The sequence below is a fragment of the Pseudophryne corroboree genome, unplaced genomic scaffold (genome assembly GCF_028390025.1).
Source record: "Pseudophryne corroboree isolate aPseCor3 unplaced genomic scaffold, aPseCor3.hap2 scaffold_623, whole genome shotgun sequence".
Classification (NCBI taxonomy): Eukaryota; Metazoa; Chordata; class Amphibia; order Anura; family Myobatrachidae; genus Pseudophryne; species Pseudophryne corroboree.
Window position 1 is genome coordinate 2532 of NW_026970219.1, and position 144179 is coordinate 146710.

General features: G+C 39.0%; 34 non-coding genes and 2 pseudogenes across 34 annotated transcripts; all 36 read right to left on the reverse strand.

The window, feature by feature from the left end:
* Positions 1-19103: 19103 nt before the first annotated feature.
* On the reverse strand, positions 19104-19266 carry LOC135035987 (U1 spliceosomal RNA). The gene has a single exon (XR_010230854.1). It is a non-coding gene; the product is annotated as a U1 spliceosomal RNA (small nuclear RNA).
* A 152-nt stretch (positions 19267-19418) lies between these two features.
* LOC135035962 (U1 spliceosomal RNA) lies at positions 19419-19582 on the reverse strand. Its single transcript, XR_010230829.1, has one exon. It is a non-coding gene; the product is annotated as a U1 spliceosomal RNA (small nuclear RNA).
* A 671-nt stretch (positions 19583-20253) lies between these two features.
* Positions 20254-20416, reverse strand: LOC135035986 (U1 spliceosomal RNA). Its single transcript, XR_010230853.1, has one exon. It is a non-coding gene; the product is annotated as a U1 spliceosomal RNA (small nuclear RNA).
* Positions 20417-20568: 152 nt separating this feature from the next.
* On the reverse strand, positions 20569-20732 carry LOC135035968 (U1 spliceosomal RNA). The gene has a single exon (XR_010230835.1). It is a non-coding gene; the product is annotated as a U1 spliceosomal RNA (small nuclear RNA).
* A 671-nt stretch (positions 20733-21403) lies between these two features.
* Positions 21404-21566, reverse strand: LOC135035980 (U1 spliceosomal RNA). Its single transcript, XR_010230848.1, has one exon. It is a non-coding gene; the product is annotated as a U1 spliceosomal RNA (small nuclear RNA).
* Positions 21567-21718: 152 nt separating this feature from the next.
* On the reverse strand, positions 21719-21882 carry LOC135035963 (U1 spliceosomal RNA). The gene has a single exon (XR_010230830.1). It is a non-coding gene; the product is annotated as a U1 spliceosomal RNA (small nuclear RNA).
* Positions 21883-22553: 671 nt separating this feature from the next.
* Positions 22554-22716, reverse strand: LOC135035984 (U1 spliceosomal RNA). The gene has a single exon (XR_010230852.1). It is a non-coding gene; the product is annotated as a U1 spliceosomal RNA (small nuclear RNA).
* A 152-nt stretch (positions 22717-22868) lies between these two features.
* On the reverse strand, positions 22869-23032 carry LOC135035974 (U1 spliceosomal RNA). Its single transcript, XR_010230842.1, has one exon. It is a non-coding gene; the product is annotated as a U1 spliceosomal RNA (small nuclear RNA).
* A 671-nt stretch (positions 23033-23703) lies between these two features.
* Positions 23704-23866, reverse strand: LOC135035977 (U1 spliceosomal RNA). The gene has a single exon (XR_010230845.1). It is a non-coding gene; the product is annotated as a U1 spliceosomal RNA (small nuclear RNA).
* A 152-nt stretch (positions 23867-24018) lies between these two features.
* LOC135035969 (U1 spliceosomal RNA) lies at positions 24019-24182 on the reverse strand. The gene has a single exon (XR_010230836.1). It is a non-coding gene; the product is annotated as a U1 spliceosomal RNA (small nuclear RNA).
* A 671-nt stretch (positions 24183-24853) lies between these two features.
* Positions 24854-25016, reverse strand: LOC135035983 (U1 spliceosomal RNA). Its single transcript, XR_010230851.1, has one exon. It is a non-coding gene; the product is annotated as a U1 spliceosomal RNA (small nuclear RNA).
* Positions 25017-25168: 152 nt separating this feature from the next.
* Positions 25169-25332, reverse strand: LOC135035970 (U1 spliceosomal RNA). The gene has a single exon (XR_010230838.1). It is a non-coding gene; the product is annotated as a U1 spliceosomal RNA (small nuclear RNA).
* A 671-nt stretch (positions 25333-26003) lies between these two features.
* LOC135035976 (U1 spliceosomal RNA) lies at positions 26004-26166 on the reverse strand. The gene has a single exon (XR_010230844.1). It is a non-coding gene; the product is annotated as a U1 spliceosomal RNA (small nuclear RNA).
* Positions 26167-26318: 152 nt separating this feature from the next.
* Positions 26319-26482, reverse strand: LOC135035971 (U1 spliceosomal RNA). The gene has a single exon (XR_010230839.1). It is a non-coding gene; the product is annotated as a U1 spliceosomal RNA (small nuclear RNA).
* Positions 26483-27174: 692 nt separating this feature from the next.
* LOC135035989 (U1 spliceosomal RNA) lies at positions 27175-27316 on the reverse strand (annotated as a pseudogene).
* Positions 27317-27468: 152 nt separating this feature from the next.
* LOC135035973 (U1 spliceosomal RNA) lies at positions 27469-27632 on the reverse strand. The gene has a single exon (XR_010230841.1). It is a non-coding gene; the product is annotated as a U1 spliceosomal RNA (small nuclear RNA).
* Positions 27633-28304: 672 nt separating this feature from the next.
* On the reverse strand, positions 28305-28467 carry LOC135035982 (U1 spliceosomal RNA). The gene has a single exon (XR_010230850.1). It is a non-coding gene; the product is annotated as a U1 spliceosomal RNA (small nuclear RNA).
* Positions 28468-28619: 152 nt separating this feature from the next.
* Positions 28620-28783, reverse strand: LOC135035964 (U1 spliceosomal RNA). The gene has a single exon (XR_010230831.1). It is a non-coding gene; the product is annotated as a U1 spliceosomal RNA (small nuclear RNA).
* A 671-nt stretch (positions 28784-29454) lies between these two features.
* LOC135035978 (U1 spliceosomal RNA) lies at positions 29455-29617 on the reverse strand. The gene has a single exon (XR_010230846.1). It is a non-coding gene; the product is annotated as a U1 spliceosomal RNA (small nuclear RNA).
* Positions 29618-29769: 152 nt separating this feature from the next.
* Positions 29770-29933, reverse strand: LOC135035965 (U1 spliceosomal RNA). Its single transcript, XR_010230832.1, has one exon. It is a non-coding gene; the product is annotated as a U1 spliceosomal RNA (small nuclear RNA).
* A 665-nt stretch (positions 29934-30598) lies between these two features.
* LOC135035981 (U1 spliceosomal RNA) lies at positions 30599-30761 on the reverse strand. The gene has a single exon (XR_010230849.1). It is a non-coding gene; the product is annotated as a U1 spliceosomal RNA (small nuclear RNA).
* Positions 30762-30913: 152 nt separating this feature from the next.
* LOC135035966 (U1 spliceosomal RNA) lies at positions 30914-31077 on the reverse strand. Its single transcript, XR_010230833.1, has one exon. It is a non-coding gene; the product is annotated as a U1 spliceosomal RNA (small nuclear RNA).
* Positions 31078-31769: 692 nt separating this feature from the next.
* On the reverse strand, positions 31770-31911 carry LOC135035985 (U1 spliceosomal RNA; annotated as a pseudogene).
* A 152-nt stretch (positions 31912-32063) lies between these two features.
* On the reverse strand, positions 32064-32227 carry LOC135035975 (U1 spliceosomal RNA). The gene has a single exon (XR_010230843.1). It is a non-coding gene; the product is annotated as a U1 spliceosomal RNA (small nuclear RNA).
* Positions 32228-36874: 4647 nt separating this feature from the next.
* On the reverse strand, positions 36875-36948 carry TRNAN-AUU (transfer RNA asparagine (anticodon AUU)). The gene has a single exon. It is a non-coding gene; the product is annotated as a tRNA-Asn (tRNA).
* A 9274-nt stretch (positions 36949-46222) lies between these two features.
* On the reverse strand, positions 46223-46296 carry TRNAN-AUU (transfer RNA asparagine (anticodon AUU)). The gene has a single exon. It is a non-coding gene; the product is annotated as a tRNA-Asn (tRNA).
* Positions 46297-47391: 1095 nt separating this feature from the next.
* Positions 47392-47465, reverse strand: TRNAN-AUU (transfer RNA asparagine (anticodon AUU)). Its single transcript has one exon. It is a non-coding gene; the product is annotated as a tRNA-Asn (tRNA).
* Positions 47466-49729: 2264 nt separating this feature from the next.
* On the reverse strand, positions 49730-49803 carry TRNAY-AUA (transfer RNA tyrosine (anticodon AUA)). Its single transcript has one exon. It is a non-coding gene; the product is annotated as a tRNA-Tyr (tRNA).
* A 2261-nt stretch (positions 49804-52064) lies between these two features.
* On the reverse strand, positions 52065-52138 carry TRNAN-GUU (transfer RNA asparagine (anticodon GUU)). Its single transcript has one exon. It is a non-coding gene; the product is annotated as a tRNA-Asn (tRNA).
* Positions 52139-62566: 10428 nt separating this feature from the next.
* Positions 62567-62640, reverse strand: TRNAN-GUU (transfer RNA asparagine (anticodon GUU)). Its single transcript has one exon. It is a non-coding gene; the product is annotated as a tRNA-Asn (tRNA).
* A 14418-nt stretch (positions 62641-77058) lies between these two features.
* On the reverse strand, positions 77059-77132 carry TRNAN-AUU (transfer RNA asparagine (anticodon AUU)). Its single transcript has one exon. It is a non-coding gene; the product is annotated as a tRNA-Asn (tRNA).
* A 4599-nt stretch (positions 77133-81731) lies between these two features.
* TRNAN-GUU (transfer RNA asparagine (anticodon GUU)) lies at positions 81732-81805 on the reverse strand. Its single transcript has one exon. It is a non-coding gene; the product is annotated as a tRNA-Asn (tRNA).
* Positions 81806-87573: 5768 nt separating this feature from the next.
* TRNAN-AUU (transfer RNA asparagine (anticodon AUU)) lies at positions 87574-87647 on the reverse strand. The gene has a single exon. It is a non-coding gene; the product is annotated as a tRNA-Asn (tRNA).
* Positions 87648-98102: 10455 nt separating this feature from the next.
* Positions 98103-98176, reverse strand: TRNAN-AUU (transfer RNA asparagine (anticodon AUU)). The gene has a single exon. It is a non-coding gene; the product is annotated as a tRNA-Asn (tRNA).
* Positions 98177-100440: 2264 nt separating this feature from the next.
* TRNAY-AUA (transfer RNA tyrosine (anticodon AUA)) lies at positions 100441-100514 on the reverse strand. Its single transcript has one exon. It is a non-coding gene; the product is annotated as a tRNA-Tyr (tRNA).
* A 2261-nt stretch (positions 100515-102775) lies between these two features.
* TRNAN-GUU (transfer RNA asparagine (anticodon GUU)) lies at positions 102776-102849 on the reverse strand. The gene has a single exon. It is a non-coding gene; the product is annotated as a tRNA-Asn (tRNA).
* Between the last annotated feature and the right edge of the window lie 41330 nt (positions 102850-144179).

Sequence of the window (144179 nt, forward strand, 5' to 3'; positions counted from 1 at the left end):
CACCAACCTTATGGTAAATAGCCGTACATACTAACTGATTGCGCCACAGAGACACTTTGCAAAAGTCCTTACTGACAAAGGCTAATAAGCATTCATCTAAAACGTTTCCTAGAAAAACTTTAAAAAGTCAATAATCTGGAGAGTTTTTGTAAGATGTTTCTTCCATCAACCAATGAAGAAACACATTGGTACTTTCCCATGATGAGTGAGTGCTTCAGGATCTCTTGCACTTACATGTGCAGCAGAGTACTGCAATGGAAGCATGCTGGGCCCATAACCCAGAGGTAGGCAGATTGAAACTATCCTCTGCTATATGCATTTTTTTTGTTAATTAAAGTAATCCAAAACTGGGACTGATATTTTGTCTTTTATTTTTACTTAAAGTACAATAACTTTTACCATTTTAATTTGTTTTAATAGTATATTGACAGTATTGTTTTCTTTCAAAAATCCACTTCATTTTCTTTACCCTATTATTAAAATGGTAATTGACAAAAACAAACTACATTGTCACCAGAAGAGCAATACAAAATGTACAAGTGATATTTTAAAATCATCTTTCCAGCTTGAATTTCAATGATGCATTGGGGCAACGATTTTGTGAGAAAACATCTTCACCCTTAAATAAAGATTTTCTTAATTCCTTACCTGTGTGCTAATTAGATATCACCTTGTTTTCACATTAAACAGACTTCCACATGAGAAAGCAGCAAGGATGCAGTGGCGTTAATGTTTCCTGGTGTCAACCTGTTTTATTTCAGTAGACATTGAAATGAGGATACATCTTGCTGCCTTTCCAATGAAGCAAGTTTAATTTAGTAATAGGTGAAAAACCATCCCTACAAAGGTGTTAATCAGAGACTTGGCTTTGTGGACACTTTTCAGAGAACAAATTTGTTAGCATAAAAATAAAGCCAGAAAATGAAGAGCTGTTGAATCACGCAATTTGATTTTTTTGCCAGCATATTTCTTTTTCTCTGCAACCCACTGCTAAATTGTGCTTCCTAGCTGTTTTTATAAAATCACTGAATCAAATCTAACTCTGATTACATCAGAGAAGGCCAGGTACCCTACACCATAACAGGGGGTATGAAATTTGACTTGTCTACTTAAAGATCACCAAAATCTGATAACAAGGTCAATTACGTCCCTGGGTGGGATTGAACCACCAACCTTTTGGTTAATAGCCGTACACACTAACTGATTGCGCCACAGAGACACTTTTCAAAAGTACATACTGACAAATGCTAATAAGCATTCATCTAAAACGTTTCCTAGAAAAACTTAAAAAAGTCAATAATCTGGAGCGTTTTTGTAAGATGTTTCTTCTATCAACCAACGAAGAAACACATTGGTACTTTCCCATGATGAATGAGTGATTCAGGATCTCTTGCACTTACATGTGCAGCAGAGTACAGCAATGGAAGCATGCTGGGCCCATAACCCAGAGGTAGGCAGATTGAAACTATCCTCTGCTATATGCATTTTTTTTTTGTTAATTAAAGTAATCCAAAACTGGGATTGATATTTTGGCTCTTTTATTTTTACTTAAAGTACAATAACTTTTACCATTTTAATTTGTTTTAATAGTATATTGACAGTATTGTTTTCTTTCAAAAATCCACTTCATTTTCTTTACCCTATTATTAAAATGGTAATTGACAAAAACAAACTACATTGTCACCAGAAGAGCAATACAAAATGTACAAGTGATATATTAAAATCATCTTTCCAGCTTGAATTTCAATGATGCATTGGGTCAACAAATTTGTGAGAAACATCTTCACCCTTAAATAAAGATTTTCTTAATTCCTTACCTGTGTGCTAATTAGATATCACCTTGTTTTCACATTAAACAGACTTCCACATGAGAAAGCAGCAAGGAAGCAGTGGCGTTAATGTTTCCTGGTATCAACTTGTATTATTTCAGTAGACATTGAAATGAGGATGCATCTTGCTGCCTTTCCAATGAAGCAAGTTTAATTTAGTAATAGGTGAAAAACCATCCTTACAAAGGTGTTAATCAGAGACTTGGCTTTGTGGACACTTTTCAGAGAACAAATTTGTTAGCATAAAAATAAAGCCAGAAAATGAAGAGCTGTTTAATCACTGGATTGGATTTTTCTGCCAGCATATTTTTTTTCTCTGCAACCCACTGCTAAATTGTGCTTCCTAGCTGTTTTTTTATAAAATCACTGAATAAAATCTAACTCTGATTACATCAGAGAAGGCCATGTACCCTACACCATAAGAGGGGGTTTGAAATTTTGACTTGTCTACTTAAATATCACCAAAATCTGATCACAAGTTTAATTACGTCCCTAGGTGGGATTGAACCACCAACCTTTCGGTTAATAGCCAAACACACTAACCGATTGCGCCACAGAGACACTTTGCAAAAAGTGCATACTGACAAAGGCTAATAAGCATACATCTAGAACGTTTCCTAGAAAAACATTAAAAAATCAATAATCTGGAGAGTTTTTGTAAGATGTTTCTTCTATCAACCAACGAAGAAACACATTGGTACTTTCCCATGATGAGTGAGTGCTTCAGGATCTCTTGCACTTACATGTGCAGCAGAGTACAGCAATGGAAGCATGCTGGGCCCATAACCCAGAGGTAGGCAGATTGAAACTATCCTCTGCTATATGCATTTTTTTTGTTAATTAAAGTAATCCAAAACTGGGATTGATATTTTGGCTCTTTTATTTTTACTTAAAGTACAATAACTTTTACCATTTTAATTTGTTTTAATAGTATATTGACAGTATTGTTTTCTTTCAAAAATCCACTTAATTTTCTTTACCCTATTATTAAAATGGTAATTGACAAAAACAAACTACATTGTCACCAGAAGAGCAATACAAAATGTACAAGTGATATATTAAAATCATCTTTCCAGCTTGAATTTCAATGATGCATTGGGGAAACGATTTTGTGAGAAACATCTTCACCCTTAAATAAAGATTTCTTAATTCCTTACCTGTGTGATAATTAGATATCACCTTGTTTTCGCATTAAACAGACTTCCACATGAGAAAGCAGCAAGGATGCAGTGGCGTTAATGTTTCCTGGTGTCAACTTGTATTATTTCAGTAGACATTGAAATGAGGATGCATCTTGCTGCCTTTCCAATGAAGCAAGTTTAATTTAGTAATAGGTGAAAAACCATCCTTACAAAGGTGTTAATCAGAGACTTGGCTTTGTGGACACTTTTCAGAGAACAAATTTGTTAGCATAAAAATAAAGCCAGAAAATGAAGAGCTGTTTAATCACTCAATTGAATTTTTCTGCCAGCATATTTTTTTTCTCTGCAAACCACTGCTAAATTGTGCTTCCTAGCTGTTTTTATAAAATCAATGAATCAAATCTAACTCTGATTACATCAGAGAAGGCCAGGTACCCTACACCATAAGAGGGGGTTTGAAATTTTGACTTGTCAATTTAAAGATCACCAAAATCTGATAACAAGATCAATTACATCCCTGGGTGGGATTTAACCACCAACCTTTTAGTTAATAGCCGTACACACTAACTGATTGTGCCACAGAGACACTTTGCGAAAGTGCATACTGACAAAGGCTAATAAGCATTCATCTAAAACGTTTCCTAGAAAAACTTTAAAAAGTCAATAATCTGGAGAGTTTTTGTAAGATGTTTCTTCCATCAACCAACGAAGAAACACATTGGTACTTTCCCATGATGAGTGAGTGCTTCAGGATCTCTTGCACTTACATGTGCAGCAGAGTACAGCAATGGAAGCATGCTGGGCTCATAACCCAGAGGTAGGCAGATTGAAACTATCCTCTGCTGTATGCTTTTTTTTTTAATTAAAGTAATCCAAAACTGGGATTGATATTTTGGCTCTTTTATTTTTACTTAAAGTACAATAACTTTTACCATTTTAATTTGTTTTAATAGTATATTGACAGTATTGTTTTCTTTCAAAAATACACTTAATTTTCTTTACCCTATTATTAAAATGGTAATTGACAAAAACAAACTACATTGTCACCAGAAGAGCAATACAAAATGTACAAGTGATATATTAAAATCATCTTTCCAGCTTGAATTTCAATGATGCATTGGGGCAACGATTTTGTGAGAAACATCTTCACCCTTAAATAAAGATTTTCTTAATTCCTTACCTGTGTGCTAATTAGATATCACCTTGTTTTCGCATTAAACAGACTTCCACATGAGAAAGCAGCAAGGATGCAGTGGCGTTAATGTTTCCTGGTGTCAACTTGTATTATTTCAGTAGACATTGAAATGAGGATGCATCTTGCTGCCTTTCCAATGAAGCAAGTTTAATTTAGTAATAGGTGAAAAACCATCCCTACAAAGGTGTTAATCAGAGACTTGGCTTTGTGGACACTTTTCAGAGAACAAATTTGTTAGCATAAAAATAAAGCCAGAAAATGAAGAGCTGTTTAATCACTCAATTGGATTTGTTTTGCCAGCATATTTTTTTTCTCTGCAACCCACTGCTAAATTGTGCTTCCTAGCTGTTTTTTATAAAATCACTGAATCAAATCTAACTCTGATTACATCAAAGAAGGCCAGGTACCCTACACAATAAGAGGGGGTTTGAAATTTTGACTTGTCTACTTAAATATCACCAAAATCTGATCACAAGGTCAATTACGTTCCTGGGTGGGATTGAACCACCAACCTTTTGGTTATTAGCCTTACACACTAACCAATTGCACCACAGAGACACATTGCAAGAAGTACATACTGACAAAGGCTAATAAGCATTCATCAAGAACGTTTCCTAGAAAAACTTTAAAAAGTCAATAATCTGGAGAGTTTTTGTAAGATGTTTCTTCCATCAACCAACAAAGAAACACATTGGTACTTTCCCATGATAAGTGAGTGCTTCAGGATCTCTTGCACTTACATGTGCAGCAGAGTACTGCAATGGAAGCATGCTGGGCCCATAACCCAGAGATAGGCAGATTGAAACTATCCTCTGCTATATGCATTTTTTTTTGTTAATTAAAGTAATCCAAAACTGGGATTGATATTTTGTCTCTTTTATTTTTACTTAAAGTACAATAACTTTTACCATTTTAATTTGTTTTAATAGTATATTGACAGTATTGTTTTCTTTCAAAAATCCACTTCATTTTCTTTACCCTATTATTAAAATGGTAATTGACAAAAACAAACTACATTGTCACCAGAAGAGCAATACAAAATGTACAAGTGATATATTAAATTCATCTTTCCAGCATGAATTTCAATGATGCATTGGGTCAACAATTTTGTGAGAAACATCTTCACCCTTAAATAAAGATTTTCTTAATTCCTTACCTGTGTGCTAATTAGATATCACCTTGTTTTCACATTAAACAGACTTCCACATGAGAAAGCAGCAAGGATGCAGTGGCGTTAATGTTTCCTGGTGTCAACTTGTATTATTTCAGTAGACATTGAAATGAGGATGCATCTTGCTGCCTTTCCAATGAAGCAAGTTTAATTTAGTAATAGGTGAAAAACCATCCTTACAAAGGTGTTAATCAGAGACTTGGCTTTGTGGACACTTTTCAGAGAACAAATTTGTTAGCATAAAAATAAAGCCAGAAAATGAAGAGCTGTTTAATCACTCAATTGGATTTTTCTGCCAGCATATTTTTTTTCTCTGCAACCCACTGCTAAATTGTGCTTCCTAGCTGTTTTTATAAAATCACTGAATCAAATCAAACTCTGATTACATCAGAGAAGGCCAGGTACCCTACACAATAAGAGGGGGTTTGAAATTTTGACTTGTCTACTTAAATATCACCAAAATCTGACCACAAGGTCAATTACGTCCCTGGGTGGGATTGAACCACCAACCTTTTGGTTAATAGCCGAACACACTAACCGATTGCGCCACAGAGACACTTTGTGAAAAGTTCATACTGACAAAGGCTAATAAGCATACATCTAGAACGTTTCCTAGAAAAACATTAAAAAATCAATAATCTGGAGAGTTTTTGTAAGATGTTTCTTCCATCAACCAACAAATAAACACATTGGTACTTTCCCATGATGAGTGAGTGCTTCAGGATCTCTTGCACTTACATGTGCAGCAGAGTACTGCAATGGAAGCATGCTGGACCCATAACCCAGAGGTAGGCAGATTGAAACTATTCTTTGCTATATGCATTTTTTTTTGTTAATTTAAGTAATCAAAACTGGGATTGATATTTTTGCTCTTTTATTTTTACTTAAAGTACAATAACTTTTACCATTTTAATTTGTTTTAATAGTATATTGACAGTATAGTTTTCTTTCAAAAATCCACTTAATTTTCTTTACCCTATTATTAAAATGGTAATTGACAAAAAAAACTACATTGTCACCAGAAGAGCAATACAAAATGTACAAGTGATATATTAAAATCATCTTTCCAGCTTGAATTTCAATGATGCATTGGGGCAACAATTTTGTGAGAAACATCTTCACCCTTAAATAAAGATTTTCGTAATTCCTTACCTGTGTGCTAATTAGATATCACCTTGTTTTCACATTAAACAGACTTCCACATGAGAAAGCAGCAAGGATGCAGTGGCGTTAATGTTTCCTGGTTTCAACCTGTATTATTTCAGTAGACATTGAAATGAGGATGCATCTTGCTGCCTTTCCAATGAAGCAAGTTTAATTTAGTAATAGGTGAAAAACCATCCCTACAAAGGTGTTAATCAGAGACTTGGCTTTGTGGACATTTTTCAGAGAACAAATTTGTTAGCATAAAAATAAAGCCAGAAAATGAAGAGCTGTTTAATCACGCAATTTGATTTTTTTGCCAGCATATTTCTTTTTCTCTGCAACCCACTGCTAAATTGTGCTTCCTAGATGTTTTTATAAAATCACTGAATTAAATCTAACTCTGATTACATCTGAGAAGGCCAGGTACCCTACACAATAACAGGGGGTATGAAATTTGACTTGTCTACTTAAAGATCACCAAAATCTGATAACAAGGTCAATTACGTCCCTGGGTGGGATTGAACCACCAACCTTTTGGTTAATAGCCGTACACACTAACTGATTGCGCCACAGATACACTTTGCAAAAGTACATACTGACAAATGCTAATAAGCATTCATCTAAAACGTTTCCTAGAAAAACTTAAAAAAGTCAATAATCTGGAGAGTTTTTGTAAGATGTTTCTTCTATCAACCAACGAAGAAACACATTGGTACTTTCCCATGATGAGTGAGTGCTTCAGGATCTCTTGCACTTACATGTGCAGCAGAGTACAGCAATGGAAGCATGCTGGGCCCATAACCCAGAGGTAGGCAGATTGAAACTATCCTCTGCTATATGCATTTTTTTTTGTTAATTAAAGTAATCCAAAACTGGGATTGATATTTTGGCTCTTTTATTTTTACTTAAAGTACAATAACTTTTACCATTTTAATTTGTTTTAATAGTATATTGACAGTATTGTTTTCTTTCAAAAATCCACTTCATTTTCTTTACCCTATTATTAAAATGGTAATTGACAAAAACAAACTACATTGTCACCAGAAGAGCAATACAAAATGTACAAGTGATATATTAAATTCATCTTTCCAGCATGAATTTCAATGATGCATTGGGTCAACAATTTTGTGAGAAACATCTTCACCCTTAAATAAAGATTTTCTTAATTCCTTACCCGTGTGCTAATTAGATATCACCTTGTTTTCACATTAAACAGACTTCCACATGAGAAAGCAGCAAGGATGCAGTGGCGTTAATGTTTCCTGGTGTCAACTTGTATTATTTCAGTAGACATTGAAATGAGGATGCATCTTGCTGCCTTTCCAATGAAGCAAGTTTAATTTAGTAATAGGTGAAAAACCATCCTTACAAAGGTGTTAATCAGAGACTTGGCTTTGTGCACACTTTTCAGAGAACAAATTTGTTAGCATAAAAATAAAGCCAGAAAATGAAGAGCTGTTTAATCACTCAATTGGATTTTTCTGCCAGCATATTTTTTTTCTCTGCAACCCACTGCTAAATTGTGCTTCCTAGCTGTTTTTTATAAAATCACTGAATCAAATCTAACTCTGATTACATCAGAGAAGGCCAGGTACCCTACACAATAAGAGGGGGTTTGAAATTTGACTTGTCTACTTAAATATCACCAAAATCTGACCACAAGGTCAATTACGTCCCTGGGTGGGATTGAACCACCAACCTTTTGGTTAATAGCCGAACACACTAACCGATTGCGCCACAGAGACACTTTGCGAAAAGTACATACTGACAAAGGCTAATAAGCATACATCTAGAACGTTTCCTAGAAAAACATTAAAAAATCAATAATCTGGAGAGTTTTTGTAAGATGTTTCTTCCATCAACCAACAAATAAACACATTGGTACTTTCCCATGATGAGTGAGTGCTTCAGGATCTCTTGCACTTACATGTGCAGCAGAGTACTGCAATGGAAGCATGCTGGACCCATAACCAAGAGGTAGGCAGATTGAAACTATTCTTTGCTATATGCATTTTTTTTTGTTAATTTAAGTAATCAAAACTGGGATTGATATTTTTGCTCTTTTATTTTTACTTAAAGTACAATAACTTTTACCATTTTAATTTGTTTTAATAGTATATTGACAGTATTGTTTTCTTTCAAAAATCCACTTCATTTTCTTTACCCTATTATTAAAATGGTAATTGACAAAAAAAACTACATTGTCACCAGAAGAGCAATACAAAATGTACAAGTGATATATTAAAATCATCTTTCCAGCTTGAATTTCAATGATGCATTGGGGCAACAATTTTGTGAGAAACATCTTCACCCTTAAATAAAGATTTTCGTAATTCCTTACCTGTGTGCTAATTAGATATCACCTTGTTTTCACATTAAACAGACTTCCACATGAGAAAGCAGCAAGGATGCAGTGGCGTTAATGTTTCCTGGTTTCAACCTGTATTATTTCAGTAGACATTGAAATGAGGATGCATCTTGCTGCCTTTCCAATGAAGCAAGTTTAATTTAGTAATAGGTGAAAAACCATCCATACAAAGGTGTTAATCAGAGACTTGGCTTTGTGGACACTTTTCAGAGAACAAATTTGTTAGCATAAAAATAAAGCCAGAAAATGAAGAGCTGTTTAATCACGCAATTTGATTTTTTTGCCAGCATATTTCTTTTTCTCTGCAACCCACTGCTAAATTGTGCTTCCTAGCTGTTTTTATAAAATCAATGAATCAAATCTAACTCTGATTACATCAGAGAAGGCCAGGTACCCTACACCATAAGAGGGGGTTTGAAATTTTGACTTGTCTACTGAAAGATCACCAAAATCTGATAACAAGATCAATTACATCTCTGGGTGGGATTGAACCACCAACCTTTTAGTTAATAGCCGTACACACTAACTGATTGCGCCACAGAGACACTTTGCGAAAGTGCATACTGACAAAGGCTAATAAACATTCATCTAAAACGTTTCCTAGAAAAACTTTAAAAAGTCAATAATCTGGAGAGTTTTTGTAAGATGTTTCTTCCATCAACCAACGAAGAAACACATTGGTACTTTCCCATGATGAGTGAGTGCTTCAGGATCTCTTGCACTTACATGTGCAGCAGAGTACAGCAATGGAAGCATGCTGGGCTCATAACCCAGAGGTAGGCAGATTGAAACTATCCTCTGCTGTATGCTTTTTTTTTTTAATTTAAGTAATCCAAAACTGGGATTGATATTTTGGCTCTTTTATTTTTACTTAAAGTACAATAACTTTTACCATTTTAATTTGTTTTAATAGTATATTGACAGTATTGTTTTCTTTCAAAAATCCACTTAATTTTCTTTACCCTATTATTAAAATGGTAATTGACAAAAACAAACTACATTGTCACCAGAAGAGCAATACAAAATGTACAAGTGATATATTAAAATCATCTTTCCAGCTTGAATTTCAATGATGCATTGGGGCAACGATTTTGTGAGAAACATCTTCACCCTTAAATAAAGATTTTCTTAATTCCTTACCTGTGTGCTAATTAGATATCACCTTGTTTTCGCATTAAACAGACTTCCACATGAGAAAGCAGTAAGGATGCAGTGGCGTTAATGTTTCCTGGTGTCAACCTGTATTATTTCAGTAGACATTGAAATGAGGATGCATCTTGCTGCCTTTCCAATGAAGCAAGTTTAATTTAGTAATAGGTGAAAAACCATCCCTACAAAGGTGTTAATCAGAGACTTGGCTTTGTGGACACTTTTCAGAGAACAAATTTGTTAGCATAAAAATAAACCAGAAAATGAAGAGCTGTTTAATCACTCAATTGGATTTTTTTGCCAGCATATTTTTTTCTCTGCAACCCACTGCTAAATTGTGCTTCCTAGCTGTTTTTTATAAAATCACTGAATCAAATCTAACTCTGATAACATCAGAGAAGGCCAGGTACCCTACACAATAAGAGGGGGTTTGAAATTTTGACTTGTCTACTTAAAGATCACCAAAATCTGAACACAAGGTCAATTACGTCCCTGGGTGGGATTGAACCACCAACCTTTTGGTTAATAGCCTTACACACTAACCAATTGCGCCACAGAGACACTTTGCAAAAGTACATACTGACAAAATCTAATAAGCATTCATCTAGAACGTTTCCTAGAAAAACTTTAAAAAGTCAATAATCTGGAGAGTTTTTGTAAGATGTTTCTTCCATCAACCAATGAAGAAACACATTGGTACTTTCCCATGATGAGTGAGTGCTTCAGGATCTTTTGCACTTACATGTGCAGCAGAGTACTGCAATGGAAGCATGCTGGGCCCATAACCCAGAGGTAGGCAGATTGAAACTATCCTTTGCTTAATGCATTTTTTTTGTTAATTAAAGTAATCCAAAACTGGGATTGATATTTTGGCTCTTTTATTTTTACTTAAAGTACAATAACTTTTACCATTTTAATTTGTTTTGATAGTATATTGACAGTATTGTTTTCTTTCAAAAATCCACTTAATTTTCTTTACCCTATTATTAAAATGGTAATTGACAAAAACAAACTACATTGTCACCAGAAGAGCAATACAAAATGTACAAGTGATATATTAAAATCATCTTTCCAGCTTGAATTTGAATGATGCATTAGGGCAACGATTTTGTGAGAAACATCTTCACCCTTAAATAAAGATTTTCTTAATTCCTTACCTGTGTGATAATTAGATATCACCTTGTTTTCGCATTAAACAGACTTCCACATGAGAAAGCAGCAAGGATGCAGTGGCGTTAATGTTTCCTGGTGTCAACTTGTATTATTTCAGTAGACATTGAAATGAGGATGCATCTTGCTGCCTTTCCAATGAAGCAAGTTTAATTTAGTAATAGGTGAAAAACCATCCTTACAAAGGTGTTAATCAGAGACTTGGCTTTGTGGACACTTTTCAGAGAACAAATTTGTTAGCATAAAAATAAAGCCAGAAAATGAAGAGCTGTTTAATCACTCAATTGGATTTTTCTGCCAGCATATTTTTTTTCTCTGCAAACCACTGCTAAATTGTGCTTCCTAGCTGTTTTTATAAAATCAATGAATCAAATCTAACTCTGATTACATCAGAGAAGGCCAGGTACCCTACACAATAAGATGGGGTTTGAAATTTTGACTTGTCTACTTAAATATCACCAAAATCTGATCACAAGGTCAATTACGTCCCTGGGTGGGATTGAACCACCAACCTTTTGGTTAATAGCCTTACACACTAACCAATTGCGCCACAGAGACACTTTGCAAAAGTACATACTGACAAAGGCTAATAAGCAATCATCTAGAACGTTTCCTAGAAAAACTTTAAAAAGTCAATAATCTGGAGAGTTTTTGTAAGATGTTTCTTCCATCAATCAATGAAGAAACACATTGGTACTTTCCCATGATGAGTGAGTGCTTCAGGATCTCTTGCACTTACATGTGCAGCAGAGTACTGCAATGGAAGCATGCTGGGCTCATAACCCAGAGGTAGGCAGATTGAAATTATCCTTTGCTATATGCATTTTTTTTGTTAATTAAAGTAATCCAAAACTGGGATTGATATTTTTGCTCTTTTATTTTTACTTAAAGTACAATAACTTTTACCATTTTAATTTGTTTTAATAGTATATTGACAGTATTGTTTTCTTTCAAAAATCCACTTAATTTTCTTTACCCTATTATTAAAATGGTAATTGACAAAAACAAACTACATTGTCACCAGAAGAGCAATACAAAATGTACAAGTGATATATTAAAATCATCTTTCCAGCTTGAATTTCAATGATGCATTGGGGCAACGATTTTGTGAGAAACATCTTCACCCTTAAATAAAGATTTTCTTAATTCCTTACCTGTGTGCTAATTAGATATCACCTTGTTTTCACATTAAACAGACTTCCACATGAGAAAGCAGCAAGGATGCAGTGGCGTTAATGTTTCCTGGTGTCAACCTGTATTATTTCAGTAGACATTGAAATGAGGATGCATCTTGCTGCCTTTCCAATGAAGCAAGTTTAATTTAGTAATAGGTGAAAAACCATCCTTACAAAGGTGTTAATCAGAGACTTGGCTTTGTGGACACTTTTCAGAGAACAAATTTGTTAGCATAAAAATAAAGCCAGAAAATGAAGATCTGTTTAATCACTCAATTGGATTTTTCTGCCAGCATATTTTTTTTCTCTGCAAACCACTGCTAAATTGTGCTTCCTAGCTGTTTTTATAAAATCAATGAATCAAATCTAACTCTGATTACATCAGAGAAGGCCAGGTACCCTACACAATAAGATGGGGTTTGAAATTTTGACTTGTCTACTTAAATATCACCAAAATCTGATCACAAGGTCAATTACGTCCCTGGGTGGGATTGAACCACCAACCTTTTGGTTAATAGCCTTACACACTAACCAATTGCGCCACAGAGACACTTTGCAAAAGTACATACTGACAAAGGCTAATAAGCATTCATCTAGAACGTTTCCTAGAAAAACTTTAAAAAGTCAATAATCTGGAGAGTTTTTGTAAGATGTTTCTTCCATCAACCAATGAAGAAACACATTGGTACTTTCCCATGATGAGTGAGTGCTTCAGGATCTCTTGCACTTACATGTGCAGCAGAGTACTGCAATAGAAGCATGCTGGGCCCATAACCCAGAGGTAGGCAGATTGAAACTATCCTTTGCTATATGCATTTTTTTTGTTAATTAAAGTAATCCAAAACTGGGATTGATATTTTGGCTCTTTTATTTTTACTTAAAGTACAATAACTTTTACCATTTTAATTTGTTTTGATAGTATATTGACAGTATTGTTTTCTTTCAAAAATCCACTTAATTTTCTTTACCCTATTATTAAAATGGTAATTGACAAAAACAAACTACATTGTCACCAGAAGAGCAATACAAAATGTACAAGTGATATATTAAAATCATCTTTCCAGCTTGAATTTCAATGATGCATTGGGGCAACGATTTTGTGAGAAACATCTTCACCCTTAAATAAAGATTTTCTTAATTCCTTACCTGTGTGCTAATTAGATATCACCTTGTTTTCACATTAAACAGACTTCCACATGAGAAAGCAGCAAGGATGCAGTGGCGTTAATGTTTCCTGGTGTCAACCTGTATTATATCAGTAGACATTGAAATGAGGATGCATCTTGCTGCCTTTCCAATGAAGCAAGTTTAATTTAGTAATAGGTGAAAAACCATCCCTACAAAGGTGTTAATCAGAGACTTGGCTTTGTGGACACTTTTCAGAGAACAAATTTGTTAGCATAAAAATAAAGCCAGAAAATGAAGAGCTGTTTAATCACTCAATTGTATTTTTATGCCAGCATATTTTTTTTATCTGCAACCCACTGCTAAATTGTGCTTCCTAGCTGTTTTTTATAAAATCACTGAATCAAATCTAACTCTGATTACATCAGAGAAGGCCAGGTACCCTACACAATAAGAGGGGGTTTGAAATTTTGACTTGTCTACTTAAATATCACCAAAATCTGATCACAAGGTCAATTACATTCCTGGGTGGGATTGAACCACCAACCTTTTGTTAATAGCCTTACACACTAACCAATTGCGCCACAGAGACACTTTGCAAAAGTACATACTGACAAAGGCTAATAAGCATTCATCTAGAACGTTTCCTAGAAAAACTTTAAAAAGTCAATAATCTGGAGAGTTTTTTAAGATGTTTCTTCCATCAACCAACGAAGAAACACATTGGTACTTTCCCATGATGAGTGAGTGCTTCAGGATCTCTTGCACTTACATGTGCAGCAGAGTACTGCAATGGAAGCATGCTGGGCTCATAACCCAGAGGTAGGCAGATTGAAATTATCCTTTGCTATATGCATTTTTTTTTGTTAATTAAAGTAATCCAAAACTGGGATTGATATTTTTGCTCTTTTATTTTTACTTAAAGTACAATAACTTTTACCATTTTAATTTGTTTTAATAGTATATTGACAGTATTGTTTTCTTTCAAAAATCCACTTAATTTTCTTTACCCTATTATTAAAATGGTAATTGACAAAAACAAACTACATTGTCACCAGAAGAGCAATACAAAATGTACAAGTGATATATTAAAATCATCTTTCCAGCTTGAATTTCAATGATGCATTGGGGCAACGATTTTGTGAGAAACATCTTCACCCTTAAATAAAGATTTTCTTAATTCCTTACCTGTGTGCTAATTAGATATCACCTTGTTTTCACATTAAACAGACTTCCACATGAGAAAGCAGCAAGGATGCAGTGGCGTTAATGTTTCCTGGTGTCAACCTGTATTATTTCAGTAGACATTGAAATGAGGATGCATCTTGCTGCCTTTCCAATGAAGCAAGTTTAATTTAGTAATAGGTGAAAAACCATCCCTACAAAGGTGTTAATCAGAGACTTGGCTTTGTGGACACTTTTCAGAGAACAAATTTGTTAGCATAAAAATAAACCAGAAAATGAAGAGCTGTTTAATCACTCAATTGGATTTTTTTGCCAGCATATTTTTTTTCTCTGCAACCCACTGCTAAATTGTGCTTCCTAGCTGTTTTTTATAAAACCACTGAATCAAATCTAACTCTGATAACATCAGAGAAGGCCAGGTACCCTACACAATAAGATGGGGTTTGAAATTTTGACTTGTCTACTTAAATATCACCAAAATCTGATCACAAGGTCAATTACGTCCCTGGGTGGGATTGAACCACCAACCTTTTGGTTAATAGCCTTACACACTAACCAATTGCGCCACAGAGACACTTTGCAAAAGTCCATACTGACAAAGGCTAATAAGCATTCATCTAGAACGTTTCCTAGAAAAACTTTAAAAAGTCAATAATCTGGAGAGTTTTTGTAAGATGTTTCTTCCATCAACCAATGAAGAAACACATTGGTACTTTCCCATGATGAGTGAGTGCTTCAGGATCTCTTGCACTTACATGTGCAGCAGAGTACTGCAATGGAAGCATGCTGGGCCCATAACCCAGAGGTAGGCAGATTGAAACTATCCTTTGCTATATGCATTTTTTTTTGTTAATTAAAGTAATCCAAAACTGGGATTGATATTTTTGCTCTTTTATTTTTACTTAAAGTACAATAACTTTTACCATTTTAATTTGTTTTAATAGTATATTGACAGTATTGTTTTCTTTCAAAAATCCACTTAATTTTCTTTACCCTATTATTAAAATGGTAATTGACAAAAACAAACCACATTGTCACCAGAAGAGCAATACAAAATGTACAAGTGATATATTAAAATCATCTTTCCAGCTTGAATTTCAATGATGCATTGGGGCAACGATTTTGTGAGAAACATCTTCACCCTTAAATAAAGATTTTCTTAATTCCTTACCTGTGTGCTAATTAGATATCACATTGTTTTCACATTAAACAAACTTCCACATGAGAAAGCAGCAAGGATGCAGTGGCGTTAATGTTTCCTGGTGTCAACCTGTATTATTTCAGTAGACATTGAAATGAGGATGCATCTTGCTGCCTTTCCAATGAAGCAAGTTTAATTTAGTAATAGGTGAAAAACCATCCCTACAAAGGTGTTAATCAGAGACATGGCTTTGTGGACACTTTTCAGAGAACAAATTTGTTAGCATAAAAATAAAGCCAGAAAATGAAGAGCTGTTTAATCACTCAATTGGATTTTTCTGCCAGCATATTTTTTTTATCTGCAACCCACTGCTAAATTGTGCTTCCTAGCTGTTTTTTATAAAATCACTGAATCAAATCTAACTCTGATTACATCAGAGAAGGCCAGGTACCCTACACAATAAGAGGGGGTTTGAAATTTTGACTTGTCTACTTAAATATCACCAAAATCTGATCACAAGGTCAATTACATTCCTGGGTGAGATTGAACCACCAACCTTTTGATTAATAGCCTTACACACTAACTAATTGCGCCACAGAGACACTTTGCAAAAGTACATACTGACAAAGGCTAATAAGCATTCATCTAGAACGTTTCCTAGAAAAACTTTAAAAAGTCAATATTCTGGAGAGTTTTTGTAAGATGTTTCTTCCATCAACCAACGAAGAAACACATTGGTACTTTCCCATGATGAGTGAGTACTTCAGGATCTCTTGCACTTACATGTGCAGCAGAGTATTGCAATGGAAGCATGCTGGGCCCATAACCCAGAGGTAGGCAGATTGAAACTATCCTTTGCTATATGCATTTTTTTTTGTTAATTAAAGTAATCCAAAACTGGGATTGATATTTTTGCTCTTTTATTTTTACTTAAAGTACAATAACTTTTACCATTTTAATTTGTTTTAATAGTATATTGACAGTATTGTTTTCTTTCAAAAATCCACTTAATTTTCTTTACCCTATTATTAAAATGGTAATTGACAAAAACAAACTACATTGTCACCAGAAGAGCAATACAAAATGTACAAGTGATATATTAAAATCATCTTTCCAGCTTGAATTTCAATGATGCATTGGGGCAACGATTTTGTGAGAAACATCTTCACCCTTAAATAAAGATTTTCTTAATTCCTTACCTGTGTGCTAATTAGATATCACCTTGTTTTCACATTAAACAGACTTCCACATGAGAAAGCAGCAAGGATGCAGTGGCGTTAATGTTTCCTGGTGTCAACTTGTATTATTTCAGTAGACATTGAAATGAGGATGCATCTTGCTGCCTTTCCAATGAAGCAAGTTTAATTTAGTAATACGTGAAAAACCATCCCTACAAAGGTGTTAATCAGAGACTTGGCTTTGTGGACACTTTTCAGAGAACAAATTTGTTAGCATAAAAATAAAGCCAGAAATGAAGAGCTGTTTAATCACTCAATTGGATTTTTTTGCCAGCATATTTCTTTTTCTCTGCAACCCACTGCTAAATTGTGCTTCCTAGCTGTTTTTATAAAATCACTGAATCAAATCTAACTCTGATTACATCAGAGAAGGCTAGGTACCCTACACAATAAGAGGGGGTTTGAAATTTTGACTTGTCTACTTAAATATTACCAAAATCTGATCACAAGGTCAATTACGTCCCTGGGTAGGATTTAACCACCAACCTTTTGGTTAATAGCCGTACACACTAACCAATTGCGCCACAGAGACACTTTGCAAAAAGTACATACTGACAAAGGCTAATAAGCATTCATCTAGAACGTTTCCTAGAAAAACTTTAAAAAGTCAATAATCTGGAGAGTTTTTGTAAGATGTTTCTTCCATCAACCAACAAAGAAACACATTGGTACTTTCCCATGATGAGTGAGTGCTTCAGGATCTCTTGCACTTACATGTGCAGCAGAGTACTGCAATGGAAGCATGCTGGGCCCATAACCCAGAGGTAGGCAGATTGAAACTATCCTTTGCTATATGCATTTTTTTGGTAATTAAAGTAATCCAAAACTGGGATGGATATTTTTGCTCTTTTATTTTTACTTAAAGTACAATAACTTTTACCATTTTAATTTGTTTTAATAGTATATTGACAGTATTGTTTTCTTTCAAAAATCCACTTAATTTTCTTTACCCTATTATTAAAATGGTAATTGACAAAAACAAACTACATTGTCACCAGAAGAGCAATACAAAATGTACAAGTGATATATTAAAATCATCTTTCCAGGTTGAATTTCAATGATGCATTGGGGCAACGATTTTGTGAGAAACATCTTCACCCTTAAATAAAGATTTTCTTAATTGCTTACCTGTGTGCTAATTAGATATCACCTTGTTTTCACATTAAACAGACTTCCACATGAGAAAGCAGCAAGGATGCAGTGCCGTTAATGTTTCCTGGTGTCAACCTGTATTATTTCAGTAGACATTGAAATGAGGATGCATCTTGCTGCCTTTCCAATGAAGCAAGTTTAATTTAGTAATAGGTGAAAAACCATCCTTACAAAGGTGTTAATCAGAGACTTGGCTTTGTGGACACTTTTCAGAGAACAAATTTGTTAGCATAAAAATAAAGCCAGAAAATGAAGAGCTGTTTATTCACTCAATTGGATTTTTCTGCCAGCATATTTTTTTTTTCTCTGCAACCTACTGCTAAATTGTGCTTCCTAGCTGTTTTTATAAAATCACTGAATCAAATCTAACTCTGATTACATCAGGGAAGGCCAGGTACCCACACCATAACAGGGGGTTTGAAATTTTGACTTGTCTACTTTAAGATCACCAAAATCTGATCACAAGGTAAATTACGTCCCTGGGTGGGATTGAACCACCAACCTTTTAGATAATAACCGAACACGCTAACTGATTGCGCCACAGAGACACTTTGCAAACTTACATTCTGACAAACGCTAATAAGCATTCATCTAGAACGTTTCCTAGAAAAACTTTAAAAAGTCAATAATCTGGAGAGTTTTTGTAAGATGTTTCTTCCATCAATCAACGAAGAACATTCATGCTGATTTCTTGCAGCAGCTGGGCACTGTAACAGCTCCAGAGCTGCTCTGTAAGGCAACTAAAAGGGTGTGGGCCCTGCAGCACTACCTGTAGTTCGCATTGTGCGCTGGAAGGCACAAAGTAAGCAGACGGGAGAAGTCAGGATAGTGCGCAAGGGCATAGAAGGGAGCGGCTCAAGAAAAGAGAAGTGGAAACTGACAGCAAACTAGGCTGGAGAGAGACCTGAGACAAAGAGATCTGAATTATACGAGAGCCGACCAGGGGAAACACAAATTATGCAGTCGAGTTTCCCACATTTGGGGAAATAGCTGGAGCAGCACACACAGAGTGCAATGGGTGAGCCTTGCCCTGGGAGAAGCACCTTCATGATCATAGTATCTCACCTGGCAGGTAAGTAGGAGTTGGGCAAGAGCTGAGGAGGGTCGCTGCTCGGGCACCCCCCTGTCAAGTGAAGGAGATCCAACTGAGGCAGCACAAGAGAACTCTCGAAAGAAGAACAAGGCTAGAGGAAGATCTGAGACACAGAAATCTGGCTTTTACCAGAGCTGACCAGAGGAAAGCACAAACACAGTCCCCCACTACCACAAATAATGCAGTCGAGTTTCCCACATTTGGGGAAATCACAGGGGTCAGCATACCCAGAATGCAATGAATGAACCTCACCCTGGGAGAACAATCTTCATGACCATGGTATCTCCTATGCAAAATAAGTATGATTTGGGATAGGGCTGGGGAGGGCCGCTGCTCAGGCACATCTCTGTCAAGTAAAGGAGATTCAACTGAGGCAGCACAAGGGAACTCTCATCTGGGGACAACAACTGCAGGGAGAACACATATTTTCAGATGAACATGGGAGGGCAGAAGGCTGCCTAATACTGAAGCACCCCCAAACAACAAACCAAATGCAACAACTAGTGCAAGCATTCCTGGGGGAAGGCCTGCAGCAGATGGATTTGCATATGGTGATGTCATCCAAGCAGTGGGTCAAAGTTGGCTTCAACCCTCGTCTGCATATGAAAAGAAAAAAGGGATGTGCAGGGCATGGCGGCCTTTTGCGGCGCTTGCATGACCCCTAATTCGCATTAAACACCTCCACCCTCCTTAGGTGTGGGGCTCATGTTGGCTATGCCCCAGCACCTGAAGCATTCAAGCTGATTTCTTGCAGCAGCTGGGCACTGTAACAGCTCCAGAGCTGCTCTGTAAGGCAACTAAAAGGGTGTGGGCCCTGCAGCACTACCTGTAGTTCGCATTGTGCGTTGGAAGGCACAAAGTAAGCAGACAGGAGAAGTCAGGATAGTGCGCAAGGGCATAGAAGGGAGCGGCTCAAGAAAAGAGAAGTGGAAACAGACAGCAAACTAGGCTGGAGAGAGACCTGAGACAAAGAGATCTGAATTATACGAGAGCCGACCAGAGGAAACACAAATTATGCAGTCAAGTGTCCCACATTTGGGGAAATCGCAGGAGCAGCACACCCAGAGTGCAATGGGTGAGCCTTGCCCTGGGAGAAGCACCTTCCTGATCATAGTATCTCACTTGGCAGATAAGTAGGAGTTGGGCTAGAGCTGGGGAGGGTCGCTGCTCGGGCACCCCCCTGTCAAGTGAAGGAGATCCAACTGAGGCAGCACAAGGGAACTCTCGAAAGAAGAACAAGGCTAGAGGAAGATCTGAGACAAAGAAATCTGACTTTTACCAGAGTTGACCAGAAGAAAGCACAAACACAGTCCCCCACTACCACAAATAATGCAGTCGAGTTTCCCACATTTGGGGAAATCACAGGGGTCAGCATACCCAGAATGCAATGAATGAACCTCACCCTGGGAGAACAATCTTCATGACCATGGTATCTCCTATGCAAAATAAGTATGATTTGGGATAGGGCTGGGGAGGGCCGCTGCTCAGGCACATCTCTGTCAAGTAAAGGAGATTCAACTGAGGCAGCACAAGGGAACTCTCATCTGGGGACAACAACTGCAGGGAGAACACATATTTTCAGATGAACATGGGAGGGCAGAAGGCTGCCTAATACTGAAGCACCCCCAAACAACAAACCAAATGCAACAACTAGTGTAAGCATTCCTGGGGGAAGGCCTGCAGCAGATGGATTTGCATATGGTGATGTCATCCAAGCAATGGGTCAAAGTTGGCTTCAACCCTCGTCTGCATATGAAAAGAAAAAAGGGATGTGCAGGGCATGGCGTCCTTTTGTGGCGCTTGGATGACCCTTAATTCGCATTAAACATCTCCACCCTCCTTCGGTGTGGGGCTCATGTTGGCTATGCCCCAGCCCCTGAAGCATTCAAGATGATTTCTTGCAGCAGCTGGGCACTGTAACAGCTCCAGAGCTGTTCTTTAAAGCATGTAAAAGGGTGTGGGCCCTGCAGCACTACCTGTAGTATGCATTGTGCGTTGGAAGGCACAAAGTAAGCAGACGGGAGAGGTCAGGATAGTGCGCAAGGGCATAGAAGGGAGCGGCTCAAGAAAAGAGAAGTGGAAACAGACAGCAAACTAGGCTGGAGAAAGACCTGAGACAAAGAGATCTGAATTATACGAGAGCCGACCAGAGGAAACACAAATTATGCAGTCAAGTTTCCCACATTTGGGGAAATCGCAGTAGCAGCACACCCAGAGTGCAATGGGTGAGCCTTGCCCTGGGAGAAGCACCTTCCTGATCATAGTATCTCACCTGGCAGGTAAGTAGGAGTTGGGCTAGAGCTGGGGAGGGTCGCTGCTCGGGCACCCCCCTGTCAAGTGAAGGAGATCCAACTGAGGCAGCACAAGGGAACTCTCGAAAGAAGAACAAGGCTAGAGGAAGATCTGAGACAAAGAAATCTGACTTTTACCAGAGCTGAGCAGAGGAAAGCACAAACACAGTCCCCCACTACCACAAATAATGCAGTCGAGTTTCCCACATTTGGGGAAATCACAGGGGTCAGCATACCCAGAATGCAATGAATGAACCTCACCCTGGGAGAACAATCTTCATGACCATGGTATCTCCTATGCAAAATAAGTATGATTTGGGATAGGGCTGGGGAGGGCCGCTGCTCAGGCACATCTCTGTCAAGTAAAGGAGATTCAACTGAGGCAGCACAAGGGAACTCTCATCTGGGGACAACAACTGCAGGGAGAACACATATTTTCAGATGAACATGGGAGGGCAGAAGGCTGCCTAATACCGAAGCACCCCCAAACAACAAACCAAATGCAACAACTAGTGCAAGCATTCCTGGGGGAAGGCCTGCAGCAGATTGATTTGCATATGGTAATGCCATCCAAGCAGTGGGTCAAAGTTGGCTTCAACCCTCGTCTGCATATGAAAAGAGAAAAGGGGCGTGCAGGGCATGGCGGCCTTTTGCGGCGCTTGGGTGACCCTTAGTTCGCATTAAACACCTCCACCCTCCTTCGGTGTGGGGCTCATGTTGGCAATGCCCCAGCCCCTGAAGCATTCAAGCTGATTTCTTGCAGCAGCTGGGTACTGTAACAGCTCCAGAGTTGCTCTGAGAGGCAAGTAAAAGGGTGTGGGCCCTGCAGCACTACCTGTAGTTTGCATTGTGTGTTGGAAGGCACAAAGTAAGCAGACGGGAGAAGTCAGGATAGTGCGCAAGGGCATAGAAGGGAGCGGCTCAAGAAAAGAGAAGTGGAAACAGACAGCAAACTAGGCTGGAGAGAGACCTGAGACAAAGAGATCTGAATTATACGAGAGACGACCAGGGGAAACACAAATTATGCAGTCAAGTTTCCCACATTTGGGGAAATCACAGGGGCAGCACACCCAGAGTGCAATGGGTGAGCCTTGCCCTGGGAGAAGCACCTACATGATCATAGTATCTCACCTGGCAGGTAAGTAGGAGTTGGGCTAGAGCTGGGGAGGGTCGCTGCTCGGGTACCCCCCTGTCAAGTGAAGGAGATCCAACTGAGGCAGCACAAGGGAACTCTCGAAAGAGGAACAAGGCTAGAGGAAGATCTGAGACAAAGAAATCTGATTTTTACCAGAGTTGACCAGAAGAAAGCACAAACACAGTCCCCCACTACCACAAATAATGCAGTCGAGTTTCCCACATTTGGGGAAATCACAGGGGTCATCATACCCAGAATGCAATGAATGAACCTCACCCTGGGAGAACAATCTTCATGACCATGGTATCTCCTATGCAAAATAAGTATGATTTGGGATAGGGCTGGGGAGGGCCGCTGCTCAGGCACATCTCTGTCAAGTAAAGGAGATTCAACTGAGGCAGCACAAGGGAACTCTCATCTGGGGACAACAACTGCAGGGAGAACACATATTTTCAGATGAACATGGGAGGGCAGAAGGCTGCCTAATACTGAAGCACCCCCAAACAACAAACCAAATGCAACAACTAGTGCAAGCATTCCTGGGGGAAGGCCTGCAGCAGATGGATTTGCATATGGTGATGTCATCCAAGCAGTGGGTCAAAGTTGGCTTCAACCCTCGTCTGCATATGAAAAGAAAAAAGGGATGTGCAGGGCATGGCGGCCTTTTTCGGCGCTTGCATGACCCCTAATTCGCATTAAACACCTCCACCCTCCTTAGGTGTGGGGCTCATGTTGGCTATGCCCCAGCACCTGAAGCATTCAAGCTGATTTCTTGCAGCAGCTGGGCACTGTAACAGCTCCAGAGCTGCTCTGTAAGGCAACTAAAAGGGTGTGGGCCCTGCAGCACTACCTGTAGTTCGCATTGTGCGTTGGAAGGCACAAAGTAAGCAGACGGGAGAAGTCAGGATAGTGCGCAAGGGCATAGAAGGGAGCGGCTCAAGAAAAGAGAAGTGGAAACAGACAGCAAACTAGGCTGGAGAGAGACCTGAGACAAAGAGATCTGAATTATACGAGAGCCGACCAGAGGAAACACAAATTATGCAGTCAAGTGTCCCACATTTGGGGAAATCGCAGGAGCAGCACACCCAGAGTGCAATGGGTGAGCCTTGCCCTGGGAGAAGCACCTTCCTGATCATAGTATCTCACCTGGCAGGTAAGTAGGAGTTGGGCTAGAGCTGGGGAGGGTCGCTGCTCGGGCACCCCCCTGTCAAGTGAAGGAGATCCAACTGAGGCAGCACAAGGGAACTCTCGAAAGAAGAACAAGGCTAGAGGAAGATCTGAGACAAAGAAATCTGACTTTTACCAGAGTTGACCAGAAGAAAGCACAAACACAGTCCCCCACTACCACAAATAATGCAGTCGAGTTTCCCACATTTGGGGAAATCACAGGGGTCAGCATACCCAGAATGCAATGAATGAACCTCACCCTGGGAGAACAATCTTCATGACCATGGTATCTCCTATGCAAAATAAGTATGATTTGGGATAGGGCTGGGGAGGGCCGCTGCTCAGGCACAGCTCTGTCAAGTAAAGGAGATTCAACTGAGGAAGCACAAGGGAACTCTCATCTGGGGACAACAACTGCAGGGAGAACACATATTTTCAGATGAACATGGGAGGGCAGAAGGCTGCCTAATACTGAAGCACCCCCAAACAACAAACCAAATGCAACAACTAGTGTAAGCATTCCTGGGGGAAGGCCTGCAGCAGATGGATTTGCATATGGTGATGTCATCCAAGCAGTGGGTCAAAGTTGGCTTCAACCCTCGTCTGCATATGAAAACAAAAAAGGGATGTGCAGGGCATGGCGTCCTTTTGTGGCGCTTGGATGACCCTTAATTCGCATTAAACATCTCCACCCTCCTTCGGTGTGGGGCTCATGTTGGCTTTGCCCCAGCCCCTGAAGCATTCAAGATGATTTCTTGCAGCAGCTGGGCACTGTAACAGCTCCAGAGCTGTTCTGTAAAGCATGTAAAAGGGTGTGGGCCCTGCAGCACTACCTGTAGTATGCATTGTGCGTTGGAAGGCACAAAGTAAGCAGACGGGAGAGGTCAGGATAGTGCGCAAGGGCATAGAAGGGAGCGGCTCAAGAAAAGAGAAGTGGAAACAGACAGCAAACTAGGCTGGAGAAAGACCTGAGACAAAGAGATCTGAATTATACGAGAGCCGACCAGAGGAAACACAAATTATGCAGTCAAGTTTCTCACATTTGGGGAAATCACAGGAGCAGCACACCCAGAGTGCAATGGGTGAGCCTTGCCCTGGGAGAAGCACCTTCCTGATCATAGTATCTCACCTGGCAGGTAAGTAGGAGTTGGGCTAGAGCTGGGGTGGGTCGCTGCTCGGGCACCCCCCTGTCAAGTGAAGGAGATCCAACTGAGGCAGCACAAGGGAACTCTCGAAAGAAGAACAAGGCTAGAGGAAGATCTGAGACAAAGAAATCTGACTTTTACCAGAGCTGAGCAGAGGAAAGCCCAAACACAGTCCCCCACTACCACAAATAATGCAGTCGAGTTTCCCACATTTGGGGAAATCACAGGGGTCAGCATACCCAGAATGCAATGAATGAACCTCACCCTGGGAGAACAATCTTCATGACCATGGTATCTCCTATGCAAAATAAGTATGATTTGGGATAGGGCTGGGGAGGGCCGCTGCTCAGGCACATCTCTGTCAAGTAAAGGAGATTCAACTGAGGCAGCACAAGGGAACTCTCATCTGGGGACAACAACTGCAGGGAGAACACATATTTTCAGATGAACATGGGAGGGCAGAAGGCTGCCTAATACTGAAGCACCCCCAAACAACAAACCAAATGCAACAACTAGTGTAAGCATTCCTGGGGGAAGGCCTGCAGCAGATGGATTTGCATATGGTGATGTCATCCAAGCAGTGGGTCAAAGTTGGCTTCAACCCTCGTCTGCATATGAAAAGAAAAAAGGGATGTGCAGGGCATGGCGTCCTTTTGTGGCGCTTGGATGACCCTTAATTCGCATTAAACATCTCCACCCTCCTTCGGTGTGGGGCTCATGTTGGCTATGCCCCAGCCCCTGAAGCATTCAAGATGATTTCTTGCAGCAGCTGGGCACTGTAACAGCTCCAGAGCTGTTCTGTAAAGCATGTAAAAGGGTGTGGGCCCTGCAGCACTACCTGTAGTATGCATTGTGCGTTGGAAGGCACAAAGTAAGCAGATGGGAGAAGTCAGGATAGTGCGCAAGGGCATAGAAGGGAGCGGCTCAAGAAAAGAGAAGTGGAAACAGACAGCAAACTAGGCTGGAGAGAGACCTGAGACACAGAGATCTGAATTATACGAGAGCCGACCAGAGGAATCACAAATTATGCAGTCAAGTGTCCCACATTTGGGGAAATTGCAGGAGCAGCACACCCAGAGTGCAATGGGTGAGCCTTGCCCTGGGAGAAGCACCTTCATGATCATAGTATCTCACCTGGCAGGTAAGTAGGAGTTGGGCTAGAGCTGGGGAGGGTCGCTGCTCGGGAACCCCCCTGTCAAGTGAAGGAGATCCAACTGAGGCAGCACAAGGGAACTCTCGAAAGAGGAACAAGGCTAGAGGAAGATCTGAGACAAAGAAATCTGACTTTTAACAGAGCTGACCAGAGGAAAGCACAAACATAGTCCCCCTCTACCACAAATAATGCAGTCGAGTTTCCCACATTTGGGGAAATCACAGGGGTCAGCATACTCAGAATGCAATGAATGAACCTCACCCTGGGAGAACAATCTTCATGACCATGGTATCTCCTATGCAAAATAAGTATGATTTGGGATAGGGCTGGGGAGGGCCGCTGCTCAGGCACATCTCTGTCAAGTAAAGGAGATTCAACTGAGGCAGCACAAGGGAACTCTCATCTGGGGACAACAACTGCAGGGAGAACACATATTTTCAGATGAACATGGGAGGGCAGAAGGCTGCCTAATACTGAAGCACCCCCAAACAACAAACCAAATGCAACTACTAGTACAAGCATTCCTGGGGGAAGGCCTGCAGCAGATGGATTTGCATATGGTGATGTCATCCAAGCAGTGGGTCAAAGTTGGCTTCAACCCTCATCTGCATATGAAAAGAGAAAAGGGGCGTGCAGGGCATGGCGGCCTTTTGCGGCGCTTGTATGACCCCTAGTTCGCATTAAACACCTCCACCCTCCTTCGGTGTGGGGCTCATGTTGGCTATGCCCCAGCCCCTGAAGCATTCAAGCTGATTTCTTGCAGCAGCTGGGCACTGTAACAGCTCCAGAGCTGCTCTGTAAGGCAAGTAAAAGGGTGTGGGCCCTGCAGCACTACCTGTAGTTCGCATTGTGCGTTGGAAGGCACAAAGTAAGCAGATGGGAGAAGTCAGGATAGTGCGCAAGGGCATAGAAGGGAGCGGCTCAAGAAAAGAGAAGTGGAAACAGACAGCAAACTAGGCTGAAGAGAGACCTGAGACAAAGAGATCTGAATTATATGAGAGCCGACCAGGGGAAACACAAATTATGCAGTCAAGTTTCCCACATTTGGGGAAATCAAAGGGGCAGCACACCCAGAGTGCAATGGGTGAGCCTTGCCCTGGGAGAAGCACCGACATCATCATAGTATCTCACCTGGCAGGTAAGTAGGAGTTGGGCTAGAGCTGGGGAGGGTCGCTGCTCGGGCACCCCCCTGTCAAGTGAAGGAGATCCAACTGAGGCAGCACAAGGGAACTCTCGAAAGAAGAACAAGGCTAGAGGAAGATCTGAGACAAAGAAATCTGACTTTTACCAGAGCTGACCAGAGGAAAGCACAAACACAGTCCCCCACTACCACAAATAATGCAGTCGAGTTTCCCACATTTGGGGAAATCACAGGGGTCATCATACCCAGAATGCAATGAATGAACCTCACCCTGGGAGAACAATCTTCATGACCATGATATCTCCTATGCAAAATAAGTATGATTTGGTATAGGGCTGGGGAGGGCCGCTGCTCAGGCACATCTCTGTCAAGTAAAGGCGATTCAACTGAGGCAGCACAAGGGAACTCTCATCTGGGGACAACAACTGCAGGGAGAACACATATTTTCAGATGAACATGGGAGGGCAGAAGGCTGCCTAATACTGAAGCACCCAAAAAACAACAAACCAAATGCAACAACTAGTGCAAGCATTCCTGGGGGAAGGCCTGCAGCAGATGGATTTGCATATGGTGATGTCATCCAAGCAGTGGGTCAAAGTTGGCTTCAACCCTCGTCTGCATATGAAAAGAAAAAAGGGATGTGCAGGGCATGGCGGCCTTTTGCGGCGCTTGCATGACCCCTAATTCGCATTAAACACCTCCACCCTCCTTCGGTGTGGGGCTCATGTTGGCTATGCCCCAGCACCTGAAGCATTCAAGCTGATTTCTTGCAGCAGCTGGGCACTGTAACAGCTCCAGAGCTGCTCTGTAAGGCAAGTAAAAGGGTGTGGGCCCTGCAGCACTACCTGTAGTTCGCATTGTGCGTTGGAAGGCACAAAGTAAGCAGACGGGAGAAGTCAGGATAGTGCGCAAGGGCATAGAAGGGAGCGGCTCAAGAAAAGAGAAGTGGAAACAGACAGCAAACTAGGCTGGAGAGAGACCTGAGACAAAGAGATCTGAATTATACGAGAGCCGACCAGAGGAAACACAAATTATGCAGTCAAGTGCCCCACATTTGGGGAAATCGCAGGAGCAGCACACCCAGAGTGCAATGGGTGAGCCTTGCCCTGGGAGAAGCACCTTCCTGATCATAATATCTCACCAGGCAGGTAAGTAGGAGTTGGGCTAGAGCTGGGGAGGGTCGCTGCTAGGGCACCCCCCTGTCAAGTGAAGGAGATCCAACTGAGGCAGCACAAGGGAACTCTCGAAAGAAGAACAAGGCTAGAGGAAGATCTGAGACAAAGAAATCTGACTTTTACCAGAGCTGAGCAGAGGAAAGCACAAACACAGTCCCCCACTACCACAAATAATGCAGTCGAGTTTCCCACATTTGGGGAAATCACAGGGGTCAGCATACCCAGAATGCAATGAATGAACCTCACCCTGGGAGAACAATCTTCATGACCATGGTATCTCCTATGCAAAATAAGTATGATTTGGGATAGGGCTGGGGAGGGCCGCTGCTCAGGCATATATCTGTCAAGTAAAGGAGATTCATCTGAGGCAGCACAAGGGAACTCTCATCTGGGGACAACAACTGCAGGGAGAACACATATTTTCAAATGAACATGGGAGGGCAGAAGGCTGCCTAATACTGAAGCACCCCCAAACAACAAACCAAATGCAACAACTAGTACAAGCATTCCTGGGGGAAGGTCTGCAGAAGACGGATTTGCATACAGTGATGTCATCCAAGCAGTGGGCCAAAGTTGGCTGGAACCCTCATCTGCATATGAAAAGAGAAAAGGGGTATGCAGGGCATGGCGGCCTTTTGCGGCGCTTGGATGACCCTCAGTTCGCATTAAACACCCCCACCCTCCTTCGGTGTGGGGCTCATGTTGGCAATGCCCCAGCCCCTGAAGCATTCCAGCTGATTTCTTGCAGCAGCTGGGCACTGTAACAGCTCCAGAGCTGCTCTGTAAGGCAACTAAAAGGGTGTGGGCCCTGCAGCACTACCTGTAGTTCGCATTGTGCGTTGGAAGGCACAAAGTAAGCAGACGGGAGAAGTCAGGATAGTGCGCAAGGGCATAGAAGGGAGCGGCTCAAGAAAAGAGAAGTGGAAACAGACAGCAAACTAGGCTGGAGAGAGACCTGAGACAAAGAGATCTGAATTATACGAGAGCCGACCAGAGGAAACACAAATTATGCAGTCAAGTGTCCCACATTTGGGGAAATCGCAGGAGCAGCACACCCAGAGTGCAATGGGTGAGCCTTGCCCTGGGAGAAGCACCTTCCTGATCATAGTATCTCACCTGGCAGGTAAGTAGGAGTTGGGCTAGAGCTGGGGAGGGTCGCTGCTCGGGCACCCCCCTGTCAAGTGAAGGAGATCCAACTGAGGCAGCACAAGGGAACTCTCGAAAGAAGAACAAGGCTAGAGGAAGATCTGAGACAAAGAAATCTGACTTTTACCAGAGCTGACCAGAGGAAAGCACAAACACAGTCCCCCACTACCACAAATAATGCAGTCGAGTTTCCCACATTTGGGGAAATCACAGGGGTCAGCATACCCAGAATGCAATGAATGAACCTCACCCTGGGAGAACAATCTTCATGACCATGGTATCTCCTATGCAAAATAAGTATGATTTGGGATAGGGCTGGGGAGGGCCGCTGCTCAGGCATATCTCTGTCAAGTAAAGGAGATTCAACTGAGGCAGCACAAGGGAACTCTCATCTGGGGACAACAACTGCAGGGAGAACACATATTTTCAAATGAACATGGGAGGGCAGAAGGCTGCCTAATACTGAAGCACCCCCAAACAACAAACCAAATGCAACAACTAGTACAAGCATTCCTGGGGGAAGGTCTGCAGAAGACGGATTTGCATACAGTGATGTCATCCAAGCAGTGGGCCAAAGTTGGCTGGAACCCTCATCTGCATATGAAAAGAGAAAAGGGGTATGCAGGGCATGGCGGCCTTTTGCGGCGCTTGGATGACCCTTAGTTCGCATTAAACACCCCCACCATCCTTCGGTGTGGGGCTCATATTGGCAATGCCCCAGCATTCAAGCTGATTTCTTGCAGCAGCTTGGCACTGTAACAGCTCCAGAGCTGCTCTGTAAGGCAAGTAAAAGGTTGTGGGCCCTGCAGCACTACCTGTAGTTTGCATTGTGCATTGGAAGGCACAAAGTAAGCAGACAGGAGTAGAAGTCAGGATAGTGCACAAGGGTATAGAAGGGAGGGGCTCAAAAAAAAAGAAGTGGAAACAGACAGCAAACTAGGCTGGAGAGAGACCTGAGACAAAGAGATCTGAATTATATGAAAGCCGACCAGTGGAAACACAAATTATGCAGTCAAGTTTCCCACATTTGGGGAAATCACAGGAGCAGCACACCCAGAGTGCAATGGATGAGCCTTGCCCTGGGAGAAGCACCTTCATGATCATAGTATCTCACCTGGCAGGTAAGTAGGAGTTGGGCTAGAGCTGGGGAGGGTCGCTGCTCGGGCACCCCCCTGTCAAGTGAAGGAGATCCAACTGAGGCAGCACAAGGGAACTCTCGAAAGAAGAACAAGGCTAGAGGAAGATCTGAGACAAAGAAATCTGACTTTTACCAGAGCTGACCAGAGGAAAGCACAAACACAGTCCCCCACTACCACAAATAATGCAGTCGAGTTTCCCACATTTGGGGAAATCACAGGGGTCAGCATACCCAGAATGCAATGAATGAACCTCACCCTGGGAGAACAATCTTCATGACCATGGTATCTCCTATGCAAAATAAGTATGATTTGGGATAGGGCTGGGGAGGGCCGCTGCTCAGGCACATCTCTGTCAAGTAAAGGAGATTCAACTGAGGCAGCACAAGGGAACTCTCATCTGGGGACAACAACTGCAGGGAGAACACATATTTTCAGATGAACATGGGAGGGCAGAAGGCTGCCTAATACTGAAGCACCCCCAAACAACAAACCAAATGCAACAACTAGTGCAAGCATTCCTGGGGGAAGGCCTGCAGCAGATGGATTTGCATATGGTGATGTCATCCAAGCAGTGGGTCAAAGTTGGCTTCAACCCTCGTCTGCATATGAAAAGAGAAAAGGGGCATGCAGGGCATGGCGGCCTTTTGCGGCGCTTGGATGACCCCTAGTTCGCATTAAACACCTCCACCCTCCTTCGGTGTGGGGCTCATGTTGGCTATGCCCCAGCCCCTGAAGCATTCAAGCTGATTTCTTGCAGCAGCTGGGCACTGTAACAGCTCCAGAGCTGCTCTGTAAGGCAAGTAAAAGGGTGTGGGCCCTGCAGCACTACCTGTAGTTCGCATTGTGCGTTGGAAGGCACAAAGTAAGCAGATGGGAGAAGTCAGGCTAGTGTGCAAGGGCATAGAAGGGAGCGGCTCAAGAAAAGAGAAGTGGAAACAGACAGCAAACTAGGCTGAAGAGAGACCTGAGACAAAGAGATCTGAATTATATGAGAGCCGACCAGGGGAAACACAAATTATGCAGTCAAGTGTCCCACATTTGGGGAAATCAAAGGGGCAGCACACCCAGAGTGCAATGGGTGAGCCTTGCCCTGGGAGAAGCACCTTCCTGATCATAGTATCTCACCTGGCAGGTAAGTAGGAGTTGGGCTAGAGCTGGGGAGGGTCGCTGCTCGGGCACCCCCCTGTCAAGTGAAGGAGATCCAACTGAGGCAGCACAAGGGAACTCTCGAAAGAAGAACAAGGCTAGAGGAAGATCTGAGACAAAGAAATCTGACTTTTACCAGAGCTGACCAGAGGAAAGCACAAACACAGTCCCCCACTACCACAAATAATGCAGTCGAGTTTCCCATATTTGGGGAAATCACAGGGGTCATCATACCCAGAATGCAATGAATGAACCTCACCCTGGGAGAACAATCTTCATGACCATGATATCTCCTATGCAAAATAAGTATGATTTGGGATAGGGCTGGGGAGGGCCGCTGCTCAGGCACATCTCTGTCAAGTAAAGGCGATTCAACTGAGGCAGCACAAGGGAACTCTCATCTGGGGACAACAACTGCAGGGAGAACACATATTTTCAAATGAACATGGGAGGGCAGAAGGCTGCCTAATACTGAAGCACCCCCAAACAACAAACCAAATGCAACAACTAGTACAAGCATTCCTGGGGGAAGGTCTGCAGAAGACGGATTTGCATACAGTGATGCTGGGCCCATAACCCAGAGGTAGGCAGATTGAAACTATCCTCTGCTATATGCATTTTTTTTGTGTTAATTAAAGTAATCCAAAACTGGGATTGATATTTTGTCTCTTTTATTTTTACTTAAAGTACAATAACTTTTACCATTTTAATTTGTTTTAATAGTATATTGACAGTATTGTTTTCTTTCAAAAATCCACTTCATTTTCTTTACCCTATTATTAAAATGGTAATTGACAAAAACAAACTACATTGTCACCAGAAGAGCAATACAAAATGTACAAGTGATATATTAAAATCATCTTTCCAGCTTGAATTTCAATGATGCATTGGGGCAACGATTTTGTGAGAAACATCTTCACCCTTAAATAAAGATTTTCTTAATTCCTTACCTGTGTGCTAATTAGATATCACCTTGTTTTCACATTAAACAGACTTCCACATGAGAAAGCAGCAAGGATGCAGTGGCGTTAATGTTTCCTGGTGTCAACCTGTATTATTTCAGTAGACATTGAAATGAGGATGCATCTTGCTGCCTTTCCAATGAAGCAAGTTTAATTTAGTAATAGGTGAAAAACCATCCTTACAAAGGTGTTAATCAGAGACTTGGCTTTGTGGACACTTTTCAGAGAACAAATTTGTTAGCATAAAAATAAAGCCAGAAAATAAAGAGCTGTTTAATCACTCAATTGGATTTTTCTGCCAGCATATTTTTTTTCTCTGCAACCCACTGCTAAATTGTGCTTCCTAGCTGTTTTTATAAAATCACTGAATCAAATCTAACTCTGATTACATCAGAGAAGGCCAGGTACCCTACACCATAAAAGGGGGTATGAAATTTTGACTGTCTACTTAAAGATCACCAAAATCTGATAACAAGGTCAATTAGGTCCCTGGGTGGGATTGAACCACCAACCTTTTGGTTAATAGCCGTACATACTAACTGATTGCGCCACAGAGACACTTTGCAAAAGTCCATACTGACAAAGGCTAATAAGCATTCATCTAAAACGTTTCCTAGAAAAACTTTAAAAAGTCAATAATCTGGAAAGTTTTTGTAAGATGTTTCTTCCATCAACCAACGAAGAAACACATTGGTACTTTCCCATGATGAGTGAGTGCTTCAGGATCTCTTGAACTTACATGTGCAGCAGAGTACTGCAATGGAAGCATGCTGGGCCCATAACCCAGAGGTAGGCAGATTGAAACTATCCTCTGCTATATGCATTTTTTTGTTTGTTAATTAAAGTAATCCAAAACTGGGATTGATATTTTGTCTGTTTTATTTTTACTTAAAGTACAATAACTTTTACCATTTTAATTTGTTTTAATAGTATATTGACAGTATTGTTTTCTTTCAAAAATCCACTTCATTTTCTTTACCCTATTATTAAAATGGTAATTGACAAAAACAAACTACATTGTCACCAGAAGAGCAATACAAAATGTACAAGTGATATATTAAAATCATCTTTCCAGCTTGAATTTCAATGATGCATTGGGTCAACAATTTTGTGAGAAACATCTTCACCCTTAAATAAAGATTTTCTTAATTCCTTACCTGTGTGCTAATTAGATATCACCTTGTTTTCACATTAAACAGACTTCCACATGAGAAAGCAGCAAGGATGCAGTGGCGTTAATGTTTCCTGGTGTCAACCTGTATTATTTCAGTAGACATTGAAATGAGGATACATCTTGCTGCCTTTCCAATGAAGCAAGTTTAATTTAGTAATAGGTGAAAAACCATCCCTACAAAGGTGTTAATCAGAGACTTGGCTTTGTGGACACTTTTCAGAGAACAAATTTGTTAGCATAAAAATAAAGCCAGAAAATGAAGAGCTGTTTAATCACGCAATTTGATTTTTTTGCCAGCATATTTCTTTTTCTCTGCAACCCACTGCTAAATTGTGCTTCCTAGATGTTTTTATAAAATCACTGAATCAAATCTAACTCTGATTACATCAGAGAAGGCCAGGTACCCTACACCATAACAGGGGGTATGAAATTTGACTTGTCTACTTAAAGATCACCAAAATCTGATAACAAGGTCAATTACGTCCCTGGGTGGGATTGAACCACCAACCTTTTGGTTAATAGCCGTACACACTAACTGATTGCGCCACAGAGACACTTTGCAAAAGTACATACTGACAAATGCTAATAAGCATTCATCTAAAACGTTTCCTAGAAAAACTTAAAAAAGTCAATAATCTGGAGAGTTTTTGTAAGATGTTTCTTCTATCAACCAACGAAGAAACACATTGGTACTTTCCCATGATGAGTGAGTGCTTCAGGATCTCTTGCACTTACATGTGCAGCAGAGTACAGCAATGGAAGCATGCTGGGCCCATAACCCAGAGGTAGGCAGATTGAAACTATCCTCTGCTATATGCATTTTTTTGTTTGTTAATTAAAGTAATCCAAAACTGGGATTGATATTTTGGCTCTTTTATTTTTACTTAAAGTACAATAACTTTTACCATTTTAATTTGTTTTAATAGTATATTGACAGTATTGTTTTCTTTCAAAAATCCACTTAATTTTCTTTACCCTATTATTAAAATGGTAATTGACAAAAACAAACTACATTGTCACCAGAAGAGCAATACAAAATGTACAAGTGATATATTAAAATCATCTTTCCAGCTTGAATTTCAATGATGCATTGGGGCAACGATTTTGTGAGAAACATCTTCACCCTTAAATAAAGATTTTCTTAATTCCTTACCTGTGTGCTAATTAGATATCACCTTGTTTTCACATTAAACAGACTTACACAAGAGAAAGCAGCAAGGATGCAGTGGCGTTAATGTTTCCTGGTGTCAACCTGTATTAATTCAGTAGACATTGAAATGAGGATGCATCTTGCTGCCTTTCCAATGAAGCAAGTTTAATTTAGTAATAGGTGAAAAACCATCCTTACAAAGGTGTTAATCAGAGACTTGGCTTTGTGGACACTTTTCAGAGAACAAATTTGTTAGCATAAAAATAAAGCCAGAAAATAAAGAGCTGTTTAATCACTCAATTGGATTTTTCTGCCAGCATATTTTTTTTCTCTGCAACCCACTGCTAAATTGTGCTTCCTAGCTGTTTTTATAAAATCACTGAATCAAATCTAACTCTGATTACATCAGAGAAGGCCAGGTACCCTACACCATAACAGGGGGTTTGAAATTTTGACTTGTCTACTTAAAGATCACAAAAATCTGATAACAAGGTCAATTAGGTCCCTGGGTGGGATTGAACCACCAACCTTATGGTTAATAGCCGTACATACTAACTGATTGCGCCACAGAGACACTTTGCAAAAGTCCATACTGACAAAGGCTAATAAGCATTCATCTAAAACGTTTCCTAGAAAAATTTTCAAAAGTCAATAATCTGGAGAGTTTTTGTAAGATGTTTCTTCCATCAACCAACGAAGAAACACATTGGTACTTTCCCATGATGAGTGAGTGCTTCAGGATCTCTTGAACTTACATGTGCAGCAGAGTACTGCAATGGAAGCATGCTGGGCCCATAACCCAGAGGTAGGCAGATTGAAACTATCCTCTGCTATATGCATTTTTTTTTTTGTTAATTAAAGTAATCCAAAACTGGGATTGATATTTTGTCTCTTTTATTTTTACTTAAAGTACAATAACTTTTACCATTTTAATTTGTTTTAATAGTATATTGACAGTATTGCTTTCTTTCAAAAATCCACTTCATTTTCTTTACCCTATTATTAAAATGGTAATTGACAAAAACAAACTACATTGTCACCAGAAGAGCAATACAAAATGTACAAGTGATATATTAAAATCATCTTTCCAGCTTGAATTTCAATGTTGCATTGGGTCAACAATTTTGTGAGAAACATCTTCACCCTTAAATAAAGATTTTCTTAATTCCTTACCTGTGTGCTAATTAGATATCACCTTGTTTTCACATTAAACAGACTTCCACATGAGAAAGCAGCAAGGATGCAGTGGCATTAATGTTTCCTGGTGTCAACTTGTATTATTTCAGTAGACATTGAAATGAGGATGCATCTTGCTGCCTTTCCAATGAAGCAAGTTTAATTTAGTAATAGGTGAAAAACCATCCTTACAAAGGTGTTAATCAGAGACTTGGCTTTGTGGACACTTTTCAGAGAACAAATTTGTTAGCATAAAAATAAAGCCAGAAAATGAAGAGCTGTTTAATCACTCGATTGGATTTTTCTGCCAGCATATTTTTTTTCTCTGCAACCCACTGCTAAATTGTGCTTCCTAGCTGTTTTTTATAAAATCACTGAATCAAATCTAACTCTGATTACATCAGAGAAGGCCATGTACCCTACACCATAAGAGGAGGTTTGAAATTTTGACTTGTCTACTTAAATATCACCAAAATCTGATCACAAGGTTAATTACGTCCCTGGGTGGGATTGAACCACCAACCTTTTGGTTAATAGCCAAACACACTAACCGATTGCGCCACAGAGACACTTTGCAAAAGTCCATACTGACAAAGGCTAATAAGCATTCATCTAAAACGTTTCCTAGAAAAACTTTAAAAAGTCAATAATCTGGAGAGTTTTTGTAAGATGTTTCTTCCATCAACCAACGAAGAAACACATTGGTACTTTCCCATGATAAGTGAGTGCTTCAGGATCTCTTGCACTTACATGTGCAGCAGAGTACTGCAATGGAAGCATGCTGGGCCCATAACCCAGAGGTAGGCAGATTGAAACTATCCTCTGCTATATGCATTTTTTTGTTTGTTAATTAAAGTAATCCAAAACTGGGATTGATATTTTGGCTCTTTTATTTTTACTTAAAGTACAATAACTTTTACCATTTTAATTTGTTTTAATAGTATATTGACAGTATTGTTTTCTTTCAAAAATCCACTTAATTTTCTTTACCCTATAATAAAATGGTAATTGACAAAAACAAACTACATTGTCACCAGAAGAGCAATACAAAATGTACAAGTGATATATTAAAATCATCTTTCCAGCTTGAATTTCAATGATGCATGGGGGCAACGATTTTGTGAGAAACATCTTCACCCTTAAATAAAGATTTTCTTAATTCCTTACCTGTGTGCTAATTAGATATCACCTTGTTTTCACATTAAACAGACTTCCACATGAGAAAGCAGCAAGGATGCAGTGGCGTTAATGTTTCCTGGTGTCAACCTGTATTATTTCAGTAGACATTGAAATGAGGATGCATCTTGCTGCCTTTCCAATGAAGCAAGTTTTATTTAGTAATAGGTGAAAAACCATCCTTACAAAGGTGTTAATCAGAGACTTGGCTTTGTGGACACTTTTCAGAGAACAAATTTGTTAGCATAAAAATAAAGCCAGAAAATAAAGAGCTGTTTAATCACTCAATTGGATTTTTCTGCCAGCATATTTTTTTTCTCTGCAACCCACTGCTAAATTGTGCTTCCTAGCTGTTTTTATAAAATCACTGAATCAAATCTAACTCTGATTACATCAGAGAAGGCCAGGTACCCTACACCATAACAGGGGGTTTGAAATTTTGACTTGTCTACTTAAAGATCACCAAAATCTGATAACAAGGTCAATTAGGTCCCTGGGTGGGATTGAACCACCAACCTTTTGGTTAATAGCCGTACATACTAACTGATTGCGCCACAGAGACACTTTGCAAAAGTCCATACTGACAAAGGCTAATAAGCATTCATCTAAAACGTTTCCTAGAAAAACTTTAAAAAGTCAATAATCTGGAGAGTTTTTGTAAGATGTTTCTTCCATCAACCAACGAAGAAACACATTGGTACTTTCCCATGATGAGTGAGTGCTTCAGGATCTCTTGAACTTACATGTGCAGCAGAGTACTGCAATGGAAGCATGCTGGGCCCATAACCCAGAGGTAGGCAGATTGAAACTATCCTCTGCTATATGCATTTTTTTTTTGTTAATTAAAGTAATCCAAAACTGGGATTGATATTTTGTCTCTTTTATTTTTACTTAAAGTACAATAACTTTTACCATTTTAATTTGTTTTAATAGTATATTGACAGTATTGTTTTCTTTCAAAAATCCACTTCATTTTCTTTACCCTATTATTAAAATGGTAATTGACAAAAACAAACTACATTGTCACCAGAAGAGCAATACAAAATGTACAAGTGATATATTAAAATCACATTTCCAGCTTGAATTTCAATGATGCATTGGGGCAACGATTTTGTGAGAAACATCTTCACCCTTAAATAAAGATTTTCTTAATTCCTTACCTGTGTGCTAATTAGATATCACCTTGTTTTCATATTAAACAGACTTCCACATGAGAAAGCAGCAAGGATGCAGTGGCGTTAATGTTTCCTGGTGTCAACTTGTATTATTTTAGTAGACATTGAAATGAGGATGCATCTTGCTGCCTTTCCAATGAAGCAAGTTTAATTTAGTAATAGGTGAAAAACCATCCTTACAAAGGTGTTAATCAGAGACTTGGCTTTGTGGACACTTTTCAGAGAACAAATTTGTTAGCATAAAAATAAAGCCAGAAAATGAAGAGCTGTTTAATCACTCAATTGGATTTTTCTGCCAGCATATTTTTTTTCTCTGCAACCCACTGCTAAATTGTGCTTCCTAGCTGTTTTTATAAAATCACTGAATCAAATCTAACTCTGATTACATCAGAGAAGGCCAGGTACCCTACACCATAACAGGGGGTATGAAATTTGACTTGTCTACTTAAAGATCACCAAAATCTGATAACAAGGTCAATTAGGTCCCTGGGTGGGATTGAACCACCAACCTTTTGGTTAATAGCCGTACACACTAACTGATTGCGCCACAGAGACACTTTTTCAAAAGCACATACTGACAAAGGCTAATAAGCATTCATCTAAAACGTTTCCTAGAAAAACTTTCAAAAGTTAATAATCTGGAGAGTTTTTGTAAGATGTTTCTTCCATCAACCAACGAAGAAACACATTGGTACTTTCCCATGATGAGTGAGTGCTTCAGGATCTCTTGCACTTACATGTGCAGCAGAGTACAGCAATGGAAGCATGCTGGGCCCATAACCCAGAGGTAGGCAGATTGAAACTATCCTCTGCTATATGCATTTTTTTGTTTGTTAATTAAAGTAATCCAAAACTGGGATTGATATTTTGGCTCTTTTATTTTTACTTAAAGTACAATAACTTTTACCATTTTAATTTGTTTTAATAGTATATTGACAGTATTGTTTTCTTTCAAAAATCCACTTAATTTTCTTTACCCTATTATTAAAATGGTAATTGACAAAAACAAACTACATTGTCACCAGAAGAGCAATACAAAATGTACAAGTGATATATTAAAATCATCTTTCCAGCTTGAATTTCAATGATGCATTGGGGCAACGATTTTGTGAGAAACATCTTCACCCTTAAATAAAGATTTTCTTAATTCCTTACCTGTGTGCTAATTAGATATCACCTTGTTTTCACATTAAACAGACTTCCACAAGAGAAAGCAGCAAGGATGCAGTGGCGTTAATGTTTCCTGGTGTCAACCTGTATTAATTCAGTAGACATTGAAATGAGGATGCATCTTGCTGCCTTTCCAATGAAGCAAGTTTAATTTAGTAATAGGTGAAAAACCATCCTTACAAAGGTGTTAATCAGAGACTTGGCTTTGTGGACACTTTTCAGAGAACAAATTTGTTAGCATAAAAATAAAGCCAGAAAATAAAGAGCTGTTTAATCACTCAATTGGATTTTTCTGCCAGCATATTTTTTTTCTCTGCAACCCACTGCTAAATTGTGCTTCCTAGCTGTTTTTATAAAATCACTGAATCAAATCTAACTCTGATTACATCAGAGAAGGCCAGGTACCCTACACCATAACAGGGGGTTTGAAATTTTGACTTGTCTACTTAAAGATCACAAAAATCTGATAACAAGGTCAATTAGGTCCCTGGGTGGGATTGAACCACCAACCTTATGGTTAATAGCCGTACATACTAACTGATTGCGCCACAGAGACACTTTGCAAAAGTCCATACTGACAAAGGCTAATAAGCATTCATCTAAAACGTTTCCTAGAAAAACTTTCAAAAGTCAATAATCTGGAGAGTTTTTGTAAGATGTTTCTTCCATCAACCAACGAAGAAACACATTGGTACTTTCCCATGATGAGTGAGTGCTTCAGGATCTCTTGAACTTACATGTGCAGCAGAGTACTGCAATGGAAGCATGCTGGGCCCATAACCCAGAGGTAGGCAGATTGAAACTATCCTCTGCTATATGCATTTTTTTTTTGTTAATTAAAGTAATCCAAAACTGGGATTGATATTTTGTCTCTTTTATTTTTACTTAAAGTACAATAACTTTTACCATTTTAATTTGTTTTAATAGTATATTGACAGTATTGCTTTCTTTCAAAAATCCACTTCATTTTCTTTACCCTATTATTAAAATGGTAATTGACAAAAACAAACTACATTGTCACCAGAAGAGCAATACAAAATGTACAAGTGATATATTAAAATCATCTTTCCAGCTTGAATTTCAATGTTGCATTGGGTCAACAATTTTGTGAGAAACATCTTCACCCTTAAATAAAGATTTTCTTAATTCCTTACCTGTGTGCTAATTAGATATCACCTTGTTTTCACATTAAACAGACTTCCACATGAGAAAGCAGCAAGGATGCAGTGGCGTTAATGTTTCCTGGTGTCAACTTGTATTATTTCAGTAGACATTGAAATGAGGATGCATCTTGCTGCCTTTCCAATGAAGCAAGTTTAATTTAGTAATAGGTGAAAAACCATCCTTACAAAGGTGTTAATCAGAGACTTGGCTTTGTGGACACTTTTCAGAGAACAAATTTGTTAGCATAAAAATAAAGCCAGAAAATGAAGAGCTGTTTAATCACTCGATTGGATTTTTCTGCCAGCATATTTTTTTTCTCTGCAACCCACTGCTAAATTGTGCTTCCTAGCTGTTTTTTATAAAATCACTGAATCAAATCTAACTCTGATTACATCAGAGAAGGCCATGTACCCTACACCATAAGAGGAGGTTTGAAATTTTGACTTGTCTACTTAAATATCACCAAAATCTGATCACAAGGTTAACTACGTCCCTGGGTGGGATTGAACCACCAACCTTTTGGTTAATAGCCAAACACACTAACTGATTGCGCCACAGAGACACTTTGCAAAAGTCCATACTGACAAAGGCTAATAAGCATTCATCTAAAACGTTTCCTAGAAAAACTTTAAAAAGTCAATAATCTGGAGAGTTTTTGTAAGATGTTTCTTCCATCAACCAACGAAGAAACACATTGGTACTTTCCCATGATAAGTGAGTGCTTCAGGATCTCTTGCACTTACATGTGCAGCAGAGTACTGCAATGGAAGCATGCTGGGCCCATAACCCAGAGGTAGACAGATTGAAACTATCCTCTGCTATATGCATTTTTTTGTTTGTTAATTAAAGTAATCCAAAACTGGGATTGATATTTTGGCTCTTTTATTTTTACTTAAAGTACAATAACTTTTACCATTTTAATTTGTTTTAATAGTATATTGACAGTATAGTTTTCTTTCAAAAATCCACTTAATTTTCTTTACCCTGTTATTAAAATGGTAATTGACAAAAAAACTACATTGTCACCAGAAGAGCAATACAAAATGTACAAGTGATATATTAAAATCATCTTTCCAGCTTGAATTTCAATGATGCATTGGGGCAACAATTTTGTGAGAAACATCTTCACCCTTAAATAAAGATTTTCGTAATTCCTTACCTGTGTGCTAATTAGATATCACCTTGTTTTCACATTAAACAGACTTCCACATGAGAAAGCAGCAAGGATGCAGTGGCTTTAATGTTTCCTGGTGTCAACCTGTATTATTTCAGTAGACATTGAAATGAGGATGCATCTTGCTGCCTTTCCAATGAAGCAAGTTTAATTTAGTAATAGGTGAAAAACCATCCTTACAAAGGTGTTAATCAGAGACTTGGCTTTGTGGACACTTTTCAGAGAACAAATTTGTTAGCATAAAAATAAATTCCAGAAAATGAAGAGCTGTTTAATCACTCAATTGGATTTTTCTGCCAGCATATTTTTTTTCTCTGCAACCCACTGCTAAATTGTGCTTCCTAGCTGTTTTTTTATAAAATCACTGAATCAAATCTAACTCTGATTACATCAGAGAAGGCCAGGTACCCTACACAATAAGAGGGGGTTTGAAATTTTGACTTGTCTACTTAAATATCACCAAAATCTGATCACAAGGTCAATTACGTCCCTGGGTGGGATTGAACCACCAACCTTTTGGTTAATAGCCAAACACACTAACCGATTGCGCCACCGAGACACTTTGCAAAAAGTACATACTGACAAAGGCTAATAAGCATACATCTAGAACGTTTCCTAGAAAAATATTAAAAAATCAATAATCTGGAGAGTTTTTGTAAGATGTTTCTTCCATCAACCAATGAATAAACACATTGGTACTTTCCCATGATGAGTGAGTGCTTCAGGATCTCTTGCACTTACATGTGCAGCAGAGTACTGCAATGGAAGCATGCTGGACCCATAACCCAGAGGTAGGCAGATTGAAACTATCCTTTGCTATATGCATTTTTTTTTTGTTAATTTAAGTAATCAAAACTGGGATTGATATTTTTGCTCTTTTATTTTTACTTAAAGTACAATAACTTTTACCATTTTAATTTGTTTTAATAGTATATTGACAGTATAGTTTTCATTCAAAAATCCACTTAATTTTCTTTACCCTATTATTAAAATGGTAATTGACAAAAAAAACTACATTGTCACCAGAAGAGCAATACAAAATGTACAAGTCATCTTTCCAGCTTGAATTTCAATGATGCATTGGGGCAACAATTTTGTGAGAAACATCTTCACCCTTAAATAAAGATTTTCGTAATTTCTTACCTGTGTGCTAATTAGATATCACCTTGTTTTCACATTAAACAGACTTCCACATGAGAAAGCAGCAAGGATGCAGTGGCTTTAATGTTTCCTGGTGTCAACCTGTATTATTTCAGTAGACATTGAAATGAGGATGCATCTTGCTGCCTTTCCAATGAAGCAAGTTTAATTTAGTAATAGGTGAAAAACCATCCTTACAAAGGTGTTAATCAGAGACTTGGCTTTGTGGACACTTTTCAGAGAACAAATTTGTTAGCATAAAAATAAATTCCAGAAAATGAAGAGCTGTTTAATCACTCAATTGGATTTTTCTGCCAGCATATTTTTTTTCTCTGCAACCCACTGCTAAATTGTGCTTCCTAGCTGTTTTTTTATAAAATCACTGAATCAAATCTAACTCTGATTACATCAGAGAAGGCCAGGTACCCTACACAATAAGAGGGGGTTTGAAATTTTGACTTGTCTACTTAAATATCACCAAAATCTGATCACAAGGTCAATTACGTCCCTGGGTGGGATTGAACCACCAACCTTTTGGTTAATAGCCAAACACACTAACCGATTGCGCCACCGAGACACTTTGCAAACAGTACATACTGACAAAGGCTAATAAGCATACATCTAGAACGTTTCCTAGAAAAATATTAAAAAATCAATAATCTGGAGAGTTTTTGTAAGATGTTTCTTCCATCAACCAATGAATAAACACATTGGTACTTTCCCATGATGAGTGAGTGCTTCAGGATCTCTTGCACTTACATGTGCAGCAGAGTACTGCAATGGAAGCATGCTGGACCCATAACCCAGAGGTAGGCAGATTGAAACTATCCTTTGCTATATGCATTTTTTTTTGTTAATTTAAGTAATCAAAACTGGGATTGATATTTTTGCTCTTTTATTTTTACTTAAAGTACAATAACTTTTACCATTTTAATTTGTTTTAATAGTATATTGACAGTATAGTTTTCTTTCAAAAATCCACTTAATTTTCTTTACCCTATTATTAAAATGGTAATTGACAAAAAAAACTACATTGTCACCAGAAGAGCAATACAAAATGTACAAGTGATATATTAAAATCATCTTTCCAGCTTGAATTTCAATGATGCATTGGGGCAACAATTTTGTGAGAAACATCTTCACCCTTAAATAAAGATTTTCGTAATTTCTTACCTGTGTGCTAATTAGATATCACCTTGTTTTCACATTAAACAGACTTCCACATGAGAAAGCAGCAAGGATGCAGTGGCGTTAATGTTTCCTGGTGTCAACCTGTATTATTTCAGTAGACATTGAAATGAGGATGCATCTTGCTGCCTTTCCAATGAAGCAAGTTTAATTTAGTAATAGGTGAAAAACCATCCCTACAAAGGTGTTAATCAGAGACTTGGCTTTGTGGACACTTTTCAGAGAACAAATTTGTTAGCATAAAAATAAAGCCAGAAAATGAAGAGCTGTTTAATCACGCAATTTGATTTTTTTGCCAGCATATTTCTTTTTCTCTGCAACCCACTGCTAAATTGTGCTTCCTAGATGTTTTTATAAAATCACTGAATCAAATCTAACTCTGATTACATCAGAGAAGGCCAGGTACCCTACACCATAACAGGGGGATATGAAATTTGACTTGTCTACTTAAAGATCACCAAAATCTGATAACAAGGTCAATTAGGTCCCTGGGTGGGATTGAACCACCAACCTTTTGGTTAATAGCTGTACATACTAACTGATTGCGCCACAGAGACACTTTGCAAAAGTCCATACTGACAAAGGCTAATAAGCATTCATCTAAAACGTTTCCTAGAAAAACTTTAAAAAGTCAATAATCTGGAGAGTTTTTGTAAGATGTTTCTTCCATCAACCAACGAAGAAACACATTGGTACTTTCCCATGATGAGTGAGTGCTTCAGGATCTCTTGAACTTACATGTGCAGCAGAGTACTGCAATGGAAGCATGCTGGGCCCATAACCCAGAGGTAGGCAGATTGAAACTATCCTCTGCTATATGCATTTTTTTTTTTTGTTAATTAAAGTAATCCAAAACTGGGATTGATATTTTGTCTCTTTTATTTTTACTTAAAGTACAATAACTTTTACCATTTTAATTTGTTTTAATAGTATATTGACAGTATTGTTTTCTTTCAAAAATCCACTTCATTTTCTTTACCCTATTATTAAAATGGTAATTGACAAAAACAAACTACATTGTCACCAGAAGAGCAATACAAAATGTACAAGTGATATATTAAAATCATCTTTCCAGCTTGAATTTCAATGTTGCATTGGGTCAACAATTTTGTGAGAAACATCTTCACCCTTAAATAAAGATTTTCTTAATTCCTTACCTGTGTGCTAATTAGATATCACCTTGTTTTCACATTAAACAGACTTCCACATGAGAAAGCAGCAAGGATGCAGTGGCGTTAATGTTTCCTGGTGTCAACTTGTATTATTTCAGTAGACATTGAAATGAGGATGCATCTTGCTGCCTTTCCAATGAAGCAAGTTTAATTTAGTAATAGGTGAAAAACCATCCTTACAAAGGTGTTAATCAGAGACTTGGCTTTGTGGACACTTTTCAGAGAACAAATTTGTTAGCATAAAAATAAAGCCAGAAAATGAAGAGCTGTTTAATCACTCGATTGGATTTTTCTGCCAGCATATTTTTTTTCTCTGCAACCCACTGCTAAATTGTGCTTCCTAGCTGTTTTTTTATAAAATCACTGAATCAAATCTAACTCTGATTACATCAGAGAAGGCCATGTACCCTACACCATAAGATGAGGTTTGAAATTTTGACTTGTCTACTTAAATATCACCAAAATCTGATCACAAGGTTAATTATGTCCCTGGGTGGGATTGAACCACCAACCTTTTGGTTAATAGCCAAACACACTAACCGATTGCACCACAGAGACACTTTGCAAAAGTCCATACTGACAAAGGCTAATAAGCATTCATCTAAAACGTTTCCTAGAAAAACTTTAAAAAGTCAATAATCTGGAGAGTTTTTGTAAGATGTTTCTTCCATCAACCAACGAAGAAACACATTGGTACTTTCCCATGATGAGTGAGTGCTTCAGGATCTCTTGCACTTACATGTGCAGCAGAGTACTGCAATGGAAGTATGCTGGGCCCATAACCCAGAGGTAGGCAGATTGAAACTATCCTCTGCTATATGCATTTTTTTGTTTGTTAATTAAAGTAATCCAAAACTGGGATTGATATTTTGGCTCTTTTATTTTTACTTAAAGTACAATAACTTTTACCATTTTAATTTGTTTTAATAGTATATTGACAGTATAGTTTTCTATCAAAAATCCACTTAATTTTCTTTACCCTGTTATTAAAATGGTAATTGACAAAAAAACTACATTGTCACCAGAAGAGCAATACAAAATGTACAAGTGATATATTAAAATCATCTTTCCAGCTTGAATTTCAATGATGCATTGGGGCAACAATTTTGTGAGAAACATCTTCACCCTTAAATAAAGATTTTCTTAATTCCTTACCTGTGTGCTAATTAGATATCACCTTGTTTTCACATTAAACAGACTTCCACATGAGAAAGCAGCAAGGATGCAGTGGCGTTAATGTTTCCTGGTGTCAACTTGTATTATTTCAGTAGACATTGAAATGAGGATGCATCTTGCTGCCTTTCCAATGAAGCAAGTTTAATTTAGTAATAGGTGAAAAACCATCCATACAAAGGTGTTAATCAGAGACTTGGCTTTGTGGACACTTTTCAGAGAACAAATTTGTTAGCATAAAAATAAAGCCAGAAAATGAAGAGCTGTTTAATCACTCGATTGGATTTTTCTGCCAGCATATTTTTTTTCTCTGCAACCCACTGCTAAATTGTGCTTCCTAGCTGTTTTTTATAAAATCACTGAATCAAATCTAACTCTGATTACATCAGAGAAGGCCATGTACCCTACACCATAAGATGAGGTTTGAAATTTTGACTTGTCTACTTAAATATCACCAAAATCTGATCACAAGGTTAATTATGTCCCTGGGTGGGATTGAACCACCAACCTTTTGGTTAATAGCCAAACACACTAACCGATTGCACCACAGAGACACTTTGCAAAAGTCCATACTGACAAAGGCTAATAAGCATTCATCTAAAACGTTTCCTAGAAAAACTTTAAAAAGTCAATAATCTGGAGAGTTTTTGTAAGATGTTTCTTCCATCAACCAACGAAGAAACACATTGGTACTTTCCCATGATGAGTGAGTGCTTCAGGATCTCTTGCACTTACATGTGCAGCAGAGTACTGCAATGGAAGTATGCTGGGCCCATAACCCAGAGGTAGGCAGATTGAAACTATCCTCTGCTATATGCATTTTTTTGTTTGTTAATTAAAGTAATCCAAAACTGGGATTGATATTTTGGCTCTTTTATTTTTACTTAAAGTACAATAACTTTTACCATTTTAATTTGTTTTAATAGTATATTGACAGTATAGTTTTCTATCAAAAATCCACTTAATTTTCTTTACCCTGTTATTAAAATGGTAATTGACAAAAAAACTACATTGTCACCAGAAGAGCAATACAAAATGTACAAGTGATATATTAAAATCATCTTTCCAGCTTGAATTTCAATGATGCATTGGGGCAACAATTTTGTGAGAAACATCTTCACCCTTAAATAAAGATTTTCGTAATTCCTTACCTGTGTGCTAATTAGATACCACCTTGTTTTCACATTAAACAGACTTCCACATGAGAAAGCAGCAAGGATGCAGTGGCGTTAATGTTTCCTGGTGTCAACCTGTATTATTTCAGTAGACATTGAAATGAGGATACATCTTGCTGCCTTTCCAATGAAGCAAGTTTAATTTAGTAATAGGTGAAAAACCATCCCTACAAAGGTGTTAATCAGAGACTTGGCTTTGTGGACACTTTTCAGAGAACAAATTTGTTAGCATAAAAATAAAGCCAGAAAATAAAGAGCTGTTTAATCACTCAATTGGATTTTTCTGCCAGCATATTTTTTTTCTCTGCAACCCACTGCTAAATTGTGCTTCCTAGCTGTTTTTATAAAATCACTGAATCAAATCTAACTCTGATTACATCAGAGAAGGCCAGGTACCCTACACCATAACAGGGGGTTTGAAATTTTGACTTGTCTACTTAAAGATCACCAAAATCTGATAACAAGGTCAATTAGGTCCCTGGGTGGGATTGAACCACCAACCTTTTGGTTAATAGCCGTACATACTAACTGATTGCGCCACAGAGACACTTTGCGAAAGTCCATACTGACAAAGGCTAATAAGCATTCATCTAAAACGTTTCCTAGAAAAACTTTAAAAAGTCAATAATCTGGAGAGTTTTTGTAAGATGTTTCTTCCATCAACCAACGAAGAAACACATTGGTACTTTCCCATGATGAGTGAGTGCTTCAGGATCTCTTGAACTTACATGTGCAGCAGAGTACTGCAATGGAAGCATGCTGGGCCCATAACCCAGAGGTAGGCAGATTGAAACTATCCTCTGCTATATGCATTTTTTTTTTGTTAATTAAAGTAATCCAAAACTGGGATTGATATTTTGTCTCTTTTATTTTTACTTAAAGTACAATAACTTTTACCATTTTAATTTGTTTTAATAGTATATTGACAGTATTGTTTTCTTTCAAAAATCCACTTCATTTTCTTTACCCTATTATTAAAATGGTAATTGACAAAAACAAACTACATTGTCACCAGAAGAGCAATACAAAATGTACAAGTGATATATTAAAATCATCTTTCCAGCTTGAATTTCAATGTTGCATTGGGTCAACAATTTTGTGAGAAACATCTTCACCCTTAAATAAAGATTTTCTTAATTCCTTACCTGTGTGCTAATTAGATATCACCTTGTTTTCACATTAAACAGACTTCCACATGAGAAAGCAGCAAGGATGCAGTGGCGTTAATGTTTCCTGGTGTCAACTTGTATTATTTCAGTAGACATTGAAATGAGGATGCATCTTGCTGCCTTTCCAATGAAGCAAGTTTAATTTAGTAATAGGTGAAAAACCATCCTTACAAAGGTGTTAATCAGAGACTTGGCTTTGTGGACACTTTTCAGAGAACAAATTTGTTAGCATAAAAATAAAGCCAGAAAATGAAGAGCTGTTTAATCACTCGATTGGATTTTTCTGCCAGCATATTTTTTTTCTCTGCAACCCACTGCTAAATTGTGCTTCCTAGCTGTTTTTTATAAAATCACTGAATCAAATCTAACTCTGATTACATCAGAGAAGGCCAGGTACCCTACACAATAAGAGGGGGTTTGAAATTTTGACTTGTCTACTTAAATATCACCAAAATCTGATCACAAGGTCAATTACGTCCCTGGGTGGGATTGAACCACCAACCTTTTGGTTTATAGCCGAACACACTAACCGATTGCGCCACCGAGACACTTTGTAAACAGTACATACTGACAAAGGCTAATAAGCATACATCTAGAACGTTTCCTAGAAAAATATTAAAAAATCAATAATCTGGAGAGTTTTTGTAAGATGTTTCTTCCATCAACCAATGAATAAACACATTGGTACTTTCCCATGATGAGTGAGTGCTTCAGGATCTCTTGCACTTACATGTGCAGCAGAGTACTGCAATGGAAGCATGCTGGACCCATAACCCAGAGGTAGGCAGATTGAAACTATCCTTTGCTATATGCATTTTTTTTGTTAATTTAAGTAATCAAAACTGGGATTGATATTTTTGCTCTTTTATTTTTACTTAAAGTACAATAACTTTTACCATTTTAATTTGTTTTAATAGTATATTGACAGTATAGTTTTCTTTCAAAAATCCACTTAATTTTCTTTACCCTATTATTAAAATGGTAATTGACAAAAAAAACTACATTGTCACCAGAAGAGCAATACAAAATGTACAAGTGATATATTAAAATCATCTTTCCAGCTTGAATTTCAATGATGCATTGGGGCAACGATTTTGTGAGAAACATCTTCACCCTTAAATAAAGATTTTCTTAATTCCTTACCTGTGTGCTAATTAGATATCACCTTGTTTTCATATTAAACAGACTTTTACATGAGAAAGCAGCAAGGATGCAGTGGCGTTAATGTTTCCTGGTGTCAACCTGTATTATTTCAGTAGACATTGAAATGAGGATGCATCTTGCTGCCTTTCCAATGAAGCAAGTTTAATTTAGTAATAGGTGAAAAACCATCCTTACAAAGGTGTTAATCAGAGACTTGGCTTTGTGGACACTTTTCAGAGAACAAATTTGTTAGCATAAAAATAAAGCAAGAAAATAAAGAGCTGTTTAATCACTCAATTGGATTTTTCTGCCAGCATATTTTTTTTCTCTGCAACCCACTGCTAAATTGTGCTTCCTAGCTGTTTTTATAAAATCACTGAATCAAATCTAACTCTGATTACATCAGAGAAGGCCAAGTACCCTACACCATAACAGGGGGTTTGAAATTTTGACTTGTCTACTTAAAGATCACCAAAATCTGATAACAAGGTCAATTAGGTCCCTGGGTGGGATTAAACCACCAACCTTTTGGTTAAAAGCCATACATACTAACTGATTGCGCCACAGAGACACTTTGCAAATTTCCATACTGACAAAGGCTAATAAGCATTCATCTAAAACGTTTCCTAGAAAAACTTTAAAATGTCAATAATCTGGAGAGTTTTTGTAAGATGTTTCTTCCATCAACCAACGAAGAAACACATTGGTACTTTCCCATGATGAGTGAGTGCTTCAGGATCTCTTGCACTTACATGTGCAGCAGAGTACTGCAATGGAAGCATGCTGGGCCCATAACCCAGAGGTAGGCAGATTGAAACTATCCTCTGCTATATGCATTTTTTTTTGTTAATTAAAGTAATCCAAAACTGGGATTGATATTTTGTCTCTTTTATTTTTACTTAAAGTACAATAACTTTTACCATTTTAATTTGTTTTAATAGTATATTGACAGTATTGTTTTCTTTCAAAAATCCACTTCATTTTCTTTACCCTATTATTAAAATGGTAATTGACAAAAACAAACTACATTGTCACCAGAAGAGCAATACAAAATGTACAAGTGATATATTAAAATCATCTTTCCAGCTTGAATTTCAATGATGCATTGGGTCAACAATTTTGTGAGAAACATCTTCACCCTTAAATAAAGATTTTCTTAATTCCTTACCTGTGTGCTAATTAGATATCACCTTGTTTTCACATTAAACAGACTTCCACATGAGAAAGCAGCAAGGATGCAGTGGCGTTAATGTTTCCTGGTGTCAACTTGTATTATTTCAGTAGACATTGAAATGAGGATGCATCTTGCTGCCTTTCCAATGAAGCAAGTTTAATTTAGTAATAGGTGAAAAACCATCCTTACAAAGGTGTTAATCAGAGACTTGGCTTTGTGGACACTTTTCAGAGAACAAATTTGTTAGCATAAAAATAAAGCCAGAAAATGAAGAGCTGTTTAATCACTCGATTGGATTTTTCTGCCAGCATATTTTTTTTCTCTGCAACCCACTGCTAAATTGTGCTTCCTAGCTGTTTTTTATAAAATCACTGAATCAAATCTAACTCTGATTACATCAGAGAAGGCCATGTACCCTACACCATAAGAGGAGGTTTGAAATTTTGACTTGTCTACTTAAATATCACCAAAATCTGATCACAAGGTTAATTACGTCCCTGGGTGGGATTGAACCACCAACCTTTTGGTTAACAGCCAAACACACTAACCGATTGCGCCACAGAGACACTTTGCAAAAAGTACATACTGACAAAGGCTAATAAGCATACATCTAGAACGTTTCCTAGAAAAACATTAAAAAATCAATAATCTGGAGAGTTTTTGTAAGATGTTTCTTCCATCAACCAACGAATAAACACATTGGTACTTTCCCATGATGAGTGAGTGCTTCAGGATCTCTTGCACTTACATGGGCAGCAGAGTACTGCAATGGAAGCATGCTGGACCCATAACCCAGAGGTAGGCAGATTGAAACTATCCTTTGCTATATGCATTTTTTTTGTTAATTTAAGTAATCAAAACTGGGATTGATATTTTTGCTCTTTTATTTTTACTTAAAGTACAATAACTTTTACCATTTTAATTTGTTTTAATAGTATATTGACAGTATAGTTTTCTTTCAAAAATCCACTTAATTTTCTTTACCCTGTTATTAAAATGGTAATTGACAAAAAAACTACATTGTCACCAGAAGAGCAATACAAAATGTACAAGTGATATATTAAAATCATCTTTCCAGCTTGAATTTCAATGATGCATTGGGGCAACAATTTTGTGAGAAACATCTTCACCCTTAAATAAAGATTTTCGTAATTCCTTACCTGTGTGCTAATTAGATATCACCTTGTTTTCACATTAAACAGACTTCCATGTGAGAAAGCAGCAAAGATGCAGTGGCGTTAATGTTTCCTGGTGTCAACCTGTATTATTTCAGTAGACATTGAAATGAGGATGCATCTTGCTGCCTTTCCAATGAAGCAAGTTTAATTTAGTAATAGGTGAAAAACCATCCTTACAAAGGTGTTAATCAGAGACTTGGCTTTGTGGACACTTTTCAGAGAACAAATTTGTTAGCATAAAAATAAATTCCAGAAAATGAAGAGCTGTTTAATCACTCAATTGGATTTTTCTGCCAGCATATTTTTTTTCTCTGCAACCCACTGCTAAATTGTGCTTCCTAGCTGTTTTTTATAAAATCACTGAATCAAATCTAACTCTGATTACATCAGAGAAGGCCAGGTACCCTACACAATAAGAGGGGGTTTGAAATTTTGACTTGTCTACTTAAATATCACCAAAATCTGATCACAAGGTCAATTACGTCCCTGGGTGGGATTGAACCACCGACCTTTTGGTTAATAGCCGAACACACTAACCGATTGCGCCACCAAGACACTTTGCAAACAGTACATACTAACAAAGGCTAATAAGCATACATCTAGAACGTTTCCTAGAAAAATATTAAAAAATCAATAATCTGGAGAGTTTTTGTAAGATGTTTCTTCCATCAACCAATGAATAAACACATTGGTACTTTCCCATGATGAGGGAGTGCTTCAGGATCTCTTGCACTTACATGTGCAGCAGAGTACTGCAATGGAAGCATGCTGGACCCATAACCCAGAGGTAGGCAGATTGAAACTATCCTTTGCTATATGCATTTTTTTTTGTTAATTTAAGTAATCAAAACTGGGATTGATATTTTTGCTCTTTTATTTTTACTTAAAGTACAATAACTTTTACCATTTTAATTTGTTTTAATAGTATATTGACAGTATAGTTTTCTTTCAAAAATCCACTTAATTTTCTTTACCCTATTATTAAAATGGTAATTGACAAAAAAAACTACATTGTCACCAGAAGAGCAATACAAAATGTACAAGTGATATATTAAAATCATCTTTCCAGCTTGAATTTCAATGATGCATTGGGGCAACAATTTTGTGAGAAACATATTCACCCTTAAATAAAGATTTTCGTAATTTCTTACCTGTGTGCTAATTAGATATCACCTTGTTTTCACATTAAACAGACTTCCACATGAGAAAGCAGCAAGGATGCAGTGGCGTTAATGTTTCCTGGTGTCAACCTGTATTATTTCAGTAGACATTGAAATGAGGATGCATCTTGCTGCCTTTCCAATGAAGCAAGTTTAATTTAGTAATAGGTGAAAAACCATCCCTACAAAGGTGTTAATCAGAGACTTGGCTTTGTGGACACTTTTCAGAGAACAAATTTGTTAGCATAAAAATAAAGCCAGAAAATGAAGAGCTGTTTAATCACGCAATTAGATTTTTTTGCCAGCATATTTCTTTTTCTCTGCAACCCACTGCTAAATTGTGCTTCCTAGATGTTTTTATAAAATCACTGAATCAAATCTAACTCTGATTACATCAGAGAAGGCCAGGTACCCTACACCATAACAGGGGGTATGAAATTTGACTTGTCTACTTAAAGATCACCAAAATCTGATAACAAGGTCAATTAGGTCCCTGGGTGGGATTGAACCACCAACCTTTTGGTTAATAGCCGTACATACTAACTGATTGCGCCACAGAGACACTTTGCAAAAGTTCATACTGACAAAGGCTAATAAGCATTCATCTAAAACGTTTCCTAGAAAAACTTTAAAAAGTCAATAATCTGGAGAGTTTTTGTAAGATGTTTCTTCCATCAACCAACGAAGAAACACATTGGTACTTTCCCATGATGAGTGAGTGCTTCAGGATCTCTTGCACTTACATGTGCAGCAGAGTACTGCAATGGAAGCATGCTGGGCCCATAACCCAGAGGTAGGCAGATTGAAACTATCCTCTGCTATATGCATTTTTTTTTGTTAATTAAAGTAATCCAAAACTGGGATTGATATTTTGGCTCTTTTATTTTTACTTAAAGTACAATAACTTTTACCATTTTAATTTGTTTTAATAGTATATTGACAGTATTGTTTTCTTTCAAAAATCCACTTCATTTTCTTTACCCTATTATTAAAATGGTAATTGACAAAAACAAACTACATTGTCACCAGAAGAGCAATACAAAATGTACAAGTGATATATTAAAATCATCTTTCCAGCTTGAATTTCAATGATGCATTGGGGCAACGATTTTGTGAGAAACATCTTCACCCTTAAATAAAGATTTTCTTAATTCCTTACCTGTGTGCTAATTAGATATCACCTTGTTTTCATATTAAACAGACTTTTACATGAGAAAGCAGCAAGGATGCAGTGGCGTTAATGTTTCCTGGTGTCAACCTGTATTATTTCAGTAGACATTGAAATGAGGATGCATCTTGCTGCCTTTCCAATGAAGCAAGTTTAATTTAGTAATAGGTGAAAAACCATCCTTACAAAGGTGTTAATCAGAGACTTGGCTTTGTGGACACTTTTCAGAGAACAAATTTGTTAGCATAAAAATAAAGCCAGAAAATAAAGAGCTGTTTAATCACTCAATTGGATTTTTCTGCCAGCATATTTTTTTTCTCTGCAACCCACTGCTAAATTGTGCTTCCTAGCTGTTTTTATAAAATCACTGAATCAAATCTAACTCTGATTACATCAGAGAAGGCCAAGTACCCTACACCTTAACAGGGGGTTTGAAATTTTGACTTGTCTACTTAAAGATCACCAAAATCTGATAACAAGGTCAATTAGGTCCCTAGGTGGGATTAAACCACCAACCTTTTGGTTAAAAGCCGTACATACTAACTGATTGCGCCACAGAGACACTTTGCAAATTTCCATACTGACAAAGGCTAATAAGCATTCATCTAAAACGTTTCCTAGCAAAACTTTAAAAAGTCAATAATCTGGAGAGTTTTTGTAAGATGTTTCTTCCATCAACCAACGAAGAAACACATTGGTACTTTCCCATGATGAGTGAGTGCTTCAGGATCTCTTGAACTTACATGTGCAGCAGAGTACTGCAATGGAAGCATGCTGGGCCCATAACCCAGAGGTAGGCAGATTGAAACTATCCTCTGCTATATGCATTTTTTTTTTGTTAATTAAAGTAATCCAAAACTGGGATTGATATTTTGTCTCTTTTATTTTTACTTAAAGTACAATAACTTTTACCATTTTAATTTGTTTTAATAGTATATTGACAGTATTGTTTTCTTTCAAAAATCCACTTCATTTTCTTTACCCTATTATTAAAATGGTAATTGACAAAAACAAACTACATTGTCACCAGAAGAGCAATACAAAATGTACAAGTGATATATTAAAATCATCTTTCCAGCTTGAATTTCAATGATGCATTGGGTCAACAATTTTGTGAGAAACATCTTCACCCTTAAATAAAGATTTTCTTAATTCCTTACCTGTGTGCTAATTAGATATCACCTTGTTTTCACATTAAACAGACTTCCACATGAGAAAGCAGCAAGGATGCAGTGGCGTTAATGTTTCCTGGTGTCAACTTGTATTATTTCAGTAGACATTGAAATGAGGATGCATCTTGCTGCCTTTCCAATGAAGCAAGTTTAATTTAGTAATAGGTGAAAAACCATCCTTACAAAGGTGTTAATCAGAGACTTGGCTTTGTGGACACTTTTCAGAGAACAAATTTGTTAGCATAAAAATAAAGCCAGAAAATGAAGAGCTGTTTAATCACTCGATTGGATTTTTCTGCCAGCATATTTTTTTTCTCTGCAACCCACTGCTAAATTGTGCTTCCTAGCTGTTTTTTATAAAATCACTGAATCAAATCTAACTCTGATTACATCAGAGAAGGCCATGTACCCTACACCATAAGAGGAGGTTTGAAATTTTGACTTGTCTACTTAAATATCACCAAAATCTGATCACAAGGTTAATTACGTCCCTGGGTGGGATTGAACCACCAACCTTTTGGTTAATAGCCGAACACACTAACCGATTGCGCCACAGAGACACTTTGCAAACAGTACATACTGACAAAGGCTAATAAGCATACATCTAGAACGTTTCCTAGAAAAACATTAAAAAATCAATAATCTGGAGAGTTTTTGTAAGATGTTTCTTCCATCAACCAATGAATAAACACATTGGTACTTTCCCATGATGAGGGAGTGCTTCGGGATCTCTTGCACTTACATGTGCAGCAGAGTACTGCAATGGAAGCATGCTGGACCCATAACCCAGAGGTAGGCAGATTGAAACTATCCTTTGTTATATGCATTTTTTTTTGTTAATTTAAGTAATCAAAACTGGGATTGATATTTTTGCTCTTTTATTTTTACTTAAAGTACAATAACTTTTACCATTTTAATTTGTTTTAATAGTATATTGACAGTATAGTTTTCTTTCAAAAATCCGCTTAATTTTCTTTACCCTATTATTAAAATGGTAATTGACAAAAAAAACTACATTGTCACCAGAAGAGCAATACAAAATGTACAAGTGATATATTAAAATCATCTTTCCAGCTTGAATTTCAAAGATGCATTGGGGCAACAATTTTGTGAGAAACATCTTCACCCTTAAATAAAGATTTTCGGAATTTCTTACCTGTGTGCTAATTAGATATCACCTTGTTTTCACATTAAACAGACTTCCACATGAGAAAGCAGCAAGGATGCAGTGGCGTTAATGTTTCCTGGTGTCAACTTGTATTATTTCAGTAGACATTGAAATGAGGATGCATCTTGCTGCCTTTCCAATGAAGCAAGTTTAATTTAGTAATAGGTGAAAAACCATCCCTACAAAGGTGTTAATCAGAGACTTGGCTTTGTGGACACTTTTCAGAGAACAAATTTGTTAGCATAAAAATAAAGCCAGAAAATGAAGAGCTGTTTAATCACGCAATTTGATTTTTTTGCCAGCATATTTCTTTTTCTCTGCAACCCACTGCTAAATTGTGCTTCCTAGATGTTTTTATAAAATCACTGAATCAAATCTAACTCTGATTACATCAGAGAAGGCCAGGTACCCTACACCATAACAGGGGGTATGAAATTTGACTTGTCTACTTAAATATCACCAAAATCTGATAACAAGGTCAATTGGTGGGATTGAACCACCAACCTTTTGGTTAATAGCCGTACATACTAACTGATTGCGCCACAGAGACACTTTGCAAAAGTTCATACTGACAAAGGCTAATAAGCATTCATCTAAAACGTTTCCTAGAAAAACTTTAAAATGTCAATTATCTGGAGAGTTTTTGTAAGATGTTTCTTCCATCAACCAACGAAGAAACACATTGGTACTTTCCCATGATGAGTGAGTGCTTCAGGATCTCTTGCACTTACATGTGCAGCAGAGTACTGCAATGGAAGCATGCTGGGCCCATAACCCAGAGGTAGGCAGATTGAAACTATCCTCTGCTATATGCATTTTTTTTTGTTAATTAAAGTAATCCAAAACTCGGATTGATATTTTGTCTCTTTTATTTTTACTTAAAGTACAATAACTTTTACCATTTTAATTTGTTTTAATAGTATATTGACAGTATTGTTTTCTTTCAAAAATCCACTTCATTTTCTTTACCCTATTATTAAAATGGTAATTGACAAAAACAAACTACATTGTCACCAGAAGAGCAATACAAAATGTACAAGTGATATATTAAAATCATCTTTCCAGCTTGAATTTCAATGATGCATTGGGTCAACAATTTTGTGAGAAACATCTTCACCCTTAAATAAAGATTTTCTTAATTCCTTACCTGTGTGCTAATTAGATATCACCTTGTTTTCACATTAAACAGACTTCCACATGAGAAAGCAGCAAGGATGCAGTGGCGTTAATGTTTCCTGGTGTCAACTTGTATTATTTCAGTAGACATTGAAATGAGGATGCATCTTGCTGCCTTTCCAATGAAGCAAGTTTAATTTAGTAATAGGTGAAAAACCATCCTTACAAAGGTGTTAATCAGAGACTTGGCTTTGTGGACACTTTTCAGAGAACAAATTTGTTAGCATAAAAATAAAGCCAGAAAATGAAGAGCTGTTTAATCACTCGATTGGATTTTTCTGCCAGCAAATTTTTTTTCTCTGCAACCCACTGCTAAATTGTGCTTCCTAGCTGTTTTTTATAAAATCACTGAATCAAATCTAACTCTGATTACATCAGAGAAGGCCATGTACCCTACACCATAAGAGGAGGTTTGAAATTTTGACTTGTCTACTTAAATATCACCAAAATCTGATCACAAGGTTAATTACATCCCTGGGTGGGATTGAACCACCAACCTTTTGGTTAACAGCCAAACACACTAACCGATTGCGCCACAGAGACACTTTGCAAAAAGTACATACTGACAAAGGCTAATAAGCATACATCTAGAACGTTTCCTAGAAAAACATTAAAAAATCAATAATCTGGAGAGTTTTTGTAAGATGTTTCTTCCATCAACCAATGAATAAACACATTGGTACTTTCCCATGATGAGTGAGTGCTTCAGGATCTCTTGCACTTACATGGGCAGCAGAGTACTGCAATGGAAGCATGCTGGACCCATAACCCAGAGGTAGGCAGATTGAAACTATCCTTTGCTATATGCATTTTTTTTGTTAATTTAAGTAATCAAAACTGGGATTGATATTTTTGCTCTTTTATTTTTACTTAAAGTACAATAACTTTTACCATTTTAATTTGTTTTAATAGTATATTGACAGTATAGTTTTCTTTCAAAAATCCACTTAATTTTCTTTACCCTGTTATTAAAATGGTAATTGACAAAAAAACTACATTGTCACCAGAAGAGCAATACAAAATGTACAAGTGATATATTAAAATCATCTTTCCAGCTTGAATTTCAATGATGCATTGGGGCAACAATTTTGTGAGAAACATCTTCACCCTTAAATAAAGATTTTCGTAATTCCTTACCTGTGTGCTAATTAGATATCACCTTGTTTTCACATTAAACAGACTTCCATGTGAGAAAGCAGCAAAGATGCAGTGGCGTTAATGTTTCCTGGTGTCAACCTGTATTATTTCAGTAGACATTGAAATGAGGATGCATCTTGCTGCCTTTCCAATGAAGCAAGTTTAATTTAGTAATAGGTGAAAAACCATCCTTACAAAGGTGTTAATCAGAGACTTGGCTTTGTGGACACTTTTCAGAGAACAAATTTGTTAGCATAAAAATAAATTCCAGAAAATGAAGAGCTGTTTAATCACTCAATTGGATTTTTCTGCCAGCATATTTTTTTTCTCTGCAACCCACTGCTAAATTGTGCTTCCTAGCTGTTTTTTATAAAATCACTGAATCAAATCTAACTCTGATTACATCAGAGAAGGCCAGGTACCCTACACAATAAGAGGGGGTTTGAAATTTTGACTTGTCTACTTAAATATCACCAAAATCTGATCACAAGGTCAATTACGTCCCTGGGTGGGATTGAACCACCAACCTTTTGGTTAATAGCCGAACACACTAACCGATTGCGCCACCGAGACACTTTGCAAACAGTCCATACTGACAAAGGCTAATAAGCATACATCTAGAACGTTTCCTAGAAAAATATTAAAAAATCAATAATCTGGAGAGTTTTTGTAAGATGTTTCTTCCATCAACCAATGAATAAACACATTGGTACTTTCCCATGATGAGGGAGTGCTTCAGGATCTCTTGCACTTACATGTGCAGCAGAGTACTGCAATGGAAGCATGCTGGACCCATAACCCAGAGGTAGGCAGATTGAAACTATCCTTTGCTATATGCATTTTTTTGGGTTAATTTAAGTAATCAAAACTGGGATTGATATTTTTGCTCTTTTATTTTTACTTAAAGTACAATAACTTTTACCATTTTAATTTGTTTTAATAGTATATTGACAGTATAGTTTTCTTTCAAAAATCCACTTAATTTTCTTTACCCTATTATTAAAATGGTAATTGACAAAAAAAACTACATTGTCACCAGAAGAGCAATACAAAATGTACAAGTGATATATTAAAATCATCTTTCCAGCTTGAATTTCAATGATGCATTGGGGCAACAATTTTGTGAGAAACATCTTCACCCTTAAATAAAGATTTTCGTAATTTCTTACCTGTGTGCTAATTAGATATCACCTTGTTTTCACATTAAACAGACTTCCACATGAGAAAGCAGCAAGGATGCAGTGGCGTTAATGTTTCCTGGTGTCAACCTGTATTATTTCAGTAGACATTGAAATGAGGATGCATCTTGCTGCCTTTCCAATGAAGCAAGTTTAATTTAGTAATAGGTGAAAAACCATCCCTACAAAGGTGTTAATCAGAGACTTGGCTTTGTGGACACTTTTCAGAGAACAAATTTGTTAGCATAAAAATAAAGCCAGAAAATGAAGAGCTGTTTAATCACGCAATTTGATTTTTTTGCCAGCATATTTCTTTTTCTCTGCAACCCACTGCTAAATTGTGCTTCCTAGATGTTTTTATAAAATCACTGAATCAAATCTAACTCTGATTACATCAGAGAAGGCCAGGTACCCTACACCATAACAGGGGGTATGAAATTTGACTTGTCTACTTAAAGATCACCAAAATCTGATAACAAGGTCAATTAGGTCCCTGGGTGGGATTGAACCAACAACCTTTTGGTTAATAGCCGTACATACTAACTGATTGCGCCACAGAGACACTTTGCAAAAGTTCATACTGACAAAGGCTAATAAGCATTCATCTAAAACGTTTCCTAGAAAAACTTTAAAAAGTCAATAATCTGGAGAGTTTTTGTAAGATGTTTCTTCCATCAACCAACGAAGAAACACATTGGTACTTTCCCATGATGAGTGAGTGCTTCAGGATCTCTTGCACTTACATGTGCAGCAGAGTACTGCAATGGAAGCATGCTGGGCCCATAACCCAGAGGTAGGCAGATTGAAACTATCCTCTGCTATATGCATTTTTTTTTGTTAATTAAAGTAATCCAAAACTGGGATTGATATTTTGTCTCTTTTATTTTTACTTAAAGTACAATAACTTTTACCATTTTAATTTGTTTTAATAGTATATTGACAGTATTGTTTTCTTTCAAAAATCCACTTCATTTTCTTTACCCTATTATTAAAATGGTAATTGACAAAAACAAACTACATTGTCACCAGAAGAGCAATACAAAATGTACAAGTGATATATTAAAATCATCTTTCCAGCTTGAATTTCAATGATGCATTGGGTCAACAATTTTGTGAGAAACATCTTCACCCTTAAATAAAGATTTTCTTAATTCCTTACCTGTGTGCTAATTAGATATCACCTTGTTTTCACATTAAACAGACTTCCACATGAGAAAGCAGCAAGGATGCAGTGGCGTTAATGTTTCCTGGTGTCAACTTGTATTATTTCAGTAGACATTGAAATGAGGATGCATCTTGCTGCCTTTCCAATGAAGCAAGTTTAATTTAGTAATAGGTGAAAAACCATCCTTACAAAGGTGTTAATCAGAGACTTGGCTTTGTGGACACTTTTCAGAGAACAAATTTGTTAGCATAAAAATAAAGCCAGAAAATGAAGAGCTGTTTAATCACTCGATTGGATTTTTCTGCCAGCATATTTTTTTTCTCTGCAACCCACTGCTAAATTGTGCTTCCTAGCTGTTTTTTATAAAATCACTGAATCAAATCTAACTCTGATTACATCAGAGAAGGCCATGTACCCTACACCATAAGAGGAGGTTTGAAATTTTGACTTGTCTACTTAAATATCACCAAAATCTGATCACAAGGTTAATTACGTCCCTGGGTGGGATTGAACCACCAACCTTTTGGTTAACAGCCAAACACACTAACCGATTGCGCCACAGAGACACTTTGCAAAAAGTACATACTGACAAAGGCTAATAAGCATACATCTAGAACGTTTCCTAGAAAAACATTAAAAAATCAATAATCTGGAGAGTTTTTGTAAGATGTTTCTTCCATCAACCAACGAATAAACACATTGGTACTTTCCCATGATGAGTGAGTGCTTCAGGATCTCTTGCACTTACATGGGCAGCAGAGTACTGCAATGGAAGCATGCTGGACCCATAACCCAGAGGTAGGCAGATTGAAACTATCCTTTGCTATATGCATTTTTTTTGTTAATTTAAGTAATCAAAACTGGGATTGATATTTTTGCTCTTTTATTTTTACTTAAAGTACAATAACTTTTACCATTTTAATTTGTTTTAATAGTATATTGACAGTATAGTTTTCTTTCAAAAATCCACTTAATTTTCTTTACCCTGTTATTAAAATGGTAATTGACAAAAAAACTACATTGTCACCAGAAGAGCAATACAAAATGTACAAGTGATATATTAAAATCATCTTTCCAGCTTGAATTTCAATGATGCATTGGGGCAACAATTTTGTGAGAAACATCTTCACCCTTAAATAAAGATTTTCGTAATTCCTTACCTGTGTGCTAATTAGATATCACCTTGTTTTCACATTAAACAGACTTCCATGTGAGAAAGCAGCAAAGATGCAGTGGCGTTAATGTTTCCTGGTGTCAACCTGTATTATTTCAGTAGACATTGAAATGAGGATGCATCTTGCTGCCTTTCCAATGAAGCAAGTTTAATTTAGTAATAGGTGAAAAACCATCCTTACAAAGGTGTTAATCAGAGACTTGGCTTTGTGGACACTTTTCAGAGAACAAATTTGTTAGCATAAAAATAAATTCCAGAAAATGAAGAGCTGTTTAATCACTCAATTGGATTTTTCTGCCAGCATATTTTTTTTCTCTGCAACCCACTGCTAAATTGTGCTTCCTAGCTGTTTTTTATAAAATCACTGAATCAAATCTAACTCTGATTACATCAGAGAAGGCCAGGTACCCTACACAATAAGAGGGGGTTTGAAATTTTGACTTGTCTACTTAAATATCACCAAAATCTGATCACAAGGTCAATTACGTCCCTGGGTGGGATTGAACCACCAACCTTTTGGTTAATAGCCGAACACACTAACCGATTGCGCCACCGAGACACTTTGCAAACAGTACATACTGACAAAGGCTAATAAGCATACATCTAGAACGTTTCCTAGAAAAATATTAAAAAATCAATAATCTGGAGAGTTTTTGTAAGATGTTTCTTCCATCAACCAATGAATAAACACATTGGTACTTTCCCATGATGAGGGAGTGCTTCAGGATCTCTTGCACTTACATGTGCAGCAGAGTACTGCAATGGAAGCATGCTGGACCCATAACCCAGAGGTAGGCAGATTGAAACTATCCTTTGCTATATGCATTTTTTTTGGTTAATTTAAGTAATCAAAACTGGGATTGATATTTTTGCTCTTTTATTTTTACTTAAAGTACAATAACTTTTACCATTTTAATTTGTTTTAATAGTATATTGACAGTATAGTTTTCTTTCAAAAATCCACTTAATTTTCTTTACCCTATTATTAAAATGGTAATTGACAAAAAAAACTACATTGTCACCAGAAGAGCAATACAAAATGTACAAGTGATATATTAAAATCATCTTTCCAGCTTGAATTTCAATGATGCATTGGGGCAACAATTTTGTGAGAAACATCTTCACCCTTAAATAAAGATTTTCGTAATTTCTTACCTGTGTGCTAATTAGATATCACCTTGTTTTCACATTAAACAGACTTCCACATGAGAAAGCAGCAAGGATGCAGTGGCGTTAATGTTTCCTGGTGTCAACCTGTATTATTTCAGTAGACATTGAAATGAGGATGCATCTTGCTGCCTTTCCAATGAAGCAAGTTTAATTTAGTAATAGGTGAAAAACCATCCCTACAAAGGTGTTAATCAGAGACTTGGCTTTGTGGACACTTTTCAGAGAACAAATTTGTTAGCATAAAAATAAAGCCAGAAAATGAAGAGCTGTTTAATCACGCAATTTGATTTTTTTGCCAGCATATTTCTTTTTCTCTGCAACCCACTGCTAAATTGTGCTTCCTAGATGTTTTTATAAAATCACTGAATCAAATCTAACTCTGATTACATCAGAGAAGGCCAGGTACCCTACACCATAACAGGGGGTATGAAATTTGACTTGTCTACTTAAAGATCACCAAAATCTGATAACAAGGTCAATTAGGTCCCTGGGTGGGATTGAACCAACAACCTTTTGGTTAATAGCCGTACATACTAACTGATTGCGCCACAGAGACACTTTGCAAAAGTTCATACTGACAAAGGCTAATAAGCATTCATCTAAAACGTTTCCTAGAAAAACTTTAAAAAGTCAATAATCTGGAGAGTTTTTGTAAGATGTTTCTTCCATCAACCAACGAAGAAACACATTGGTACTTTCCCATGATGAGTGAGTGCTTCAGGATCTCTTGCACTTACATGTGCAGCAGAGTACTGCAATGGAAGCATGCTGGGCCCATAACCCAGAGGTAGGCAGATTGAAACTATCCTCTGCTATATGCATTTTTTTGTTTGTTAATTAAAGTAATCCAAAACTGGGATTGATATTTTGTCTCTTTTATTTTTACTTAAAGTACAATAACTTTTACCATTTTAATTTGTTTTAATAGTATATTGACAGTATTGTTTTCTTTCAAAAATCCACTTCATTTTCTTTACCCTATTATTAAAATGGTAATTGACAAAAACAAACTACATTGTCACCAGAAGAGCAATACAAAATGTACAAGTGATATATTAAAATCATCTTTCCAGCTATAATTTCAATGATGCATTGGGGCAACGATTTTGTGAGAAACATCTTCACCCTTAAATAAAGATTTTCTTAATTCCTTACCTGTGTGCTAATTAGATATCACCTTGTTTTCACATTAAACAGACTTCCACATGAGAAAGCAGCAAGGATGCAGTGGCGTTAATGTTTCCTGGTGTCAACCTGTATTATTTCAGTAGACATTGAAATGAGGATGCATCTTGCTGCCTTTCCAATGAAGCAAGTTTAATTTAGTAATAGGTGAAAAACCATCCTTACAAAGGTGTTAATCAGAGACTTGGCTTTGTGGACACTTTTCAGAGAACAAATTTGTTAGCATAAAAATAAAGCCAGAAAATAAAAAACTGTTTAATCACTCAATTGGATTTTTCTGCCAGCATATTTTTTTTCTCTGCAACCCACTGCTAAATTGTGCTTCCAAGCTGTTTTTATAAAATCACTGAATCAAATCTAACTCTGATTACATCAGAGAAGGCCAAGTACCCTACACCATAACAGGGGGTTTGAAATTTTGACTTGTCTACTTAAAGATCACCAAAATCTGATAACAAGGTCAATTAGGTCCCTGGGTGGGATTGAACCACCAACCTTTTGGTTAATAGCCGTACATACTAACTGATTGCGCCACAGAGACACTTTGCAAAAGTCCATACTGACAAAGGCTAATAAGCATTCATCTAAAACGTTTCCTAGCAAAACTTTAAAAAGTCAATAATCTGGAGAGTTTTTGTAAGATGTTTCTTCCATCAACCAACGAAGAAACACATTGGTACTTTCCCATGATGAGTGAGTGCTTCAGGATCTCTTGCACTTACATGTGCAGCAGAGTACTGCAATGGAAGCATGCTGGACCCATAACCCAGAGGTAGGCAGATTGAAACTATCCTCTGCTGTATGCTTTTTTTTTTTGTTAATTAAAGTAATCCAAAACTGGGATTGATATTTTGTCTCTTTTATTTTTACTTAAAGTACAATAACTTTTACCATTTTAATTTGTTTTAATAGTATATTGACAGTATTGTTTTCTTTCAAAAATCCACTTCATTTTCTTTACCCTATTATTAAAATGGTAATTGACAAAAAAAACTACATTGTCACCAGAAGAGCAATACAAAATGTACAAGTGATATATTAAAATCATCTTTCCAGCTTGAATTTCAATGATGCATTGGGGCAACAATTTTGTGAGAAACATCTTCACCCTTAAATAAAGATTTTCGTAATTTCTTACCTGTGTGCTAATTAGATATCACCTTGTTTTCACATTAAACAGACTTCCACATGAGAAAGCAGCAAGGATGCAGTGGCGTTAATGTTTCCTGGTGTCAACCTGTATTATTTCAGTAGACATTGAAATGAGGATGCATCTTGCTGCCTTTCCAATGAAGCAAGTTTAATTTAGTAATAGGTGAAAAACCATCCTTACAAAGGTGTTAATCAGAGACTTGGCTTTGTGGACACTTTTCAGAGAACAAATTTGTTAGCATAAAAATAAAGCCAGAAAATGAAGAGCTGTTTAATCACGCAATTTGATTTTTTTGCCAGCATATTTCTTTTTCTCTGCAACCCACTGCTAAATTGTGCTTCCTAGATGTTTTTATAAAATCACTGAATCAAATCTAACTCTGATTACATCAGAGAAGGCCAGGTACCCTACACCATAACAGGGGGTATGAAATTTGACTTGTCTACTTAAAGATCACCAAAATCTGATAACAAGGTCAATTAGGTCCCTGGGTGGGATTGAACCACCAACCTTTTGGTTAATAGCCGTACATACTAACTGATTGCGCCACAGAGACACTTTGCAAAAGTTCATACTGACAAAGGCTAATAAGCATTCATCTAAAACGTTTCCTAGAAAAACTTTAAAAAGTCAATAATCAGGAGAGTTTTTGTAAGATGTTTCTTCCATCAACCAACGAAGAAACACATTGGTACTTTCCCATGATGAGTGAGTGCTTCAGGATCTCTTGCACTTACATGTGCAGCAGAGTACTGCAATGGAAGCATGCTGGGCCCATAACCCAGAGGTAGGCAGATTGAAACTATCCTCTGCTATATGCATTTTTTTGTTTGTTAATTAAAGTAATCCAAAACTGGGATTGATATTTTGTCTCTTTTATTTTTACTTAAAGTACAATAACTTTTACCATTTTAATTTGTTTTAATAGTATATTGACAGTATTGTTTTCTTTCAAAAATCCACTTCATTTTCTTTACCCTATTATTAAAATGGTAATTGACAAAAACAAACTACATTGTCACCAGAAGAGCAATACAAAATGTACAAGTGATATATTAAAATCATCTTTCCAGCTATAATTTCAATGATGCATTGGGGCAACGATTTTGTGAGAAACATCTTCACCCTTAAATAAAGATTTTCTTAATTCCTTACCTGTGTGCTAATTAGATATCACCTTGTTTTCACATTAAACAGACTTCCACATGAGAAAGCAGCAAGGATGCAGTGGCGTTAATGTTTCCTGGTGTCAACCTGTATTATTTCAGTAGACATTGAAATGAGGATGCATCTTGCTGCCTTTCCAATGAAGCAAGTTTAATTTAGTAATAGGTGAAAAACCATCCTTACAAAGGTGTTAATCAGAGACTTGGCTTTGTGGACACTTTTCAGAGAACAAATTTGTTAGCATAAAAATAAAGCCAGAAAATAAAAAACTGTTTAATCACTCAATTGGATTTTTCTGCCAGCATATTTTTTTTCTCTGCAACCCACTGCTAAATTGTGCTTCCTAGCTGTTTTTATAAAATCACTGAATCAAATCTAACTCTGATTACATCAGAGAAGGCCAAGTACCCTACACCATAACAGGGGGTTTGAAATTTTGACTAGTCTACTTAAAGATCACCAAAATCTGATAACAAGGTCAATTAGGTCCCTGGGTGGGATTGAACCACCAACCTTTTGGTTAATAGCCGTACATACTAACTGATTGCGCCACAGAGACACTTTGCAAAAGTCCATACTGACAAAGGCTAATAAGCATTCATCTAAAACGTTTCCTAGCAAAACTTTAAAAAGTCAATAATCTGGAGAGTTTTTGTAAGATGTTTCTTCCATCAACCAACGAAGAAACACATTGGTACTTTCCCATGATGAGTGAGTGCTTCAGGATCTCTTGCACTTACATGTGCAGCAGAGTACTGCAATGGAAGCATGCTGGACCCATAACCCAGAGGTAGGCAGATTGAAACTATCCTCTGCTGTATGCTTTTTTTTTTTGTTAATTAAAGTAATCCAAAACTGGGATTGATATTTTGGCTCTTTTATTTTTACTTAAAGTACAATAACTTTTACCATTTTAATTTGTTTTAATAGTATATTGACAGTATTGTTTTCTTTCAAAAATCCACTTAATTTTATTTACCCTATTATTAAAATGGTAATTGACAAAAACAAACTACATTGTCACCAGAAGAGCAATACAAAATGTACAAGTGATATATTAAAATCATCTTTCCAGCTTGAATTTCAATGATGCATTGGGGCAACGATTTTGTGAGAAACATCTTCACCCTTAAATAAAGATTTTCTTAATTCCTTACCTGTGTGCTAATTAGATAATTAGATATCACCTTGTTTTCACATTAAACAGACTTCCACATGAGAAAGCAGCAAGGATGCAGTGGCGTTAATGTTTCCTGGTGTCAACCTGAATTATTTCAGTAGACATTGAAATGAGGATGCATCTTGCTGACAGCCAACATCCCGAAGGCGAGTATTGGAGGGAGGGTTAGGACCGGGGGAGGGGGTGTTAGGGAAGGCACTAGGGGGGGGTTAGTCCTAGCTGCCACCCCCTGAGGGTTAGCCCTATCCGCCACCCCCCCAGAGGGTTAGGATTAGGTATCATATGACTGCTGGAATCCCGAGCGCCGGATGCCATACCCAACCCCCTTTACTTTTTCAGGCATTTCTATCTCTCCTCTCTCTATGGTGTTCCGATTGCCCACTTTCCCTTGTGCTTTTCTCTCTCTCTCTCTCTCTCTCCTTTGTTTAGAGCATCAGTTTCTGTAGTCCACTTTATCCTTATTTTTTCCAGTGTTTCACTATCTCTCTGATGTAATGAGGATGTATGGTCTAGAGGGATCAGTAATGCATTGTACTGTATAGAGGCGTCAGGGATGTAGCGTAGGGTATAGAGGCGTCAGGGATGTAGCGTAGGTTATAGAGGCATCAGGAATGTAGCGTAGGGAATAGAGGCATCAGGGATGTAGCGTAGGGTATAGAGGCGTCAGGGATGTAGCATAGGGAATAGAGGCGTCAGGGATGTAGCGTAGGGAATAGAGGCGTCAGGGATTTAGCTTAGGAAATATAGGCATCAGGGATGTACTAGCAGGTATATAGAGGTCAGTGTACTGTATAGAGGGTAGAGATGAGCGGGTTCGGTTCCTCGGAATCCGAACCCGCCCGAACTTCAGGTTTTTTTACACGGGGCCGAGCGACTCGGATCTTCCCGCCTTGCTCGGTTAACCCGAGCGCGCCCGAACGTCATCATCCCGCTGTCGGATTCTCGCGAGGCTCGTATTCTATCGCGAGACTCGGATTCTATATAAGGAGCCGCGCGTCGCCGCCATTTTCACACGTGCATTGAGATTGATAGGGAGAGGACGTGGCTGGCGTCCTCTCCGTTTAGACTAGAGTACTAGAGAGAGACACAAATTTTGGGGAGCATATTATTAGGAGGAGTACTACTTGCTGCTGATAGTGTGACCAGTGACCACCAGTTTAATTAATCCGTTCTCTGCCTGAAAAAAAACGATACACAGTGTGACACAGTCACATACCATATCTGTGCTCAGCCCAGTGTGCTGCATTATATGTAATACTGTATATCATTATCTGACTGTGCTGAGTGCTCACTGCTCACACAGCTTAATTGTGGGGGAGACTGGGGAGCAGTTATAGCAGGAGTACATATTTTAAGTACAGTGCACACTTTTGCTGCCAGAGTGCCACTGCCAGTGTGACTGACCAGTGACCACTGACCACCAGTATTGTGATTGTCTGCTGACCACCAGTATATTGTGATTGTCTGCCTGAAAAAGTTAAACACTCGTCGTGTGGTGTTTTTATAAACGCATTCTGCAGACAGTGTCCAGCAGGTCCGTCATTACATAATATATACCTGTCCGGCTGCAGTACTAGTGTGATATATATATATATTTTAATTTTATCTCACTATCATCCAGTCTATATTAGCAGCAGACACAGTACGGTAGTCCACGGCTGTAGCTACCTCTGTGTCGGCAGTCGCTCGTCCATCCATAATTGTATACCACCTACCCGTGGTTTTTTTTTTCTATCTTCTTGATACTAGTAGCTTACTTTAGGAGTCTGCAGTGCTGAGTCTGACAGACAGTGTCCAGCAGGTCCGTCATTACATAATATATACCTGTCCGGCTGCAGTACTAGTGTGATATATAATATATATATATTTTAATTTTATCTCATTATCATCCAGTCTATATTAGCAGCAGACACAGTACGGTAGTCCACGGCTGTAGCTACCTCTGTGTCGGCAGTCGCTCGTCCATCCATAATTGTATACCACCTACCCGTGTTTTTTCTTTTCTTCTATCTTCTTGATACTAGTAGCTTACTTTAGGAGTCTGCAGTGCTGACAGACAGTGTCCAGCAGGTCCGTCATTACATAATATATACCTGTCCGGCGCCAGTACTAGTGTGATATATATATATATATATATATTTTAATTTTATCTCATTATCATCCAGTCTATATTAGCAGCAGACACAGTACGGTAGTCCACGGCTGTAGTAGCTACCTCTGTGTCGGCAGTCGCTCGTCCATCCATAATTGTATACCACCTACCCGTGTTTTTTTTTTTTTCTATCTTCTTGATACTAGTAGCTTACTTTAGGAGTCTGCAGTGCTGACAGACAGTGTCCAGCAGGTCCGTCATTACATAATATATACCTGTCCGGCTGCAGTACTAGTGTGATATATATATATATTTTAATTTTATCTCATTATCATCCAGTCTATATTAGCAGCAGACACAGTACGGTAGTCCACGGCTGTAGCTACCTCTGTGTCGGCAGTCGCTCGTCCATCCATAATTGTATACCACCTACCCGTGTTTTTTTTTTTTCTATCTTCTTGATACTAGTAGCTTACTTTAGGAGTCTGCAGTGCTGACAGACAGTGTCCAGCAGGTCCGTCATTACATAATATATACCTGTCCGGCTGCAGTACTAGTGTGATATATATATATATATATATTTTAATTTTATCTCATTATCATCCAGTCTATATTAGCAGCAGACACAGTACGGTAGTCCACGGCTGTAGTTACCTCTGTGTCGGCAGTCGCTCGTCCATCCATAATTGTATACCACCTACCCGTGGTTTTTTTTTTCTATCTTCTTGATACTAGTAGCTTACTTTAGGAGTCTGCAGTGCTGACAGACAGTGTCCAGAAGGTCCGTCATTACATAATATATACCTGTCCGGCTGCAGTACTAGTGTGATATATATATATATATTTTAATTTTATCTCATTATCATCCAGTCTATATTAGCAGCAGACACAGTACGGTAGTCCACGGCTGTAGCTACCTCTGTGTCGGCAGTCGCTCGTCATCCATAAGTATACTAGTATCCATCCATCTCCATTGTTTACCTGAGGTGCCTTTTAGTTGTGCCTATTAAAATATGGAGAACAAAAATGTTGAGGTTCCAAAAATAGGGAAAGATCAAGATCGACTTCCACCTCGTGCTGAAGCTGCTGCCACTAGTCATGGCCGAGACGATGAAATGCCAGCAACGTTGTCTGCCAAGGCCGATGCCCAATGTCATAGTACAGAGCATGTAAAATCCAAAACACCAAATATCAGTAAAAAAAGGACTCAAAAATCTAAAATAAAATTGTCGGAGGAGAAGCGTAAACTTGCCAATATGCCATTTACCACACGGAGTGGCAAGGAACGGCTGAGGCCCTGGCCTATGTTCATGGCTAGTGGTTCAGCTTCACATGAGGATGGAAGCACTCAGCCTCTCGCTAGAAAAATGAAAAGACTCAAGCTGGCAAAAGCACAGCAAAGAACTGTGCGTTCTTTGAAATCCCAAATCCACAAGGAGAGTCCAATTGTGTCGGTTGCGATGCCTGACCTTCCCAACACTGGACGTGAAGAGCATGCGCCTTCCACCATTTGCACGCCCCCTGCAAGTGCTGGAAGGAGCACCCGCAGTCCAGTTCCTGATAGTCAGATTTGTTTGTTTTTGGATTTTTGGATCAGGTTTGTTTTTGGATTTCAAGTCCTGCCTTCTGGTTTGGCCACGGCACCTCGGATATTCACCAAGGTCATGGCCGTGATGACGACCCTTCACCATCAGAGAATCAGGATCCTGCCAAATCTGGACGACTTGCTGATCCTGGTGAACTCCCAAGAGGTTCTCCACAGTTATCTGGAACTGGCGGTCCAATTCCTAAAAGTCCACGGGTGGCTCATCAACTGAAAAAAGTCCTCGCTGGTCCCTGCTCGGAACATTGTGCACCTAGGGGCACTGCTGGACACACACAGCCAACAATTGTTTCTGTCTCCAGAGAAAGTCCTGAAAATTCAGGACAGTATCGTCCTCTCTCGCCCAAGAGTGTTGATACACACAGCGATGCAAGTACTAGACCTCATGGTGTCGGCTTTCGATATGGTAGAGTACGCTCAATTTCATTACCGCCCTCTGCAGAGGTTAATCCTCTCCAAGTGGGACGGCCTGCCTCATCGGATGATGTCTCAAATGATCTCCTTGACTCCGGAGGTTCGTCTGACACTGAGCTGGTGGCTACAGGACCAACAGTTGAGCAGGGGCCATCCCTTCTGGATCTCCAACTGTGTCCTCCTGACAATGGATGCCAGTCTTTTGGGCTGGGCCATGGTGTTGGAGCAACACTTTCTCCAGGGTCGGTGGACCAGGGAGGAATCTCTCCTCCTGATATACATTCTGGAATTGCAGGCAGTGTTCAATTAATTGACACTGGCCCTGCCTCTAGTACAAAACAGGCCTGTTCAAGTACAATCTGACAACGCCACCATGGTAGTGTACACAAATCATCAAGGCGGCACTCGAAACTGCATGGCAAAGCTGGAAGTATCAAAAATCCTCCGTTGGGTAGAAAGTCATCTGACAGCAATATCGGCAGTGTTCATTCCCGGAGTCCTCAACTAGGAAGCGGATTTCCTCAGTCGTCAGGACGTTCACGCTGGAGAGTGGAGAGGCCGCAGCAGAAATGTCTGCACTGGTGTCAGTAGGTGACTGAGGCAGGGATGACTTGGAGATAGTGGGTGACTGAAGCATGTATGAGTGGGAGATAGTGGGTGACTGAGGCCGGGGTGACTGGGAGATAGTGGGTGACAGGGAGATAGTGGGTTACTGAGGGAGGGGTGATAGGAAGGGGTTGGGTAAGTATGGGAAGAAAGTGGGTGACAGGTATAATAAATGACTAAGGCAGGGGTGATAGGGAGATAGTGGATGACTGTGGCAGGGGTGACAGGGACAGTAAGAGACTGAGGCATGGGTGACAGGGATAGTGGCTGACTGAGGCAGGGGTGACTGGGAGATAGTGGGTGACTGAGGCAGGGTTGACAGGGATAGTGGGTGACTGAAGCAGGGGTGATAGGGTGACAGTGGGTGACTAAAGCAGGGGTGACTGGTATAGTGGGTGACTGAGGCAGGGATCGCAGATATAGTGGTTGACTGAGGCAGCGGTGACTGGGAGATAGTGGGTAACTGAGGCAGGGGTGACAGGGAAAGTGTGTGACTCAGGCAGGGGTGATAGGGAGATAGTGGGCTGCATATCTCTGCCTCACTGCAGCAGCACATTCCTGCTTCAATGACAGCAGCACATCCCTACCTCACTTATAGCAGCACATCCCTGCCTCGCTGACAGCAGCACATCCCTGCCTCGCTGACAGCAGCACATCCCTGCCTCGCTGACAGCAGCACATCCCTGCTTCACTGACAGCAGCACATCCCTGCTTCGCTGACAGCAGCACATCCCTGCTTCGCTGACAGCAGCACATCCCTGCCTCGCTGACAGCAGCACATCCCTGTCTCGCTGACAGCAGCACAGCACTGCTTCGCTGACAGCAGCACATCACTGCTTCACTACCAGCAGCACATCCCTGCCTCACTGGCAGCAGCACATCCCTGCCTTACTGACAGCTGTATATAGGGCCTAATTCAGACCTGATCCCTGCTGTGCATATTCACACAAGAGGAGATCAGGTCTGAAGTGCGTGTGTGCTGGTGCCGCAGTGCACCGGCACATGCCAGAGATGCGATCAGCATCTCTGCCCAGTGAGCGCCTCTGCCTGATTAATCTGGAGAGTTTTTGTAAGATGTTTCTTCCATCAACCAACGAAGAAACACATTGGTACTTTCCCATGATGAGTGAGTGCTTCAGGATCTCTTGAACTTACATGTGCAGCAGAGTACTGCAATGGAAGCATGCTGGGCCCATAACCCAGAGGTAGGCAGATTGAAACTATCCTCTGCTATATGCATTTTTTTTTTGTTAATTAAAGTAATCAAAAACTGGGATTGATATTTTGTCTCTTTTATTTTTACTTAAAGTACAATAACTTTTACCATTTTAATTTGTTTTAATAGTATATTGACAGTATTGTTTTCTTTCAAAAATCCACTTCATTTTCTTTACCCTATTATTAAAATGGTAATTGACAAAAACAAACTACATTGTCACCAGAAGAGCAATACAAAATGTACAAGTGATATATTAAAATCATCTTTCCAGCTTGAATTTCAATGATGCATTGGGTCAACAATTTTGTGAGAAACATATTCACCCTTAAATAAAGATTTTCTTAATTCCTTACCTGTGTGCTAATTAGATATCACCTTGTTTTCACATTAAACAGACTTCCACATGAGAAAGCAGCAAGGATGCAGTGGCGTTAATGTTTCCTGGTGTCAACCTGTATTATTTCAGTAGACATTGAAATGAGGATACATCTTGCTGCCTTTCCAATGAAGCAAGTTTAATTTAGTAATAGGTGAAAAACCATCCCTACAAAGGTGTTAATCAGAGACTTGGCTTTGTGGACACTTTTCAGAGAACAAATTTGTTAGCATAAAAATAAAGCCAGAAAATAAAGAGCTGTTTAATCACTCAATTGGATTTTTCTGCCAGCATATTTTTTTTCTCTGCAACCCACTGCTAAATTGTGCTTCCTAGCTGTTTTTATAAAATCACTGAATCAAATCTAACTCTGATTACATCAGAGAAGGCCAGGTACCCTACACCAAAACAGGGGGTTTGAAATTTTGACTTGTCTACTTAAAGATCACCAAAATCTGATAACAAGGTCAATTAGGTCCCTGGGTGGGATTGAACCACCAACCTTTTGGTTAATAGCTGTACATACTAACTGATTGCGCCACAGAGACACTTTGCAAAAGTCCATACTGACAAAGGCTAATAAGCATTCATCTAAAACGTTTCCTAGAAAAACTTTAAAAAGTCAATAATCTGGAGAGTTTTTGTAAGATGTTTCTTCCATCAACCAACGAAGAAACACATTGGTACTTTCCCATGATGAGTGAGTGCTTCAGGATCTCTTGAACTTACATGTGCAGCAGAGTACTGCAATGGAAGCATGCTGGGCCCATAACCCAGAGGTAGGCAGATTGAAACTATCCTCTGCTATATGCATTTTTTTTTTTGTTAATTAAAGTAATCCAAAACTGGGATTGATATTTTGTCTCTTTTATTTTTACTTAAAGTACAATAACTTTTACCATTTTAATTTGTTTTAATAGTATATTGACAGTATTGTTTTCTTTCAAAAATCCACTTCATTTTCTTTACCCTATTATTAAAATGGTAATTGACAAAAACAAACTACATTGTCACCAGAAGAGCAATACAAAATGTACAAGTGATATATTAAAATCATCTTTCCAGCTTGAATTTCAATGTTGCATTGGGTCAACAATTTTGTGAGAAACATCTTCACCCTTAAATAAAGATTTTCTTAATTCCTTACCTGTGTGCTAATTAGATATCACCTTGTTTTCACATTAAACAGACTTCCACATGAGAAAGCAGCAAGGATGCAGTGGCGTTAATGTTTCCTGGTGTCAACTTGTATTATTTCAGTAGACATTGAAATGAGGATGCATCTTGCTGCCTTTCCAATGAAGCAAGTTTAATTTAGTAATAGGTGAAAAACCATCCTTACAAAGGTGTTAATCAGAGACTTGGCTTTGTGGACACTTTTCAGAGAACAAATTTGTTAGCATAAAAATAAAGCCAGAAAATGAAGAGCTGTTTAATCACTCGATTGGATTTTTCTGCCAGCATATTTTTTTTCTCTGCAACCCACTGCTAAATTGTGCTTCCTAGCTGTTTTTTATAAAATCACTGAATCAAATCTAACTCTGATTACATCAGAGAAGGCCATGTACCCTACACCATAAGATGAGGTTTGAAATTTTGACTTGTCTACTTAAATATCACCAAAATCTGATCACAAGGTTAATTATGTCCCTGGGTGGGATTGAACCACCAACCTTTTGGTTAATAGCCAAACACACTAACCGATTGCACCACAGAGACACTTTGCAAAAGTCCATACTGACAAAGGCTAATAAGCATTCATCTAAAACGTTTCCTAGAAAAACTTTAAAAAGTCAATAATCTGGAGAGTTTTTGTAAGATGTTTCTTCCATCAACCAACGAAGAAACACATTGGTACTTTCCCATGATGAGTGAGTGCTTCAGGATCTCTTGCACTTACATGTGCAGCAGAGTACTGCAATGGAAGCATGCTGGGCCCATAACCCAGAGGTAGGCAGATTGAAACTATCCTCTGCTATATGCATTTTTTTGTTTGTTAATTAAAGTAATCCAAAACTGGGATTGATATTTTGGCTCTTTTATTTTTACTTAAAGTACAATAACTTTTACCATTTTAATTTGTTTTAATAGTATATTGACAGTATAGTTTTCTATCAAAAATCCACTTAATTTTCTTTACCCTGTTATTAAAATGGTAATTGACAAAAAAACTACATTGTCACCAGAAGAGCAATACAAAATGTACAAGTGATATATTAAAATCATCTTTCCAGCTTGAATTTCAATGATGCATTGGGGCAACAATTTTGTGAGAAACATCTTCACCCTTAAATAAAGATTTTCGTAATTCCTTACCTGTGTGCTAATTAGATACCACCTTGTTTTCACATTAAACAGACTTCCACATGAGAAAGCAGCAAGGATGCAGTGGCGTTAATGTTTCCTGGTGTCAACCTGTATTATTTCAGTAGACATTGAAATGAGGATACATCTTGCTGCCTTTCCAATGAAGCAAGTTTAATTTAGTAATAGGTGAAAAACCATCCCTACAAAGGTGTTAATCAGAGACTTGGCTTTGTGGACACTTTTCAGAGAACAAATTTGTTAGCATAAAAATAAAGCCAGAAAATAAAGAGCTCTTTAATCACTCAATTGGATTTTTCTGCCAGCATATTTTTTTTCTCTGCAACCCACTGCTAAATTGTGCTTCCTAGCTGTTTTTATAAAATCACTGAATCAAATCTAACTCTGATTACATCAGAGAAGGCCAGGTACCCTACACCATAACAGGGGGTTTGAAATTTTGACTTGTCTACTTAAAGATCACCAAAATCTGATAACAAGGTCAATTAGGTCCCTGGGTGGGATTGAACCACCAACCTTTTGGTTAATAGCCGTACATACTAACTGATTGCGCCACAGAGACACTTTGCAAAAGTCCATACTGACAAAGGCTAATAAGCATTCATCTAAAACGTTTCCTAGAAAAACTTTAAAAAGTCAATAATCTGGAGAGTTTTTGTAAGATGTTTCTTCCATCAACCAACGAAGAAACACATTGGTACTTTCCCATGATGAGTGAGTGCTTCAGGATCTCTTGAACTTACATGTGCAGCAGAGTACTGCAATGGAAGCATGCTGGGCCCATAACCCAGAGGTAGGCAGATTGAAACTATCCTCTGCTATATGCATTTTTTTTTTGTTAATTAAAGTAATCCAAAACTGGGATTGATATTTTGTCTCTTTTATTTTTACTTAAAGTACAATAACTTTTACCATTTTAATTTGTTTTAATAGTATATTGACAGTATTGTTTTCTTTCAAAAATCCACTTCATTTTCTTTACCCTATTATTAAAATGGTAATTGACAAAAACAAACTACATTGTCACCAGAAGAGCAATACAAAATGTACAAGTGATATATTAAAATCATCTTTCCAGCTTGAATTTCAATGTTGCATTGGGTCAACAATTTTGTGAGAAACATCTTCACCCTTAAATAAAGATTTTCTTAATTCCTTACCTGTGTGCTAATTAGATATCACCTTGTTTTCACATTAAACAGACTTCCACATGAGAAAGCAGCAAGGATGCAGTGGCGTTAATGTTTCCTGGTGTCAACTTGTATTATTTCAGTAGACATTGAAATGAGGATGCATCTTGCTGCCTTTCCAATGAAGCAAGTTTAATTTAGTAATAGGTGAAAAACCATCCTTACAAAGGTGTTAATCAGAGACTTGGCTTTGTGGACACTTTTCAGAGAACAAATTTGTTAGCATAAAAATAAAGCCAGAAAATGAAGAGCTGTTTAATCACTCGATTGGATTTTTCTGCCAGCATATTTTTTTTCTCTGCAACCCACTGCTAAATTGTGCTTCCTAGCTGTTTTTTATAAAATCACTGAATCAAATCTAACTCTGATTACATCAGAGAAGGCCAGGTACCCTACACAATAAGAGGGGGTTTGAAATTTTGACTTGTCTACTTAAATATCACCAAAATCTGATCACAAGGTCAATTACGTCCCTGGGTGGGATTGAACCACCAACCTTTTGGTTAATAGCCGAACACACTAACCGATTGCGCCACCGAGACACTTTGTAAACAGTACATACTGACAAAGGCTAATAAGCATACATCTAGAACGTTTCCTAGAAAAATATTAAAAAATCAATAATCTGGAGAGTTTTTGTAAGATGTTTCTTCCATCAACCAATGAATAAACACATTGGTACTTTCCCATGATGAGTGAGTGCTTCAGGATCTCTTGCACTTACATGTGCAGCAGAGTACTGCAATGGAAGCATGCTGGACCCATAACCCAGAGGTAGGCAGATTGAAACTATCCTTTGCTATATGCATTTTTTTTGTTAATTTAAGTAATCAAAACTGGGATTGATATTTTTGCTCTTTTATTTTTACTTAAAGTACAATAACTTTTACCATTTTAATTTGTTTTAATAGTATATTGACAGTATAGTTTTCTTTCAAAAATCCACTTAATTTTCTTTACCCGATTATTAAAATGGTAATTGACAAAAAAAACTACATTGTCACCAGAAGAGCAATACAAAATGTACAAGTGATATATTAAAATCATCTTTCCAGCTTGAATTTCAATGATGCATTGGGGCAACGATTTTGTGAGAAACATCTTCACCCTTAAATAAAGATTTTCTTAATTCCTTACCTGTGTGCTAATTAGATATCACCTTGTTTTCATATTAAACAGACTTTTACATGAGAAAGCAGCAAGGATGCAGTGGCGTTAATGTTTCCTGGTGTCAACCTGTATTATTTCAGTAGACATTGAAATGAGGATGCATCTTGCTGCCTTTCCAATGAAGCAAGTTTAATTTAGTAATAGGTGAAAAACCATCCTTACAAAGGTGTTAATCAGAGACTTGGCTTTGTGGACACTTTTCAGAGAACAAATTTGTTAGCATAAAAATAAAGCCAGAAAATAAAGAGCTGTTTAATCACTCAATTGGATTTTTCTGCCAGCATATTTTTTTTCTCTGCAACCCACTGCTAAATTGTGCTTCCTAGCTGTTTTTATAAAATCACTGAATCAAATCTAACTCTGATTACATCAGAGAAGGCCAAGTACCCTACACCATAACAGGGGGTTTGAAATTTTGACTTGTCTACTTAAAGATCACCAAAATCTGATAACAAGGTCAATTAGGTCCCTGGGTGGGATTAAACCACCAACCTTTTGGTTAAAAGCCGTACATACTAACTGATTGCGCCACAGAGACACTTTGCAAATTTCCATACTGACAAAGGCTAATAAGCATTCATCTAAAACGTTTCCTAGAAAAACTTTAAAATGTCAATAATCTGGAGAGTTTTTGTAAGATGTTTCTTCCATCAACCAACGAAGAAACACATTGGTACTTTCCCATGATGAGTGAGTGCTTCAGGATCTCTTGCACTTACATGTGCAGCAGAGTACTGCAATGGAAGCATGCTGGGCCCATAACCCAGAGGTAGGCAGATTGAAACTATCCTCTGCTATATGCATTTTTTTTTGTTAATTAAAGTAATCCAAAACTGGGATTGATATTTTGTCTCTTTTATTTTTACTTAAAGTACAATAACTTTTACCATTTTAATTTGTTTTAATAGTATATTGACAGTATTGTTTTCTTTCAAAAATCCACTTCATTTTCTTTACCCTATTATTAAAATGGTAATTGACAAAAACAAACTACATTGTCACCAGAAGAGCAATACAAAATGTACAAGTGATATATTAAAATCATCTTTCCAGCTTGAATTTCAATGATGCATTGGGTCAACAATTTTGTGAGAAACATCTTCACCCTTAAATAAAGATTTTCTTAATTCCTTACCTGTGTGCTAATTAGATATCACCTTGTTTTCACATTAAACAGACTTCCACATGAGAAAGCAGCAAGGATGCAGTGGCGTTAATGTTTCCTGGTGTCAACTTGTATTATTTCAGTAGACATTGAAATGAGGATGCATCTTGCTGCCTTTCCAATGAAGCAAGTTTAATTTAGTAATAGGTGAAAAACCATCCTTACAAAGGTGTTAATCAGAGACTTGGCTTTGTGGACACTTTTCAGAGAACAAATTTGTTAGCATAAAAATAAAGCCAGAAAATGAAGAGCTGTTTAATCACTCGATTGGATTTTTCTGCCAGCATATTTTTTTTCTCTGCAACCCACTGCTAAATTGTGCTTCCTAGCTGTTTTTTATAAAATCACTGAATCAAATCTAACTCTGATTACATCAGAGAAGGCCATATACCCTACACCATAAGAGGAGGTTTGAAATTTTGACTTGTCTACTTAAATATCACCAAAATCTGATCACAAGGTTAATTACGTCCCTGGGTGGGATTGAACCACCAACCTTTTGGTTAACAGCCAAACACACTAACCGATTGCGCCACAGAGACACTTTGCAAACAGTACATACTGACAAAGGCTAATAAGCATACATCTAGAACGTTTCCTAGAAAAACATTTAAAAATCAATAATCTGGAGAGTTTTTGTAAGATGTTTCTTCCATCAACCAACGAATAAACACATTGGTACTTTCCCATGATGAGTGAGTGCTTCAGGATCTCTTGCACTTACATGGGCAGCAGAGTACTGCAATGGAAGCATGCTGGACCCATAACCCAGAGGTAGGCAGATTGAAACTATCCTTTGCTATATGCATTTTTTTTGTTAATTTAAGTAATCAAAACTGGGATTGAAATTTTTGCTCTTTTATTTTTACTTAAAGTACAATAACTTTTACCATTTTAATTTGTTTTAATAGTATATTGACAGTATAGTTTTCTTTCAAAAATCCACTTAATTTTCTTTACCCTGTTATTAAAATGGTAATTGACAAAAAAACTACATTGTCACCAGAAGAGCAATACAAAATGTACAAGTGATATATTAAAATCATCTTTCCAGCTTGAATTTCAATGATGCATTGGGGCAACAATTTTGTGAGAAACATCTTCACCCTTAAATAAAGATTTTCGTAATTCCTTACCTGTGTGCTAATTAGATATCACCTTGTTTTCACATTAAACAGACCTCCATGTGAGAAAGCAGCAAAGATGCAGTGGCGTTAATGTTTCCTGGTGTCAACCTGTATTATTTCAGTAGACATTGAAATGAGGATGCATCTTGCTGCCTTTCCAATGAAGCAAGTTTAATTTAGTAATAGGTGAAAAACCATCCTTACAAAGGTGTTAATCAGAGACTTGGCTTTGTGGACACTTTTCAGAGAACAAATTTGTTAGCATAAAAATAAATTCCAGAAAATGAAGAGCTGTTTAATCACTCAATTGGATTTTTCTGCCAGCATATTTTTTTTCTCTGCAACCCACTGCTAAATTGTGCTTCCTAGCTGTTTTTTATAAAATCACTGAATCAAATCTAACTCTGATTACATCAGAGAAGGCCAGGTACCCTACACAATAAGAGGGGGTTTGAAATTTTGACTTGTCTACTTAAATATCACCAAAATCTGATCACAATGTCAATTACGTCCCTGGGTGGGATTGAACCACCGACCTTTTGGTTAATAGCCGAACACACTAACCGATTGCGCCACCAAGACACTTTGCAAACAGTACATACTAACAAAGGCTAATAAGCATACATCTAGAACGTTTCCTAGAAAAATATTAAAAAATCAATAATCTGGAGAGTTTTTGTAAGATGTTTCTTCCATCAACCAATGAATAAACACATTGGTACTTTCCCATGATGAGGGAGTGCTTCAGGATCTCTTGCACTTACATGTGCAGCAGAGTACTGCAATGGAAGCATGCTGGACCCATAACCCAGAGGTAGGCAGATTGAAACTATCCTTTGCTATATGCATTTTTTTTTGTTAATTTAAGTAATCAAAACTGGGATTGATATTTTTGCTCTTTTATTTTTACTTAAAGTACAATAACTTTTACCATTTTAATTTGTTTTAATAGTATATTGACAGTATAGTTTTCTTTCAAAAATCCACTTAATTTTCTTTACCCTATTATTAAAATGGTAATTGACAAAAAAAACTACATTGTCACCAGAAGAGCAATACAAAATGTACAAGTGATATATTAAAATCATCTTTCCAGCTTGAATTTCAATGATGCATTGGGGCAACAATTTTGTGAGAAACATATTCACCCTTAAATAAAGATTTTCGTAATTTCTTACCTGTGTGCTAATTAGATATCACCTTGTTTTCACATTAAACAGACTTCCACATGAGAAAGCAGCAAGGATGCAGTGGCGTTAATGTTTCCTGGTGTCAACCTGTATTATTTCAGTAGACATTGAAATGAGGATGCATCTTGCTGCCTTTCCAATGAAGCAAGTTTAATTTAGTAATAGGTGAAAAACCATCCCTACAAAGGTGTTAATCAGAGACTTGGCTTTGTGGACACTTTTCAGAGAACAAATTTGTTAGCATAAAAATAAAGCCAGAAAATGAAGAGCTGTTTAATCACGCAATTTGATTTTTTTGCCAGCATATTTCTTTTTCTCTGCAACCCACTGCTAAATTGTGCTTCCTAGATGTTTTTATAAAATCACTGAATCAAATCTAACTCTGATTACATCAGAGAAGGCCAGGTACCCTACACCATAACAGGGGGTATGAAATTTGACTTGTCTACTTAAAGATCACCAAAATCTGATAACAAGGTCAATTAGGTCCCTGGGTGGGATTGAACCACCAACCTTTTGGTTAATAGCCGTACATACTAACTGATTGCGCCACAGAGACACTTTGCAAAAGTTCATACTGACAAAGGCTAATAAGCATTCATCTAAAACGTTTCCTAGAAAAACTTTAAAAAGTCAATAATCTGGAGAGTTTTTGTAAGATGTTTCTTCCATCAACCAACGAAGAAACACATTGGTACTTTCCCATGATGAGTGAGTGCTTCAGGATCTCTTGCACTTACATGTGCAGCAGAGTACTGCAATGGAAGCATGCTGGGCCCATAACCCAGAGGTAGGCAGATTGAAACTATCCTCTGCTATATGCATTTTTTTTTGTTAATTAAAGTAATCCAAAACTGGGATTGATATTTTGGCTCTTTTATTTTTACTTAAAGTACAATAACTTTTACCATTTTAATTTGTTTTAATAGTATATTGACAGTATTGTTTTCTTTCAAAAATCCACTTCATTTTCTTTACCCTATTATTAAAATGGTAATTGACAAAAACAAACTACATTGTCACCAGAAGAGCAATACAAAATGTACAAGTGATATATTAAAATCATCTTTCCAGCTTGAATTTCAATGATGCATTGGGGCAACGATTTTGTGAGAAACATCTTCACCCTTAAATAAAGATTTTCTTAATTCCTTACCTGTGTGCTAATTAGATATCACCTTGTTTTCATATTAAACAGACTTTTACATGAGAAAGCAGCAAGGATGCAGTGGCGTTAATGTTTCCTGGTGTCAACCTGTATTATTTCAGTAGACATTGAAATGAGGATGCATCTTGCTGCCTTTCCAATGAAGCAAGTTTAATTTAGTAATAGGTGAAAAACCATCCCTACAAAGGTGTTAATCAGAGACTTGGCTTTGTGGACACTTTTCAGAGAACAAATTTGTTAGCATAAAAATAAAGCCAGAAAATAAAGAGCTGTTTAATCACTCAATTGGATTTTTCTGCCAGCATATTTTTTTTCTCTGCAACCCACTGCTAAATTGTGCTTCCTAGCTGTTTTTATAAAATCACTGAATCAAATCTAACTCTGATTACATCAGAGAAGGCCAGGTACCCTACACCATAAAAGGGGGTATGAAATTTTGACTGTCTACTTAAAGATCACCAAAATCTGATAACAAGGTCAATTAGGTCCCTGGGTGGGATTGAACCACCAACCTTTTGGTTAATAGCCGTACATACTAACTGATTGCGCCACAGAGACACTTTGCAAAAGTCCATACTGACAAAGGCTAATAAGCATTCATCTAAAACGTTTCCTAGAAAAACTTTAAAAAGTCAATAATCTGGAAAGTTTTTGTAAGATGTTTCTTCCATCAACCAACGAAGAAACACATTGGTACTTTCCCATGATGAGTGAGTGCTTCAGGATCTCTTGAACTTACATGTGCAGCAGAGTACTGCAATGGAAGCATGCTGGGCCCATAACCCAGAGGTAGGCAGATTGAAACTATCCTCTGCTATATGCATTTTTTTGTTTGTTAATTAAAGTAATCCAAAACTGGGATTGATATTTTGTCTGTTTTATTTTTACTTAAAGTACAATAACTTTTACCATTTTAATTTGTTTTAATAGTATATTGACAGTATTGTTTTCTTTCAAAAATCCACTTCATTTTCTTTACCCTATTATTAAAATGGTAATTGACAAAAACAAACTACATTGTCACCAGAAGAGCAATACAAAATGTACAAGTGATATATTAAAATCATCTTTCCAGCTTGAATTTCAATGATGCATTGGGTCAACAATTTTGTGAGAAACATCTTCACCCTTAAATAAAGATTTTCTTAATTCCTTACCTGTGTGCTAATTAGATATCACCTTGTTTTCACATTAAACAGACTTCCACATGAGAAAGCAGCAAGGATGCAGTGGCGTTAATGTTTCCTGGTGTCAACCTGTATTATTTCAGTAGACATTGAAATGAGGATACATCTTGCTGCCTTTCCAATGAAGCAAGTTTAATTTAGTAATAGGTGAAAAACCATCCCTACAAAGGTGTTAATCAGAGACTTGGCTTTGTGGACACTTTTCAGAGAACAAATTTGTTAGCATAAAAATAAAGCCAGAAAATGAAGAGCTGTTTAATCACGCAATTTGATTTTTTTGCCAGCATATTTCTTTTTCTCTGCAACCCACTGCTAAATTGTGCTTCCTAGATGTTTTTATAAAATCACTGAATCAAATCTAACTCTGATTACATCAGAGAAGGCCAGGTACCCTACACCATAACAGGGGGTATGAAATTTGACTTGTCTACTTAAAGATCACCAAAATCTGATAACAAGGTCAATTACGTCCCTGGGTGGGATTGAACCACCAACCTTTTGGTTAATAGCCGTACACACTAACTGATTGCGCCACAGAGACACTTTGCAAAAGTACATACTGACAAATGCTAATAAGCATTCATCTGAAACGTTTCCTAGAAAAACTTAAAAAAGTCAATAATCTGGAGAGTTTTTGTAAGATGTTTCTTCTATCAACCAACGAAGAAACACATTGGTACTTTCCCATGATGAGTGAGTGCTTCAGGATCTCTTGCACTTACATGTGCAGCAGAGTACTGCAATGGAAGCATGCTGGGCCCATAACCCAGAGGTAGGCAGATTGAAACTATCCTCTGCTATATGCATTTTTTTTTTTGTTAATTAAAGTAATCCAAAACTGGGATTGATATTTTGTCTCTTTTATTTTTACTTAAAGTACAATAACTTTTACCATTTTAATTTGTTTTAATAGTATATTGACAGTATTGCTTTCTTTCAAAAATCCACTTCATTTTCTTTACCCTATTATTAAAATGGTAATTGACAAAAACAAACTACATTGTCACCAGAAGAGCAATACAAAATGTACAAGTGATATATTAAAATCATCTTTCCAGCTTGAATTTCAATGTTGCATTGGGTCAACAATTTTGTGAGAAACATCTTCACCCTTAAATAAAGATTTTCTTAATTCCTTACCTGTGTGCTAATTAGATATCACCTTGTTTTCACATTAAACAGACTTCCACATGAGAAAGCAGCAAGGATGCAGTGGCATTAATGTTTCCTGGTGTCAACTTGTATTATTTCAGTAGACATTGAAATGAGGATGCATCTTGCTGCCTTTCCAATGAAGCAAGTTTAATTTAGTAATAGGTGAAAAACCATCCTTACAAAGGTGTTAATCAGAGACTTGGCTTTGTGGACACTTTTCAGAGAACAAATTTGTTAGCATAAAAATAAAGCCAGAAAATGAAGAGCTGTTTAATCACTCGATTGGATTTTTCTGCCAGCATATTTTTTTTCTCTGCAACCCACTGCTAAATTGTGCTTCCTAGCTGTTTTTTATAAAATCACTGAATCAAATCTAACTCTGATTACATCAGAGAAGGCCATGTACCCTACACCATAAGAGGAGGTTTGAAATTTTGACTTGTCTACTTAAATATCACCAAAATCTGATCACAAGGTTAATTACGTCCCTGGGTGGGATTGAACCACCAACCTTTTGGTTAATAGCCAAACACACTAACCGATTGCGCCACAGAGACACTTTGCAAAAGTCCATACTGACAAAGGCTAATAAGCATTCATCTAAAACGTTTCCTAGAAAAACTTTAAAAAGTCAATAATCTGGAGAGTTTTTGTAAGATGTTTCTTCCATCAACCAACGAAGAAACACATTGGTACTTTCCCATGATAAGTGAGTGCTTCAGGATCTCTTGCACTTACATGTGCAGCAGAGTACTGCAATGGAAGCATGCTGGGCCCATAACCCAGAGGTAGGCAGATTGAAACTATCCTCTGCTATATGCATTTTTTTGTTTGTTAATTAAAGTAATCCAAAACTGGGATTGATATTTTGGCTCTTTTATTTTTACTTAAAGTACAATAACTTTTACCATTTTAATTTGTTTTAATAGTATATTGACAGTATTGTTTTCTTTCAAAAATCCACTTAATTTTCTTTACCCTATAATAAAATGGTAATTGACAAAAACAAACTACATTGTCACCAGAAGAGCAATACAAAATGTACAAGTGATATATTAAAATCATCTTTCCAGCTTGAATTTCAATGATGCATGGGGGCAACGATTTTGTGAGAAACATCTTCACCCTTAAATAAAGATTTTCTTAATTCCTTACCTGTGTGCTAATTAGATATCACCTTGTTTTCACATTAAACAGACTTCCACATGAGAAAGCAGCAAGGATGCAGTGGCGTTAATGTTTCCTGGTGTCAACCTGTATTATTTCAGTAGACATTGAAATGAGGATGCATCTTGCTGCCTTTCCAATGAAGCAAGTTTTATTTAGTAATAGGTGAAAAACCATCCTTACAAAGGTGTTAATCAGAGACTTGGCTTTGTGGACACTTTTCAGAGAACAAATTTGTTAGCATAAAAATAAAGCCAGAAAATAAAGAGCTGTTTAATCACTCAATTGGATTTTTCTGCCAGCATATTTTTTTTCTCTGCAACCCACTGCTAAATTGTGCTTCCTAGCTGTTTTTATAAAATCACTGAATCAAATCTAACTCTGATTACATCAGAGAAGGCCAGGTACCCTACACCATAACAGGGGGTTTGAAATTTTGACTTGTCTACTTAAAGATCACCAAAATCTGATAACAAGGTCAATTAGGTCCCTGGGTGGGATTGAACCACCAACCTTTTGGTTAATAGCCGTACATACTAACTGATTGCGCCACAGAGACACTTTGCAAAAGTCCATACTGACAAAGGCTAATAAGCATTCATCTAAAACGTTTCCTAGAAAAACTTTAAAAAGTCAATAATCTGGAGAGTTTTTGTAAGATGTTTCTTCCATCAACCAACGAAGAAACACATTGGTACTTTCCCATGATGAGTGAGTGCTTCAGGATCTCTTGAACTTACATGTGCAGCAGAGTACTGCAATGGAAGCATGCTGGGCCCATAACCCAGAGGTAGGCAGATTGAAACTATCCTCTGCTATATGCATTTTTTTTTTGTTAATTAAAGTAATCCAAAACTGGGATTGATATTTTGTCTCTTTTATTTTTACTTAAAGTACAATAACTTTTACCATTTTAATTTGTTTTAATAGTATATTGACAGTATTGTTTTCTTTCAAAAATCCACTTCATTTTCTTTACCCTATTATTAAAATGGTAATTGACAAAAACAAACTACATTGTCACCAGAAGAGCAATACAAAATGTACAAGTGATATATTAAAATCACATTTCCAGCTTGAATTTCAATGATGCATTGGGGCAACGATTTTGTGAGAAACATCTTCACCCTTAAATAAAGATTTTCTTAATTCCTTACCTGTGTGCTAATTAGATATCACCTTGTTTTCATATTAAACAGACTTCCACATGAGAAAGCAGCAAGGATGCAGTGGCGTTAATGTTTCCTGGTGTCAACTTGTATTATTTTAGTAGACATTGAAATGAGGATGCATCTTGCTGCCTTTCCAATGAAGCAAGTTTAATTTAGTAATAGGTGAAAAACCATCCTTACAAAGGTGTTAATCAGAGACTTGGCTTTGTGGACACTTTTCAGAGAACAAATTTGTTAGCATAAAAATAAAGCCAGAAAATGAAGAGCTGTTTAATCACTCAATTGGATTTTTCTGCCAGCATATTTTTTTTCTCTGCAACCCACTGCTAAATTGTGCTTCCTAGCTGTTTTTATAAAATCACTGAATCAAATCTAACTCTGATTACATCAGAGAAGGCCAGGTACCCTACACCATAACAGGGGGTTTGAAATTTTGACTTGTCTACTTAAAGATCACCAAAATCTGATAACAAGGTCAATTAGGTCCCTGGGTGGGATTGAACCACCAACCTTGTGGTTAATAGCCGTACACACTAACTGATTGCGCCACAGAGACACTTTGCAAAAGCACATACTGACAAAGGCTAATAAGCATTCATCTAAAACGTTTCCTAGAAAAACTTTCAAAAGTTAATAATCTGGAGAGTTTTTGTAAGATGTTTCTTCCATCAACCAACGAAGAAACACATTGGTACTTTCCCATGATGAGTGAGTGCTTCAGGATCTCTTGCACTTACATGTGCAGCAGAGTACTGCAATGGAAGCATGCTGGGCCCATAACCCAGAGGTAGGCAGATTGAAACTATCCTCTGCTATATGCATTTTTTTTTTGTTAATTAAAGTAATCCAAAACTGGGATTGATATTTTGTCTCTTTTATTTTTACTTAAAGTACAATAACTTTTACCATTTTAATTTGTTTTAATAGTATATTGACAGTATTGTTTTTTTTCAAAAATCCACTTCATTTTCTTTACCCTATTATTAAAATGGTAATTGACAAAAACAAACTACATTGTCACCAGAAGAGCAATACAAAATGTACAAGTGATATATTAAAATCATCTTTCCAGCTTGAATTTCAATGTTGCATTGGGTCAACAATTTTGTGAGAAACATCTTCACCCTTAAATAAAGATTTTCTTAATTCCTTACCTGTGTGCTAATTAGATATCACCTTGTTTTCACATTAAACAGACTTCCACATGAGAAAGCAGCAAGGATGCAGTGGCGTTAATGTTTCCTGGTGTCAACCTGTATTATTTCAGTAGACATTGAAATGAGGATACATCTTGCTGCCTTTCCAATGAAGCAAGTTTAATTTAGTAATAGGTGAAAAACCATCCCTACAAAGGTGTTAATCAGAGACTTGGCTTTGTGGACACTTTTCAGAGAACAAATTTGTTAGCATAAAAATAAAGCCAGAAAATGAAGAGCTGTTTAATCACGCAATTTGATTTTTTTGCCAGCATATTTCTTTTTCTCTGCAACCCACTGCTAAATTGTGCTTCCTAGATGTTTTTATAAAATCACTGAATCAAATCTAACTCTGATTACATCAGAGAAGGCCAGGTACCCTACACCATAACAGGGGGTATGAAATTTGACTTGTCTACTTAAAGATCACCAAAATCTGATAACAAGGTCAATTACGTCCCTGGGTGGGATTGAACCACCAACCTTTTGGTTAATAGCCGTACACACTAACTGATTGCGCCACAGAGACACTTTGCAAAAGCACATACTGACAAATGCTAATAAGCATTCATCTAAAACGTTTCCTAGAAAAACTTAAAAAAGTCAATAATCTGGAGAGTTTTTGTAAGATGTTTCTTCTATCAACCAACGAAGAAACACATTGGTACTTTCCCATGATGAGTGAGTGCTTCAGGATCTCTTGCACTTACATGTGCAGCAGAGTACAGCAATGGAAGCATGCTGGGCCCATAACCCAGAGGTAGGCAGATTGAAACTATCCTCTGCTATATGCATTTTTTTGTTTGTTAATTAAAGTAATCCAAAACTGGGATTGATATTTTGGCTCTTTTATTTTTACTTAAAGTACAATAACTTTTACCATTTTAATTTGTTTTAATAGTATATTGACAGTATTGTTTTCTTTCAAAAATCCACTTCATTTTCTTTACCCTATTATTAAAATGGTAATTGACAAAAACAAACTACATTGTCACCAGAAGAGCAATACAAAATGTACAAGTGATATATTAAAATCATCTTTCCAGCTTGAATTTCAATGATGCATTGGGGCAACGATTTTGTGAGAAACATCTTCACCCTTAAATAAAGATTTTCTTAATTCCTTACCTGTGTGCTAATTAGATATCACCTTGTTTTCACATTAAACAGACTTCCACAAGAGAAAGCAGCAAGGATGCAGTGGCGTTAATGTTTCCTGGTGTCAACCTGTATTAATTCAGTAGACATTGAAATGAGGATGCATCTTGCTGCCTTTCCAATGAAGCAAGTTTAATTTAGTAATAGGTGAAAAACCATCCTTACAAAGGTGTTAATCAGAGACTTGGCTTTGTGGACACTTTTCAGAGAACAAATTTGTTAGCATAAAAATAAAGCCAGAAAATAAAGAGCTGTTTAATCACTCAATTGGATTTTTCTGCCAGCATATTTTTTTTCTCTGCAACCCACTGCTAAATTGTGCTTCCTAGCTGTTTTTATAAAATCACTGAATCAAATCTAACTCTGATTACATCAGAGAAGGCCAGGTACCCTACACCATAACAGGGGGTTTGAAATTTTGACTTGTCTACTTAAAGATCACAAAAATCTGATAACAAGGTCAATTAGGTCCCTGGGTGGGATTGAACCACCAACCTTATGGTTAATAGCCGTACATACTAACTGATTGCGCCACAGAGACACTTTGCAAAAGTCCATACTGACAAAGGCTAATAAGCATTCATCTAAAACGTTTCCTAGAAAAACTTTCAAAAGTCAATAATCTGGAGAGTTTTTGTAAGATGTTTCTTCCATCAACCAACGAAGAAACACATTGGTACTTTCCCATGATGAGTGAGTGCTTCAGGATCTCTTGAACTTACATGTGCAGCAGAGTACTGCAATGGAAGCATGCTGGGCCCATAACCCAGAGGTAGGCAGATTGAAACTATCCTCTGCTATATGCATTTTTTTTTTTGTTAATTAAAGTAATCCAAAACTGGGATTGATATTTTGTCTCTTTTATTTTTACTTAAAGTACAATAACTTTTACCATTTTAATTTGTTTTAATAGTATATTGACAGTATTGCTTTCTTTCAAAAATCCACTTCATTTTCTTTACCCTATTATTAAAATGGTAATTGACAAAAACAAACTACATTGTCACCAGAAGAGCAATACAAAATGTACAAGTGATATATTAAAATCATCTTTCCAGCTTGAATTTCAATGTTGCATTGGGTCAACAATTTTGTGAGAAACATCTTCACCCTTAAATAAAGATTTTCTTAATTCCTTACCTGTGTGCTAATTAGATATCACCTTGTTTTCACATTAAACAGACTTCCACATGAGAAAGCAGCAAGGATGCAGTGGCGTTAATGTTTCCTGGTGTCAACTTGTATTATTTCAGTAGACATTGAAATGAGGATGCATCTTGCTGCCTTTCCAATGAAGCAAGTTTAATTTAGTAATAGGTGAAAAACCATCCTTACAAAGGTGTTAATCAGAGACTTGGCTTTGTGGACACTTTTCAGAGAACAAATTTGTTAGCATAAAAATAAAGCCAGAAAATGAAGAGCTGTTTAATCACTCGATTGGATTTTTCTGCCAGCATATTTTTTTTCTCTGCAACCCACTGCTAAATTGTGCTTCCTAGCTGTTTTTTATAAAATCACTGAATCAAATCTAACTCTGATTACATCAGAGAAGGCCATGTACCCTACACCATAAGAGGAGGTTTGAAATTTTGACTTGTCTACTTAAATATCACCAAAATCTGATCACAAGGTTAACTACGTCCCTGGGTGGGATTGAACCACCAACCTTTTGGTTAATAGCCAAACACACTAACTGATTGCGCCACAGAGACACTTTGCAAAAGTCCATACTGACAAAGGCTAATAAGCATTCATCTAAAACGTTTCCTAGAAAAACTTTAAAAAGTCAATAATCTGGAGAGTTTTTGTAAGATGTTTCTTCCATCAACCAACGAAGAAACACATTGGTACTTTCCCATGATAAGTGAGTGCTTCAGGATCTCTTGCACTTACATGTGCAGCAGAGTACTGCAATGGAAGCATGCTGGGCCCATAACCCAGAGGTAGGCAGATTGAAACTATCCTCTGCTATATGCATTTTTTTGTTTGTTAATTAAAGTAATCCAAAACTGGGATTGATATTTTGGCTCTTTTATTTTTACTTAAAGTACAATAACTTTTACCATTTTAATTTGTTTTAATAGTATATTGACAGTATAGTTTTCTTTCAAAAATCCACTTAATTTTCTTTACCCTGTTATTAAAATGGTAATTGACAAAAAAACTACATTGTCACCAGAAGAGCAATACAAAATGTACAAGTGATATATTAAAATCATCTTTCCAGCTTGAATTTCAATGATGCATTGGGGCAACAATTTTGTGAGAAACATCTTCACCCTTAAATAAAGATTTTCGTAATTCCTTACCTGTGTGCTAATTAGATATCACCTTGTTTTCACATTAAACAGACTTCCACATGAGAAAGCAGCAAGGATGCAGTGGCTTTAATGTTTCCTGGTGTCAACCTGTATTATTTCAGTAGACATTGAAATGAGGATGCATCTTGCTGCCTTTCCAATGAAGCAAGTTTAATTTAGTAATAGGTGAAAAACCATCCTTACAAAGGTGTTAATCAGAGACTTGGCTTTGTGGACACTTTTCAGAGAACAAATTTGTTAGCATAAAAATAAATTCCAGAAAATGAAGAGCTGTTTAATCACTCAATTGGATTTTTCTGCCAGCATATTTTTTTTCTCTGCAACCCACTGCTAAATTGTGCTTCCTAGCTGTTTTTTTATAAAATCACTGAATCAAATCTAACTCTGATTACATCAGAGAAGGCCAGGTACCCTACACAATAAGAGGGGGTTTGAAATTTTGACTTGTCTACTTAAATATCACCAAAATCTGATCACAAGGTCAATTACGTCCCTGGGTGGGATTGAACCACCAACCTTCAGGTTAATAGCCAAACACACTAACCGATTGCGCCACCGAGACACTTTGCAAAAAGTACATACTGACAAAGGCTAATAAGCATACATCTAGAACGTTTCCTAGAAAAATATTAAAAAATCAATAATCTGGAGAGTTTTTGTAAGATGTTTCTTCCATCAACCAATGAATAAACACATTGGTACTTTCCCATGATGAGTGAGTGCTTCAGGATCTCTTGCACTTACATGTGCAGCAGAGTACTGCAATGGAAGCATGCTGGACCCATAACCCAGAGGTAGGCAGATTGAAACTATCCTTTGCTATATGCATTTTTTTTTGTTAATTTAAGTAATCAAAACTGGGATTGATATTTTTGCTCTTTTATTTTTACTTAAAGTACAATAACTTTTACCATTTTAATTTGTTTTAATAGTATATTGACAGTATAGTTTTCATTCAAAAATCCACTTAATTTTCTTTACCCTATTATTAAAATGGTAATTGACAAAAAAAACTACATTGTCACCAGAAGAGCAATACAAAATGTACAAGTGATATATTAAAATCATCTTTCCAGCTTGAATTTCAATGATGCATTGGGGCAACAATTTTGTGAGAAACATCTTCACCCTTAAATAAAGATTTTCGTAATTTCTTACCTGTGTGCTAATTAGATATCACCTTGTTTTCACATTAAACAGACTTCCACATGAGAAAGCAGCAAGGATGCAGTGGCTTTAATGTTTCCTGGTGTCAACCTGTATTATTTCAGTAGACATTGAAATGAGGATGCATCTTGCTGCCTTTCCAATGAAGCAAGTTTAATTTAGTAATAGGTGAAAAACCATCCTTACAAAGGTGTTAATCAGAGACTTGGCTTTGTGGACACTTTTCAGAGAACAAATTTGTTAGCATAAAAATAAATTCCAGAAAATGAAGAGCTGTTTAATCACTCAATTGGATTTTTCTGCCAGCATATTTTTTTTCTCTGCAACCCACTGCTAAATTGTGCTTCCTAGCTGTTTTTTTATAAAATCACTGAATCAAATCTAACTCTGATTACATCAGAGAAGGCCAGGTACCCTACACAATAAGAGGGGGTTTGAAATTTTGACTTGTCTACTTAAATATCACCAAAATCTGATCACAAGGTCAATTACGTCCCTGGGTGGGATTGAACCACCAACCTTTTGGTTAATAGCCAAACACACTAACCGATTGCGCCACCGAGACACTTTGCAAACAGTACATACTGACAAAGGCTAATAAGCATACATCTAGAACGTTTCCTAGAAAAATATTAAAAAATCAATAATCTGGAGAGTTTTTGTAAGATGTTTCTTCCATCAACCAATGAATAAACACATTGGTACTTTCCCATGATGAGTGAGTGCTTCAGGATCTCTTGCACTTACATGTGCAGCAGAGTACTGCAATGGAAGCATGCTGGACCCATAACCCAGAGGTAGGCAGATTGAAACTATCCTTTGCTATATGCATTTTTTTTTGTTAATTTAAGTAATCAAAACTGGGATTGATATTTTTGCTCTTTTATTTTTACTTAAAGTACAATAACTTTTACCATTTTAATTTGTTTTAATAGTATATTGACAGTATAGTTTTCTTTCAAAAATCCACTTAATTTTCTTTACCCTATTATTAAAATGGTAATTGACAAAAAAAACTACATTGTCACCAGAAGAGCAATACAAAATGTACAAGTGATATATTAAAATCATCTTTCCAGCTTGAATTTCAATGATGCATTGGGGCAACAATTTTGTGAGAAACATCTTCACCCTTAAATAAAGATTTTCGTAATTTCTTACCTGTGTGCTAATTAGATATCACCTTGTTTTCACATTAAACAGACTTCCACATGAGAAAGCAGCAAGGATGCAGTGGCGTTAATGTTTCCTGGTGTCAACCTGTATTATTTCAGTAGACATTGAAATGAGGATGCATCTTGCTGCCTTTCCAATGAAGCAAGTTTAATTTAGTAATAGGTGAAAAACCATCCCTACAAAGGTGTTAATCAGAGACTTGGCTTTGTGGACACTTTTCAGAGAACAAATTTGTTAGCATAAAAATAAAGCCAGAAAATGAAGAGCTGTTTAATCACGCAATTTGATTTTTTTGCCAGCATATTTCTTTTTCTCTGCAACCCACTGCTAAATTGTGCTTCCTAGATGTTTTTATAAAATCACTGAATCAAATCTAACTCTTATTACATCAGAGAAGGCCAGGTACCCTACACCATAACAGGGGGATATGAAATTTGACTTGTCTACTTAAAGATCACCAAAATCTGATAACAAGGTCAATTAGGTCCCTGGGTGGGATTGAACCACCAACCTTTTGGTTAATAGCTGTACATACTAACTGATTGCGCCACAGAGACACTTTGCAAAAGTCCATACTGACAAAGGCTAATAAGCATTCATCTAAAACGTTTCCTAGAAAAACTTTAAAAAGTCAATAATCTGGAGAGTTTTTGTAAAATGTTTCTTCCATCAACCAACGAAGAAACACATTGGTACTTTCCCATGATGAGTGAGTGCTTCAGGATCTCTTGAACTTACATGTGCAGCAGAGTACTGCAATGGAAGCATGCTGGGCCCATAACCCAGAGGTAGGCAGATTGAAACTATCCTCTGCTATATGCATTTTTTTTTTTTGTTAATTAAAGTAATCCAAAACTGGGATTGATATTTTGTCTCTTTTATTTTTACTTAAAGTACAATAACTTTTACCATTTTAATTTGTTTTAATAGTATATTGACAGTATTGTTTTCTTTCAAAAATCCACTTCATTTTCTTTACCCTATTATTAAAATGGTAATTGACAAAAACAAACTACATTGTCACCAGAAGAGCAATACAAAATGTACAAGTGATATATTAAAATCATCTTTCCAGCTTGAATTTCAATGTTGCATTGGGTCAACAATTTTGTGAGAAACATCTTCACCCTTAAATAAAGATTTTCTTAATTCCTTACCTGTGTGCTAATTAGATATCACCTTGTTTTCACATTAAACAGACTTCCACATGAGAAAGCAGCAAGGATGCAGTGGCGTTAATGTTTCCTGGTGTCAACTTGTATTATTTCAGTAGACATTGAAATGAGGATGCATCTTGCTGCCTTTCCAATGAAGCAAGTTTAATTTAGTAATAGGTGAAAAACCATCCTTACAAAGGTGTTAATCAGAGACTTGGCTTTGTGGACACTTTTCAGAGAACAAATTTGTTAGCATAAAAATAAAGCCAGAAAATGAAGAGCTGTTTAATCACTCGATTGGATTTTTCTGCCAGCATATTTTTTTTCTCTGCAACCCACTGCTAAATTGTGCTTCCTAGCTGTTTTTTATAAAATCACTGAATCAAATCTAACTCTGATTACATCAGAGAAGGCCATGTACCCTACACCATAAGATGAGGTTTGAAATTTTGACTTGTCTACTTAAATATCACCAAAATCTGATCACAAGGTTAATTATGTCCCTGGGTGGGATTGAACCACCAACCTTTTGGTTAATAGCCAAACACACTAACCGATTGCACCACAGAGACACTTTGCAAAAGTCCATACTGACAAAGGCTAATAAGCATTCATCTAAAACGTTTCCTAGAAAAACTTTAAAAAGTCAATAATCTGGAGAGTTTTTGTAAGATGTTTCTTCCATCAACCAACGAAGAAACACATTGGTACTTTCCCATGATGAGTGAGTGCTTCAGGATCTCTTGCACTTACATGTGCAGCAGAGTACTGCAATGGAAGTATGCTGGGCCCATAACCCAGAGGTAGGCAGATTGAAACTATCCTCTGCTATATGCATTTTTTTGTTTGTTAATTAAAGTAATCCAAAACTGGGATTGATATTTTGGCTCTTTTATTTTTACTTAAAGTACAATAACTTTTACCATTTTAATTTGTTTTAATAGTATATTGACAGTATAGTTTTCTATCAAAAATCCACTTAATTTTCTTTACCCTGTTATTAAAATGGTAATTGACAAAAAAACTACATTGTCACCAGAAGAGCAATACAAAATGTACAAGTGATATATTAAAATCATCTTTCCAGCTTGAATTTCAATGATGCATTGGGGCAACAATTTTGTGAGAAACATCTTCACCCTTAAATAAAGATTTTCGTAATTCCTTACCTGTGTGCTAATTAGATACCACCTTGTTTTCACATTAAACAGACTTCCACATGAGAAAGCAGCAAGGATGCAGTGGCGTTAATGTTTCCTGGTGTCAACCTGTATTATTTCAGTAGACATTGAAATGAGGATACATCTTGCTGCCTTTCCAATGAAGCAAGTTTAATTTAGTAATAGGTGAAAAACCATCCCTACAAAGGTGTTAATCAGAGACTTGGCTTTGTGGACACTTTTCAGAGAACAAATTTGTTAGCATAAAAATAAAGCCAGAAAATAAAGAGCTGTTTAATCACTCAATTGGATTTTTCTGCCAGCATATTTTTTTTCTCTGCAACCCACTGCTAAATTGTGCTTCCTAGCTGTTTTTATAAAATCACTGAATCAAATCTAACTCTGATTACATCAGAGAAGGCCAGGTACCCTACACCATAACAGGGGGTTTGAAATTTTGACTTGTCTACTTAAAGATCACCAAAATCTGATAACAAGGTCAATTAGGTCCCTGGGTGGGATTGAACCACCAACCTTTTGGTTAATAGCCGTACATACTAACTGATTGCGCCACAGAGACACTTTGCAAAAGTCCATACTGACAAAGGCTAATAAGCATTCATCTAAAACGTTTCCTAGAAAAACTTTAAAAAGTCAATAATCTGGAGAGTTTTTGTAAGATGTTTCTTCCATCAACCAACGAAGAAACACATTGGTACTTTCCCATGATGAGTGAGTGCTTCAGGATCTCTTGAACTTACATGTGCAGCAGAGTACTGCAATGGAAGCATGCTGGGCCCATAACCCAGAGGTAGGCAGATTGAAACTATCCTCTGCTATATGCATTTTTTTTTTGTTAATTAAAGTAATCCAAAACTGGGATTGATATTTTGTCTCTTTTATTTTTACTTAAAGTACAATAACTTTTACCATTTTAATTTGTTTTAATAGTATATTGACAGTATTGTTTTCTTTCAAAAATCCACTTCATTTTCTTTACCCTATTATTAAAATGGTAATTGACAAAAACAAACTACATTGTCACCAGAAGAGCAATACAAAATGTACAAGTGATATATTAAAATCATCTTTCCAGCTTGAATTTCAATGTTGCATTGGGTCAACAATTTTGTGAGAAACATCTTCACCCTTAAATAAAGATTTTCTTAATTCCTTACCTGTGTGCTAATTAGATATCACCTTGTTTTCACATTAAACAGACTTCCACATGAGAAAGCAGCAAGGATGCAGTGGCGTTAATGTTTCCTGGTGTCAACTTGAATTATTTCAGTAGACATTGAAATGAGGATGCATCTTGCTGCCTTTCCAATGAAGCAAGTTTAATTTAGTAATAGGTGAAAAACCATCCTTACAAAGGTGTTAATCAGAGACTTGGCTTTGTGGACACTTTTCAGAGAACAAATTTGTTAGCATAAAAATAAAGCCAGAAAATGAAGAGCTGTTTAATCACTCGATTGGATTTTTCTGCCAGCATATTTTTTTTCTCTGCAACCCACTGCTAAATTGTGCTTCCTAGCTGTTTTTTATAAAATCACTGAATCAAATCTAACTCTGATTACATCAGAGAAGGCCAGGTACCCTACACAATAAGAGGGGGTTTGAAATTTTGACTTGTCTACTTAAATATCACCAAAATCTGATCACAAGGTCAATTACGTCCCTGGGTGGGATTGAACCACCAACCTTTTGGTTTATAGCCGAACACACTAACCGATTGCGCCACCGAGACACTTTGTAAACAGTACATACTGACAAAGGCTAATAAGCATACATCTAGAACGTTTCCTAGAAAAATATTAAAAAATCAATAATCTGGAGAGTTTTTGTAAGATGTTTCTTCCATCAACCAATGAATAAACACATTGGTACTTTCCCATGATGAGTGAGTGCTTCAGGATCTCTTGCACTTACATGTGCAGCAGAGTACTGCAATGGAAGCATGCTGGACCCATAACCCAGAGGTAGGCAGATTGAAACTATCCTTTGCTATATGCATTTTTTTTGTTAATTTAAGTAATCAAAACTGGGATTGATATTTTTGCTCTTTTATTTTTACTTAAAGTACAATAACTTTTACCATTTTAATTTGTTTTAATAGTATATTGACAGTATAGTTTTCTTTCAAAAATCCACTTAATTTTCTTTACCCTATTATTAAAATGGTAATTGACAAAAAAAACTACATTGTCACCAGAAGAGCAATACAAAATGTACAAGTGATATATTAAAATCATCTTTCCAGCTTGAATTTCAATGATGCATTGGGGCAACGATTTTGTGAGAAACATCTTCACCCTTAAATAAAGATTTTCTTAATTCCTTACCTGTGTGCTAATTAGATATCACCTTGTTTTCATATTAAACAGACTTTTACATGAGAAAGCAGCAAGGATGCAGTGGCGTTAATGTTTCCTGGTGTCAACCTGTATTATTTCAGTAGACATTGAAATGAGGATGCATCTTGCTGCCTTTCCAATGAAGCAAGTTTAATTTAGTAATAGGTGAAAAACCATCCTTACAAAGGTGTTAATCAGAGACTTGGCTTTGTGGACACTTTTCAGAGAACAAATTTGTTAGCATAAAAATAAAGCAAGAAAATAAAGAGCTGTTTAATCACTCAATTGGATTTTTCTGCCAGCATATTTTTTTTCTCTGCAACCCACTGCTAAATTGTGCTTCCTAGCTGTTTTTATAAAATCACTGAATCAAATCTAACTCTGATTACATCAGAGAAGGCCAAGTACCCTACACCATAACAGGGGGTTTGAAATTTTGACTTGTCTACTTAAAGATCACCAAAATCTGATAACAAGGTCAATTAGGTCCCTGGGTGGGATTAAACCACCAACCTTTTGGTTAAAAGCCATACATACTAACTGATTGCGCCACAGAGACACTTTGCAAATTTCCATACTGACAAAGGCTAATAAGCATTCATCTAAAACGTTTCCTAGAAAAACTTTAAAATGTCAATAATCTGGAGAGTTTTTGTAAGATGTTTCTTCCATCAACCAACGAAGAAACACATTGGTACTTTCCCATGATGAGTGAGTGCTTCAGGATCTCTTGCACTTACATGTGCAGCAGAGTACTGCAATGGAAGCATGCTGGGCCCATAACCCAGAGGTAGGCAGATTGAAACTATCCTCTGCTATATGCATTTTTTTTTGTTAATTAAAGTAATCCAAAACTGGGATTGATATTTTGTCTCTTTTATTTTTACTTAAAGTACAATAACTTTTACCATTTTAATTTGTTTTAATAGTATATTGACAGTATTGTTTTCTTTCAAAAATCCACTTCATTTTCTTTACCCTATTATTAAAATGGTAATTGACAAAAACAAACTACATTGTCACCAGAAGAGCAATACAAAATGTACAAGTGATATATTAAAATCATCTTTCCAGCTTGAATTTCAATGATGCATTGGGTCAACAATTTTGTGAGAAACATCTTCACCCTTAAATAAAGATTTTCTTAATTCCTTACCTGTGTGCTAATTAGATATCACCTTGTTTTCACATTAAACAGACTTCCACATGAGAAAGCAGCAAGGATGCAGTGGCGTTAATGTTTCCTGGTGTCAACTTGTATTATTTCAGTAGACATTGAAATGAGGATGCATCTTGCTGCCTTTCCAATGAAGCAAGTTTAATTTAGTAATAGGTGAAAAACCATCCTTACAAAGGTGTTAATCAGAGACTTGGCTTTGTGGACACTTTTCAGAGAACAAATTTGTTAGCATAAAAATAAAGCCAGAAAATGAAGAGCTGTTTAATCACTCGATTGGATTTTTCTGCCAGCATATTTTTTTTCTCTGCAACCCACTGCTAAATTGTGCTTCCTAGCTGTTTTTTATAAAATCACTGAATCAAATCTAACTCTGATTACATCAGAGAAGGCCATGTACCCTACACCATAAGAGGAGGTTTGAAATTTTGACTTGTCTACTTAAATATCACCAAAATCTGATCACAAGGTTAATTACGTCCCTGGGTGGGATTGAACCACCAACCTTTTGGTTAACAGCCAAACACACTAACCGATTGCGCCACAGAGACACTTTGCAAAAAGTACATACTGACAAAGGCTAATAAGCATACATCTAGAACGTTTCCTAGAAAAACATTAAAAAATCAATAATCTGGAGAGTTTTTGTAAGATGTTTCTTCCATCAACCAACGAATAAACACATTGGTACTTTCCCATGATGAGTGAGTGCTTCAGGATCTCTTGCACTTACATGGGCAGCAGAGTACTGCAATGGAAGCATGCTGGACCCATAACCCAGAGGTAGGCAGATTGAAACTATCCTTTGCTATATGCATTTTTTTTGTTAATTTAAGTAATCAAAACTGGGATTGATATTTTTGCTCTTTTATTTTTACTTAAAGTACAATAACTTTTACCATTTTAATTTGTTTTAATAGTATATTGACAGTATAGTTTTCTTTCAAAAATCCACTTAATTTTCTTTACCCTGTTATTAAAATGGTAATTGACAAAAAAACTACATTGTCACCAGAAGAGCAATACAAAATGTACAAGTGATATATTAAAATCATCTTTCCAGCTTGAATTTCAATGATGCATTGGGGCAACAATTTTGTGAGAAACATCTTCACCCTTAAATAAAGATTTTCGTAATTCCTTACCTGTGTGCTAATTAGATATCACCTTGTTTTCACATTAAACAGACTTCCATGTGAGAAAGCAGCAAAGATGCAGTGGCGTTAATGTTTCCTGGTGTCAACCTGTATTATTTCAGTAGACATTGAAATGAGGATGCATCTTGCTGCCTTTCCAATGAAGCAAGTTTAATTTAGTAATAGGTGAAAAACCATCCTTACAAAGGTGTTAATCAGAGACTTGGCTTTGTGGACACTTTTCAGAGAACAAATTTGTTAGCATAAAAATAAATTCCAGAAAATGAAGAGCTGTTTAATCACTCAATTGGATTTTTCTGCCAGCATATTTTTTTTCTCTGCAACCCACTGCTAAATTGTGCTTCCTAGCTGTTTTTTATAAAATCACTGAATCAAATCTAACTCTGATTACATCAGAGAAGGCCAGGTACCCTACACAATAAGAGGGGGTTTGAAATTTTGACTTGTCTACTTAAATATCACCAAAATCTGATCACAAGGTCAATTACGTCCCTGGGTGGGATTGAACCACCGACCTTTTGGTTAATAGCCGAACACACTAACCGATTGCGCCACCAAGACACTTTGCAAACAGTACATACTAACAAAGGCTAATAAGCATACATCTAGAACGTTTCCTAGAAAAATATTAAAAAATCAATAATCTGGAGAGTTTTTGTAAGATGTTTCTTCCATCAACCAATGAATAAACACATTGGTACTTTCCCATGATGAGGGAGTGCTTCAGGATCTCTTGCACTTACATGTGCAGCAGAGTACTGCAATGGAAGCATGCTGGACCCATAACCCAGAGGTAGGCAGATTGAAACTATCCTTTGCTATATGCATTTTTTTTTGTTAATTTAAGTAATCAAAACTGGGATTGATATTTTTGCTCTTTTATTTTTACTTAAAGTACAATAACTTTTACCATTTTAATTTGTTTTAATAGTATATTGACAGTATAGTTTTCTTTCAAAAATCCACTTAATTTTCTTTACCCTATTATTAAAATGGTAATTGACAAAAAAAACTACATTGTCACCAGAAGAGCAATACAAAATGTACAAGTGATATATTAAAATCATCTTTCCAGCTTGAATTTCAATGATGCATTGGGGCAACAATTTTGTGAGAAACATATTCACCCTTAAATAAAGATTTTCGTAATTTCTTACCTGTGTGCTAATTAGATATCACCTTGTTTTCACATTAAACAGACTTCCACATGAGAAAGCAGCAAGGATGCAGTGGCGTTAATGTTTCCTGGTGTCAACCTGTATTATTTCAGTAGACATTGAAATGAGGATGCATCTTGCTGCCTTTCCAATGAAGCAAGTTTAATTTAGTAATAGGTGAAAAACCATCCCTACAAAGGTGTTAATCAGAGACTTGGCTTTGTGGACACTTTTCAGAGAACAAATTTGTTAGCATAAAAATAAAGCCAGAAAATGAAGAGCTGTTTAATCACGCAATTTGATTTTTTTGCCAGCATATTTCTTTTTCTCTGCAACCCACTGCTAAATTGTGCTTCCTAGCTGTTTTTATAAAATCACTGAATCAAATCTAACTCTGATTACATCAGAGAAGGCCAAGTACCCTACACCTTAACAGGGGGTTTGAAATTTTGACTTGTCTACTTAAAGATCACCAAAATCTGATAACAAGGTCAATTAGGTCCCTAGGTGGGATTAAACCACCAACCTTTTGGTTAAAAGCCGTACATACTAACTGATTGCGCCACAGAGACACTTTGCAAATTTCCATACTGACAAAGGCTAATAAGCATTCATCTAAAACGTTTCCTAGCAAAACTTTAAAAAGTCAATAATCTGGAGAGTTTTTGTAAGATGTTTCTTCCATCAACCAACGAAGAAACACATTGGTACTTTCCCATGATGAGTGAGTGCTTCAGGATCTCTTGAACTTACATGTGCAGCAGAGTACTGCAATGGAAGCATGCTGGGCCCATAACCCAGAGGTAGGCAGATTGAAACTATCCTCTGCTATATGCATTTTTTTTTTGTTAATTAAAGTAATCCAAAACTGGGATTGATATTTTGTCTCTTTTATTTTTACTTAAAGTACAATAACTTTTACCATTTTAATTTGTTTTAATAGTATATTGACAGTATTGTTTTCTTTCAAAAATCCACTTCATTTTCTTTACCCTATTATTAAAATGGTAATTGACAAAAACAAACTACATTGTCACCAGAAGAGCAATACAAAATGTACAAGTGATATATTAAAATCATCTTTCCAGCTTGAATTTCAATGATGCATTGGGTCAACAATTTTGTGAGAAACATCTTCACCCTTAAATAAAGATTTTCTTAATTCCTTACCTGTGTGCTAATTAGATATCACCTTGTTTTCACATTAAACAGACTTCCACATGAGAAAGCAGCAAGGATGCAGTGGCGTTAATGTTTCCTGGTGTCAACTTGTATTATTTCAGTAGACATTGAAATGAGGATGCATCTTGCTGCCTTTCCAATGAAGCAAGTTTAATTTAGTAATAGGTGAAAAACCATCCTTACAAAGGTGTTAATCAGAGACTTGGCTTTGTGGACACTTTTCAGAGAACAAATTTGTTAGCATAAAAATAAAGCCAGAAAATGAAGAGCTGTTTAATCACTCGATTGGATTTTTCTGCCAGCATATTTTTTTTCTCTGCAACCCACTGCTAAATTGTGCTTCCTAGCTGTTTTTTATAAAATCACTGAATCAAATCTAACTCTGATTACATCAGAGAAGGCCATGTACCCTACACCATAAGAGGAGGTTTGAAATTTTGACTTGTCTACTTAAATATCACCAAAATCTGATCACAAGGTTAATTACGTCCCTGGGTGGGATTGAACCACCAACCTTTTGGTTAATAGCCGAACACACTAACCGATTGCGCCACAGAGACACTTTGCAAACAGTACATACTGACAAAGGCTAATAAGCATACATCTAGAACGTTTCCTAGAAAAACATTAAAAAATCAATAATCTGGAGAGTTTTTGTAAGATGTTTCTTCCATCAACCAATGAATAAACACATTGGTACTTTCCCATGATGAGTGAGTGCTTCAGGATCTCTTGCACTTACATGTGCAGCAGAGTACTGCAATGGAAGCATGCTGGACCCATAACCCAGAGGTAGGCAGATTGAAACTATCCTTTGTTATATGCATTTTTTTTTGTTAATTTAAGTAATCAAAACTGGGATTGATATTTTTGCTCTTTTATTTTTACTTAAAGTACAATAACTTTTACCATTTTAATTTGTTTTAATAGTATATTGACAGTATAGTTTTCTTTCAAAAATCCGCTTAATTTTCTTTACCCTATTATTAAAATGGTAATTGACAAAAAAAAACTACATTGTCACCAGAAGAGCAATACAAAATGTACAAGTGATATATTAAAATCATCTTTCCAGCTTGAATTTCAAAGATGCATTGGGGCAACAATTTTGTGAGAAACATCTTCACCCTTAAATAAAGATTTTCGGAATTTCTTACCTGTGTGCTAATTAGATATCACCTTGTTTTCACATTAAACAGACTTCCACATGAGAAAGCAGCAAGGATGCAGTGGCGTTAATGTTTCCTGGTGTCAACTTGTATTATTTCAGTAGACATTGAAATGAGGATGCATCTTGCTGCCTTTCCAATGAAGCAAGTTTAATTTAGTAATAGGTGAAAAACCATCCCTACAAAGGTGTTAATCAGAGACTTGGCTTTGTGGACACTTTTCAGAGAACAAATTTGTTAGCATAAAAATAAAGCCAGAAAATGAAGAGCTGTTTAATCACGCAATTTGATTTTTTTGCCAGCATATTTCTTTTTCTCTGCAACCCACTGCTAAATTGTGCTTCCTAGATGTTTTTATAAAATCACTGAATCAAATCTAACTCTGATTACATCAGAGAAGGCCAGGTACCCTACACCATAACAGGGGGTATGAAATTTGACTTGTCTACTTAAATATCACCAAAATCTGATAACAAGGTCAATTGGTGGGATTGAACCACCAACCTTTTGGTTAATAGCCGTACATACTAACTGATTGCGCCACAGAGACACTTTGCAAAAGTTCATACTGACAAAGGCTAATAAGCATTCATCTAAAACGTTTCCTAGAAAAACTTTAAAATGTCAATTATCTGGAGAGTTTTTGTAAGATGTTTTTTCCATCAACCAACGAAGAAACACATTGGTACTTTCCCATGATGAGTGAGTGCTTCAGGATCTCTTGCACTTACATGTGCAGCAGAGTACTGCAATGGAAGCATGCTGGGCCCATAACCCAGAGGTAGGCAGATTGAAACTATCCTCTGCTATATGCATTTTTTTTTGTTAATTAAAGTAATCCAAAACTCGGATTGATATTTTGTCTCTTTTATTTTTACTTAAAGTACAATAACTTTTACCATTTTAATTTGTTTTAATAGTATATTGACAGTATTGTTTTCTTTCAAAAATCCACTTCATTTTCTTTACCCTATTATTAAAATGGTAATTGACAAAAACAAACTACATTGTCACCAGAAGAGCAATACAAAATGTACAAGTGATATATTAAAATCATCTTTCCAGCTTGAATTTCAATGATGCATTGGGTCAACAATTTTGTGAGAAACATCTTCACCCTTAAATAAAGATTTTCTTAATTCCTTACCTGTGTGCTAATTAGATATCACCTTGTTTTCACATTAAACAGACTTCCACATGAGAAAGCAGCAAGGATGCAGTGGCGTTAATGTTTCCTGGTGTCAACTTGTATTATTTCAGTAGACATTGAAATGAGGATGCATCTTGCTGCCTTTCCAATGAAGCAAGTTTAATTTAGTAATAGGTGAAAAACCATCCTTACAAAGGTGTTAATCAGAGACTTGGCTTTGTGGACACTTTTCAGAGAACAAATTTGTTAGCATAAAAATAAAGCCAGAAAATGAAGAGCTGTTTAATCACTCGATTGGATTTTTCTGCCAGCAAATTTTTTTTCTCTGCAACCCACTGCTAAATTGTGCTTCCTAGCTGTTTTTTATAAAATCACTGAATCAAATCTAACTCTGATTACATCAGAGAAGGCCATGTACCCTACACCATAAGAGGAGGTTTGAAATTTTGACTTGTCTACTTAAATATCACCAAAATCTGATCACAAGGTTAATTACATCCCTGGGTGGGATTGAACCACCAACCTTTTGGTTAACAGCCAAACACACTAACCGATTGCGCCACAGAGACACTTTGCAAAAAGTACATACTGACAAAGGCTAATAAGCATACATCTAGAACGTTTCCTAGAAAAACATTAAAAAATCAATAATCTGGAGAGTTTTTGTAAGATGTTTCTTCCATCAACCAACGAATAAACACATTGGTACTTTCCCATGATGAGTGAGTGCTTCAGGATCTCTTGCACTTACATGGGCAGCAGAGTACTGCAATGGAAGCATGCTGGACCCATAACCCAGAGGTAGGCAGATTGAAACTATCCTTTGCTATATGCATTTTTTTTGTTAATTTAAGTAATCAAAACTGGGATTGATATTTTTGCTCTTTTATTTTTACTTAAAGTACAATAACTTTTACCATTTTAATTTGTTTTAATAGTATATTGACAGTATAGTTTTCTTTCAAAAATCCACTTAATTTTCTTTACCCTGTTATTAAAATGGTAATTGACAAAAAAACTACATTGTCACCAGAAGAGCAATACAAAATGTACAAGTGATATATTAAAATCATCTTTCCAGCTTGAATTTCAATGATGCATTGGGGCAACAATTTTGTGAGAAACATCTTCACCCTTAAATAAAGATTTTCGTAATTCCTTACCTGTGTGCTAATTAGATATCACCTTGTTTTCACATTAAACAGACTTCCATGTGAGAAAGCAGCAAAGATGCAGTGGCGTTAATGTTTCCTGGTGTCAACCTGTATTATTTCAGTAGACATTGAAATGAGGATGCATCTTGCTGCCTTTCCAATGAAGCAAGTTTAATTTAGTAATAGGTGAAAAACCATCCTTACAAAGGTGTTAATCAGAGACTTGGCTTTGTGGACACTTTTCAGAGAACAAATTTGTTAGCATAAAAATAAATTCCAGAAAATGAAGAGCTGTTTAATCACTCAATTGGATTTTTCTGCCAGCATATTTTTTTTCTCTGCAACCCACTGCTAAATTGTGCTTCCTAGCTGTTTTTTATAAAATCACTGAATCAAATCTAACTCTGATTACATCAGAGAAGGCCAGGTACCCTACACAATAAGAGGGGGTTTGAAATTTTGACTTGTCTACTTAAATATCACCAAAATCTGATCACAAGGTCAATTACGTCCCTGGGTGGGATTGAACCACCAACCTTTTGGTTAATAGCCGAACACACTAACCGATTGCGCCACCGAGACACTTTGCAAACAGTACATACTGACAAAGGCTAATAAGCATACATCTAGAACGTTTCCTAGAAAAATATTAAAAAATCAATAATCTGGAGAGTTTTTGTAAGATGTTTCTTCCATCAACCAATGAATAAACACATTGGTACTTTCCCATGATGAGGGAGTGCTTCAGGATCTCTTGCACTTACATGTGCAGCAGAGTACTGCAATGGAAGCATGCTGGACCCATAACCCAGAGGTAGGCAGATTGAAACTATCCTTTGCTATATGCATTTTTTTTGGTTAATTTAAGTAATCAAAACTGGGATTGATATTTTTGCTCTTTTATTTTTACTTAAAGTACAATAACTTTTACCATTTTAATTTGTTTTAATAGTATATTGACAGTATAGTTTTCTTTCAAAAATCCACTTAATTTTCTTTACCCTATTATTAAAATGGTAATTGACAAAAAAAACTACATTGTCACCAGAAGAGCAATACAAAATGTACAAGTGATATATTAAAATCATCTTTCCAGCTTGAATTTCAATGATGCATTGGGGCAACAATTTTGTGAGAAACATCTTCACCCTTAAATAAAGATTTTCGTAATTTCTTACCTGTGTGCTAATTAGATATCACCTTGTTTTCACATTAAACAGACTTCCACATGAGAAAGCAGCAAGGATGCAGTGGCGTTAATGTTTCCTGGTGTCAACCTGTATTATTTCAGTAGACATTGAAATGAGGATGCATCTTGCTGCCTTTCCAATGAAGCAAGTTTAATTTAGTAATAGGTGAAAAACCATCCCTACAAAGGTGTTAATCAGAGACTTGGCTTTGTGGACACTTTTCAGAGAACAAATTTGTTAGCATAAAAATAAAGCCAGAAAATGAAGAGCTGTTTAATCACGCAATTTGATTTTTTTGCCAGCATATTTCTTTTTCTCTGCAACCCACTGCTAAATTGTGCTTCCTAGATGTTTTTATAAAATCACTGAATCAAATCTAACTCTGATTACATCAGAGAAGGCCAGGTACCCTACACCATAACAGGGGGTATGAAATTTGACTTGTCTACTTAAAGATCACCAAAATCTGATAACAAGGTCAATTAGGTCCCTGGGTGGGATTGAACCAACAACCTTTTGGTTAATAGCCGTACATACTAACTGATTGCGCCACAGAGACACTTTGCAAAAGTTCATACTGACAAAGGCTAATAAGCATTCATCTAAAACGTTTCCTAGAAAAACTTTAAAAAGTCAATAATCTGGAGAGTTTTTGTAAGATGTTTCTTCCATCAACCAACGAAGAAACACATTGGTACTTTCCCATGATGAGTGAGTGCTTCAGGATCTCTTGCACTTACATGTGCAGCAGAGTACTGCAATGGAAGCATGCTGGGCCCATAACCCAGAGGTAGGCAGATTGAAACTATCCTCTGCTATATGCATTTTTTTGTTTGTTAATTAAAGTAATCCAAAACTGGGATTGATATTTTGTCTCTTTTATTTTTACTTAAAGTACAATAACTTTTACCATTTTAATTTGTTTTAATAGTATATTGACAGTATTGTTTTCTTTCAAAAATCCACTTCATTTTCTTTACCCTATTATTAAAATGGTAATTGACAAAAACAAACTACATTGTCACCAGAAGAGCAATACAAAATGTACAAGTGATATATTAAAATCATCTTTCCAGCTATAATTTCAATGATGCATTGGGGCAACGATTTTGTGAGAAACATCTTCACCCTTAAATAAAGATTTTCTTAATTCCTTACCTGTGTGCTAATTAGATATCACCTTGTTTTCACATTAAACAGACTTCCACATGAGAAAGCAGCAAGGATGCAGTGGCGTTAATGTTTCCTGGTGTCAACCTGTATTATTTCAGTAGACATTGAAATGAGGATGCATCTTGCTGCCTTTCCAATGAAGCAAGTTTAATTTAGTAATAGGTGAAAAACCATCCTTACAAAGGTGTTAATCAGAGACTTGGCTTTGTGGACACTTTTCAGAGAACAAATTTGTTAGCATAAAAATAAAGCCAGAAAATAAAAAACTGTTTAATCACTCAATTGGATTTTTCTGCCAGCATATTTTTTTTCTCTGCAACCCACTGCTAAATTGTGCTTCCAAGCTGTTTTTATAAAATCACTGAATCAAATCTAACTCTGATTACATCAGAGAAGGCCAAGTACCCTACACCATAACAGGGGGTTTGAAATTTTGACTTGTCTACTTAAAGATCACCAAAATCTGATAACAAGGTCAATTTGGTCCCTGGGTGGGATTGAACCACCAACCTTTTGGTTAATAGCCGTACATACTAACTGATTGCGCCACAGAGACACTTTGCAAAAGTCCATACTGACAAAGGCTAATAAGCATTCATCTAAAACGTTTCCTAGCAAAACTTTAAAAAGTCAATAATCTGGAGAGTTTTTGTAAGATGTTTCTTCCATCAACCAACGAAGAAACACATTGGTACTTTCCCATGATGAGTGAGTGCTTCAGGATCTCTTGCACTTACATGTGCAGCAGAGTACTGCAATGGAAGCATGCTGGACCCATAACCCAGAGGTAGGCAGATTGAAACTATCCTCTGCTGTATGCTTTTTTTTTTTGTTAATTAAAGTAATCCAAAACTGGGATTGATATTTTGTCTCTTTTATTTTTACTTAAAGTACAATAACTTTTACCATTTTAATTTGTTTTAATAGTATATTGACAGTATTGTTTTCTTTCAAAAATCCACTTCATTTTCTTTACCCTATTATTAAAATGGTAATTGACAAAAAAAACTACATTGTCACCAGAAGAGCAATACAAAATGTACAAGTGATATATTAAAATCATCTTTCCAGCTTGAATTTCAATGATGCATTGGGGCAACAATTTTGTGAGAAACATCTTCACCCTTAAATAAAGATTTTCGTAATTTCTTACCTGTGTGCTAATTAGATATCACCTTGTTTTCACATTAAACAGACTTCCACATGAGAAAGCAGCAAGGATGCAGTGGCGTTAATGTTTCCTGGTGTCAACCTGTATTATTTCAGTAGACATTGAAATGAGGATGCATCTTGCTGCCTTTCCAATGAAGCAAGTTTAATTTAGTAATAGGTGAAAAACCATCCTTACAAAGGTGTTAATCAGAGACTTGGCTTTGTGGACACTTTTCAGAGAACAAATTTGTTAGCATAAAAATAAAGCCAGAAAATGAAGAGCTGTTTAATCACGCAATTTGATTTTTTTGCCAGCATATTTCTTTTTCTCTGCAACCCACTGCTAAATTGTGCTTCCTAGATGTTTTTATAAAATCACTGAATCAAATCTAACTCTGATTACATCAGAGAAGGCCAGGTACCCTACACCATAACAGGGGGTATGAAATTTGACTTGTCTACTTAAAGATCACCAAAATCTGATAACAAGGTCAATTAGGTCCCTGGGTGGGATTGAACCACCAACCTTTTGGTTAATAGCCGTACATACTAACTGATTGCGCCACAGAGACACTTTGCAAAAGTTCATACTGACAAAGGCTAATAAGCATTCATCTAAAACGTTTCCTAGAAAAACTTTAAAAAGTCAATAATCAGGAGAGTTTTTGTAAGATGTTTCTTCCATCAACCAACGAAGAAACACATTGGTACTTTCCCATGATGAGTGAGTGCTTCAGGATCTCTTGCACTTACATGTGCAGCAGAGTACTGCAATGGAAGCATGCTGGGCCCATAACCCAGAGGTAGGCAGATTGAAACTATCCTCTGCTATATGCATTTTTTTGTTTGTTAATTAAAGTAATCCAAAACTGGGATTGATATTTTGTCTCTTTTATTTTTACTTAAAGTACAATAACTTTTACCATTTTAATTTGTTTTAATAGTATATTGACAGTATTGTTTTCTTTCAAAAATCCACTTCATTTTCTTTACCCTATTATTAAAATGGTAATTGACAAAAACAAACTACATTGTCACCAGAAGAGCAATACAAAATGTACAAGTGATATATTAAAATCATCTTTCCAGCTATAATTTCAATGATGCATTGGGGCAACGATTTTGTGAGAAACATCTTCACCCTTAAATAAAGATTTTCTTAATTCCTTACCTGTGTGCTAATTAGATATCACCTTGTTTTCACATTAAACAGACTTCCACATGAGAAAGCAGCAAGGATGCAGTGGCGTTAATGTTTCCTGGTGTCAACCTGTATTATTTCAGTAGACATTGAAATGAGGATGCATCTTGCTGCCTTTCCAATGAAGCAAGTTTAATTTAGTAATAGGTGAAAAACCATCCTTACAAAGGTGTTAATCAGAGACTTGGCTTTGTGGACACTTTTCAGAGAACAAATTTGTTAGCATAAAAATAAAGCCAGAAAATAAAAAACTGTTTAATCACTCAATTGGATTTTTCTGCCAGCATATTTTTTTTCTCTGCAACCCACTGCTAAATTGTGCTTCCTAGCTGTTTTTATAAAATCACTGAATCAAATCTAACTCTGATTACATCAGAGAAGGCCAAGTACCCTACACCATAACAGGGGGTTTGAAATTTTGACTAGTCTACTTAAAGATCACCAAAATCTGATAACAAGGTCAATTAGGTCCCTGGGTGGGATTGAACCACCAACCTTTTGGTTAATAGCCGTACATACTAACTGATTGCGCCACAGAGACACTTTGCAAAAGTCCATACTGACAAAGGCTAATAAGCATTCATCTAAAACGTTTCCTAGCAAAACTTTAAAAAGTCAATAATCTGGAGAGTTTTTGTAAGATGTTTCTTCCATCAACCAACGAAGAAACACATTGGTACTTTCCCATGATGAGTGAGTGCTTCAGGATCTCTTGCACTTACATGTGCAGCAGAGTACTGCAATGGAAGCATGCTGGACCCATAACCCAGAGGTAGGCAGATTGAAACTATCCTCTGCTGTATGCTTTTTTTTTTGTTAATTAAAGTAATCCAAAACTGGGATTGATATTTTGGCTCTTTTATTTTTACTTAAAGTACAATAACTTTTACCATTTTAATTTGTTTTAATAGTATATTGACAGTATTGTTTTCTTTCAAAAATCCACTTAATTTTATTTACCCTATTATTAAAATGGTAATTGACAAAAACAAACTACATTGTCACCAGAAGAGCAATACAAAATGTACAAGTGATATATTAAAATCATCTTTCCAGCTTGAATTTCAATGATGCATTGGGGCAACGATTTTGTGAGAAACATCTTCACCCTTAAATAAAGATTTTCTTAATTCCTTACCTGTGTGCTAATTAGATAATTAGATATCACCTTGTTTTCACATTAAACAGACTTCCACATGAGAAAGCAGCAAGGATGCAGTGGCGTTAATGTTTCCTGGTGTCAACCTGAATTATTTCAGTAGACATTGAAATGAGGATGCATCTTGCTGACAGCCAACATCCCGAAGGCGAGTATTGGAGGGAGGGTTAGGACCGGGGGAGGGGGTGTTAGGGAAGGCACTAGGGGGGGGGGGTTAGTCCTAGCTGCCACCCCCTGAGGGTTAGCCCTATCCGCCACCCCCCCAGAGGGTTAGGATTAGGTATCATATGACTGCTGGAATCCCGAGCGCCGGATGCCATACCCAACCCCCTTTACTTTTTCAGGCATTTCTATCTCTCCTCTCTCTATGGTGTTCCGATTGCCCACTTTCCCTTGTGCTTTTCTCTCTCTCTCTCTCTCCTTTGTTTAGAGCATCAGTTTCTGTAGTCCACTTTATCCTTATTTTTTCCAGTGTTTCACTATCTCTCTGATGTAATGAGGATGTATGGTCTAGAGGGATCAGTAATGCATTGTACTGTATAGAGGCGTCAGGGATGTAGCGTAGGGTATAGAGGCGTCAGGGATGTAGCGTAGGTTATAGAGGCATCAGGAATGTAGCGTAGGGAATAGAGGCATCAGGGATGTAGCGTAGGGTATAGAGGCGTCAGGGATGTAGCATAGGGAATAGAGGCGTCAGGGATGTAGCGTAGGGAATAGAGGCGTCAGGGATTTAGCTTAGGAAATATAGGCATCAGGGATGTACTAGCAGGTATATAGAGGTCAGTGTACTGTATAGAGGGTAGAGATGAGCGGGTTCGGTTCCTCGGAATCCGAACCCGCCCGAACTTCAGGTTTTTTTACACGGGGCCGAGCGACTCGGATCTTCCCGCCTTGCTCGGTTAACCCGAGCGCGCCCGAACGTCATCATCCCGCTGTCGGATTCTCGCGAGGCTCGTATTCTATCGCGAGACTCGGATTCTATATAAGGAGCCGCGCGTCGCCGCCATTTTCACACGTGCATTGAGATTGATAGGGAGAGGACGTGGCTGGCGTCCTCTCCGTTTAGACTAGAGTACTAGAGAGAGACACAAATTTTGGGGAGCATATTATTAGGAGGAGTACTACTTGCTGCTGATAGTGTGACCAGTGACCACCAGTTTAATTAATCCGTTCTCTGCCTGAAAAAAAACGATACACAGTGTGACACAGTCACATACCATATCTGTGCTCAGCCCAGTGTGCTGCATTATATGTAATACTGTATATCATTATCTGACTGTGCTGAGTGCTCACTGCTCACACAGCTTAATTGTGGGGGAGACTGGGGAGCAGTTATAGCAGGAGTACATATTTTAAGTACAGTGCACACTTTTGCTGCCAGAGTGCCACTGCCAGTGTGACTGACCAGTGACCACTGACCACCAGTATTGTGATTGTCTGCTGACCACCAGTATATTGTGATTGTCTGCCTGAAAAAGTTAAACACTCGTCGTGTGGTGTTTTTATAAACGCATTCTGCAGACAGTGTCCAGCAGGTCCGTCATTACATAATATATACCTGTCCGGCTGCAGTACTAGTGTGATATATATATATATTTTAATTTTATCTCACTATCATCCAGTCTATATTAGCAGCAGACACAGTACGGTAGTCCACGGCTGTAGCTACCTCTGTGTCGGCAGTCGCTCGTCCATCCATAATTGTATACCACCTACCCGTGGTTTTTTTTTTCTATCTTCTTGATACTAGTAGCTTACTTTAGGAGTCTGCAGTGCTGAGTCTGACAGACAGTGTCCAGCAGGTCCGTCATTACATAATATATACCTGTCCGGCTGCAGTACTAGTGTGATATATAATATATATATATTTTAATTTTATCTCATTATCATCCAGTCTATATTAGCAGCAGACACAGTACGGTAGTCCACGGCTGTAGCTACCTCTGTGTCGGCAGTCGCTCGTCCATCCATAATTGTATACCACCTACCCGTGTTTTTTCTTTTCTTCTATCTTCTTGATACTAGTAGCTTACTTTAGGAGTCTGCAGTGCTGACAGACAGTGTCCAGCAGGTCCGTCATTACATAATATATACCTGTCCGGCGCCAGTACTAGTGTGATATATATATATATATATATATTTTAATTTTATCTCATTATCATCCAGTCTATATTAGCAGCAGACACAGTACGGTAGTCCACGGCTGTAGTAGCTACCTCTGTGTCGGCAGTCGCTCGTCCATCCATAATTGTATACCACCTACCCGTGTTTTTTTTTTTTTCTATCTTCTTGATACTAGTAGCTTACTTTAGGAGTCTGCAGTGCTGACAGACAGTGTCCAGCAGGTCCGTCATTACATAATATATACCTGTCCGGCTGCAGTACTAGTGTGATATATATATATATTTTAATTTTATCTCATTATCATCCAGTCTATATTAGCAGCAGACACAGTACGGTAGTCCACGGCTGTAGCTACCTCTGTGTCGGCAGTCGCTCGTCCATCCATAATTGTATACCACCTACCCGTGTTTTTTTTTTTTCTATCTTCTTGATACTAGTAGCTTACTTTAGGAGTCTGCAGTGCTGACAGACAGTGTCCAGCAGGTCCGTCATTACATAATATATACCTGTCCGGCTGCAGTACTAGTGTGATATATATATATATTTTAATTTTATCTCATTATCATCCAGTCTATATTAGCAGCAGACACAGTACGGTAGTCCACGGCTGTAGTTACCTCTGTGTCGGCAGTCGCTCGTCCATCCATAATTGTATACCACCTACCCGTGGTTTTTTTTTTTCTATCTTCTTGATACTAGTAGCTTACTTTAGGAGTCTGCAGTGCTGACAGACAGTGTCCAGAAGGTCCGTCATTACATAATATATACCTGTCCGGCTGCAGTACTAGTGTGATATATATATATATATTTTAATTTTATCTCATTATCATCCAGTCTATATTAGCAGCAGACACAGTACGGTAGTCCACGGCTGTAGCTACCTCTGTGTCGGCAGTCGCTCGTCATCCATAAGTATACTAGTATCCATCCATCTCCATTGTTTACCTGAGGTGCCTTTTAGTTGTGCCTATTAAAATATGGAGAACAAAAATGTTGAGGTTCCAAAAATAGGGAAAGATCAAGATCGACTTCCACCTCGTGCTGAAGCTGCTGCCACTAGTCATGGCCGAGACGATGAAATGCCAGCAACGTTGTCTGCCAAGGCCGATGCCCAATGTCATAGTACAGAGCATGTAAAATCCAAAACACCAAATATCAGTAAAAAAAGGACTCAAAAATCTAAAATAAAATTGTCGGAGGAGAAGCGTAAACTTGCCAATATGCCATTTACCACACGGAGTGGCAAGGAACGGCTGAGGCCCTGGCCTATGTTCATGGCTAGTGGTTCAGCTTCACATGAGGATGGAAGCACTCAGCCTCTCGCTAGAAAAATGAAAAGACTCAAGCTGGCAAAAGCACAGCAAAGAACTGTGCGTTCTTTGAAATCCCAAATCCACAAGGAGAGTCCAATTGTGTCGGTTGCGATGCCTGACCTTCCCAACACTGGACGTGAAGAGCATGCGCCTTCCACCATTTGCACGCCCCCTGCAAGTGCTGGAAGGAGCACCCGCAGTCCAGTTCCTGATAGTCAGATTGAAGATGTCAGTGTTGAAGTACACCAGGATGAGGAGGATATGGGTGTTGCTGGCGCTGGGGAGGAAATTGACCAGGAGGATTCTGATGGTGAGGTGGTTTGTTTAAGTCAGGCACCCGGGGAGACACCTGTTGTCCGTGGGAGGAATATGGCCATTGACATGCCTGGTGAAAATACCCCAAAAATCAGCTCTTCGGTGTGGAAGTATTTCAACAGAAATGCGGACAACAGGTGTCAAGCCGTGTGTTGCCTTTGTCAAGCTGTAATAAGTAGGGGTAAGGACGTTAACCACCTCGGAACATCCTCCCTTATACGTCACCTGCAGCGCATTCATAATAAGTCAGTGACAAGTTCAAAAACTTTGGGCGACAGCGGAAGCAGTCCACTGACCAGTAAATCCCTTCCTCTTGTAACCAAGCTCACGCAAACCACCCCACCAACTCCCTCAGTGTCAATTTCCTCCTTCCCCAGGAATGCCAATAGTCCTGCAGGCCATGTCACTGGCAATTCTGACGAGTCCTCTCCTGCCTGGGATTCCTCCGATGCATCCTTGCGTGTAACGCCTACTGCTGCTGGCGCTGCTGTTGTTGCTGCTGGGAGTCGATGGTCATCCCAGAGGGGAAGTCGTAAGCCCACTTTTACTACTTCCACCAAGCAATTGACTGTCCAACAGTCCTTTGCGAGGAAGATGAAATATCACAGCAGTCATCCTGTTGCAAAGCGGATAACTGAGGCCTTGACAACTATGTTGGTGTTAGACGTGCGTCCGGTATCCGCCGTTAGTTCACAGGGAACTAGACAATTTCTTGAGGTAGTGTGCCCCCGTTACCAAATACCATCTAGGTTCCACTTCTCTAGGCAGGCGATACCGAGAATGTACACGGACGTCAGAAAAAGACTCACCAGTGTCCTAAAAAATGCAGTTGTACCCAATGTCCATTTAACCACGGACATGTGGACAAGTGGAGCAGGGCAGGGTCAGGACTATATGACTGTGACAGCCCACTGGGTAGATGTATGGACTCCCGCCGCAAGAACAGCAGCGGCGGCACCAGTAGCAGCATCTCGCAAACGCCAACTCTTTCCTAGGCAGGCTACGCTTTGTATCACCGGTTTCCAGAATACGCACACAGCTGAAAACCTCTTACGGCAACTGAGGAAGATCATCGCGGAATGGCTTACCCCAATTGGACTCTCCTGTGGATTTGTGGCATCGGACAACGCCAGCAATATTGTGTGTGCATTAAATATGGGCAAATTCCAGCACGTCCAATGTTTTGCACATACCTTGAATTAGAGATGAGCGGGTTCGGTTCCTCGGAATCCGAACCCGCCCGAACTTCAGCTTTTTTTACACGGATCCGAGCGACTCGGATCTTCCCGCCTTGCTCGGTTAACCCGAGCGCGCCCGAACGTCATCATGACGCTGTCGGATTCTCGCGAGGCTCGGATTCTATCGCGAGACTCGGATTCTATATAAGGAGCCGCGCGTCGCCGCCATTTTCACACGTGCATTGAGATTGATAGGGAGAGGACGTGGCTGGCGTCCTCTCCATTTAGATTAGGGTTGAGAGAGAGAGAGAGAGATTGACCTGAGGCTGTGATACTGTAGAAGAGAGTGCAGAGTTTAGTGACTGACGACCACAGTGACCACCAGACAGTGCAGTTGTTTGTTTTATTTAATATATCCGTTCTCTGCCTGAAAAAAACGATACACACAGTGACTCAGTCACATACCATATCTGTGTGCACTGCTCAGCCCAGTGTGCTGCATCAATGTATATATATATCTGACTGTGCTCAGCTCACACAGCTTATAATTGTGGGGGAGACTGGGGAGCACTGCAGTGCCAGTTATAGGTTATAGCAGGAGCCAGGAGTACATAATATTATATTAAAATTAAACAGTGCACACTTTTGCTGCAGGAGTGCCACTGCCAGTGTGACTAGTGACCAGTGACCTGACCACCAGTATATATAATATTAGTAGTATACTATCTCTTTATCAACCAGTCTATATTAGCAGCAGACACAGTACAGTGCGGTAGTTCACGGCTGTGGCTACCTCTGTGTCGGCACTCGGCAGCCCGTCCATAATTGTATATACCACCTAACCGTGGTTTTTTTTTCTTTCTTTATAGTCATACTAGTTACGAGTATACTATCTCTTTATCAACCAGTCTATATTAGCAGCAGACACAGTACAGTGCGGTAGTTCACGGCTGTGGCTACCACTGTGTCGGCACTCGGCAGCCCGTCCATAATTGTATATACCACCTAACCGTGGTTTTTTTTTCTTTCTTTATACATACATACTAGTTACGAGTATACTATCTCTTTATCAACCAGTCTATATTAGCAGCAGACACAGTACAGTGCGGTAGTTCACGGCTGTGGCTACCTCTGTGTCGGCACTCGGCAGCCCGTCCATAATTGTATATACCACCTAACCGTGGTTTTTTTTTCTTTCTTTATACATACATACTAGTTACGAGTATACTATCTCTTTATCAACCAGTCTATATATTAGCAGCAGACACAGTACAGTGCGGTAGTTCACGGCTGTGGCTACCTCTGTGTCAGCTCAGCCAATTGCTGCGCGAACTACAGGTCATGCTGGAGGTATTCAGCGTGCCTATCGCACCAGAAAAACTGAGGGCCCAAGACAGTTTTAGCATCCAAGGGTTCAAAGCATCGATGTTGGTATACAATAGGAGGCTAGGAAGGTTTTTCCTAACTAACTGCTTTGAAGCGTTGGGCCACGGTCTGCCGGCAGCGGAGATGCATAGAGGCAGCTGGTTCCCGAGGGTTCGTAACCATTGAGGTTCGCATTTAGCGTGCTACTGGTTTTGTTAGCAGAAGTCAATGGAAATGCAGCAGGATCCAATGGGGGGCAACCATTGATGTTAGCATCAGATGTTAGGAGGATAGAACCGTTTGCCTCTTCTAGCTATTTCTCGTGAGTTAGGCCCGGGCGGGGGCAGGGAGATAAGCTGCGACAGCATGAAATTTATCACTGCGGTTTCTTAGTCAGGAACAGTGCAAGGCACATTCAGAAACAGCCAGGGCACCTGGTCAGGTTTGGCAGTTTGGTGACATTTGAAGCACAGGCAGCTGGCAGAGATGCAGGAATCAGGGAGTGTCCAGCAGGGGACAAAGCAGTTTATCTGGCCAAGAAGCTGGCCGGGAGAAGGCGGCATGATGGTGGCCGTCAACAGGCGGGCTGGCGGCATAAGGGGCCACAGGCTGGCCAGCTTGTATGGCGAAGCCAGACAGAGGAACAAGGGAGCCAAGTGCCAGCAAGCGAGGAGGGGGCTGGCGGCAGGGCGCCTGCGCAGCAGCATCAAGTTCAGTGTGAATCAAATACTTGAACTGGCAGGTTGGGAACCAGGGCAGTCGGAGTGTGTCCCCTTCCCCCCCCCCCCCATCCCGGGTAAGGAAACTGGACTCCCGCAGGAGAGAGCGCGGCGGTGCCAAGTAATGGGAATCCCACCCACCCCTTTTTTGAATGTATAATTTCTACATTATGCCAATCAATGAGCTAACCAAGGATGTGGCGATAGTAGATGTGTTCTCAGTAGCAGAGGCCATGGGAATATGGGCCCACAGGATGGCCAACAGGAATATCCAATTATGCTACAGGAGTGTGAGGGGAGTGCAGGTGGTAAACAAGCAGCGTGCATCACCCCGCCGGTAGGCAAACTGCTTAGAAGGCTAGCGTTGGTGCCACAGTATCACGATCAGGACAAAGTCCATTCAAGAGGACAGTAGGATACGGAAAAAGTATGCGACTCTGGAAAAGGCACCAGTTCCAATCTACGGGGAGGGTAAGCCCTGACCCCTCCCCTCCCAAAAAACAGCAGAGTACAGTCGAGCAACACGTGACTGCAGCAGCCATGTTGGTAGCTGGACACATCCAGCTGCCCAGGGACAATTGTCAGGTCATAATATGGTGCTCGATCGCTTGGGACTGAGGCTGCAATATCAGCAGCTAGAAAGGGATGCTAGGTAGAGGATTACAGCATTCGGGCGGAGTGCAATATTTACATAGCAGGCGACAGGTCCGCACCAAAGGTCCTGTGGCATGATTGCAAGGGGCTTTAGCGGTAGCGGTACAGGCAGAAAAAGGAGGTTATTGCTATACCTACGGGAGGCGACCTTAGGAGAGTCCCTGGACCTAATCGGTTATAAGGGGGGACCAGGATCGTGGGAAAAGAGTAAGGGCATGCTGCAAAATGGTTTACGGTGCACCATGACTCCAGGTTGCCTTGGCAGGGAGCCTGGAGAGGAGCGGGCTGAGAGGGAGCCCAGAAAAAAATAGGGGGTGCAGCCGTAAAATGAGGTGCAGCGCTGCCAGGAATGCAAAGGGGCGTACCGCACAAAGACATCAGAAATAAAACATAGGGCAGGTACAGGGGGGTCAGGGGGCATTTGTCAGATACTGGCACTGACAAGTAAAATAACCCGAGGCAGGAAGTGCAAGAAGGCAGAGGGGTAGGGCGGGTTGCAGGGTGGGGGCTTCGGTGCTCAGGCATGTCTGAGAACCTTGTGTGGCGGGAAAAAGCGGTGCGCAAGGCATGGTGAAGGGGGGAGCCAGCTGAGGTATGCAGATTCACCCTCGGTGAATGGACGCACGCCCGGCTCCAGCCGTGGACGGTTGGGCCCGTGGGCTGCACGCCAGGCGAGCGTGATATGCACCACAGGGGCTGGTTCCCAAGGGGGGCGTTGCCGCGGTGCCTACTGGGTAGGCAGGGCACGCCCCAGGAAAAATGGAATGAGTGGGTAACACATTCCACCTTGCCCACCACTTTCTGTCCATGCCCTGCAACCTAGTAAGGTGGTATATTAATAAACTGTGGCCAGTGATTTTACCCAAAGCTGGCACTGCAGTAGTGCTCCCCAGTCTCCCCCACAATTATAAGCTGTGTGAGCTGAGCAGTCAGACAGATATATATAATATTATATATAGATAATAGATGATGCAGCACACTGGCCTGAGCCTGAGCAGTGCACACAGATATGGTATGTGACTGACTGAGTCACTGTGTGTATCTCTTTTTTCAGGCAGAGAACGGATATATTAAATAAACTGCACTGTGTGTCTGGTGGTCACTCACTATATAATATATTATGTACTCCTGGCTCCTGCTATAACCTATAACTGGCACTGCAGTAGTGCTCCCCAGTCTCCCCCACAATTATAAGCTGTGTGAGCTGAGCAGTCAGACAGATATATATAATATTATATATAGATAATAGATGATGCAGCACACTGGCCTGAGCCTGAGCAGTGCACACAGATATGGTATGTGACTGACTGAGTCACTGTGTGTATCGCTTTTTTCAGGCAGAGAACGGATATATTAAATAAACTGCACTGTGTGTCTGGTGGTCACTCACTATATAATATATTATGTACTCCTGGCTCCTGCTATAACCTATAACTGGCACTGCAGTAGTGCTCCCCAGTCTCCCCCACAATTATAAGCTGTGTGAGCTGAGCAGTCAGACAGATATATATAATATTATATATAGATAATAGATGATGCAGCACACTGGCCTGAGCCTGAGCAGTGCACACAGATATGGTATGTGACTGAGTCACTGTGTGCTGTGTATCGCTTTTTTCAGGCAGAGAACGGATTATAAAGTAAACTGCACTGTCCTCACTAGTAAACTCTCTCCACTCAGTCTCTACACTTCTACAGTAACAGTACTCCTCCTAGTCAGCTCCAGTAAATCTCTCTCAGTCTCTTATAATCTAAATGGAGAGGACGCCAGCCACGTCCTCTCCCTATCAATCTCAATGCACGTGTGAAAATGGCGGCGACGCGCGGCTCCTTATATAGAATCCGAGTCTCGCGATAGAATCCGAGCCTCGCGAGAATCCGACAGCGTCATGATGACGTTCGGGCGCGCTCGGGTTAACCGAGCAAGGCGGGAAGATCCGAGTCTGCTCGGACCCGTGAAAAAAACCATGAAGTTCTGGCGGGTTCGGATTCAGAGAAACCGAACCCGCTCATCTCTAATACTAACACCGTTCTCTTGATGCATTCCATTTTGAAACATTGGGGCAGATCTATTAAGCCTGGTGAACTGATAAAGTGCAAGGTGATAAAGTACCAGCCAGTCAGCTCCTAACTGTCATTTTTCAAACCCAGCCTGTGACATGGCAATTAGGAGCTGATTGGCTGGTACTTTATCACCATGCAAATTATCATTTCACCAGGTTTAATAAATCGGCTGCTTACTCATTTATGTACGAGTAGTTAGAAGTAGAAGAACTCTAACAGAAACCACTAAGCTCATCTACAGCCACACCACACTGTATATGCCCAATATCACCTGATTTTAGGCCTGGTTTGTTCTTGGATGTGAGACCACCTGGGAATACCAGGTGCTGTAGGTAGTTTTATACTACCAACACCGTTCTCTTGATGCATTATATTTTGAAACTTATTCATTGATGTACCAGTAGTTAGAAGTAGAAGTTAGAAACAGCAAAAATCATCTACAGCCGCATCACACTGGATATGTCCAATCTCATCTGATGTTGGAAGCTAAGCAGTGTTGTGCCTGGTTAGTTTTTGGATTTCAGGTCCTGCCTTCTGGTTTGGCCATGGCACCTCGGAAATTCACCAAGGTCATGGCCGTGATGACGACCCTTCACCATCGGTGGACCAGGGAGGAATCTCTCCTCCCGATAAACATTCTGGAATTGCGGGCAGTGTTCAATTCATTGACACTGGCCCTGCCTCTAGTACAGAACAGGCCTGTTCAAGTACAATCGGACAACGACACCACGGTAGTGTACACAAATCATCAAGGCGGCACTCGAAATTGCATGGCAAAGCTGGAAGTATCAAAAATCCTCAGTTGGGTAGAACGTCATCTGCCAGCAATATCGGCAGTGTTCATTCCCGGAGTCCTCAACTGGGAAGCGGATTTCCTCAGTCGTCAGTACGTTCACGCTGGAGAGTGGAGAGGCCGCAGCAGAAATGTCTGCACTGGTGTCAGTAGGTGACTGAGGCAGGGATGACTGGGAGATAGTGGGTGACTGAAGCATGTATGACTGGGAGATAGTGGGTGACTGAGGCCGGGGTGACTGGGAGATAGTCAGTGACTAAGGCAGGGGTGATAGGGATATAGTGGATGACTGTGGCAGGGGTGACAGGGACAGTAGGAGACTGAGGCAGGGGTGACAGGGATAGTGGGTGACTGAGGCAGGGGTGATAGAGTGACAGTGGGTGACTGAGGCAGAGGTGACAGGGATAGTGGGTGACTGAGGTAGGGGTGATATGGAGATAGTGGTTGACTGAGGCAGGGGTGACAGAGATAGTGGGTGACTAAAGCAGGGGTGACTGGTATAGTGGGTGACTGAGGCAGGGGTCGCAGGTATAGTGGTTAACTGAGGCAGCGGTGACTGGGAGATAGTGGGTAACTGGGGCAGGGGTGACAGGGAAAGTGTGTGACTCAGGCAGGGGTGATAGGGAGATAGTGGGCAGCAGATCACTGCCTCGCTGACAGCAGCACATCCCTGCTTCACTGACAGCAGCACATCCCTGCCTCATTGACAGCAGCACATACCTGCCTCACTTATAGCAGCACATCCCTGCCTCACTGGCAGCAGCAGATCCCTGCCTCACTGGCAGCAGCAGATCACTGCTTCACTGACATCAGCACATCCCTGCCTCACTGGCAGCAGCAGATCCCTGCCTTACTGACAGCTGTATTCAGACCTGATCTCTGCTGTGCATATTCACACAACAGGAGATCAGGTCTGAAGTGTGTGTGTGTGTGTGCTGGTGCCGCAGTGCACCTGCACATGCCAGAGATGCGATCAGCATCTCTGCCCAGTGAGCGCCTCTGCCAACACATACTTATCTTGCATATGAGATCTCTTGATCATGAAGATAGTTCTCACAGGGTGAGGTTCATCCATTACATTTTAAAGTAGGAAGGTACAAATTACATATTCAAATTACATATATGTGCTGGATTCAAATGTTTTCCCCCCTTCCTTTCTCAATTGTGCCCATCAGCAGCTATTCTAATGTTGCTGCCAATGGGTGTGACACATTCATTTCTTCTGTGGGGTACACTGGACTCCGCAAGGATTCACATTGTGGTGTAGAGTAGGATCTTGATCTGAGGCACCAACAGGCTCAAAGCTTTTGACTGTTCCCAAGATGCTCAGCGCCCCCTGCTCTATAACCTCGCTTCCATGAACAGGGAGCTCAGTTTGTAGTTGGTGCCTTCAGTAGCAGGACACTTAACAGGGGGCTGCCTCAGGCAGCCTATACTTAGCTATTAATTTTGACAAGAAAAGAAGAACTTTTTTTATAAGAATGTACAAGGGCTGCAGCAGGCTAGGTCTAATAGACATCTTTACTGCAGCTCCGTCACTCCCAGCGGCGCAGTATACTCCCGTGCCCTGGTTGCTGGGTCACTGCAGCGGAGGCTCCGGTTTCTTCCTAAGGTCAGTCACACACACACCGCCCTCCGGGATCACGAGGCCGCTGATGAAAGGGAGGTAAGGGGCTTCTGTGCCCACACTATACCGTGATCCAGCATGGCTGTAGGGGGCGGGCCGTGTGCGCACTGGCGTGGACACTGATTACTGGGCAGCCGCTCCACTAGCCACCAGGGACAGTTAAGGAGCACAGCTCTGGGGGGTTTTCTCCTATATTAACCCCATTTTGTACTACCTGCAGTGCATTGTGATAGGTAATAGAGCCTGATTCAGGTTGGATTGCAATCACAATAAGCAATTCAACTGCAAAAATTGCTAAGAGCATACGCATGCGCCTGCATTTTCTGTGACTGTCAATCGGTGCGGGGGGGGGTCAGCAACACTCCATTTCAAAGTCGGAGATGGAGCGGTGCGGGGGCAGGGCTTCAACGGAGAAACAGGAGGCGTGGTCAGAGCGGCTGCATGACATCACATGCAGCCGTTGCGATCACAAAAATGGTGGCGGCTTCCTGCGCACACGTACAGTCTGCACCAACAGGAGGCTAACCCATTTTTTATGATCACGCTGAACTGCACTGGGACTGCAATTTCAGCGTGGTCAAGAAGGGAGGCGGCATGCTGGGTGGCCATGCCCTGTGATGGGTGGCCCCAGCATGCGAACCAAAGGATTGCAAATTCTGTTACTTAGCAGAATTTGCAGTTATAGGTTATAGCAGGAGCCAGGAGTACATAATATATTATATAGTGAGTGACCACCAGACACACAGTGCAGTTTATTTAATATATCCGTTCTCTGCCTGAAAAAAGCGATACACACAGTGACTCAGTCAGTCACATACCATATCTGTGTGCACTGCTCAGGCTCAGGCCAGTGTGCTGCATCATCTATTATCTATATATAATATTATATATATCTGTCTGACTGCTCAGCTCACACAGCTTATAATTGTGGGGGAGACTGGGGAGCACTACTGCAGTGCCAGTTATAGGTTATAGCAGGAGCCAGGAGTACATAATATATTATATAGTGAGTGACCACCAGACACACAGTGCAGTTTATTTAATATATCCGTTCTCTGCCTGAAAAAAGCGATACACACAGTGACTCAGTCAGTCACATACCATATCTGTGTGCACTGCTCAGGCTCAGGCCAGTGTGCTGCATCATCTATATATATTATATATCTGTCTGACTGCTCAGCTCACACAGCTTATAATTGTGGGGGAGACTGGGGAGCACTACTGCAGTGCCAGTTATAGGTTATAGCAGGAGCCAGGAGTACATATTATATTAAAATTAAACAGTGCACACTTTTGCTGCAGGAGTGCCACTGCCAGTGTGACTGACCAGTGACCTGACCACACTGACCACCAGTATAGTTAGTAGTATACTTATATTGTGATTGCCTGAAAAAGTTAAACACTCGTCGTGTGACTTCACTTGTGTGTTTTTTTTTTTTTATTCTATAAAAATAAAACTCATTCTGCTGACAGACAGTGTCCAGCAGGTCCGTCATTATATAATATATAATATATACCTGTCCGGCTGCAGTAGTGATATATATATATTTTTTATATCATTTATCATCCAGTCGCAGCAGACACAGTACGGTAGTTCACGGCTGTGGCTACCTCTGTGTCTCTGCACTCGGCAGGCAGTCCGTCCATAATTGTAATACCACCTAACCGTGGATTTTTTCCATTCTTCTTTATACATACATAGTTACATAGACATCTTCTCTTTATCAACCAGTCTATATTAGCTGCAGACACAGTACAGTACGGTAGTTCACGGCTGTGGCTACCTCTGTGTCTGCACTCGGCAGGCAGTCCGTCCATAATTGTATACCACCTAACCGTGGTTTTTTTTCATTCTTCTTTATACATACATAGTTACATAGACATCTTCTCTTTATCAACCAGTCTATATTAGCTGCAGACACAGTACAGTACGGTAGTTCACGGCTGTGGCTACCTCTGTGTCTGCACTCGGCAGGCAGTCCGTCCATAATTGTATACCACCTAACCGTGGATTTTTTTCAGTCTTCTTTATACATACATAGTTACATAGACATCTTCTCTTTATCAACCAGTCTATATTAGCTGCAGACACAGTACAGTACGGTAGTTCACGGCTGTGGCTACCTCTGTGTCTGCAGTCGGCAGGCAGTCCATAATTGTATACTAGTATCCATCTCCATTGTTTACCTGAGGTGCCTTTTAGTTGTGCCTATTAAAATATGGAGAACAAAAATGTTGAGGTTCCAAAATTAGGGAAAGATCAAGATCCACTTCCACCTCGTGCTGAAGCTGCTGCCACTAGTCATGGCCGAGACGATGAAATGCCAGCAACGTCGTCTGCCAAGGCCGATGCCCAATGTCATAGTACAGAGCATGTCAAATCCAAAACACCAAATATCAGAAAAAAAAGGACTCCAAAACCTAAAATAAAATTGTCGGAGGAGAAGCGTAAACTTGCCAATATGCCATTTACCACACGGAGTGGCAAGGAACGGCTGAGGCCCTGGCCTATGTTCATGGCTAGTGGTTCAGCTTCACATGAGGATGGAAGCACTCAGCCTCTCGCTAGAAAAATGAAAAGACTCAAGCTGGCAAAAGCAGCACAGCAAAGAACTGTGCATTCTTCGAAATCCCAAATCCACAAGGAGAGTCCAATTGTGTCGGTTGCGATGCCTGACCTTCCCAACACTGGACGTGAAGAGCATGCGCCTTCCACCATTTGCACGCCCCCTGCAAGTGCTGGAAGGAGCACCCGCAGTCCAGTTCCTGATAGTCAGATTGAAGATGTCAGTGTTGAAGTACACCAGGATGAGGAGGATATGGGTGTTGCTGGCGCTGGGGAGGAAATTGACCAGGAGGATTCTGATGGTGAGGTGGTTTGTTTAAGTCAGGCACCCGGGGAGACACCTGTTGTCCGTGGGAGGAATATGGCCGTTGACATGCCAGGTGAAAATACCAAAAAAATCAGCTCTTCGGTGTGGAGGTATTTCACCAGAAATGCGGACAACAGGTGTCAAGCCGTGTGTTCCCTTTGTCAAGCTGTAATAAGTAGGGGTAAGGACGTTAACCACCTCGGAACATCCTCCCTTATACGTCACCTGCAGCGCATTCATAATAAGTCAGTGACAAGTTCAAAAACTTTGGGTGACAGCGGAAGCAGTCCACTGACCAGTAAATCCCTTCCTCTTGTAACCAAGCTCACGCAAACCACCCCACCAACTCCCTCAGTGTCAATTTCCTCCTTCCCCAGGAATGCCAATAGTCCTGCAGGCCATGTCACTGGCAATTCTGACGAGTCCTCTCCTGCCTGGGATTCCTCCGATGCATCCTTGCGTGTAACGCCTACTGCTGCTGGCGCTGCTGTTGTTGCCGCTGGGAGTCGATGGTCATCCCAGAGGGGAAGTCGTAAGCCCACTTGTACTACTTCCAGTAAGCAATTGACTGTTCAACAGTCCTTTGCGAGGAAGATGAAATATCACAGCAGTCATCCTACTGCAAAGCGGATAACTGAGGCCTTGACAACTATGTTGGTGTTAGACGTGCGTCCGGTATCCGCCGTTAGTTCACAGGGAACTAGACAATTTATTGAGGCAGTGTGCCCCCGTTACCAAATACCATCTAGGTTCCACTTCTCTAGGCAGGCGATACCGAGAATGTACACGGACGTCAGAAAAAGACTCACCAGTGTCCTAAAAAATGCAGTTGTACCCAATGTCCACTTAACCACGGACATGTGGACAAGTGGAGCAGGGCAGGGTCAGGACTATATGACTGTGACAGCCCACTGGGTAGATGTATGGACTCCCGCCGCAAGAACAGCAGCAGCGGCACCAGTAGCAGCATCTCGCAAACGCCAACTCTTTCCTAGGCAGGCTACGCTTTGTATCACCGCTTTCCAGAATACGCACACAGCTGAAAACCTCTTACGGCAACTGAGGAAGATCATCGCGGAATGGCTTACCCCAATTGGACTCTCCTGTGGATTTGTGGCATCGGACAACGCCAGCAATATTGTGTGTGCATTAAATATGGGCAAATTCCAGCACGTCCCATGTTTTGCACATACCTTGAATTTGGTGGTGCAGAATTTTTTAAAAAACGACAGGGGCGTGCAAGAGATGCTGTCGGTGGCCAGAAGAATTGCGGGACACTTTCGGCGTACAGGCACCACGTACAGAAGACTGGAGCACCACCAAAAACTACTGAACCTGCCCTGCCATCATCTGAAGCAAGAAGTGGTAACGAGGTGGAATTCAACCCTCTATTTGCTTCAGAGGTTGGAGGAGCAGCAAAAGGCCATTCAAGCCTATACAATTGAGCACGATATAGTAGGTGGAATGCACCTGTCTCAAGCGCAGTGGAGAATGATTTCAACGTTGTGCAAGGTTCTGATGCCCTTTGAACTTGCCACACGTGAAGTCAGTTCAGACACTGCCAGCCTGAGTCAGGTCATTCCCCTCATCAGGCTTTTGCAGAAGAAGCTGGAGACATTGAAGGAGGAGCTAACACGGAGCGATTCCGCTAGGCATGTGGGACTTGTGGATGGAGCCCTTAATTCGCTTAACAAGGATTCACGGGTGGTCAATCTGTTGAAATCAGAGCACTACATTTTGGCCACCGTGCTCGATCCTAGATTTAAAGCCTACCTTGGATCTCTCTTTCCGGCAGACACAAGTCTGCTGGGGTTGAAAGACCTGCTGGTGACAAAATTGTCAAGTCAAGCGGAACGCGACCTGTCAACATCTCCTCCTTCACATTCTCCCGCAACTGGGGGTGCGAGGAAAAGGCTCAGAATTCCGAGCCCACCCGCTGGCGGTGATGCAGGGCAGTCTGGAGCGACTGCTGATGCTGACATCTGGTCCGGACTGAAGGACCTGACAACGATTACGGACATGTCTACTGTCACTGCATATGATTCTCTCAACATTGATAGAATGGTGGAGGATTATATGAGTGACCGCATCCAAGTAGGCACGTCACACAGTCCGTACTTATACTGGCAGGAAAAAGAGGCAATTTGGAGGCCCTTGCACAAACTGGCTTTATTCTACCTAAGTTGCCCTCCCACAAGTGTGTACTCCGAAAGAGTGTTTAGTGCCGCCGCTCACCTTGTCAGCAATCGGCGTACGAGGTTACATCCAGAAAATGTGGAGAAGATGATGTTCATTAAAATGAATTATAATCAATTCCTCCGCGGAGACATTGACCAGCAGCAATTGCCTCCACAAAGTACACAGGGAGCTGAGATGGTGGATTCCAGTGGGGACGAATTGATAATCTGTGAGGAGGGGGATGTACACGGTGATATATCGGAGGGTGAAGATGAGGTGGACATTTTGCCTCTGTAGAGCCAGTTTGTGCAATGAGAGATTAATTGCTTCTTTTTTGGGGGGGGTCCAAACCAACCCGTCATATCAGTCACAGTCGTGTGGCAGACCCTGTCACTGAAATGATGGGTTGGTTAAAGTGTGCATGTCCTGTTTTGTTTATACAACATAAGGGTGGGTGGGAGGGCCCAAGGACAATTCCATCTTGCACCTCTTTTTTCTTTTCTTTTTCTTTGCATCATGTGCTGATTGGGGAGGGTTTTTTGGAAGGGCCATCCTGCGTGACACTGCAGTGCCACTCCTAGATGGGCCCGGTGTTTGTGTCGGCCACTAGGGTCGCTAATCTTACTCACACAGTCAGCTACCTCATTGCGCCTCTTTTTTTCTTTGCGTCATGTGCTGTTTGGGGAGGGTTTTTTGGAAGGGACATCCTGCGTGACACTGCAGTGCCACTCCTAGATGGGCCCGGTGTTTGTGTCGGCCACTAGGGTCGCTAATCTTACTCACACAGCTACCTCATTGCGCCTCTTTTTTTCTTTGCGTCATGTGCTGTTTGGGGAGGGTTTTTTGGAAGGGACATCCTGCGTGACACTGCAGTGCCACTCCTAGATGGGCCCGGTGTTTGTGTCTTCTTCTGCACTAGGGTCGCTAATCTTACTCACACAGCTACCTCATTGCGCCTCATTTTTTCTTTGCGTCATGTGCTGTTTGGGGAGGGTTTTTTGGAAGGGACATCCTGCGTGACACTGCAGTGCCACTCCTAGATGGGCCCGGTGTTTGTGTCGGCCACTAGGGTCGCTAATCTTACTCACACAGCTACCTCATTGCGCCTCTTTTTTTCTTTGCGTCATGTGCTGTTTGGGGAGGGTTTTTTGGAAGGGACATCCTGCGTGACACTGCAGTGCCACTCCTAGATGGGCCCGGTGTTTGTGTCGGCCACTAGGGTCGCTTATCTTACTCACACAGCGACCTCGGTGCAAATTTTAGGACTAAAAATAATATTGTGAGGTGTGAGGTATTCAGAATAGACTGAAAATGAGTGTAAATTATGGTTTTTGAGGTTAATAATACTTTGGGATCAAAATGACCCCCAAATTCTATGATTTAAGCTGTTTTTTAGTGTTTTTGGAAAAAAACACCCGAATCCAAAACACACCCGAATCCGACAAAAAAAATTCGGTGAGGTTTTGCCAAAACGCGTTCGAACCCAAAACACGGCCGCGGAACCGAACCCAAAACCAAAACACAAAACCCGAAAAATTTCAGGCGCTCATCTCTAGTTAGTATTGAAAAAATACACACAGCTCCTGGTATTTCCTTGTGGTCTCCCATCCAAGTACTAAAACCAGGACCAACACTGCTCAGCTTCCATGATCAGGAGAGATTGGGCAAATCCAGTGTGCTGTGGCTGTAGATGAGCTGGTGGTTTCTGTTACAGCTCTTCTACTTCTAACTTCTGGTACATAAAAGAATACATGTAAAAATTAAATGTACCAAGAAAATGGTGTTGGTAGTTTAAAAACACCTAAAGAATCTGATACTACCAAGCAGTCTCCCATCCATGTATTAACAAAGTCCAATACTGCTTTGCTTCAAAAATCAAATGAGATTGGGCATATCCAGTGTGGTGTGGCTTTAGATAAGCTTTGTGGTTTCTGTTAGAGCTCTTCTACTTCTAACTACTGGTACATTAATGAATATCTATAAGGTTGTAGTTTATCCAATATGCCTTTACTACCTTACCTTTCAACCCCCCCTCCCTCCCCTCTTCTCCTTATAGCTTCCTTAGTTCTCTCCTCCTCGTGTGTGCGTTATTTGTTTTCTCATACGTCCTAGAGGATGCTGGGGTCACATTAAGAACCATGGGGTATAGACGGGATCCGCAGGAGACATGGGCACTTTAAGACTTTCAAAGGGTGTGAACTGTCTCCTCCCTCTATGCCCCTCCTCCAGACTCCAGTTTTAGTATTGTGCGCAGTGATACTGGATGCACTACAGGGGAGCTCTACTGAGTTTCTCTGAAAAGACTTGTTAGTTTTTTTTATTTTCAGGGAGGCTGCTGGCAACAGTCTCCCTGCTTCGTGGGACTTAGGGGAGAGAAGTATGACCAACTTCTAGTGAGTTCAATGGCTCTGCTTCAGGCTGACAGGACACCATTAGCTCCTGAGGGTGCTGATCGCTGGGTACGCCTAGATGCACACTCCCGAAGCCTGCCGTCACCCCCTTACAGAGCCAGAAGACAGGTGAGTAGCAGAAGAACAGAGACTTCTTCTTCAGTGACGGCATTCTGAGGTACCGAGCAGCGAGCGGAACGCTGCGCGCCATGCTCACACACAAACACAGGCACTGCAGGGTGCAGGGCACAGGGGGGGGGGGGGGGGCACCCTGGGCAGCATAAATTCCTCACAAAAGGCTGGAAAAAGTGGACATTAGTGCCTGGGCACTGTCCTTACCCCACTAGCGTAATTAATTATTTCTGAGCGGGACAGATACGCGCCATTACAGCGGCGGGGCTTCTTCCTCACCTCACCAGAACATCTTTAGAGCATTACAAGTCTATCACTATAGAGTTTATTATTTCCCAGACTGTGTACTTTTGGCGCTGGATTGTGAGCTGAAAAATCCTCTGTGTCCCTCTGACAGATTTACTGACGGTCTGTCCCCCATAAGCCGGTGTGTCTGTGGGTACTTGGTATATGTGTGTCAACATGTCGGTGGCTGAATGTTTTTCCCAAGAGGAAACTATATTAGGAATGCAGACATATGATGGTGGCCCTGTTGGCACCACCAATAACTGACTTGGTAAATGTTTCAGTAATATCAGAGTAAGGTTGGATAAATCTGTGTCCCAGACACAGACGTAGAGAATAGATGTGATATTCATGGCTATGTTTCTTTTCCCTCAGGCCCCGCTGGGTCGCAAAAATGTTATTTTGCCCAGTTACTACACACTGATACTGACACGGATACTGATACTTATGTCGACCATAATGTTTCCTGATTAGATCCAATATTGGCAAGGAGCATTCAGTACATGATTGTGGATATTAAGGACATATTAAAATCACTGAAGACCCTGCTGTTCCTGACAAAGGGGTCTATATGTATGTATATATAGATATATAATGAAAGCTGATGTAACGTTCCTCCATCTCTGTTTGAGAAAGTCTGGGCCAGCTCGACAAGATGGTTTCAAATCCCCAAAAGGATTCTGGTTGTTTATTCATTTCCCGCCGCGGACAGAATAAAGTGGGAGTCACCCCCTGTTCTGCACGGGGCCCTGTCACAAATCCAGCGGATCGTATGCAGGAAGCTACATTATTTCTAGTTATGTAACCACGGGTACATTACTTAGACCTGCCATTACATGTGCATGGGTGAGTAGTAGTATTCAAGAATTGGTCGAATACCTTGTCATCCGATATAGATACCCTGGAGAGATGGGATACTCCTTACGTTGTATCATATCAAGGACACTGCAGCATACTTACGTGAGACTGCAAGGGGTATAGGACTCTTGAGTTCACGGGCCAATTTCATGGCAGTGTCGGATAGGAGGGCATTGTGGATTCACCAAGAGAATTCTGATGCTGACTCCAAGAAGAAAGGGAGTCTCTTCCCTATGAAGGTGAAGCCTTGTTTGGTGACTGCCTAGTTAATTTGATCTCGGCAGCTCCCGCAGGTAAGTCAACCTTCTTGCCCTATGTTCCCTCCCAACGGATGAAGACGCATCATTATCTGATGCAGTCATTTCGGCCCAATAGATATGCAAGAAGTTAAGATTCCCCTTTCTTTGCAGGTAGAGGAAGGAGAAGAGAGAAGAGGTCTGCATCCTCTTCAAGATCGCAGGAGCAGAGATCATCCTCTGATAGCCAGACAGCTGATTGGATGGATATGTGGAATGTTTTAAATGCTAGTGTAAACTCATTGCACAAAAGATTAGACAAGGCAGAAGCTTTGGGACAGTCAGGGTTTCAACCCATGCCTGATCCTATGTTGCAGGGACTGTCAGGGTCTCATAAGCGCCCACTATCCAGATTGTTGACACAGATACCGACACGGATTCTGACTCCAGTGTCGATTACGATGATGCAAAGTTACAGCCAAAATTGGCAAAATCCATTCGATTTATGATTATGGCAATAAAAGATGTTTTGCACATCACAGAGGAACCCCCTGTCGCTGACAAGAGGGTACATATGTACAAGGGAAAGAAGCCTGAGGTAACCTTTCCCCCCTCACACGAGCTGAACGAGTTATGTGAAAAAGCTTGGGAATCTCCAGATAAAAGACTGCAGATTTCCAAAAGGATTCTTATGGCGTATCCTTTCCCATCAACGGATAGGTTACGATGGGAATGCTCCCCTAGGGTGGACAAAGCATTAACACGCTTATCCAAGAAGGTAGCCCTCCCGTCCCAGGATACGGCTACCTTCAAAGAGTGTGCTGACCGCAAACAGGAGATTACCCTGAAGTCCATTTATACACATTCAGGTACCTTACTCAGACCGGCAATTGCGTCGGCCTGGGTGTGTAGTGCTGTAGCGGCATGGACAAATACCTTATCTGAGGGGATGGATAGCCTAGACAAGGATACTATTTTATTGACCCTGGGGCATATAAGAGATGCTGTCCTATATATGTGTGTATGCAAACTACAGGTGGTGCTGCAGGGCCCACACCCTTTTACTTGTCTTGTAGAGCAGCTCTGAAGCTGTTACAGTGCCCAGCTGCTGCAAGAAATCAGCTTGAATGCTTCAGGGGCTTGGGCATGGCCAACATGAGCCCCACACCGAAGGAGGGTGGGGGTGTTTAATGCAAACTTGGGGTTATACAAGCGCCGCAAAAGGCCGCCATGCCCTGCATGCCCCTTTTCTCTTTTCATATACAGATGAGGGTTCCAGCCAACTTTGGCCCACTGCTTGGATGACATCACCGTATGCAAATCCGTCTGCTGCAGACCTTCCCCCAGGAATGCTTGCAATAGTTGTTGCATATGGTTTAATGTCTGAGGGTGCTTCAGTATTAGGCAGCCTTCCGCCCTCCCATGTTCATCTGAAAAGATGTGGTCTCCCTGCAGTTGTTGTCCCCAGACGAGAGTTCCCTTGTGCTTCCTCAGTTAAATCTCCTTAACTTGACGGGGGTGTGCCCGAGCAGCCGCCCTCCCCAGCCCTATCCCAACACATACTTATCTTGCATATGAGATCTCTTGATCATGAAGATAGTTCTCACAGGTTGAGGTTCATCCTGGCCCCGCTCCCCGCTGGAGAGCGCTGATGGGGACAGCAGCGGGGCTTCAGCAGAAGGGTGAGTATGTGTGGCCAGAGACCTCCTTTCCCATGTGCAGGCCTGCAGAGTCTGCCACGCAGGATGGGGCATGTGGCACTCTCCCTCCCAGGGGCTCTTCCAGATGTAGCTCCTCAGCAGTATTTTTCCCGGGCTGCGCGGCGCTCTCCCCGACTGGCATCCGCCCTGGAACACTGCCTTCCTCAACGCAACATCAGCAGGGGGCCCTGGCCTCATCACCATCCCAGGTCTTTCTCATGTATGTATCATGTATGTGTGTGTGATATATGTATGAATCATATATGTTTGTGATATATATATAAATATATATGTATGTATGTATCTATCTATCTATCTATCGTATGTGTGTGTATATATATGTATCTATCATGTATGTATGTATGTATCTATCTTGTATGTATGTGTTCTATCTATCTATCTATCTATCTATCGTGTGTGTGATATATGTATGTATCTATCATGTATGTGTTATATGTATGTATCACACCTTCCTATATACATACATACATACATACATACATACATACACACACCTATATCTGTACGTACACTGACATACACACACCAACATCTATAGATAAACACGCTGACCCCTAAACGTACACCAACGTACCCACACCTGCATCTATACCTACACATGCTGACACGTGGACGTACACCGGCTTACCCACATGTGAATCTATACATACATGTGCTGACACCTGGACATACACTGATGTACCCACACCTAACATCTATACATACACATGCTAACACCTGGACGTATACAGACGTACCCACATTTGCATCCATGCATATATAGATGTAGGTGTGTGTACGTCAGTGTACGTCCAGGTGTCAACGCGTGTATGTATAGATGCAGGTGTGGGTACGTCTGTGTATGTCCAGGTGTCAGAATGTGTATGTATAGATGCAGGTGTGGGAAGGTCAGTGTAGGTTCAGGTGTCAGCGCGTGTATGTATAGATGCAGGTGCTTGTATGTCCAGATGTCAGTGCATGTATGTATAGATGCAAGTGTGGGTACGTCGGTGTATGTCCATTTGTCAGCGCGTGTATATATAGATGCAGGTGCTTGTATGTTGGTGTATGTCCAGGTGTCAGCATGTGTATGTATAGATGCAGGTGTGGGAATGTTGGTGTATGTCCAGGTGTCAGGGCGTGTATGTATGGATATTAGGTGTGGGTACATCAGTGTATGTCCAGGTGTTAGCGCATGTATGTATAGATGCAGGATAATAATCACACAGCGTGCCCCCCACCAATCACAAACCTCCCCCACCCCCTGTATGACATAAACACCGCTAATTCCACTTACACACAATAATTTCAGTTTGCGACCAGGAGCCGGCAATGTATGTGCACCCAAATGAAGCCACTGTACATGCCCTGCAGGCTGCTATGTACTGCACAGGTGCAACAAATGTAAATGCCCTATCTTTAAAATGGGGCATATTTTACTAAATTAAAAAAACCTGTAACTTTCTGTAAAACCTTAACCCCAAAAGGCACTACACTAACATCGGGGTGTAGAGTTGGATCTTGATCCAAGGCACCAACAGGCTAAAGCTTTGACTGTTCCCAGGATGCCTTGCACCGCCTCCTCTACAACCCTGCCCAGTGGCGTAACTAGACCTTTGTGGGCCCCATAGCAAAATTCTGAATGGGCCCACCAGCACTCAACAAGAATGAGTGGCGTTTGGGGTCAGAAAAGTAGAGGGGAAGGGGTCTGACAGAGTAGGGGGCAGGACATGAATGAATAGAAACTGAGGTGTCCATTATATAAAGAAATACAGTATGTGTGTCTGTGTGTATATCACACACACACACATATAAGGGAAATTCAAATGCCCTCAATTATTGCGCCCATTACACTCTGGTTTAGGTGCACAAAGCACCTAAACCTGAATAAAGTAATGGGCGCGATCATGAAAAGACACCGTTTGGTTGCCCAAATGGGTCTCTTTGCACACATTTCAGCTTGTTTCCCCTGGGGGTAGCTAGCTGAAATAAACATGTCGCACCCGTTGGCAGCAACATTAGAATAGCTGCTGACGGGCACGATTGAGGGAGGAAAGGGACATTTGAATCCAGCCCATAGATGCAATGTGAATATGTAATTTGTACCTTCCTATCTTAAAATGTATATAGTAGTGTTTACACTAGAGGTCTTTCCGAACCCCCTAATCCTAACATTGTAATTTGCTTTAGGGCGCACCTCCAATTAGTCTAGTGTTTCGTATTTTCACATTAAATACTTTCTTGCATTGGTTGGTTAAAGATTAGATCGTATATTTTTCTAGATATAGCTGTGCATAGTCTACAAGGCTACATGCTTCTCCCCTAACTAGAGATGTGCAGCGGGCATTTTTCGTGTTTCATGTTTTGGTTTTGGTTTCGGATCCGCAGTTGTGTTTTGGATACGGACGCGTTTTGGCAAAACCACCCTTTCGGGTTTTGTATTCGGGTGATTTTTTTTTAAAACCTCAAACAGCTAAAATCATAGAATTTGGGGGTAATTTTGATCCTATAGTATTAAGCTCAATAACCATAATTTCTACTCCTTTCCAGTCTATTCTGAACACCTCACACCTCCCAATATTATTTTTAGTCCTAAAATTTGCACCAAGGTCCCTGGATGACTAAGCTAAGCGACCCAAGTGGGCAGCACAAACACCTGGCCCATCTAGGAGTGGCACTGCAGTGTCAGACAGGATGGCACTTAAAAAAATAGCCCCAAACAGCACATGATGCAAAGATAAATAAAAAAAGAGGCGCAAGATGAAATTGTAGTGTGTCTCTCCTGCTCAGTGTCAGTTCTCAGTAGTATCCTCATCAGTGCTCAGTATCACTGCTCATTGTCTTGTGCTGCAATGTGGTGCTCAGTATACTAGAGTACATTACTAATAGTCCAGTGCTGCATCTTGCTGCTCAGTGTCAGTTCTAGTATCCTCATCAGTGCTCAGTATCACTGCTCATTGTCTTGTGCTGCATTGTGGTGCTCAGTATACTACAGAACATTACTAATAGTCCAGTGCTGCATCTGGCTGCTCAGTGTCAGTTCTAGTAATCTCATCAGTGCTCCGTATCACTGCTCATTGTCTTGTGGTGCTCAGTATACTACAGTACATTACTAATACTCCAGTGTCTTGTGCCGCATATGGCTGCTGTAGGGTGCTGTGGTAGTGTCCTGTCACTGTGCATATGTCATCATTCCAGTCACAGTGATATCTGGTATCTATCTAGTGGTATCTAATTCCAGACATTACCACCGTCTAATTCCAGATATATTACTGGCATATAATTCCACACATTAAAAAATGGAGAACAAAAAGGTGGAGGGTAAAATAGGGAAAGATCAAGATCCACTTCCACCTAGTGCTGAAGCTGCTGCCACTAGTCAAGGCAGAGACAATTCAATGCCATCAACATTATGTAATGATTATACGATACATTATATATCATATCATTGTATGGTTGTAAAATACAACTTAAAAACTTTAATGAATAAATACATAAAGTAGCTTTTATGTAACCTTTTTAAACCTATTAGCATAGACCGAATCTCATCGTGTGTATAGGCCTTTAGTTCAACAACAGCATGGGACCAGTTAGTGTGTTTTGACTAGAGATGAGCGCCTGAAATTTTTCGGGTTTTGTGTTTTGGTTTTGGGTTCGGTTCCGCGGCCGTGTTTTGGGTTCGAACGCGTTTTGGCAAAACCTCACCGAATTTTTTTTGTCGGATTCGGGTGTGTTTTGGATTCGGGTGTTTTTTTCCAAAAACACTAAAAAACAGCTTAAATCATAGAATTTGGGGGTCATTTTGATCCCAAAGTATTATTAACCTCAAAAACCATAATTTACACTCATTTTCAGTCTATTCTGAATACCTCACACCTCACAATATTATTTTTAGTCCTAAAATTTGCACCGAGGTCGCTGTGTGAGTAAGATAAGCGACCCTAGTGGCCGACACAAACACCGGGCCCATCTAGGAGTGGCACTGCAGTGTCACGCAGGATGTCCCTTCCAAAAAACCCTCCCCAAACAGCACATGACGCAAAGAAAAAAAGAGGCGCAATGAGGTAGCTGTGTGAGTAAGATTAGCGACCCTAGTGGCCGACACAAACACCGGGCCCATCTAGGAGTGGCACTGCAGTGTCACGCAGGATGGCCCTTCCAAAAAACCCTCCCCAAACAGCACATGACGCAAAGAAAAAAAGAGGCGCAATGAGGTAGCTGACTGTGTGAGTAAGATTAGCGACCCTAGTGGCCGACACAAACACCGGGCCCATCTAGGAGTGGCACTGCAGTATGTATGTATAAAGAAAGAAAAAAAAAACCACGGTTAGGTGGTATATACAATTATGGACGGGCTGCCGAGTGCCGACACAGAGGTAGCCACAGCCGTGAACTACCGCACTGTACTGTGTCTGCTGCTAATATATAGACTGGTTGATAAAGAGATAGTATACTCGTAACTAGTATGTATGTATAAAGAAAGAAAAAAAAACCACGGTTAGGTCACTGGTATATACAATTATGGACGGGCTGCCGAGTGCCGACACAGAGGTAGCCACAGCCGTGAACTACCGCACTGTACACTGGTTGATAAAGAGATAGTAGTATACTCGTAACAACTAGTATGACGACGGTATAAAGAATGAAAAAAAAACCACGGTTAGGTGGTATATAATACAATTATGGTTGGACGGACTGCCTGCCGAGTGCCGACACAGAGGTAGCCACAGCCGTGAACTACCGCACTGTACACTGGTTGATAAAGAGATAGTAGTATACTCGTAACAACTAGTATGACGACGGTATAAAGAATGAAAAAAAAACCACGGTTAGGTGGTATATAATACAATTATGGTTGGACGGACTGCCTGCCGAGTGCCGACACAGAGGTAGCCACAGCCGTGAACTACCGCACTGTACACTGGTTGATAAAGAGATAGTAGTATACTCGTAACAACTAGTATGACGACGGTATAAAGAACGAAAAAAAAACCACGGTTAGGTGGTATATATTATAATACAATTATGGATGGACGGACTGCCTGCCGAGTTCCGACACAGAGGTAGCCACAGCCGTGAACTACCGCACTGTACACTGGTTGATAAAGAGATAGTAGTATACTCGTAACAACTAGTATGACTGACTATGACGGTATAAAGAATGAAAAAAAAACCACGGTTAGGTGGTATATATTATAATACAATTATGGATGGACGGACTGCCTGCCGACTGCCGACACAGAGGTAGCCACAGCCGTGAACTACCGCACTGTACACTGGTTGATAAAGAGATAGTAGTATACTCGTAACAACTAGTATGACACTATGACGGTATAAAGAATGAAAAAAAAACCACGGTTAGGTGGTATATATTATAATAATAATACAATTATGGATGGACGGACTGCCTGCCGACTGCCGACACAGAGGTAGCCACAGCCGTGAACTACCGCACTGTACACTGGTTGATAAAGAGATAGTAGTATACTCGTAACAATTAGGATGACACTATGACGGTATAAAGAATGAAAAAAAAACCACGGTTAGGTGGTAGGTATATAATAATAAATAATACAATTCTGGTCGGACGGACTGCCTGCCGTGTGCCGACACAGAGGTAGCCACAGCCGTGAACTACCGCACTGTACACTGGTTGATAAAGAGATAGTAGTATACTCGTAACAATTAGGATGACACTATGACGGTATAAAGAATGAAAAAAAAACCACGGTTAGGTGGTAGGTATATAATAATAAATAATACAATTCTGGTCGGACGGACTGCCTGCCGTGTGCCGACACAGAGGTAGCCACAGCCGTGAACTACCGCACTGTACACTGGTTGATAAAGAGATAGTAGTATACTCGTAACAATTAGGATGACACTATGACGGTATAAAGAATGAAAAAAAAACCACGGTTAGGTGGTAGGTATATAATAATAAATAATACAATTCTGGTCGGACGGACTGCCTGCCGTGTGCCGACACAGAGGTAGCCACAGCCGTGAACTACCGCACTGTACACTGGTTGATAAAGAGATAGTAGTATACTCGTAACAATTAGGATGACACTATGACGGTATAAAGAATGAAAAAAAAACCACGGTTAGGTGGTAGGTATATAATAATAAATAATACAATTCTGGTCGGACGGACTGCCTGCCGTGTGCCGACACAGAGGTAGCCACAGCCGTGAACTACCGCACTGTACTGTGTCTGCTGCTAATATAGA